Source organism: Bufo bufo, chromosome 1 (assembly GCF_905171765.1).
Source record: "Bufo bufo chromosome 1, aBufBuf1.1, whole genome shotgun sequence".
NCBI lineage: Eukaryota > Metazoa > Chordata > Amphibia > Anura > Bufonidae > Bufo > Bufo bufo.
The window spans coordinates 26567745-26711923 of record NC_053389.1 but is presented as its reverse complement, the minus strand read 5'-3'; the positions used below and the strand labels follow the sequence as shown (position 1 = coordinate 26711923).

The 144179-nt window shown below is 45.5% G+C and overlaps 1 protein-coding gene across 1 annotated transcript; it reads left to right on the top strand.

Moving 5' to 3' along the window:
• The first annotated feature begins 66137 nt into the window (after nucleotides 1–66137).
• LOC120992463 (phospholipase A2 inhibitor subunit gamma B-like) lies at nucleotides 66138–120538 on the top strand. Its single transcript, XM_040421469.1, has 5 exons — nucleotides 66138–66267; nucleotides 111690–111806; nucleotides 117867–118016; nucleotides 118712–118853; nucleotides 120032–120538. The coding sequence occupies exons 1-5, from the start codon at nucleotides 66219–66221 to the stop codon at nucleotides 120228–120230; spliced, it is 657 nt and encodes a 218-aa protein (XP_040277403.1). The 5' UTR covers nucleotides 66138–66218; the 3' UTR covers nucleotides 120231–120538.
• Nucleotides 120539–144179: the final 23641 nt, after the last annotated feature.

Sequence of the window (144179 nt, the reverse complement as noted above, 5' to 3'; positions counted from 1 at the left end):
TAACTTGTTTCCAATCAGTATACAGCTTTGGTCTCTGGTCCCAGCAGGTTTTAGCAAGTATTGGCAGGAATGAATGCTTGTGCTTTAAAGGTGGGGAGCTTGCAGGATAAGTCATCTGTTTGGTAGCTCTGTACTTGTGGCAGGAATTAATCTTCTGACCTTTTCTACAACTTCTGCTTTGTGGGGACAGACTAACTGAGGAGGAATGGCTTCTCCTAGGTCTCTGGACTTATCTCTCAGATGGTTTCTCAGGAGATGCTTTCTTCCTGGAACTCTAAAGGTTGTCTGTAGTTTTCTGCTTCTTTTCATCCAGCTGAGGCTGTAGGTGCTCAGACTGGGTATGTGATCAAGTCTCAGACAGAGACTTGGTCCTTGCTGTCTTCCCTTTACAGGGGGTAACTAGATTTGGATCTAACTGTTTTTACCTTCCTTACTGCAGGAAGACGGAATCGTCCACCTCTCTTCAGAAGGGGGCAGAATAGAACAGTATTCTTCCACTCTGAACTGCCATAACATTAAAACTATCTCTACCAATGATGCTGCCACCTGCTGGTATACCAGGAAAATGACTTGAACAATGGTATTTAACATGGTTTTAAATGCACATTTCTGGGGAAACATAAGCAAAATCACATCAGATGACAGTGTGAAAGCTCTTAGAAGATAGTAGCGGGGTAGAGGCGTTAAGTAACACAACTCTGGGGTGTTACAGATGTGTTTTAGGTTAACTCCTAATAAATAGTTATTAGCATCCTTAGTGCCAGAGTGCTGTAAAGTGAACTTAGGATTTCTGCTGAATCTTTGCCTGTAAAGTGTCCACCGTTAGAAAAGACAACTCCTGAATTGACAGCTGCCTACAACTAATAAGTGGAATATAAACTGTACTTAGTTCTGAGTTATTACTTCTGCCTTATAAGAGCACTTTATTGATGGACTGTAACATCTGCCTTGAGACTCATATTTCAAGTAAAAGTTTGAATTGTTTTATAACCATTGACTCCTCATTACTACTACTAAACTTATCATTTGCACCTAACGGTGCTGGCGTCATGAACCAGGGATCCAGCTGCACAAGCACCCGAAACACTACCACCTTTAAGGGCACCTCAACTTCCATCTGGCTGGTGTTCCCTGCAACTGAGAGTGCCCTGGAAGATTTTGTGCTGTCTACCCCATCACTGCGCTGCCGACCCAGGGAGGCATCTGCTAACCGTGAGTAAATTAACTACTACCCCCAACAGCCTACCATAGCCTAACGTGTTGTCCCTGCGGTCCGGCATGCTGCAGTAGTCCCTAGCTTACATACGTGCAGGGGCCTAAAGGAAGGAAGCAACAAAGTGAGAAAACAATAGACAAAGACAGAATACACAGAAGTGAAAAGCTTCCCAGGCCGGGTAAGAAACAGCAACCGGAACCAATGGAAGCCGGGGTCAAGAGCCAGGAGGTAACGTAGGAACTAAGGGGTAATACAAGATCAAAGTTGATACAAGCCGAGGTCAGGAGCCAAGAGATCACATCAGTACAAGGGGTATCACAAGGTCGAAGTCAAATTCAAGCCGAGGTCAAACAAACAGAAGTCACACATGCAGAGAACGCTAGTAAGGTAACAAGACCAATCATAGGCAACCTGTGGCTAACAGGTTACCTGTTTAAATAGGTCCAATTGATGGGTCACGTGATGTGGCCCATGTCCAGCATATCTATACACCTGAGCGCCGACTCATTGACATCAGCGCTCAGTTCCCCCCTGCTCATTTTCTAGGGGATGGAGGACACCGTCCACACTCAGGAGGCGTGCAAGGTCGGGTTCTCCCCGCCCCCTTGTTACTATGTAGACAAGGACGCTGTCCACATCCTTGCTCCTCCTCATGAGCGAGATGCCGGCAGCGCTGCAGGGAGAGAGCGCGTCGCCGGCTCCCCATTACAGTACCCCCCCTTCCACGAGGGGCCACCAGACCCATAATACCTGTGTGTCAGTTTTCCCTAAACCAAATGGATTCTCCTAACCAACCTCGTAGCATGCATTTTACTTGCTGGCACCCAAGACCTCTCTTCAGGACCAAAACCCTTCCAGTGAACTAAATATTGTAAAGAATTAGGAACTTTCCTCACATCAAGTATTCTAAAAATCTCATATTCTAGTTGACCGGCAACCTTCACTGGCATACTTTTTGAGTAAAGCTTTGTGAAAAACATTATGAATACGAAAGGAGTCAGGTAACAGTAACCTAAAAGACACAGAGTTAATGATGGCAATAATCTCATAAGGGCCAATAAATCGAGGTGCAAATTTACCCAAAGGTACCTTAAGATGCAAAGTTTTGGCAGATAACCACACCTTGTCTCCCAACCCAAAATCCACTCATAAAGAGCATTTGTCAGCATTAATCTTTTGAACCTCTTGGGCTTTTTTCAGGTTCGACTGAACCTGGGCCCAGACTGTGCACAGTTCTTTAACTACTAAATCAGCTTCAGGAATTTGAAAGGAAGTCTGCAAAATTTAGCTAAATTGTGAATGAAATCCAAGATTACAAAGGAAAGGAGACATACCAGTAAATTAGTTCACCTGATTATTAATGGCGAATTCAGCCAAGGACAAATGTTTCACCCAAAGATGTTGGTTGTCGGAGACGTAACACTTCAAATACTGTTCTAGAGACTGTTTTGAACGTTCAGTTTGACTGTTGGTTTCAGGATGAAAGGCCGAACAAAAAGACAGAGAAATATAACATTTATGACAAAAGGCCCTCCAAAATTTTGAGACAAATTGAATGTCTCTATCTGAAATGACATTCGCAGGAATTCCGTGTAGACGTATTACATGGTCCATGAAAAAGGAAGCTAAATTCTTAACATTGGGCAATTTTGACAGAGGAATGAAATGAACCATTTTGCTAAACCTGTCAACGATTACTCACACACCGGTAGGTCGGTAATAAAATCCAAGGAAATATGGGACCAAGGTCTACTAGGGATGGGCATCGGTCGCAACTCAACCACCGGACGGGACCTAGTATTGCACCTGTCACAAACCTCACAAGAGGATACATATGACTGGTAGTGATGAGCGGGAGGTGCCATATTCGATTTCGCAATATTTCGCGAATATTAGATTGAATATTCGTCTTATATTCGTCGAAATTGAATATTCGTCATTATTTCATTTTCGATTATTAATCCGCGTTTTTTTAATTTTTTTATTTTGACAGTATAAGGCAACATTCCTATGACTAATTGACTATGGCTAGGCTAATATGTGTATTTTACGAATATTCTTAATATTGCTCTAAGTTCGTCTTTTAGAATATTCGTAAAATACACATATAGATTGTAATTTAGCAAATATAGTGCTATAATCCTTTTTTTTTTTACAAAGAAAAAAATGTGGGGGATTCAGCCAGCACAACCCTGTATGCAGATGCACATTGCTATGGCGAAATACAGATACAAACGCAAAAACAAATGCAATCACACTCTGCAACCAGCACTCTGCCCTGCCTCTATGCTGGATGTTGAATGGGGCATTGGTGTACATTTTGGCCAAAGCGTAATAAGCCACTCACCACGTCAAGGTCGCCTCCATGAGTGGTCCCTAACACTAGTTCCTACCTGTTATGGGCCATGACAGCCACACAAAGTCCAGGGAGCGTAGGTACAGCATGCACGCCAAGCACACTCTGCTTTTAACCCCGTCCGGTGCCATTACAGCTTTCATCAGATCCATGGATGCAAGTACCAACATGCATTCTGAGCCCACTATATACTTCTCCTGGAGCCAAATGGCTACTGGTAGGTGCTATACAGGGAGTGCAGAATTATTAGGCAAGTTGTATTTTTGAGGATTAATTTTATTATTGAACAACAACCATGTTCTCAATGAACCCAAAAAACTCATTAATATCAAAGCTGAATATTTTTGGAAGTAGTTTTTAGTTTGTTTTTAGTTTTAGCTATTTTAGGGGGATATCTGTGTGTGCAGGTGACTATTACTGTGCATAATTATTAGGTAACTTAACAAAAAACAAATATATACCCATTTCAATTATTTATTTTTACCAGTGAAACCAATATAACATCTCAACATTTACAAATATACATTTCTGACATTCAAAAACAAAACAAAAACAAATCAGTGACCAATATAGCCACCTTTCTTTGCAAGGACACTCAAAAGCCTGCCATCCATGGATTCTGTCAGTGTTTTGATCTGTTCACCATCAACATTGCGTGCAGCAGCAACCACAGCCTCCCAGACACTGTTCAGAGAGGTGTACTGTTTTCCCTCCTTGTAAATCTCACATTTGATGATGGACCACAGGTTCTCAATGGGGTTCAGATCAGATGAACAAGGAGGCCATGTCATTAGATTTTCTTCTTTTATACCCTTTCTTGCCAGCCACGCTGTGGAGTACTTGGACGCGTGTGATGGAGCATTGTCCTGCATGAAAATCATGTTTTTCTTGAAGGATGCAGACTTCTTCCTGTACCACTGCTTGAAGAAGGTGTCTTCCAGAAACTGGCAGTAGGACTGGGAGTTGAGCTTGACTCCATCCTCAACCCGAAAAGGCCCCACAAGCTCATCTTTGATGATACCAGCCCAAACCCGTACTCCACCTCCACCTTGCTGGCGTCTGAGTCGGACTGGAGCTCTCTGCCCTTTACCAATCCAGCCACGGGCCCATCCATCTGGCCCATCAAGACTCACTCTCATTTCATCAGTCCATAAAACCTTAGAAAAATCAGTCTTGAGATATTTCTTGGCCCAGTCTTGACGTTTCAGCTTGTGTGTCTTGTTCAGTGGTGGTCGTCTTTCAGCCTTTCTTACCTTGGCCATGTCTCTGAGTATTGCACACCTTGTGCTTTTGGGCACTCCAGTGATGTTGCAGCTCTGAAATATGGCCAAACTGGTGGCAAGTGGCATCTTGGCAGCTGCACGCTTGACTTTTCTCAGTTCATGGGCAGTTATTTTGCGCCTTGGTTTTTCCACACGCTTCTTGCGACCCTGTTGACTATTTTGAATGAAACGCTTGATTGTTCGATGATCACGCTTCAGAAGCTTTGCAATTTTAAGAGTGCTGCATCCCTCTGCAAGATATCTCACTATTTTTGACTTTTCTGAGCCTGTCAAGTCCTTCTTTTGACCCATTTTGCCAAAGGAAAGGAAGTTGCCAAATAATTATGCACATCTGATATAGGGTGTTGCTGTCATTAGACCACACCCCTTCTCATTACAGAGATGCACATCACCTAATATGCTTAATTGGTAGTAGGCTTTCGAGCCTATACAGCTTGGAGTAAGACAACATGCATAAAGAGGATGATGTGGTCAAAATACTAATTTGCCTAATAATTCTGCACGCAGTGTATAAGCAGACTCAGTTTTATACTGACTTTAAAACCAGCCTCCAGGGCAGACTAACTGGTCAGGTGTGCATGGCTGCTTGGAGATCGCCACGCCTCCAATATATACCTCAAAGAAAAAAATGTGGGGGATTCAGCCAGCACAACCCTGTATGCAGGTGCACATTGCTATGGCGAAATACAGATACAAACGCAAAAACAAATGCAATCGCACTCTGCAACCAGCACTCTGCCCTGCCTCTATTCTGGATGTTGAATGGGGCTTATTACGCTTTGGCCAAAATGTACACCAATGCCTCATTCAACATCCAGCATAGAGGCAGGGCAGAGTGCTGGTTGCAGAGTGCGATTGCATTTGTTTTTGCGTTTGTATCTGTATTTCGTCATAGCAATGTGCACCTGCATACAGGGTTGTGCTGGCTGAATCCCCCACATTTTTTTCTTTGTAGTATATATTGGAGGCGTGGCGATCTCCAAGCAGCCATGCACACCTGACCAGTTAGTCTGCCCTGGAGGCTGGTTTTAAAGTCAGTATAAAACTGAGTCTGCTTATATAGCACCTACCAGTAGCCATTTGGCTCCAGGAGAAGTATATAGTGGGCTCAGCATGCATGTTGGTACTTGCATCCCTGGATCCGATGAAAGCTGTAATGGCACCGGACGGGGTTAAAAGCAGAGTGTGCTTGGCGTGCATGCTGTACCTACGCTCCCTGGACTTTGTGTGGCTGTCATGGCCCATAACAGGTAGGAACTAGCTTTAGGGACCACTCATGGAGGCGACCTTGACGTGGTGAGTGGCTTATTACGCTTTGGCCCCATTCAACATCCAGCATAGAGGCAGGGCAGAGTGCTGGTTGCAGAGTGCGATTGCATTTGTTTTTGCCTTTTTTTTTTGGTCTAATTTTTTTTGCCTCTTCTGAACTTCAGTTTTGCAAAATATGTACACTATTAAAAAAATTACTTTAGCAGTATATTAGCTAAATTACAATCTATATGTGTATTTTACGAATATTCTTAATATTGCTCTAACTTCGTCTTTTAGAATATTCGTAATATTCTAAAAGACAAGTTAGAGCAATATTACGAATATTCTAAAAGACGAAGTTAGAGCAATATTAAGAATATTCGTAAAATACACATATAGATTGTAATTTAGCTAATATACTGCTATAGTAATTTTTTTAATAGTGTACATATTTTCCAAAACTGAAGTTCAGAAGAGGCCAAAAAAATTGAACTAAAAAACAAAAGGATTATAGCACTATATTAGCTAAATTAAAATCTGTTTATTTTACGAATATTCTTAATATTGCTCTAACTTCGTCTTTTAGAATATTCGTAATATTTTAAAAGACAAAGTTAGAGCATTATTACGAATATTCTAAAAGACGAAGTTAGAGCAATAATATTCCACTTTGGCCTACTGCTCCCCGACAAGCGTCCCCGTAACCATGGAAACGCCTGTGGGTTAGAATATACCATCGGCTCTGAGCTTTCACGAGCTCAGGGAAAACTCAGATCCGATGGCATTTTCTAACCCACTGCCGTTCCCATGGTGACGGGATGCTTGTCGGGGAAGTGTATGCCGAAGTTGATTAAATAACGAATATATTCACTATATCGCTATGTATTAGTTTTTTCGAATAATCATGAAATAATCGAAATCTTAATTTTTATTTTTTATTTTTTTTGTTCCAAATAATTAATAAATAATTATTAAAATAAATAAAATAATAATTTTGTATCAAAAAAAATAAGGGTCATTTTTTTTATTTTTTTTTATCCGATTATCTTATGTGGGGGCTCATTTTTTGCGGGATGAGCGGACGGTTTTATTGTCACTATTTTGGGGGCTATATGACTTTTTGATCGCTTGCTATTAAACTTTTTGTTATGTAAGGTGACCGTTTTTTTTTTTTGGACCGTGTTAATCTGGGGGGTTGGGTCATGGGGTATTCTTATAGAGGAGATTCTTATGGACGCGGTGATACCTAATAAGTCTACTTTTTTTACATTTATTTAGGTTTTAGACTATATTATCCTTTTTGATACCCCAAAAAAATTTTTGTATCTCTAAAGTCTGAGTCATTTTTTTTTTATCCGATTATCTTATGTGGGGGCTCATTTTTTTGCGGGATGAGCGGACGGTTTTATTGGCACTATTTTGGGGGCTATATGACTTTTTGATCGCTTGCTATTAAACTTTTTATTTTGTAAGGTGACAAAAAAATATTTTTTTGCACCTTTTTTTTTTTCTTCTCTGGACCGTGTTGATCTGTGGGGTTAGGTCATGGGGTATTTTTATAGAGGAAATTATTACCGACGCGGCGATACCTTATATGTCTACTTTTAATAAATTATGTTAGTTTTTTTTGGGTGTCTCAAGTCTGAGAACCAGTTTTTTTTATCCGATGTCAATGCTAAATTGGGATATAAATTTAGTACTCCATGGAAGTGTGACACTCCCTGAAGCAACCATCAATGCAGAGGCCCGGATGATCGGGGCACGTGTCGCACTGAGTAGTGGTGTCCTTCCGTATCCCCCCCCTCCTGCTACACACTCTGCACTTTTTTGGGGTTCGTCCCTTCTTTCCAGTATGGGGGACCACACCTGGAAAGTGTTGGCCAGGGACGATCCGGGCGCCTACAGTTCCCGAGGTACTCCGGCCTGCTCTTTCCCGGTCCAAAAAGACCAGGGCCTTGAGGACTGCCTCATAGAACTGAAGGAATGTCCCTGTGTTGCCAGCACTCCGGGACAGCACAAAAGAGTTGTACATGGCAACCTGCACCAAGTAGACCGCAACTTTTTTGTACCATTCACGGGTTTTGCGCATGGCGTTATATGGCTTGAGGACTTGATCAGAGAGATCAACTGCTCCCATATACCGATTGTAGTCGACGATAAAATCGGGCTTGAGGACCGTTGCTGCGGTACCTCACACAGGGACAGGGGTGATGCCGTTACCCTCTTGTCCTTATATCTGACCAGCAACAGGTTTCCAGTGGTAAGGGCACGGGTCTCACCCCTGGGGATAGGTACCTGGAGAGGGTGGGCAGGGAGGCCGCGTTGATTTTTCCGCACGGTCCCACAAGGGGACGTGGATCTGGCGGCAAGGGACTGGAACAAGGGGATACTTGTATAAAAGTTATCCACGTAAAGGTGGTAACCCTTATCCAGCAGTGGGTACATAAGGTCCCACACAAGTTTCCCGGTAACACCCAGAGTGGGGGGACATTCTGGGGGTTCAATCCGGGAATCTCGCACCTCGTACACACGAAATTTGTAAGTGTACCCTGAGGTACTCTCACATATTTTGTATAGCTTCACGCCATACCTCGCCCGCTTGGAGGGCACATACTGGCGGAAAATGAGTCTCCCCTTGAACGCAATGAGAGACTCATCAACCGCGACCTCCCTTCCAGGTACATAGGCCTCCATGAATTTGGCCCCAAAGTGATCAATGACCGGCCGTATCTTATACAGACGGTCATGGGCAGGATCACCTCGGGGGGGGGGACATGCTGTATTATCGGAATAATGCAGACATTTCCGGATGGCCTCAAACCGGGAGCGTGTCATAGCCCAACTGTAAAGTGGGGTCTGGTATAGGACGTCCCCACTCCAGTACAGCCTGACACTGGGTTTCTTGACCAGGCCCATATGCAGCACGAGGCCCCAAAATGTCCTCATTTTGGCTGCACTGACCGGCGTCCAGCCACCGGGCCTGGCCAAAAAGGAGCCCGGGTGTTGAGCAACGAACTGTTGGGCATACAGGTTCGTCTGCTCCACCATCAGATTTACCAGTCCGTCACTGAAAAAATGACAAAAAAAGTCATATTCAGTGTAGCCCACTGTGGAAATCTGGATTCCTGATTGGCCTACAAAATCAGGAATCACGGGCTCGTATCGCTCTGGGCAACACCAGACTAGTTCACCGGCAGGGTGCTCCGGTGGATTTAACTGGTGGGCCGGGAAACCAGTACGAGCCCCAGAGCTGCTCGTACTAGGCTGGGCCACAGGGTCCCTAACATGGCGGTCCCCTTGCTCCGCCTGGCGGCATCTCCGCCGCCTTGGGGGCTCATCATCATCGCTAGATGATGAGGAGGACGCGGATGACAACAGGAATGTGGGGTCATCCTCGTCCTTACTGGGACTCTCGGAGTCGGAGGCAAGCTGGGCGTATGCCTCCTCGGCCGAGAACGTCCGGCGGGCCATAGGGGAGTGTGTGTCTGCATGTGTATGTGCGTGTGTGTAAATCTTTATTTGGTGTGCGTGTGTGTGGGGGCACGGGTGTTCACGAACTCACCCTAAAACTAACAGAAAAAAATAATAATAATAACTAAAAAAAAGGGCAAAAAATGTGGGAAAAAAATTTCAAAACCGCTGATCAACCGTCCGAAGTTGATCAGCGGTGGGGTGTGCGATGCGCTAACAGTGGCCGGACGCTAAGAGTGCCGGCCACAGTCAGCGTACACAAAAAAAGAAAAAAAATCCTGCACCCCAAAAAAGTTGGGGGGGGGGACAGGGGGGCAAGCGGCAGCACCCCTGGGGGGGTCTAGGGTCACACAGCTGTGCTGTGGACCCCAGACACCCTAACTTAGGGTGATGCAATAAAAGTTTTACAAACTAACTTTCCCTTTATTTTCCCTGCCTAACCCAAACTTTCCCTATGTACCTGAAGTTCAGATGGGGGGTGCTGGGGCACAAATCGGGTCCTGGGGGGCACAGATGGGGTGATGCTGGCACCGATGGACGACGTGCAGGCAGCTCCTCTCTCCTCCGGCTCCGGAACACAAAAGGAGGAGGAGAGGAGCGCCTGCATCTTTTGAATCTCCCGCCGGCCCGCCCACAGACCAATCAGAGGCGATCCTGAGAGGTGATGTCACCATCACCACTCAGGATCGCAGGATGGTGATTGGTGGGGTGAAATCACACCACCATCACCATCCTGTTCCGGGTTATCGGGTCTTCAGAGACCCAAATAACCCGGAAACGCAGAAAACCGCAGGTCTGAATTGATCTGCGGTTTTCTGCGATCGCATACATGGGGGGCTCACAGGACCCCCCGGCGCATTTGCCCCAGGTGCCTCGCGGCGGTGATCGAAAATACACAGGGCGTACAGGTACGTCCTGTGTCCTTAATACCAGGACATAAGGGCGTACCTGTACGCCCTATGTACTGAAGAGGTTAAACAAAAATTTTAGAAAGTCAAATAGTGTATTTTTTTTCATGTTAGCCCATTCCTGCTGCACGCTTACAACATGATGCTGTCAGAGGTGTCTTGGTTTATTTTCGGTGTTGTCCTGGTCTGGTAGGGGCCCATTCCTGGGAACAAATTCCTGCTGCACACTTCGAACCTGCTGCCGGCTGTCGTGCTGAGTTAGGCCGAGCTATGTGTAGGCCTTATACTGGACCCTTAACATCTACCTGCTGCTGATGATGAAGTCTGTCCTGACCCTGATGACTTATGTGTGGGCCTTATACTCCACCGTTACCGATAATTGCTGTTGTAGGTCCTACTCTTGACACTGCTGAGCAGTGGCGTACACACAATCCATGGGGCCCCGGTGCGAAATTGATCCATGGGCCCCCCCCAACCCGCCACCGCACCCACCCCCACTACCGCCCATACCATTCACCCAACATGCCTCCAGTCCCAATAGTACCACTTTGTGCGGTAAAGTCTGATTTTGAATGCCAATCTTGCTGTCCTGCTAAGCTCTACCACTGAGCGAATTGCCCCATCACACCCCCCACTCAGCCACCAGATCAATCATCAACCCAAAGACCCCCAGCCATCCCTCATGCTCATCAGCCCTCACATCAGCCCAAAGACCCCCCCCCCCCCCCATCGGCCACCAGATCAATCAGCCGAATTGCCTTGCTTTGATGGGATTGCCAGATTGGGGCCTGGGCTGATTTGATCATCTAAGGGGTCTTTGAAAGCAAAGACCCCTCAGATGATCATATCAGCCCAGGCCCTAATCTGGCAATCCCATCAATAAATTCAGGCTGCCCCCCAGGGCCCCACTGCTGCAGGTCATTGTTCTCAGCAGCAGGCCAGCTGCTTTACAGAGTCTGACTACTTGAGTAGGGGGCCCTGGCCTGCTGCTGAGAACAATGACCTGCAGCAGTGGGGCCCTGGGGCAGCCTGAATTTATTGATGGGATTGCCAGATTGGGGCCTGGGCTGATCTGATCATCTGAGGGGGTCTTTGAAAGCAAAGACCGTCTTTGCTTTCAAAGACCCCCTCAGATGATCAGATCAGCCCAGGCCCCAATCTGGCAATCCCATCAAATCCCATCAAAGCAAGGCAGATGTGCTGCACTCCAGACCTGCAGGGTATTGCGAAGTGAGGTCACGGTTATGGGCAATCGAGGGTTACTCACTATTTGGAGGAGAACCCTGGGCAGGCATGCTGCAGTGAAGGAGAGGTAGACACAAGTTCCTCTGGGGCACACTCTGTATGTAGAGACCTGGCCTGATGTTGTGTGAGGTGCCCTGGATGTTGCAGGTGTTTAGAGTGCCTGAAGCAAGGTCCCTTTTGAGATTCGTGACGCCAGTGCCTGTAACGGTGGCACACCGGTTTCCAGTAGCAATAAGTGAGGTACACGGGTGGTATAGTGAACCAAACGTAGCTTTACTTATAACAGTCCAACTTTGTACAACAAGATGGTAATGCAGTTCCTTATATCATATGCTTCACAAGCAGGCTCAATTCAAATACTGGCAGGTATAATTCTGTTGCAAGATACTCAGAGGGTAATCAACAACACACTCAGAATCAGGTTGTACCTTCTCCTCAGAAATAGGGTACGCTGTTCTTTAGAACTCCTGTCTGGTTTCTATCCCAAAGCCCGGATGCCTAAATGCTGGCTTTAATCCTTGGTAAATATATCTTCCTCCCGTATTGACTCTTGCTCTTCCTTTATAGTTCCTCTGCCCATTAGCTTACTTATCTTAGCTGGTTGCACTGCTTCTGCATATGGCTTGAGGGTAACTGCAGGTTTCTCCCAGGAGGTCCTGTTCTACTACTGGGGTATCTCGACTGAGGTAATCCTAGCCTCAGGAGCTTCAGGTAGACTAAGTGACTCCTCTAGTCCCCTGGAATGCACTGCCTCTCCCCTGTCTGGGCCTACCTATATATAACTAGGGCTCTCTAGCTCCCTCTAGTGTCTGGAATGTCTAATTACACCCAACTAGGCCTGATAAGCATATAACAGGGAAATACAACACGTGACAGTGAATGCAATGAACACATTAACCCTTGTGTAGTGCCCACCTTTACCTAGTGGGACACTACATTCCCCCACGCTATGACGTTGCCCGTCCTCGGCGCAACATGGAGGATCCGCCCATCTGAAAGCGGCAACCTGAAAGACAAATGAGAACATGCACATACAGCAATCACCACAGCAACAATATAAAAATTGACAAACAGTGTCACTGAAAGGAATGGTGAAAAGGGGCGTCGTTCTCTTCTCTCAGGATAATGTAAGGGAACGGGGGCGCTGACCTGGTGCAGCGTATCAACAAACCAGGATAGTCCATTATAAACTTTAAGTGCAAACAGTCCACAAAAACGCAAACAACCATAAGTCCTTGGAGGCTCACAGGATCACATGAGTCCGTACCCAGGTGTCACAACCAGACAGCTGAGAAGCTCTGACAGAAGCCTTTCAGAACCTCCTCCTTGAGTTTTCTTTGTTTTGGTTTTCAGTTCCTCATCTCGTTAGCCTCTCCCAGCTGTCATGTGGTTGGACTGATTGCATCCCTTTAAATTCCTCCCCATAATGCATTAGTGTGCGGCTTATACAACTTCCTGGAGGGTGTGTGCATGCTGTTCCTATTTCCCAGTCTTCTACAAGATAAGTGCTGTACATTCATTTGTGATTTTCTGTTTGCTGGATCCCAGATGACCCTGACTCCCTCAGTGTCTGGTGTAGGGAGCCGGTGGTCGTTTCCCCTCACTATTGTAGGGTGTTCAGGTGTTAGATAGTCGAGGTACGTGGATATGCGATCATCCACCTTTGGGGTGTTCGCATAGGCTGAGCAGTCAGGGAGAGTGCCAGGTCTCATGCAGGGGTCTCCCTTTTTGTTCCTTAGTTTTGGATCCAGTGAGTCATAGATTCTTTTGCATTGTCTTGTTTCCTGTACACCTTCCGTGACATTATAAGCCGCCAAAACCGTCTCAAGCATGGATCCGGTTTCACTTTTGGCTGAACGCCTCCAGGGTCTTTCATTGGAGGTAGCTGATCTCCGTAAGACTTTTTCTCAGTTTCAAGTGACCAGTTCAGCTTGCGTTCATGGAGTTTGTTCTGAGCTTAAGATCTCGCTCCCGGATACGTTCTCCGGGGGTAGTGAGAATTTTGTGCGTTTTAGAGAGGCTTGCAAACTCCATTTTCGCCTTCTTCCCCATTCCTCTGGTGATGAGGAACGGAGGGTGGGGATCATTATATCGCTGCTCAGGGGTAACGCTCAGTCCTGGGCCTTTTCGCTGCCGGAAGGGGCACGGCCCCTCCGTTCAGTGGATGAATTCTTTTTAGCCTTGGGTCAGATATATGATGATCCGGATCGTATTGCTCTGGCTGAGTCTAGACTATGTCTGTTATGCCAGGGTAAACAATCCGCAGAGATATACTGCTCAGAATTTCGGAGATGGGCAGCTGATACTGGTTGGAATGATGCTGCACTCCGAAGTCAATTTTGCCATGGTCTTTCAGAGGGATTGAAAGATGCATTTGCCTTTCATGAGAGATCTATCTCCTTGGACTCTGCTATGTCTCAGGCCGTTCGTATTGACAGGCGTCTTAGAGAGAGAGGAGAGATCTCTCCTTCCTGTCATACTCAGTCCCGGGACAGTGCAGCGGTCTCATTCTGTGCGCAGGGGTCTCAGTCGCTGTCAGCCCCTTCTGAGCAGGAGCCCATGCAGCTGGGGTTGATTGCCTCTGACAATAGAAGATTCATCCCGCATGGGAGGGTTTGTTTTTGTTGTGGAGGTATAAATCATTTGGCAAATGTTTGTCCCTCTAGGAGATTCAGGCAGTTTTCTGGGAGTAATAAAGAAACAAAAAGGAAAAAATCTTTTAAAAATGTTCCGTCTGTTACTATTGGCAGGGTTGAGGCGGAAATTGAAGGTTTTCCGTTTGCTTGTAGTTCCCGTTTTGTCCTGCCTGCTAGGGTGGCGCTAGAGAGCAAGAGCATTTTTTGTGAGATTTTTGTGGATAGTGGAGCAGCTGTCAATCTTATTGATAATAAATTTGCAATAACTCATGGTTTCCAGGTATGCACTTTGGGAAAGGATATTCCTGTTTTTGCTATTGATTCCGCTCCACTTTCTCAGAAATCATTAAAGGGCATAGTTCACAATATCCGTTTAATTGTGAGTGATGCTCATGTTGAGAATGTGTCATGTTTCGTCCTTAGCGGTTTGTCTACTCCTCTAGTGTTGGGGCTACCCTGGCTCACTAAACATAACCCCACCATTGATTGGCAAGCGAGGCAAATAAATGGTTGGAGTGACTTTTGCAGAGAGAATTGCCTCATGACATCTGTTTCTGAGGTTTCTACTAAGACTGTACCACCTTTCCTCTCTGAATTTTCGGATGTCTTCTCTGAGAGTGGAGTTCAGGATTTGCCCCCGCACAGGGAGTACGATTGCCCTATTAATCTCATCCCAGGCGCCAAGCTGCCTAAATCTCGTTTATACAATCTTTCCCAACCTGAGAGGGTCGCTATGCGTGCTTATATCTCGGAGAGTCTGAGAAAAGGACACATACGACCCTCGAAGTCACCTGTTGCCGCTGGTTTTTTCTTTGTTAAGAAAAAATATGGTTCTTTAAGACCTTGTCTGGATTTCAGGGAGCTGAACAGTATCACTATTCGTGACCCTTATCCGCTTCCTCTGATCCCGGACCTGTTTAACCAGGTTGTTGGGGCTAAAGTCTTTTACAAATTAGACCTAAGAGGGGCATACAACCTGGTCAGGGTCAGAGAAGGAGACGAATGGAAGACGGCCTTCAATACCCCTGAGGGCCATTTTGAGAATTTGGTTATGCCTTTTGGTTTGATGAATGCCCCAGCCGTTTTTCAGCATTTCGTGAACAGCATTTTTTATCATTTAATGGGAAAATTTGTATTAGTGTATTTGGATGACATTTTGATTTTTTCTCCTGATTTCAAAACTCATAAGGAACACTTATGTCAGGTCTTGCTCATCCTGCGGGAGAATAAATTATACGCGAAACTGGAAAAATGTGTGTTTGCGGTTCCAGAAATTCAATTTCTGGGGTTTCTTCTCTCCGCTTCTGGTTTTCGCATGCACCCCGAGAAGGTCCGCGCTGTGTTTGAGTGGGAGCTTTCTGAGAATCAGAAGGCGCTGATGCGTTTTTTGGGCTTTGCCAATTATTACAGGAAGTTTATTTTGAATTATTCCTCTGTTGTTAAACCACTCACTGATATGACCAGAAAGGGGGTAGATTTTTCTTCCTGGTCGGTAGAGGCGCGTAAGGCCTTTTCTAATATCAAGGAGAGTTTCGCTTCCGCTCCCATCCTGGTACAACCTGATATTTCTTTACCCTTCATAGTTGAGGTTGATGCTTCTGAGGTGGGTGTGGGTGCGGTCTTGTCTCAGGGTTCCTCTCCTGCCAAATGGCGACCGTGTGCCTTTTTCTCGAAGAAACTCTCCTCCGCAGAGAGAAATTACGATGTGGGAGATAGGGAATTGTTGGCCATAAAGTTGGCTTTTGAGGAATGGCGCCATTGGCTAGAGGGAGCCAGACACCCTATCACCGTGTTTACTGACCATAAAAATCTGGCCTACTTGGAGTCAGCCAAGCGTCTGAACCCGAGACAGGCCAGATGGTCTTTGTTCTTTTCAAGGTTTAATTTTGTTGTCACGTTCCGCCCTGGGGTTAAGAATGTGAAGACAGATGCCCTGTCACGTTGTTTTCCGGGAGGTGGGATTTTTGAAGACCTGGGTCCCATTTTGGCTGAAGGTGTGGTGGTCTCTGCTCTTTTTCCTGAATTGGAGGCAGAGGTGCAGGCAGCCCAGTCGGAGGCTCCTGATCTTTGTCCTCCTGGGAGGTTGTTTGTGCCTCTCGCTTTAAGACACAAGATTTTTAAGGAACACCACGATACGGTCCTTGCTGGGCTCCCGGGGGCAAGAGCCACACTGGATCTCATCGCTCGGAGATTCTGGTGGCCTGCGCTTCGTAAGTCGGTTGAGGGTTTTGTGGCAGCCTGCGAGACTTGCGCTCGTGCCAAAGTCCCTCATTCACGGCCATCAGGTCCTCTCCTTCCCTTACCCATTCCTTCCCGTCTGTAACGGATCCGCTTCCGTTAATGGACGCTTCCTAGCTTGCGTCGAGGACCACAAGCACCGCACTGGACACCACAAGCACCGGAGACTCCACAACCGCCGTAGCTTAACTGGAGCCGCTCCGTCTTCCTTCCACCCTGAATGAACCTCCAGCATTCAGGACCGTGTGGGAAAGATCTCTCCTCCAGGGAATATGCAGAGCATAGCAATCCCCAGCGTGACACAGCAATTCCCTCCAATAACGAGACGAGGCTGCGTTTTGAAGGGTTAAAACAGGAACTGAGCATGAACTCTTTATTGAGGGCTACCCGCCCGTATTTATGCAGGTCACCACAATGCATCATGGTTTCCTCCTCTCTGCCCTAGAGACACCCGAAGACAATTCAATTATCTCCTAGGACAAAGGGAGACCACCAATACACATGTGGGAACAATAGGAGAGGAATCACCACCCGAATACACAAAATCCTCTCTTCTGTCTGTGATATAATTATGGATTAACATAACCATCACAGACAGTAAAAATACAGTTTTTAAACATACACTGTAACTTTAAAACCATACATTCCATCTCCATAAAAATTACATATTTAAACTCTGCATACATCAAACATAAACACTTCCAAAAATCACACAAATCCCTCCAGCGGATCAAAAGTTTAGTGGAAGTCCTTTATGACCGACCGCAAGCACAACTTCCTGCCCAAAACAGTTCCATAGATTTGGGCTGTGCGGTTGGTCAATTCCATGCAGAAAAATGACTAAGTCCCATCTTCGAATGGGACTTAGTCTCTGGAGCTGAAAGTTCAGTATGGCAGAAGGTAAGGGTCAGCGGCGTTCGTGTATCCGAGCATCCGATTCCAGCTCCACAGAATCCCCAGCATACACCGCTGACCGCGTTCGGTCCCACCAACAGTCCAGACATGCGGCACAGTTCTGTCACTGTTCCTGAAGGGCAACATGTCCCGGGGCCATAGTCGTAGGGCAGGAGGCTAGCCATAAGTCCTCTACAATGCCCAGTGGCAAATGGCAGTTTGTCACACATCTCCCCTTTGGGGGAAGACTAACCAGGCACCTGATCTTCTGTCGGTCAGTGCCTCCGTTAGTCGATCCACCAACCCACAGTAACCAGATGCCCGAGTAGCCCACCCACAACAAACAGGTACAAGGGTGACCCACCCACAAGAAACAGTTACTGCACCTGGGTATTTTGCTGTGGTGATGGGGCAACATGCTGTGGGGACTTGAGGGAGGGCAGAGGCCGACTGCACTCTGCCCAGCTGTCAGCTCTTCTGCTGGGGTGCTGAGACCATAGTCCGGCTCAGTAGCCAGAGGAACATGGGAGTCAACAGGGGTTAACATCGCCTCTGTTAATCCTGAGGCCACGTTAGGAGTTAACTGGGAGGGGAATTTGTACTTACCCCCTCCTCCTGTTGTCCTGGTGAGAGTAGTGGGGGATCTGGACAGGCTGTCCAGCATCCCTGTAGGTCAGGCGCAGAGACCACGGTCCCATCTGCGCCGTCTGGGCGATTGGTGTCTCCCCTTGATATGGTAAGCTGCCGCTGGGGAGAGACGGTGATTCGCTCCTCTCCCTGAAACACAGGCTGCCGCTGGGGAGGCAGGATGACACCTTCCGCCCCCTGGGGTACACACTGCCGCTGGGGAGAAAGGACGACACCTTCAGCTCCCTGGGGTACACACTGCCGCTGGGGGGGAAGGAGGACACATTCAGCTCCCTGGGGTTCACACTGCCGCTGGGGGGGAAGGACGACACCTTCGGCCCCCTGGGGTACACACTGCCACTGGGGAAGAAGGACGACACATTCGGCCCCCTGGGGTACACACTGCCGCTGGGGGGGAAGGACGACACCTTCGGCCCCCTGGGGTACACTCTGCCGCTGGGGAGGAAGGACGATACCTTCAGCTCCCTGCGGTACACACTGCCGCTGGGGGGGAAGGAGGACACCTTCGGCCCCCTGGGGTACACACAGCCGCTGGGGGGGAAGGACGACACCTTCGGCCCCCTGGGGTACACACTGCCGCTGGGGGGGAAGGACGACACCTTCGGCCCCCTGGGGTACACACTGCCGCTGGGGGGGAAGGACGACACCTTTGGCCCCCTGTAACTCACGTTTTTGCTGGGGCGCAGGGACGGAATACTTTGCTATCTCTGCCCGATATTCTGCTTCCTGCTGCAGATACTCCGCCAGTTCTCTCCTCACTTCCGGTACAATTTCCTCTGTTAGGTGGGGCCCGTAGATAGCCAACCGCCTCTTCAGCATAGCGTCAAACCGTACGTGACTATACCAATAGTCCAGTTTTGCTTGGTGTTCCCAGGATGCTGCTCCTCGCACTAGGGAAGCCATCCCACTGCTGCCACCAATGTAACGGATCCGCTTCCGTTAATGGACGCTTCCTAGCTTGCGCCGAGGACCACAAGCACCGCACTGGACACCACAAGCACCGGAGACTCCACAACCGCCGTAGCTTAACTGGAGCCGCTCCGTCTTCCTTCCACCCTGAATGAACCTCCAGCATTCAGGACCGTGTGGGAAAGATCTCTCCTCCAGGGAATATGCAGAGCATAGCAATCCCCAGCGTGACACAGCAATTCCCTCCAATAACGAGACGAGGCTGCGTTTTGAAGGGTTAAAACAGGAACTGAGCATGAACTCTTTATTGAGGGCTACCCGCACGTATTTATGCAGGTCACCACAATGCATCATGGTTTCCTCCTCTCTGCCCTAGAGACACCCGAAGACAATTCAATTATCTCCTAGGACAAAGGGAGACCACCAATACACATGTGGGAACAATAGGAGAGGAATCACCACCCGAATACACAAAATCCTCTCTTCTGTCTGTGATATAATTATGGATTAACATAACCATCACAGACAGTAAAAATACAGTTTTTAAACATACACTGTAACTTTAAAACCATACATTCCATCTCCATAAAAATTACATATTTAAACTCTGCATACATCAAACATAAACACTTCCAAAAATCACACAAATCCCTCCAGCGGATCAAAAGTTTAGTGGAAGTCCTTTATGACCGACCGCAAGCACAACTTCCTGCCCAAAACAGTTCCATAGATTTGGGCTGTGCGGTCGGTCAATTCCATGCAGAAAAATGACTAAGTCCCATCTTCGAATGGGACTAAGTCTCTGGAACTGAAAGTTCAGTATGGCAGAAGGTAAGGGTCAGCGGCGTTCGTGTATCCGAGCATCCGATTCCAGCTCCACAGAATCCCCAGCATACACCGCTGACCGCGTTCGGTCCCACCAACAGTCCAGACATGCGGCACAGTTCTGTCACTGTTCCTGAAGGGCAACATGTCCCGGGACCATAGTCGTAGGGCAGGAGGCTAGCCATAAGTCCTCTACAATGCCCAGTGGCAAATGGCAGTTTGTCACACCGTCCTTGGACACATCTGTCCATGGACTTCATAACGGACCACCTCGTTCCTCGGGGAAGACTGTGATTCTGGTGGTGGTGAACCGTTTTAGCAAAATGGTGCATTTCATCCCTTTTCCTGGTTTGCCCAATGCTAAGACGCTGGCGCAGGCATTTATTGATCACATTGTCAAATTGCATGGTATTCCTTCAGACATAGTCTCTGATAGGGGCACGCAGTTTGTTTCCAGATTCTGGAAGGCTTTCTGTTCTCGCTTGGGGGTTCAGTTGTCATTCTCTTCTGCTTTCCACCCGCAGTCGAATGGCCAGACAGAGCGCGTCAATCAGAATCTGGAGACATATCTGCGCTGTTTTGTGACGGAGAATCGGGAGGATTGGTGTTCTTTTTTGTCCCTTGCTGAGTTTGCTTTAAATAACCGTCGTCAGGAGTCCTCTGATAAGTCACCATTTTTTGGTGCATATGGGTTTCATCCGCAGTTTGGGACTTTCTCGGGAGAGGGGTCTTCTGGTTTACCTGATGAGGACAGATTCTCCTCGTCTTTGTCATCTATTTGGCAAAAGATTCAGGATAATCTAAAGAGCATGAGTGAGAGATATAAGCGTGTGGCAGATAAGAGACGTGTGCCTGGTCCGGACCTGAATGTTGGTGATCTGGTGTGGTTGTCTACCAAGAATATCAAATTGAAGGTTCCCTCCTGGAAGTTGGGTCCTAGGTTTATTGGGCCTTACAAGATCCTGTCTGTCATCAATCCTGTTGCCTACCGTCTTGATCTTCCTCAGACTTGGAAGATCCATAATGTTTTTCATAAGTCCTTATTGAAACCTTATGTTCAATCCATTGTACCCTCGCCTTTGCCTCCTCCTCCGATTATGGTTGATGGGAATCTTGAATTTCAGGTCTCTAGGATTGTGGATTCTCGTCTTGTCCGCGGTTCTCTCCAGTACCTCGTTCATTGGGAGGGTTATGGTCCTGAGGAGAGGATGTGGGTCCCAGTGACGGACATTAAGGCCACTCGTCTCATCAGGGCTTTCCATAAGTCCCATCCTGAGAAGGTGGGCTCTGAGTGTCCGGAGTCCACTCGTAGAGGGAGGGGTACTGTCACAACCAGACAGCTGAGAAGCTCTGACAGAAGCCTTTCAGAACCTCCTCCTTGAGTTTTCTTTGTTTTGGTTTTCAGTTCCTCATCTCATTAGCCTCTCTCAGCTGTCATGTGGTTGGACTGATTGCATCCCTTTAAATTCCTCCCCATAATGCATTAGTGTGCGGCTTATATAACTTCCTGGAGTGTGTGTGCATGCTGTTCCTATTTCCCAGTCTTCTACAAGATAAGTGCTGTACATTCATTTGTGATTTTCTGTTTGCTGGATCCCAGATGACCCTGACTCCCTCCGTGTCTGGTGTAGGGAGCCGGTGGTCGTGTCCCCTCACTATTGTATGGTGTTCGGGTTTTAGTTAGTCGAGGTACATGGATATGCGATCATCCACCTTTGGGGTGTTCGCATAGGCTGAGCAGTCAGGGAGAGTGCCAGGTCTCATGCAGGGGTCTCCCTTTTTGTTCCTTAGTTTTGGATCCAGTGAGTCATAGATTCTTTTGCATTGTCTTGTTTCCTGTACACCTTCCGTGACACCAGGCTTGCAAAGGTTTAAACAGGGGTTTCCCGTGAGGGGCTACCTGGGCCCATAATGTAGTCCCCAAACCTCACAGGTGGGTGCCCCCTGGTAGAACGGGTGGACCTCCTTACTGGCAGGGGTTCTTCCTGCCTGGATTTAGGAAGGTCAGAGGAGCCCACCGCCTCTGGAACTACTTCAGGAGCTCTCTGGGGTAAGACGTCCTGAGGCGGAGGACTAACAGGAGCAGGAGCAGGAACCAGTAAATTCAACCAAGGCGTGAGGGCCCAGTGGAGCAGCTCTTTATCATGGATCAAGTTCTCTACAGCCTGCATAGGGTCCATAGGTGGAGCCGGCAACTCTTCTTCAGAAGGCTCAGGCTCCATATCCTCTGCCGCTGGTTCTCCTTCTATACAAGGCTTGAGACGGTTCCTGTGAACGATTTGGGAACCTTTTCCTTCCCTGGAGACTTGGTAAATGTGGGCTGCAGCATTGGGGATGGCAGTGATAATATAGGGAATCCTTTCCCATTTACTGTCCAACTTGCTGGTCCGGTGGTTGTTTTTTAACCACACCTTGTCTCCAAGAGCCAGGGGTTCCGCATGGGCAGTCTGGTCATAGTCTTTTTGCTGCCTTTCTCGAACAATCTCCATACGTTCCTGAACAATCTCCTTAGCATTGAGGAGACGCCTTTGGTGCTCCACTACCCAATCAGTCCTAGGCAGTGGGTTGATCACATCCGGCACTTGTACCCCCAGGGAGTGATCCGCAGGTAATCTCCCTTGTCGCCCAAACATCAGATAGAACGGGGTGTAAAAGTAGGCCAATCACCCCTCGTCTCAGGGGGTACTGCTCTCAGCATTTCAATGAGAGTCTTATTCATTTTTTCACAGAGTCCGTTACCTTGCGGATAATAGGCGGTGGTCCGGACTTTCTGGCAGTTGTGCAGCAGGCACATCTCATGGAACAGCTGCGACTCAAACGCAGACCCTTGGTCGGTGAGGATCCTTTCTGGGCAGCCGTAGGGCAGCAGGAAATGCTTCCAGAACGCCTCCGCTATAGTCTTAGCTGTCAGGTCTTTCACAGGCACTGCTACGACAAACTTGGTGAAGTGATCAATTATAGTCATGGCATACGTATACCCAGAGCGGCTCGGCTCCAACTTTACATGATCAATAGCGACAAGTTCTAATGGAGCTGTACTTACAATAGGATGGTCATGGCGCTCAGTTCGCCCCACAGCACAGGCAGTGCATTCTCGGCACCATTTCTCGATATCTTCTCTCATCCCAATCCAATAGAATCTTCTACGTATGGTGGCCTCAGTCTTTTGCACACCAAAGTGTCCGGACTGGTTGTGATACATATCCAGTACCAGGCTGGCATCCCGACGTGGCAGGAGAATTTGGTAAACTCTATCACAGGACACTGGATCCAGACTCCTTCTGAGCAACAGGCCTCTTTGAAGGAATAGCTGGTGGCGATGTCTCCACAGTCTCACTAGTTCTGGGTCTGCACTCTTCCTGCGGATTCTCTCAGGGATTTTCCAACTGGTAAGGAAGTCGAGCAGTTCACTGAGGACTCTACTTTCGGACTGGAGCTTAATCCATCTTTCTTGATCGCCTCTGGACTCAGGACCGTCTGATGAGGGAGGATCAGAGGCAGGAAGATCTTCAGTACGGATATTATCCTGCTGGGCAAATTTATTGTAGAACGCGGGCATTTCCACTTCTTCCCAGGCATCTTTCAGTTCATCTGGGGCCTCTGTAGTGGGAAGCCGCGACAGAGCATCAGCATTATCATTGGAGCGGCCCGCCCGGTATTTCACAGCAAAGTCATAGTTGGCGAGGCAGGAGGCCCATCTTTGCTCCAGTGCCCCTAACTTGGCCGTATTCAGATGCGCCAGGGGATTATTGTCCGTGAAGGCAACAAATGGTGTGGCAGCGAGATAATCTTTGAACTTTTCAGTCACAGCACACACTAAGGCAAGAAATTCCAGCTTGAAAGAACTGTATTTCTGGTCGTTCTTTTCAGCTCCCTTCAGGGATCTGCTGGCGTAGGCAATCACCCTTTCTTTGTTATCTTGCACTTGAGCCAACACGGCCCCCAGGCCTCTTTTACTGGCATCTGTGTAGAGGTGGAATGGCTTCTGATAATCTGGGTAACCCAGAACAGGAGGTTCAGTCAACTTCTTCTTTAGGAGTTGAAAGGCAATTTCTCGTTCTTCGTTCCATTCAACAGGAATAGGAGTTTTCGGGCTCTTCTTTGGATGCCCCCTCAGGAGTTCCTGGATGGGATCCGCAATTTGTGCGAAATGCGGGATGAAACGCCTGTAGTACTCTGCAAAACTGAGAAAGCTTCTCACCTCTTTCACGGTCGTATGAGTAGGCCAGTTGCGGACAGCAGCCAGTTTATCAGGATCAGGCTGTACTCCTTCGGCACTGACAACGTGCCCAAGGTATTTGACCGCTGGTTTCAACAGGTGGCACTTGGATGGCTTGATTTTGAGGCCATATTTAGCAAGAACTTGAAACACCTCACCCAGGTGCTCTAAATGGTCCTCATACATCTTAGAGTATACAATGACGTCATCCAGATATAAGAGTACAGTCTCAAAATTCCTATGGCCTAAACAACATTCCATCAGCCTCTGGAACGTTCCTGGAGCGTTACACAGTCCAAACGGCATATAATTGAATTCAAACAGGCCCATAGGTGTAGTGAAAGCAGTCTTTTCCCGATCTTCTGGGGCCATGGGTACTTGCCAGTACCCACTGGTTAAGTCCAAGGTGGAGAAATAGGCTGATGACCCCAGGGCAGTCAAGGACTCTTCAATGCAAGGCAATGGATATGCATCTTTGTGGGTGATTTGATAAATTTTTCTGTAATCCACGCAGAACCTTATGCTGCCATCTTTTTTCCGGACAAGTACTAGGGGCGCAGCCCAGGGACTATGACTGTCCCGGATTATATTAGAGTCTTTCATCTCTTTCACAGACTGATAGGTAGTAGGGGGTATGGGTCTGTGCCTCTCCTTAATAGGAGGATGAGAGCCAGTGGGTATGGTGTGTTTGATTACACTGACCTCTCCGTAGTCTGTGGAGTGTTTGCTGAAAGCCTGGTGGTGCTCCTTCACCAGCTTCAGGACTCCCTCTATTTGCTCCTTTGGGGTGGATTCGTCCCCCACATGTAGTTCTTCCCACCAGGATGTCGTAGGGAGGCTGCTGCTCTGTGTGGTCTGGAACGCCTCCGTGGCAGGCAGACGGATCACATCCTGGAAAGACACTTGAAAAAGCTGAGCAACGGGGCAGTGTTTAAAGAGAGTGACGGGATGATCACCAACGTTAATTAAACGGACAGGCACTTTACCTTGAGACACGGTCACCAGGCTCTTGGCTGTCCGTATGAAGGGATGATTTTCAATGAGAATAGGTTCCACTAGGGCTTGATAGTCCTGGCCCTGGATCCCTAACACAGCACGGCACCACAGGATGATCTGGGAATTTGGAGGCAGAATTACCAGACGGTTATCCCGGATCCGGACAGTACAAATTTCTCCTTTCTTGTTGGCGAACCTTTGTTGAGCACACAGCACACTAATAGTCTTTTGAATAACTCTTCTGGAAGCAGGTGAGGCTGAAGATATAGTTTGATTTAATGCGTCAAGCACTTTAGAGTAACAATTTTTTAGAACGTTAGTCCCTAATATCACAGGGTGTCCTCCTTTATCTCCTGCTTGTACCACAATCATGCCTTGCTGTGGCAGGGTGGCTTCTCCCACCTGTAGGGTAGGTTGCCAATACCCATGCACTTTCACTGGCTTACCGTTGCTGGCAATGATATCTAGCCAGGACTCTGGTGGCTGGGTGAGAAGACTTGGATCCCAGAACTTGTTAAAGGCAGGCCTTTGAATAGTGGTGACCTGTGACCCAGTGTCCAAGAGGGCTTCAAAGGGTATCCCGTTGATACATATATACATTTTTGGACAGGATCCTACATACTTAGGCATCCAGCTTGGATACTTTGGACCTACTGTTCTACCTCCCGAGGGGCGGTCCTCTGCCTCAGGGGTTGCCCGTTTAACTGCCAGCACATTGATTCGGTATGTCCATATTTCTAACAATGGTGGCAGACAGGCTGTTTTCTACTTCTGGGCCGGTAACTCGGTCGCCCATCAGGTTCTTTTGGATATACATCTCTATAGGCAGGTGGGAGCCTTGGAGGAAAAGGGCCTTCATCTTCCAGTAACAATGGTCTTTCCCACTCCTCTATCTTTTTGCACACCTTCTCTAGGCTTAGAGTAAGATAGTTCACTTGCTCCATTAGCGCTGCCACTACATCTGTGACTGGAGCTTGGGCGGCCTGACCGACTCCTGCAGACCCCCCATTAACAGTCTTTGGCTGACAAGCCTGAGGTTCAGGGAAGGCTGCTGGCCCTGGAGCAGGGTTCTGGCCTAGTATACTGATGGCCAATTCTTTAAAATCCAAAAATGTACAGTGAGGGTGTTGAGCTGACAACATCCGTAGCTGGCCCTTTAAGTGCTCAGTACCTATGCCCGCAATGAATTGCTCCCTAAGAGTCCGGTCCTGGTCCTCAGCTTCTTTAGGATCCACGTGGACTACAGCTCTCAGTGTCTCTTGTAAGGACAGGGCAAAATCGCGGAGCGACTCTTCAGGCTGCTGCTTTCTGCTGAAGAAACGCATTTTAACTTCTGACACCGTTCTGGCCTCAAATGTGGTGCCCAAGCGATCAAAGATCTGTTCAAAGCTACTCTTCTCAGAGCGGGGCCACGACATGACTTCCCTGCGGGCGGCCCCTTCTAACTGAGCTAGGAGGATCTCCATTTGTTGTTCATCAGTTATGGGATAAAGCCGGAACAAGGCCAGAATCTGCTCCCTAAAGTCGTTTAACTTATGGGCTTCCCCTGAATAACGTGGGAACCAGGGGGCCCCAAAATAGTACGGCAAGGTTAGCGGCATCAGGCTTGGCGGTGCCGCGGCGGCAGGGGCCCTAGGGTCGGCTGTGGATACTTCAGAAGGCACGACTGGGGCCCCCTGTCCGATTTCCTCAGGTGTGGACATGGCGTTGCTAGGTGGGTATGGCCCTTTAAATGTAGCGGAGCGGACCGGAGCGGCAATAGTAATAACTTTTTTTTTTTCAGAAAAGTCTTTTGTCACTAACGGGGCTCCCTCCGGTACGCTGGCAGGGGTCGGGAAGGGGTCGCGCCAAACGGTTCCACAAGGCGCACTTGTAATCCACCTCAGGTTAAGTGGGCAAAAATCGCAGTCTATTCACTGACAGCAAGCGGTGGCTTTACAACAGTAAAACAGTCCAGAAAAAACACAGTTTCACACCACAAATTATTACAGTTCTTTGGCCCAGCAATTTTTCAATAAAGCATTTAGGGCTTGGTCACTTTAAGGCATACAGTAGCACACAGTTCTTGTATCCGCAATGGCGCAGGAATGTTCGTTATCCTGTTCGTGACGCCAATTTATGCAGCACGCCAGACCTGCAGGGTATTGCGAAGTGAGGTCACGGTTATGGGCAATCGAGGGTTACTCACTATTTGGAGGAGAACCCTGGGCAGGCATGCGGCAGTGAAGGAGAGGTAGACACAAGTTCCTCTGGGGCACACTCTGTATGTAGAGACCTGGCCTGATGTTGTGTGAGGTGCCCTGGATGTTGCAGGTGTTTAGAGTGCCTGAAGCAAGGTCCCTTTTGAGATTCGTGACGCCAGTGCCTGTAACGGTGGCACACCGGTTTCCAGTAGCAATAAGTGAGGTACACGGGTGGTATAGTGAACCAAACGTAGCTTTACTTATAACAGTCCAACTTTGTACAACAAGATGGTAATGCAGTTCCTTATATCATATGCTTCACAAGCAGGCTCAATTCAAATACTGGCAGGTATAATTCTGTTGCAAGATACTCAGAGGGTAATCAACAACACACTCAGAATCAGGTTGTACCTTCTCCTCAGAAATAGGGTACGCTGTTCTTTAGAACTCCTGTCTGGTTTCTATCCCAAGGCCCGGATGCCTAAATGCTGGCTTTAATCCTTGGTAAATATATCTTCCTCCCGTATTGACTCTTGCTCTTCCTTTATAGTTCCTCTGCCCATTAGCTTACTTATCTTAGCTGGTTGCACTGCTTCTGCATATGGCTTGAGGGTAACTGCAGGTTTCTCCCAGGAGGTCCTGTCCTACTACTGGGGTATCTCGACTGAGGTAATCCTAGCCTCGTACCGAATTTTGGGGTGTCCGTGACACGGACCCGAACCCGAACATTTTCGTAAAAGTCCGGGTTCGGGTTCGGTGTTCGGCGCTTTCTTGGCGCTTTTTGAAAGGCTGCAAAGCAGCCAATCAACAAGCGTCATACTACTTGCCCCAAGAGGCCATCACAGCCTTGCCTACTATTGGCATGGCTGTGATTGGCCAGTGCAGCATGTGACCCAGCCTCTATATAAGCTTGGGTCATGTAGCGCTGCACGTCACTCTGCTGATTCAAGCATAGGGAGAGGTTGCTGCTGCGACGTTAGGGCGAGATTAGGCAGATTAACTCCTCCAAAAGACTTAATTAAGTGATCTTTCTCCAGCTGTGGATCATTGAAGTGCTGATATTGAATTGCTCACTTTTTTTAGGCTGCCCAGAGCGTTTTTATATCACTTTTTTCTGGGGTGATCGGCGGCCATTTTGTGGCTTGTGGTGCGCCAGCACAAGCTATCACCATGTGCATTTAACCATCAATAGTGTGGTTATTTTGTGCTATATCCTACATCAGGTGCAGGCTGAGCCTGTGTCACCCAAGTGCATTTAACCATCAACAGTGTGGATATTTTTTGGCCATATACTACATCAGGTGCAGGCTGAGCCTGTGTCACCCAAGTGCATTTAACCATCAACAGTGTGGTTATTTTTTGGCCATATACTACATCAGGTGCAGGCTGAGCCTGTGTCGACCAAGTGCATTTAACCATCAATAGTGTGGTTATTTTTTGGCCATATACTACATCAGGGGCAAGTTGAGCCTGTCACCCAGCGCCTAAAAAATAGGCCTGACATTTATATTCAACCAAATCTGTACTGTTTTAGCTGGTCAAATTATTTGTAGTGACCGTAAAAGCACGGTTTTTGTTCTGGGTTGAAAAACTATTCCCAAATTTGCCATTCTCATAAATAAGTAGTTTCTGCTATATCAGGCCTACTTTAAATCTATCCCAAAAAGGATATCTTAGATTCAAGGTGCTGATAGTGTCATTCTGAAAAACTTAACACACACGCTACCGTGCAGATACAAGTCTAGTTCTGTGATTAAAGGTATATCTGTCACACAGCGCGTAAAAAATAGGCCTGACATTTATATTCAACCAAATCTGTACTGTTTTAGCTGGTCAAGTTATATTTAGTGACCGTAAAAGCACAGTTTTTGTTCTGGGTTGAAAAACTATTCCCAAATTTGCCATTCTCAAAATTAGTAGTTTCTGTTATATCAGGCCTACTTTAAATCTATCCCAAAAATGATATCTTAGATTCAAGGTGCTGATAGTGTCATTCTAAAAAACTTAACACACACGCTACCGTGCAGATACAAGTCTAGTTCTGTGATTAAAGGTATATCTGTCACACAGCGCGTAAAAAATAGGCCTGACATTTATATTCAACCAAATCTGTACTGTTTTAGCTGGTCAAATTATTTGTAGTGACCGTAAAAGCACAGTTTTTGTTCTGGGTTGAAAAACTATTCCCAAATTTGCCATTCTCATAAATAAGTAGTTTCTGCTATATCAGGCCTACTTTAAATCTATCCCAAAAAGGATATCTTAGATTCAAGGTGCTGATAGTGTCATTCTGAAAAACTTAACACACACGCTACCGTGCAGATACAAGTCTAGTTCTGTGATTAAAGGTATATCTGTCACACAGCGCGTAAAAAATAGGCCTGACATTTATATTCAACCAAATCTGTACTGTTTTAGCTGGTCAAATTATTTGTAGTGACCGTAAAAGCACAGTTTTTGTTCTGGGTTGAAAAACTTTTCCCAAATTTGCCATTCTCATAAATAAGTAGTTTCTGCTATATCAGGCCTACTTTAAATCTATCCCAAAAAGGATATCTTAGATTCAAGGTGCTGATAGTGTCATTCTGAAAAACTTAACACACACGCTACCGTGCAGATACAAGTCTAGTTCTGTGATTAAAGGTATATCTGTCACACAGCGCGTAAAAAATAGTCCTGACATTTCTATTCAACCAAATCTGTACTGTTTTAGCTGGTCAAATTATTTGTAGTGACCGTAAAAGCACAGTTTTTGTTCTGGGTTGAAAAACTATTCCCAAATTTGCCATTCTCATAAATAAGTAGTTTCTGCTATATCAGGCCTACTTTAAATCTATCCCAAAAAGGATATCTTTGATTCAAGGTGCTGATAGTGTCATTCTGAAAAACTTAACACACACGCTACCGTGCAGATACAAGTCTAATTCTATGATTAAAGGTATATCTGTCACACAGCACGTAAAAAATAGGCCTCACATTTATATTCAACCAAATCTGTCATTACTTGTGTGCCTGTATTAGTGTAATACGGTACCTAAATAGATAGCCAGACAGTGTTAGGTGTCTGTAAAAAAAGGCCTGAATATTAATTCAATACATTGGCCCGAATAATATTTTTCTTATTGTAGTGAACGGTAACAATGAGGAAAACAACTAGTAAGGGACGCGGACGTGGACATGGTCGTGGTGGTGTTAGTGGACCCTCTGGTGCTGGGAGAGGACGTGGCCGTTCTGCCACAGCCACACGTCCTAGTGTACCAACTACCTCAGGTCCCAGTAGCCGCCAGAATTTACAGGGATATTTGGTGGGGCCCAATGCCGTTCTAAGGATGGTAAGGCCTGAGCAGGTACAGGCATTAGTCAATTGGGTGGCCGACAGTGCATCCAGCACGTTCACATTATCTCCCACCCAGTCTTCTGCAGAAAGCGCACAGATGGCGCATGAAAACCAAGCCCATCAGTCTGTCACATCACCCCCATGCATATCAGGGAAACTGTCTGAGCCTCAAGTTATGCAGCAGTCTCTTATGCTGTTTGAAGACTCTGCTGCCAGGGTTTCCCAAGGGCATCCACCTAGCCCTTCCCCAGGGGTAGAAGAGATAGAATGCACTAACGCACAACCACTTATGTTTCCTGATGATGAGGACATGGGAATACCACCTCAGCACGTCTCTGATGATGACGAAACACAGGTGCCAACTGCTGCGTCTTTCTGCAGTGTGCAGACTGAACAGGAGGTCAGGGATCAAGAGTGGGTAGAAGACGATGCAGGGGATGATGAGGTCCTAGACCCCACATGGAATGAAGGTCGTGCCACTGACTTTCACAGTTCAGAGGAAGAGGCAGTGGTGAGACCGAGCCAACAGCGTAGCAAAAGAGGGAGCAGTGGGCAAAATCAGAACACCCGCCGCCAAGAGACTCCGCCTGCTACTGACCGCCGCCATCTGGGACCGAGCACCCCAAAGGCAGCTTCAAGGAGTTCCCTGGCATGGCACTTCTTCAAACAATGTGCTGACGACAAGACCCGAGTGGTTTGCACGCTGTGCCATCAGAGCCTGAAGCGAGGCATTAACGTTCTGAACCTTAGCACAACCTGCATGACCAGGCACCTGCATGCAAAGCATGAACTGCAGTGGAGTAAACACCTTAAAAAAAAAGAAGTCACTCAGGCTCCCGCTGCTACCTCTTCTGCTGCTGCCGCCTCGGCCTCTTCTGCTGCTGCCACCGCCTCGGCCTCTTCCTCCGCCTCTGGAGGAACGTTGGCACCTGCCGCCCAGCAAACATGGGATGTACCACCAACACCACCACCTGCGTCACCAAGCATCTCAACCATGTCACACGGCAGCGTTCAGCTCTCCATCTCACAAACATTTGAGAGAAAGCGTAAATTCCCACCTAGCCACCCTCAATCCCTGGCCCTGAATGCCAGCATTTCTAAACTACTGGCCTATGAAATGCTGTCATTTAGGCTGGTGGACACACACAGCTTCAAACAGCTCATGTCGCTTGCTGTCCCACAGTATGTTGTTCCCAGCCGGCACTACTTCTCCAAGAGAGCCGTTCCTTCCCTGCACAACCAAGTGTCCGATAAAATCAAGTGTGCACTGCGCAACGCCATCTGTGGCAAGGTCCACCTAACCACAGATACGTGGACCAGTAAGCACGGCCAGGGACGCTATATCTCCCTAACTGCACACTGGGTAAATGTAGTGGCGGCTGGGCCCCAGGCGGAGAGCTGTTTGGCGCACGTCCTTCCGCCGCCAAGGATTGCAGGGCAACATTCTTTGCCTCCTGTCTCCTCCTCCTCCTACTCAGCTTCCTCCTCCTCTTCTTCCACCTGCTCATCCAGTCAGCCACACACCTTCACCACCAACTTCAGCACAGCCCGGGGTAAACGTCAGCAGGCCATTCTGAAACTCATATGTTTGGGGGACAGGCCCCACACCGCACAGGACTTGTTGCGGGGTATAGAACAACAGACCGACGAGTGGTTGCTGCCGGTGAGCCTCAAGCCCGGCCTGGTGGTGTGCGATAATGGGCGAAATCTCGTTGCAGCTCTGGGACTAGCCGGTTTGACGCACATCCCTTGCCTGGCGCATATGCTGAATTTGGTGGTGCAGAAGTTCATTCGCAACTATCCCGACATGTCAGAGCTGCTGCATAAAGTGCGGGCCGTCTGTTCGCGCTTCCGGCGTTCACACCCTGCCGCTGCTCGCCTGTCTGCGCTACAGCGTAACTTCAGCCTTCCCGCTCACCGCCTCATATGCGACGTGCCCACCAGGTGGAACTCCACCTTGCACATGCTGGACAGACTGTGCGAGCAGCAGCAGGCCATAGTGGAGTTTCAGCTGCAGCACGCACGGGTCAGTCGCACTGCGGATCAGCCCCACTTCACCACCAATGACTGGGTCTCCATGCGAGACCTGTGTGCCCTGTTGCGCTGTTTCGAGTACTCCACCAACATGGCCAGTGGCGATGACGCCGTTATCAGCGTTACAATACCACTTCTATGTCTCCTTGAGAAAACACTTAGGGCGATGATGGAAGAGGAGGTGGCCCAGGAGGAAGAGGAGGAAGAGGGGTCATTTTTAGCACTTTCAGGCCAGTCTCTTCGAAGTGACTCAGAGGGAGGTTTTTTGCAACAGCAGAGGCCAGGTACAAATGTGGCCAGACAGGGCCCACTACTGGAGGACGAGGAGGTGGAGGAGGATGAGGATGAAGCATGTTCACAGCGGGGTGGCCCCCAAAGCAGCTCGGGCCCATCACTGGTGCGTGGCTGGGGGGAAACACAGGACGATGACGATACGCCTCCCACAGAGGACAGCTTGTCCTTACCTCTGGGCAGCCTGGCACACATGAGCGACTACATGCTGCAGTGCCTGCGCAACGACAGCAGAGTTGCCCACATTTTAACGTGTGCGGACTACTGGGTTACCACCCTGCTGGATCCCCGTTACAAAGACAATGTGCCCACCTTACTTCCTACACTGGAGCGTGATAGAAAGATGCGCGAGTACAAGCGCACGTTGGTAGACGCGCTACTGAGAGCATTCCCAAATGTCACAGGGGAACCAGTGGAAGGCGAAGGCAGAGGAGGAGCAAGAGGTCGCCAACGCAGCTGTGTCATGGCCAGCTCCTCTGAGGGCAGGGTTAGCATGGCAGAGATGTGGAAAAGTTTTGTCACCACGCCACAGCTAACTGCACCACCACCTGATACGGAACGTGTTAGCAGGAGGCAACATTTCACTAACATGGTGGAACAGTACCTGTGCACACCCCTCCACGTACTGACTGATGGTTCGGCCCCATTCAACTGTTACGGGATCTCGTCTCTGGCAGGAAAAGCCCGCAGCAACAGGGCACACTGAGGCCCCCAGCCTCACATGCATCCCCCCTGGCAGATAACCGGGGGGGAGGGTTTACAGACTACAGTCACTGGCACTCGTTTCTGGCAGGAAAAGCCCGCAACAGGGCACACTGAGGCCCCCAGTTGCGGGCTTTTCCTGCCAGAGACGAGTGCCAGTGACTGTAAACCCTCCCCCCCGTCATCTGCCAGGGGGGATGCCTGGGGGGCTGGGGGCCTAGTGTGCCCTGTTGCTGCAGGCTTTTCCTGCCAGAGATTGCCGCTACCCCCCCCCCACGCCCTGGTCATCTGCCAGGGGGGATGCCTGGGGGGCTGGGGGCCTAGTGTGCCCTTTTGCTGCGGCCCTGCAGGCTTTTCCTGCCATTGGGCCCGCAACCAATCCCCCCCCTGGTCATCTGCCAGGCCCAGGGGGGGTGCCTGGGGGCCTAGTGTGCCCTGCTGCTGCGGGCTTTTCCTGCCATTGCCGCTACCCCCCCCCCCGGTCATCTGCCAGGGGGGATGCCTGGGGGGCTGGGGGCCTAGTGTGCCCTGTGCAGGCTTTTCCTGCCCTGCTGCTGCGGACGGCCCTGCGGGCTTTTCTTTCCAGAGATTGCCATTGCCGCTACACCCCCTTCCACGCCCTGGTGGTCATCTGCCAGGGGAGTGCCTGGGTGGCTGGGGGCCTAGTGTGCCCTGCTGCTGCGGCCCTGCGGGCTTTTCCTGCCATTGGGCCCGCAACCAATCCCCCCCCCCTGGTTATCTGCCAGGCCCAGGGGGGGGTGCCTGGGGGCCTAGTGTGCCCTGCTGCTGCGGGCTTTTCCTGCCATTGCCGCTACCCCCCCCGGTCATCTGCCAGGGGGGATGCCTGGGGGGCTGGGGGCCTAGTGTGCCCTGTGCAGGCTTTTCCTGCCACTGCCAGAGAGACGACGACGAGTAGTGCCAGCCCAGGGTCGGGTCCGGTCCGCTCCCCCCCCCCCCCCCGGCTTTTACTTACTTACCGTCGAGTTACCGGCTGGCAGGGCAGGGGAATTTGTCTTCAGTTCTTCTGTTCTTCCGGTCGGCGCCTCGGCGGTCCTCTTCTATCTGACATCCTCTCTGAGTCACGTCCGGCTTCCGTCTGAGTTCAGGTGCGTGTTCCCGCGAGACCTGCACAGGAGTTCACACAGGTCTCGCGGGAGTTCACGGGCCCGGCGCCGGCGCTGACCACAGGGAGGAGGGCGGCAACTTAAATGTGAATCGGAGTCATCGGACGGATGCCAGAGTCAGACGCAGCTGCAGCAGGGGCCAGGGGTCCGCAGGCGGCCGGGCCCCCTGGGGTGCCGGGCCCGGTCGCAACTGCGACCCCTGCGACCCCTATATGTACGCCACTGCTGCTGAGTTATGTGTGGGCCTTATACTCCACCGTTACCTATACTTGCTGTTGTATGTCCTGACTGCTGAGTTATGTGTTACCATGTACCTACTGCTGTCTGTTCTTCTGTCTGTCCTGACCCTGGAATAAAGGGGCCTTACAACAAATGTCTAAAATTACACCGTAACATTACATAAAAAAAAACAAAAAACACACGTTATCAAACTGCAAAAAATGTATTTATTATAACAAAAATAATAAAGCAAGCCTCTATGGCAACTTTTTCAGCTCCAATAATATTTTGTTCAGTTTTCGGAGCTGTTGAAGGTTTTTTTCCTCCATTTGCCATCCTCTTATTAAAGCGATGCTGCATTTTCTTCAGCTCCGCAACATCTTTACTGAACTCCTCTTTGGTGCCCTCCAGTTCTTTTATAGCCATGTTCACTTCTGGAAAAACAAAAATATTATAATTAAAATTAGGGTTACTTATAAGACAAATAGTGCATTTTTTTTTATTTTAATATAACACTAGTTTCTGTTGTCCCCTCATTGTTACCACTTTTAACCACTTCACGACCGGCCATTAAGCGTAGGCCTCAGCGGAATGTGACTTGATGCAGAGGGACAGTCTATTACGGACCAGCAAACACCCTGCCCCAGGCATAATCGTTTGTGAACCGGGTTGCAAATGCAACTCAGCTAAACAGGCAGCCATGTTAGCTAAGGGCTGCTATTTGTCAGATTCATTACACATGTGCATTACAGCTCCGGAGATGCAGGGTGTTGTGGGGATCGTGGGATGCTTGTGAATATGTTATGTATACCGAATTATAGGAATGTGTGCACATATTTACCCTCCCGGTGGGGGGTGTAGACCACATCTTCCTCCTCTTCTGGAGCTGGGGGGGCGGAATCAGGTGGTTGGGAAGGTCCGGCCTCCTCCTCAGTGGCTTCTGTATCACCTATCTCTGGGGGTGAAGTGGCCTGGACATTTTCTCCCTCCTCCTCTATGGTCGCCTCCACATTTTCTCTCTCCTCCATGGCCGCCTCCACATTTTCTCCCTCCTCCTCGTTCACCTTTTTTTTTTTTTCTTTTTTTTTGTGGGGGCGGACCATGGGAACGGGTTTATCTGTAATAATGGACACAATGTTAAGAATTTACACAAACAACTCATAAACCTTAACCAATGTAAAGATCAATAAATTCCTATATGGTGGAATCTGCATGGAATTATGAATTATACCAATAGTGCATTTACCTTAATAGTCTAAGTTACAAGGTAGGATGAGGTAACATGGGATTTGTTAGGAAGGTGCCCTATCGGGTATTGTGACTGGGTAATGGATGTTTAGGTAAACCAAACAACAGTTTGGAAATTAGATAAGGGGTTATTGGATGGTGTTATGTTGGGTATATAATTTTTTTGTGGCTGCCAGCGTTAGACTGTCTGCTAAGCCGCATTTTGAAGATCTGCAGCCAAACCGCCCTCCCTCCCTGTTGATTTAGTTGTCAAGGTAACTTTATAATTAGAAGGAGGCTTAAAGTCTCCCCTTTAAGTGTCACTTTGACGGTGACCACCCCTTTAACAGTGACTTTGATGGTGAACGGCCCTAATACACAGTGACTTTCACGGTAAACGCCCCTTTAACTGTGAACTCCACAGCTCCCGTCAATTGGCAGTTAGGATTTAAGTGAAAGGCTGGCAGGCTTGTATTGGATAATACAGGTCATTTTTTGGGAATAGCTTGTGTACGTCGTAGAGAGCCGAGACCCTGCAAGATTTCTTTCCAGGTAGCAAGGGATGTGTATACCAAGTTTCGTTTAAATCGATGGTTGCGTTTTTGCGGAACATACATACAGTACAGACCAAAAGTTTGGACACACCTTCTCATTCAAAGAGTTTTCTTTATTTTCATGACTATGAAAATTGTAGATTCACACTGAAGGCATCAAAACTATGAATTAACACATGTGGAATTATATACATAACAAACAAGTGTGAAACAACTGAAAATATGTCATATTCTAGGTTCTTCAAAGTAGCCACCGTTTGCTTTGATTACTGCTTTGCACACTCTTGGCATTCTCTTGATGAGCTTCAAGAGGTAGACCCCTGAAATTGTTTTCACTTCACAGGTGTGCCGTGTCAGGTTTAATAAGTGGGATTTCTTGCCTTATAAATGGGGTTGGGACCATCAGTTGCGTTGAGGAGAAGTCAGGTGGATACACAGCTGATAGTCCTACTGAATAGACTGTTAGAATTTGTATTATGGCAAGAAAAAAGAAGCTAAGTAAAGAAAAATGAGTGGCCATCATTACTTTAAGAAACCCAATCGAGATGGTTTGGGGTGAGCTGGACCGCAGAGGGAAGGCAAAAGGGCCAACAAGTGCTAAGCATCTCTGGGAACTCCTTTTAAGACTGTTGGAAGACCATTTCAGGGGACTACCTCTTGAAGCTCATCAAGAGAATGCCATGAGTGTGCAAAGCAGTAATCAAAGCAAAAGGTGGCTACTTTGAAGAACCTAGAATATGACATATTTTCAGTTGTTTCACACTTGTTTGTTATGTATATAATTCCACATGTGTTAATTCATAGTTTTGATGCCTTCATAGTCATGAAAATAAAGAAAACTCTTTGAATGAGAAGGTGTGTCCAAACTTTTGGTCTGTACTGTATATATATATATATATATATATATATCCAAGTTCACAGCAATTTGTTGCAGTATAGACAAGGTGGCAGTAGTTGGTAAGTAACTATCAATGCCAGCGCTTCGATCTTTTAATGGAATTTGCCATATAACAGAGACAGCAGGCAGTTAGTGAAGGACCTATTTATGAGATATTAATTTATTTGTTTGTGTATGCTCCTGGATCTATCACTATTTTATATGTATTGCTATTTTTTATTCATTGCTATTTTTTATTGCTGGTCATTATTTTAGCTATTGTCCTGATTTTAGTTAATAAACACGTACTCCACTTGTAAGTGTTGCCTGCTACTATTTATTTATTTATTTACAACTAGATTGGGTGAGTCTTTTTAGTGCACCTATCCATTAATACTCCTGGTTGAGCAACCCAATATTTTTATATGTGAAAAACTTGCATTAATTTTTAAATTATTATTTTTGCATTTTTCCTATTTACATACATTTACATATATTTTATTTATTTATTTATTTATATCAGGACCAGTCAGGAAAGAAAATGTCAGTCTACATTTTTTGGGAGGCAGAGATACTGTCCTTTTTTATTTTATTTACCCAGGATGTTCTGGAGCGTCCCCCTGACATCCTGTCATAAGGCCCATTAACCCTTTCATCCCCTTGCTTCCATCACAGTTCTACAGTACCTCGCGCTGAGCGGCAGTATAACCAGAAGTGCAGTGAAAGGGTCTCCAGCAGGAAAATAACCTGCACTTTCAGCCATCTGCAGACAATACCCCCCTTACCCCAAACAGGGAGTTCCTTTTGTCTCCGGGCTTTCAGTGAATGGGAGGGCAGGGCATCAGTGTGTAGACAGAGATAGCGTGCAATCTAATTCACAGACAGCAAGATCCCTGTAGGGGGGAGGGGGATGCAACCCTATTCAGAGCCCCAGTAAAGTTCATTTAATATACATGTATGCATATATGTGTATATATGTGTGTGTGTCTGTGTATACATGTGTATATATATATATATATATATATATATATATATATAATAGACGATGAAAAAGGGCAGCACTCCAATAGATTAAAAATCAAAAAAACTTTATTTACCCATAAGGCTGTAGCGACGTTTCGGCTCTAACACAGGAGCCTTCCTCAAGCAGTGTGTACAAACCAAGATCTGGACATATATAGTGTTACAGCTAACCATAACCAATTACATGTCAAGTGAACATAATTAATAAAAAAGCAAAGTACATGATACATCATACATGTGAAAACGACCAGGTCTGTACAACCTTTTGGTCATCCCAATGTGACAACTGATGAGATGGTTGCTCTTAAAGAATTAAAACTTGACCACGAACTTACCATTAAGGCCGCGGATAAAGGCGGTGCGGTGGTCGTGCTTGATACCCAGAAATATATTGCCGAAATCAAGCGGCAATTGAGCGATAGAACCGTCTATAGTCACATTGATTTTGACCCAAGGTTCAAGGTTGCTGATTTGATTGAAAATGTATTGACAGAGGCTTTGCATGCGGGGGTCATTGACGAGGGGCTTGTGGATTTTCTTACTGTACCACATCCTGTCACTCCGGTGCTCTATGTGTTGCCCAAGATCCACAAGTCCCTCGTCGATCTACCTGGCCGCCCCATTGTTTCGGGGTCTGATTCAATCTTCAGCCATGTGGCCATCTTCCTTGACAAGGTTTTGTGCAGTTTTGCATGTGGGGGCAGCTCCTATATTCGTGACACCAGCGATTTTTTGCTTAAACTGCAGGCTGTTGAACTTATTGATGTATCTGATGTGATACTTGCATCTTTTGATGTAACTTCACTTTATACATCAATAGATCATCAAAAGGGATTGGCTGCGGTCGGGTCAATGTTGGAGAAATCCACACTCACTGATGGTTCCCAACATTTTATATTATCTTTGTTGGAGATTGTGCTCAGGCACAATTATTTTTTATTTCAAGATTCATACTACGTGCAGGAACAGGGTGTGGCGATGGGGTCCAATGTGGCCCCAACTTATGCCAATATCTTTATGCGCAGGTTTGAGGAGGACATCGTCTATGGAAGCCACCACTTCCAACATGTTAGGGCGTGGTGGCGGTACATAGACGACGTCTTCCTCATTTGGACAGGGGATGCCCAACAACTCTGTGATTTTCACAGTTTCCTTAATGGAATTGATAGGGCACTACAGTTCACTTTGGTGCATTCCTGTGTCGAAATGCAGTTTCTGGACACCCGCGTGATCCTGTCGGATGGTAAATTGCAGACAGAATTGTTCACTAAGCCAACCGACAGGAACACGCTACTGACTTACAGCAGTAACCACCCTAGGTCTATGGTAAAATCCCTTCCATACTCCCAGTTCTTGAGGGTCAAACGTATTGTTTCAGACCCTGTGGCATCTAATAATACCTTGGATACACTGCTACACAAATTTGAGAAGCGGGGTTATCCAACTAAGTTATTACAGGAACAAAAGAAATTGGTTAGTCAACTCAATAGGGATGACACTCTAAAAAGGAAAGTAAAACAAAAGCAGATGATGAGGATCCCCTTTATTTCTACCCATTGTGAACAGAGCGTCGATATAAGCAATATTATCCGACGTCACTGGGGTATATTGGGTGGTTGTCTCAACACTGTCAAGGAATTCCACTCTCCTCCCATCATGTCCTACCGTAGGTCCAAGAGTCTCAAGGACCAACTGGTAAGGGCGGACGTAGGAACTTTGAAGACAGCAAGAAAGCTGACCTTGACAGGTGCCAGTGTCGGCTGTTTTCCTTGTTTGTCCTGCGTAAATTGTAAATTTACTCTCAAGGGTAGAGCCTTCATACACCCACAAACTGGGGTTTCATATCAGATAAGGCATTATCTGACTTGTGACTCCAGCTTTGTTGTGTATGTTATTGTTTGTCCTTGTAATCTGTTGTACGTCGGTGAAACAACAACTGATTTCAAGACACGATTCAACAATCACCGACTTAGTGTCCGGAAAAAAAGACTGGATTTACCAGTCTCTAAACATTTTGCCAATCAGAAACACAACGAGAAAGATCTGAAATTCTGTATTATTGATCATGTACCAATGCCTAGGAGAGGTGGCAATAGGATTAGCCTTCTAAAAAAGCGAGAACTAAAATGGATTTACACGCTGGGCTCCCTCCAGCCACATGGTCTCAATGTGGATTACAAGGTTGGGGTTGGTTAGGTGCGTGTTTTGCCCTCTATCCGTGTATTTTTAATGTCGATTGTCCCAGTGTAGATTATGTGACTTGTGTGTATTAAACATAAATCTTCGTTTATTCTAATAGTCTTTTTAAAATATTGTTTGTTTTGGATTCACTTCCGTGCACTTATGTTCACATTTTATCTTTACAGATGGTATGTTGCCGAGTTTGGGGTGAGGATAAGCGGTGTGACATTCATGTGGGCAGTGCGATCACGGTGTCTGGACACCATTGTCTATGCCAAAAACGACTTCCGTGTTCTTTCCAGAAAATTGCCTCTGTTTTTTTATCGTCTGTTGCATATGTGATAGGGTGTCATGAGGAGAGCCCTCTGAGTGGTGTGGCGACAGGTGGGTTTTGATCGGCGTGACTGCGACCCTGTATTTGCATGCAGATGCGCAGCCGCGCTGTGGTCACGGCTGGCGGATTCACTCTTAATTGTTAGTGTAGCCCTCAGCCGAGCCCGCTCAGCCACTTTCGATACTTTGGCATTGTCCCATACCAGTACCATCCTGATTCCACACTGTACCAGACTAAGTTGTCATCATGAGCGTCAGGGCGACATAATGGGCTGTTTTGCCCTTATCCATAATGGCTGTCTCGGCGCGGTGACGCAAGAGCGCATGCGTCATGTGACGAGATTGATACTGGCCGGGAACATGTATTATACGTCATATGGACATGCGCAGTGGGGACCCAGGCACGCCGGACCGCACATGTCAGCATGGATTACAACCGATCTTCATCCTGCATTCTTAGCACGCATCACCTGTACCAGTAAGCACTTGACACTTTATGTAATTACCTACAGTTGACACTGATAATGTTATTAATTATATATTTATATGAATATTTCACTGGATTTTATATTCACGACAATTATCCTTATGCAATTAGGTGTATCACAATTGGATCATATTGTATCGCTGATTTTATCAGTTTTCACATGTATGATGTATCATGTACTTTGCTTTTTTATTAATTATGTTCACTTGACATGTAATTGGTTATGGTTAGCTGTAACACTATATATGTCCAGATCTTGGTTTGTACACACTGCTTGAGGAAGGCTCCTGTGTTAGAGCCGAAACGTCGCTACAGCCTTATGGGTAAATAAAGTTTTTTTGATTTTTAATCTATTGGAGTGCTGCCCTTCTTTTCATCGTCTGCATCATTGGATTGGCTTGTATCCATATTGGGCTTTTTGCACCCTTCATCCCTTTGTTATCTGTGACGGTGCTGCCATCTTTTTTCTTTTTTTATATATATATATATATATATATATATAATATGTTTGTAATTACATGTATATATTCAGGTATCTATTGCTCTCCAAGAAAAAAAAGGGAGTAGTGCATACAGTACTTTCTTTAGCAGAACAGGCTCTTTACAGGAACTCACTAACATTCGATTTGCTAATATAAGCTTAAGTCCTCAGAAGTGTTTTATGTTATATTTATATCCAGTGCAGCAGTATATTGTGTATATACATAGTTCCACTACCAATCGCAATGCATGACTTCATAGAAATGTAAAAACTGATATTATTCATAACTAGCAATGCATTTTTTGCAAATATAAAAATATATTACAAGTTATATTATAATATAAATAATAATAATATAATTATAATATATATATATATACAAAAAAAAAATATATATAGATATATTTATATACACGCACAAACATATATATACATACATGCATGTATACACAGACACACACACATATATACACATATATATATTACATTTTACTACTGAAAAATGCTAGTAGAAAGGGGATTAAAAATTTCATCGACAGGAGGCCAGTGGGGCGCTGCTCAACACCTAATGTGATTGTATTTAATTAATATTAAAAAAAATGGCAGCATCTCTGTATCCTAATAACAGTAATCTGCCATTTTCTTCACTGCCAGGTCTTTTTATAGTACGGTCATGGGAACCAATCACAGGCCGGTTCTCACAGAAATTAAGGTTAAATACCTTGTTAACCAATATGACATAATTGTTTTGACAAGCTGTCATCACCAATTAAGCTCGATTGCCAGAGAACCGGCCTGTGATTGGTTCCCATAAAAATATGAGGATTGTGTTTGCAGTGATCTACCAGCGCTGCACCGACTTTCCCCGTGTGTAGTGTGTGTCTGCCAGCCTTAGGATGTGCTGTCATTAGTCCTCCTTGTGATGTGCAGTGTGTGAGGCTGGTGGTCACAGGTCATGGCTCTGCCAGCTCTCCAGGGCACAGGATTCCTGCTGGAGACCCTTTCACTGCTGGTGCCCTGGAGCGCACAGCATCAGTGTGTACAGAGACACTGTATAGCGCACGGGAACTAACTAACTGACTGTAGTTCCATGCGCCATCTGGTGTTCACAAACCAACATTGCACCCTGAATTTTCTCAATGGCTATTTACGCGATTCAGGTTTGCTAATTGAATTGGAAATCGCTTTGCGCTGCCGCGATTCTGAAGGGAGCGCTAGCGATGGTATATCTGTAGGTATTTAAAACAGTTATAAAATGTTCATATTGTTAGTATTGTTTTTAGAACTGTATACTGAACTAGATATATATGTATTTACTTACAGTTCCACCAAACTACAATTGCAACCATACAATTGCAAATACAAATTGCAAGCTACAAATTGCAAGCATACAATTGCAAGCATTCAGATTCCATATTGCAATGCAAATTGCATACAACCATACCAGATCATACTCAACCAATCTGCAAATTTTAAATAGTCACTGCAAACTGCATACTGCAAGCAGAACTATTAGTTAGACCTCAGATATACCTCTCAGAGAGATCGTAACGTGCTTAAATAACTTAAAGTGAGAGTACAGATACTGAAGAGAGAAATATATCCACCATTTTATGTTGAATGACAAGACTGAACATATGAACCACCATCTTATGCATACCGCCATTTTGTGATATCTTTTCAACACGTGTTATGTACATGGACTATCTGCTGTGGAGGCGGCAGTGTTATATATGAAGAAAAGTTGAAGTTAATAAAGAAGTTATTTCAAGCATTTGGTGTGCTCTTTAAACCTACTGTTTCCATAGAATGGCGCTAGAGGAATTACAGAGTAACGGACAGTCTGGTTAGACTAAAAGTCAGAGATATCAAAATTCTTCTAATGCCATAGCGCAAAAGGCACTTCATAGTGCTGCGCCTGCCACATGCCATCCAGTGCCCCCTTTGTGTCATCCAGTGCCCCACTTGTGCCATCAATTGACCCCCTTGCGCAATTCAGTTCCCCTATTGTGCCAACCATTGCCCCCTTGTGCCATCCATTGCCCCCATTGTGCAATTCATTACCCCCTTGTGCCATCCAGTGCCCCCTTGTACCATCCAGTGCCCCCTTGTTTGCCATCCAGTGCCCCCTTGTTTGCCATCCAGTGCCACCTTGTTTGCCATCCAGTGCCCCCTTGTTTGCCATTCAAAGTGCCCCCTGTGACATGCACAGCATAGCGATCAGCCTCTGTGGCTGATCGCTATGCTGTCACTCCTGCACAGCGCTTACATCACGCTTATGTACTATTTTTAGAAGAACAGAAGCATTAATATATTTAGCCGGTTCCCAAGGTCTCTCTTCTGGACTGTAGCCCTTCCAGTCCACTAAGAAGAAAGTTTTCCCTCTAATCTTTTTTTATATGCAGACTATTCTTGACTTCAAACACATCTTCAGTACTGACAAAAGCAGTAGCAGGTGCAGAACGTCAGGAATAATGATTATATACCGCTGCTTTAAGGAGGGAGTTAGGTATACACAGAAAGACTTAAAGGCACAACTTCTAGCAGACCAGATTTATTTGCTTTAGCACTTATGGACCAATGAAACAAGGTACCAACTTGTAGGAGGGTACTTTGATGTTCTTTGTAGAAAATCAGACCTTGTCTCCAGGAGTGAAGTGAGCTGGAGACCTATATTTACGATCAATGGTTTTATTCATATGGGCAGAGGCTTGAAGCAAAGAAGTCTTGGTTTCTTGTCAGATCCAAGAGGAGTTATTGATAGTGGAATCTGCTGCTGGAACTTCAGAGGAGACAGACAAAGGAAGAGAAACCGTTAATACGGTAGATGGCAATTTGCAATGAAGAAACAGCTCTTATCTAAATATTCACTAGAAAGATTGGGAAGTAATGGAAGTAAAGTGGTCCAATCATCATGACATGCAGAAGTGATGTGTTGCAGATAACTGACCAGGATCTGATTGATACACGCCACTTGACCATTGGATTGAGGGTGATAGGCAGAAGAAAAGTACAGTGGAATAATTACGTTCTGCAACAGGGAAGGGCTTTGAAAAAAGTTCATCTTGCCAGAAGAATTCTTTTGAGTGAGAACAGCTCCAGCTTCTACAGAAAATGGATTGACCTCCAAAAAGAACTGCTTGGACACATCTGGACAATGAAGAATAGAGAAGAGGAGAAGGCTTGCTTGAGTGACTGGAATGCTTATGCAGCCTCAAAAGGCCACTCCTCGGCATTCACCCCCATCTTAGTAAGGGCAGAAATAAGGGCAGTCGTAGTGGAAAAGTGTGAAATGAATTCTCTGTAATAATTGGCTATACCCTGGAATCATGGTATTGCATGCCGACCGAGCCAGTCGAATACAAAAGATAGCTTCTCAGGATCCATGTCTAATTCACAAAGATAATGTAGCCTAGAAAGTTATTTTCAAACATGTATTTTTCAAATTTAGCATAATGTCTATTTTCCCTCAAGTGCTGAAGAATTGTCCGTATTTGCCTCCGATGTGGAAACAGGTCTGGAGAGAAAATAAGTAGTGTTGATCGAGCACCAAAGTGCTTGGTTGCTCTGGTGCTCGAATAGAACACTTTGGTATGCTCGGGTGCTCTACAGCGCACTAGAGAACAATGGAAGTCAATAAGAGAACCCGAGCATTAAACCAGGCACCCCCTGCTCTGAAGAGGGGAGGGTGTCTGGTTCACAGGAAAAGGTCAGAAATCGATGGAAACACCACTGAAATGGTTCGGAAACAGCATGGGGACGATGTCTGGATGCATCTTGGACTCCCAGGTCGCTGCTGGGAACAATGTTGTCTGAGTAGTACGCCACTTTTACAGACTGACAATAATACGCACAAAACGAAAGTTAAAATAGATTTTAGAGAAAAAATTGTTAGGAAACATTCATTTCTGTATATTTACTTACATATAAAGTGCAAGTGCTGCCAAAAATTGCAACCGTCTCCTGCTCCTCCTCCTCATCATCATCCAATTCGCGCTGAGAAGACGAACTGACAGGGGTCTGGCTATCACCCTGTTTACTGTCTTCCCCCATTTCCACCTCTTCCACATGCAAAGCGTCCGCCCTTATTGTGAGCAGCGAGCGTTTGAGTAGACACAGAAGTGGGATGGTTACGCTGATAATAGCGGCATCGACGCTCACCATCTGTGTTAATTCCTCAAAGTTGCGTAAAACCTCACAGAGGTCAGACATCCATGCCCACGCCTCGCTTGTGAAGAGCGCAAGCTGACTGGAAAGGCAATGACCATGTTGCAGCTGGTATTCCACTACTGCCCTCTGCTGCTCACAAAGCCTGGCCAACATGTGGAACGTGGAGTTCCAGCGTGTGCTCACGTCGCATAACAGTCGGTGAGCTGGCAATTGCAAGTGCTGCTGCAGCGTTGCCAGACCGGCAGCAGCGCTAGATGACTTTCGGAAATGGGCACACACTGCGCACATTCACTAGTAGCTTAGTCAAATTGGGGTAGGTTTTGAGAAACCACCGAACCACTAAGTTGAACACGTTGACTAGGCATGATATGTGTGGCGGCCATTATCAGACACAACCATGCCTGGTTCTAGGTTAAGTGGCGAGAGCCACAGTTCAGTCTGGTCCCTTATACCCTGCCACAGCTCTGCGGCGGTGTGCTGCTTGTCACCTAAACATATTTGTTTCAGCGCGGCCTGTTGCCAATTCCCCACTGCAGTGCTACACTGCTTCCAGCTACCGACTGATGGCTGACTGGTGCTGCAAAATGAGAATTCAAAGGTGGAAGTGGAGGAGGAGAAGGGGGGTTGCAGGCACTAAAGTAGGTGGTGGCGGAAATCCTGATAGAAGTAGGGCCTGCAATCCTTGACGTCGGTAGCACCTGTGCCATCCCAGGGTACGAGTCGCTCCCGGCCTCCACAACGTTCACCAAGTGTGCAGTCAAAGAAATGTAGCGTCCCTGGCCAAAATCACTTGTCCATGTGTCAGTGGACCTTCCCAATAACTGCGTTGGTCAGGGCACAAGTCATGTTACGGGACACATGCTGGTGTAAGGCAGGGACAGCAGACCGGGAATAATAGAGGCGGCTGGGGACTGAGTAATGAGCGATAGTGATGGATGAACATCTGCCGGGACGGTTCGCGAACATGATCGCGCGAACGCGATCAAAAGTTCGCAAACCGCAAGTTCGTGGCGGGTCCCATTCATTTTAATGGCCGGCGAACCTGAAAAACCTTCAGCTGATATTTGCAGCCAAGAAATAATTACTATAAGTGCACAAATAGTCCCACAACATGGACAGTGACATACCAGATGTATTATTCGAATTTGCGATCTCAATTTATTATTTTGTTCAATGCAAAATATCGGCAATATAATTTTCGATTACTCGCATGCGCAAATGCACTGTACAGTACCCAAATGCACTATAAAGAAAGTATATTGGTATATAACACCCCGCTTCAATCTGTTTTTTTTTAGGGGCGACTGGTATATCACACCAGTAGAAATTATTTGTTCCAATAACGCTTGTCCCTCTATATACCTGCAGTATCGCAGCAGAACCGCACACAACTGCCGCACAATACAAATGCACTATAATATACCGTCTAACATAGAAAGTATATTATACCATTGTACAAGGAAGGCAATCCATTAGAATATACATGAAGATAAAACGTAACCCTTATTAATTTTACTATGAGGGTCCATTCACACGTCCGTATTTTGCGGATCGCAAAAACGGACACTGGCAATGTGCATTCCGCAATTTGTGGACCGCACATCGCCGGCACTATACTAGAAAATGCCTAATCTTGTCTGCAATTGCTGATAAGAATAGGACATGTTCAATTTTTTTGTTAAAACGGAAGCACAGATGCAGAAGTGCGGATCCGCAAATGCGGATGTGGATCCGCAAATGCAGATGCGTACAGCACATTCCGGCCCCATTGAAAATGAATGTGGACCGATTTTGCGGACGTGTGAATGGAAAAATATCCCTCAAAGTGAAAATAAATAAAATTATTAAAGTTAACCAAAAAGCATAGATGTGGTCGGCAATAACAAGTGCTCGGCGGCACCAAATCAGAAACGATATGTCCTACCACAATCCGGGGGGTTCCAGTGCACATCCATGAATCCCGGAGGGAAAGCAAAAACCATCTATCCCTGGGCTAGATGATGATGTGGTATTGAAGGACAGGGTGGGCAAAGAACTGTCCCTGATATTGCCCTACAGGGGGTGCTATTCTGGCCCTGATTGCCTAACCACAGACCACCCGCCCTGATAAGAGCGACCCTGTCCGGAACCTTACCCTATATAAAAATGGCCCTAGTAAGCCCCTAGCCCCTAGGCCCCTGACTTCCAGGTGATCACTATATAGATCTATGTGTTTTTGACTCATTATAAAAGTATATTATAAGTATATCGCACCCCTCTGTGTATCGCACCTATCGATAGCACACCTATACTAGTCCTTAAAATTACTTTTGTGGCCCTATTAGCTAGCGTTTGGTGTCTCTAACAGTCTGTCCCTGCTCCACACAGCAACCTCTCCCTACACTGGCAAAACGCTGAATGTAAAATGGCAGCCAGATCGGGTTTATTTATAAGGTAGGGGGTATGTCCATGTGCTGAAACGTCTCAATTGGCCGTCCTGTACCACCTGATGGATGTGTCATGGGTCAAAGTTCTTCACAATGTAAAAGAATATGGCGGGCGCGAATTTCCCCATATGTTCGCATGTTCGGCAAATCGCGAACACGCAAAGTTCGCCGCAAAACGACCGCCGGGCGAACCGCAAGGCCATCTCTAATGAGGGACCTCCACTGCCATCATGCTGCGGACAGCCTCAGTGTCCACAAGCCTAAATGGCAACATTTCCAGGGCCAGGAATTTGGAAAGTTGCGCATTTTGTGCTATGGCCTGTGGGTGGGTGGCTGGGTATTTGCGCTTTCGTTCTAAGGCCTGCTGCGGATTATTTTACTTTGGACATTTGAATGGGACCCTTAGCCTGGATCTTTACCCGCGTGCACCATCTACTCTTCAATGATTGGTACGTTTTTTTCCCGGATTGGGACGAGTGGTGCTGCTTCTTCATTATTTTTTCTAAGCTCAGACAAAGACATTGCAGCCTTCTCATTGGCCCACAAGCAAGTAGGGAGGTTACCGATGAGAAAAAAATCTAGAATATTTGAAATTACGAATATATATCAATATATTCTAAATATTCACGAATTCACGAAGTGCCAATATTCACGAATAATATTCGCTATTCGAATATTCGAGCCCAACACTAGCGCACACTAAGAGATATTACAAAGTTTGTTATAATCACCTATGAAAAGTTAATGATTCCAAATTGCTATGAAAGAAATGAGAGCAAAACCCTTGACATTCACATCTGGTTGGCTGCACATAGACACATATAGGATAAACGTAGATAATATACTGAAAAAATTTGCCAATTTTTATAAGTTACACCATTATATAATTATATATATTGCATAGGCTACTTTCACACTAGCGTTTTTTGCGGATCCTTCATGGATCTGCAAAAATGCTTCCGTTACAATAATACAATGGATCCGGTTGTATTATGTCTTATATAGCCAAGACGGATCCGTCATGAACTCCATTGAAAGTCAATGGGGGACAGATCCGTTTTCTATTGTGTCAGAGAAAACGGATCCATCCCCATTGATTTCTGTCCGCATCCCAGGACGGACAGAAAAACGCTGCAGGCAGCCTCCAGAGCGGAATGGTGACGGATCGGAGGCAAACTAATGCATTCTGAGCGGATCCTTTTCCATTCAGAATGCATTAGGGCAAAACTGACCCGTTTTGGACCGCTTGTGAGAGCTCTAGACGGATCTCACAAACGGAAAGCCAAAACACTAGTGTGAAAGTAGCCTTAGAAAAAGGAATGGAGAGGGTTGACACGATTGAAAAATACGTTAATATGTTTATGTTAAAGGGTGAAATTAGTTTCCGGAAGGAAGAAACTGAATGAGGGGGCACAATCTGAAAGTAGTTGGCGGGGAGGATAAGAACCAATGCAAGAAGATATTATTTAACTGAAAAAGTAGCAGGTGCTTGGAAGTAACTTCCAGCAGATGTGGTTGGAGAATGTACCTGCAAGCCTACCTGGAATAAAATATACTTATCCTAAGAGAAAAAAAGAATGTTCGAGATCAATTTATAATATAGCACCCTGTATAACGAATAATTGTACTGCATATAAAATACCACCATAAGTCACCACTCACTATGCCATTCAGTATCCTGGTCAGCGACACCCTCCCCATGCTGCTACTGTAGTACCCCATTCCTTCACCCTGCTACTGTCTCTAATGGCTAACAATGTCATCTGTGTACTTATTCCAGGTCCTCTAACACTGTGCCTTCATAATATTGCTATGAAACTGTTATGTTCATGTACTTCCCTAGTTCACCAGCAGGTGGCAGTTATCTGGCAGAGAGAGTATCTTTAGATAGAATGGAACTTACCATTACATTCTCCACCCTTTGGGCAGAAATGGCTAGTCCTGCTTCCTACCAGAAGTGGCTGAAGTACATGCAAAGTTTCCTGGCCATTTTTAGGATGTCTTGCAGATGGGAGGAAGACTTCAGGAACCGCTTTACAACCAGATTGAACACGTGCGCCATCCAGGGCGCTCATGGCTCAGCCCTCCTTGACGCAGCGCCGACACCATGTTCTTCCCGTTGTCGGTCACCATGTTTCCGATTTTGAGTTGTCGCGGAGAAAGCCAGGATTTGATTTCTTGATGAAGGACACGGAGCAGTTTCTCCGCTGTGTGACTCCGTTCGACCATGCAAATAAGGTGTAGAACAGCGTGACACCGCCGTGCCCTGCACATGTGGTATGCTGGAGGGGCACTGTGAATTGTCCCTGCAGTGGAAGTTGAGGACACGGTGGAGGATGCTGAGGCAGAGGCGGACTTTGTCGCAGGACCAACGGTGTGAGAACATGGAGGCGGAGACGGCGTCACCTGGCCAAGTTGCTGGTGTGGCTGGGCAGGAACCACATTTACCCAGTGGGCCGTAAAGGACATGTATTTTCCTTGACTGTAGTTACAGCTACCGACCAATTTTCCCAAAAAAGGATGTATCACAAACAAATTTCCCCATTGAATGGCTAATCGACGCAATTACTCAGTCCTTACAGAAGAAAGTCTACATTCACCAACCAATTTTCCCAAAAAAGGCTGTATCACAAACAAATTTCGCCACTGAATGAAAATGTAAATTCACCGCAGAACGGCTAAGAAGTACTTATTTTTCCTATTAATAAACACCAACAATGGCTGTATGACAATGTAAATTTACCGCAGAACGGCTAATAACACGTACTTATTTTTCATCGGTTCACTACAGACTGGCTAATAAGATGTATTCTTTTTCCTATTAATAAACCCCAAAAAAATAAATATAACAATCACAATTCACCGCAGAACAGCTAATAGGACGTACGTATCTATCCTATTAATACACCCCAACAATGGCTGCATAACAATGTCGGTTCACTACAGACCGGCTAATAAGTCGTATTCTTTTTCCTATTTAATTTATTATTATTATTATTTTATATATTTTTTTCTTTGTCTACTGTAGGTGATGCCGCTGCTTCTGTTAGTGCAGGTTCAAAAACGTGCCAGACCTAGGGCAAGTTGTGGTGGTGGCAGAAATGTCAGCATTGCTGGTGGTGTCAGGCTGGCCAAGATTGGTAATTTGTCCTACTGGGTAGTTTCCCGGTGGTCCGCTCTGTCAGGGGACAGTCTGACATAATTAGGCAGGAAATGCACTAATGGTGCAAATCCTGCAGCAGTTAGTGCAATTCTGAGCCTAAGAAATCTGAAGGACTTGTGATGACATCAGTGTCCTGTCCTACTAGTCTGCAAGAGAGGTGAGTAACGTAAAAGGGGGACAGTGTTACTGTCAGTGTGGATGGGGTGGTCAGTAACCATCGACAAAGTTGCTGGCAGTGGTGGAGGGATGGTTAGAGATGATGATCTGGGCAGCCATAGCATACGACAGTGGTCACCGCTAGCAGTGATACGAGGGACACTAACAGCTCAGAGATATGTGCAGGACATCCTGCCGCCATATGTGTTCCTCTCATGGCAGGGCTTCCGACTGGCAAAGAGGTAGGTCAATTCCTATACATAGAACATGCACAGTAAATTATGGGTGTGTGCTGTTTTTTAGACAGAAACAGATATCACCTATCATTCCTTCCGTTTCCAGTGATGTTGACCACCGCTTCAGCTGCGGCATTATTCAATTTGCTCACAAAATGTCTCAGCACATAATACGGCAGGGGATTTTCACTGTTCATTGGTTTAAAAGTGTCATGTGATCAGAAAAATAGCCAAAGTGCATAGTTTGAACTGGAGGGAATCTTGAAGGTGATTGATTAGCCTGTCATACATTTCAGGGGATATTCTATGTTCATTGGGTAAAAAATGTCATGTGACCAAAATAAAGGTTTAAAGGGGTTGTGCCACTGATAGAAATGTATCCAGCCCAACTAGTGTATATAGACTGCATATTGGAGTGGCTGAAGGGGGGTGTTATTTACATGTGGAGGGATGTTATTTACATGGGACTGTATATTGGAGGGGCTGAAGGGAGGAGAATGATGTTATTTACATGGGACTGTATATTGGAATGGCTGAAGGGAGGAGAGTGATATTTATATGGGACTGTATATTGCAGAGGCTGAAGGGAGGGGAGTGGTGTTATTTACATGGGACTGTATATTGGAGTGGCTGAAGGGAGGGGTGTTATTTAAATGTGGAGGGATGGTATTTACATGGGACTGTATATTGGAGGGGCTGAAGGGAGGAGAGTGATGTTATTTATATGGGACTGTATACTGGAGGGGCTGAAGGGAGGGGAATGATGCTATTTACATGGGACTGTATATTGGAGTGGCTGAAGGGAGGAGAGTGATGTTATTTACATGGGATTGTATATTAGAGTGGCTGAAGGGAGGGGTGTTATTTACATGTGGAGGGATGTTATTTACATGGGACTGTATATTGGAGGGGCTAAAGGGAGGAGAGTGATGTTATTTATATGGGATTGTATATTGGAGGGGCTGAAGGGAGGGGTGTTATTTACATGGGACTGTATATTGGAGGGGCTGAAGGGAGGGGAGTGATATTTATATAGGACTGTATATTGCAGAGGCTGAAGGGAGGGGTGTTATTTACATGGGACTGTATATTGGAGGGGCTGAAGGGAGGGGAGTGATATTTATATAGGACTGTATATTGCAGAGGCTGAAGGGAGGGGAGTGGTGTTATTTACATGGGAATGTATATTGGAGTGGCTGAAGGGAGGGGTGTTATTTACATGTGGAGGGATGTTATTTACATGGGACTGTATATTGGAGAGGCTGAAGGGAGGAGAGTGATGTTATTTATATGGGACTGTATACTGGAGGGGCTGAAGAAGGGGAATGATGCTATTTACATAGGACTGTATATTGGGGGGCTGAAGAGAGGGGAATGATGTTATTTACATGGGACTGTATATTGTAGGGGCTGAAAGGAGGAGAGTGATGTTATTTAGGCTATCCGCACACAAACGTGAAAAAATAGCCATGTGACAGCCGTTTAAGTAGCATCCATCACACGGCCGTTTTTATAACCAATTGCAGTCCATGTGGATGTTCACATGGCTGTTTTTTTTTTTTACGTCCATTTAGATGGGAGTGCGCACGTGTAACGGCCGATAAAAACAGGTACAGTGTAGATAAATTACATTTTAGGGGTTAAAATCATGTTAAAAATACTCACCTTATCCAACGGGTGGGGACACCTACTCCTCATTCGATGCAGCAGGACCTGCGCTCCCAGCGTGATGACAGGTCAGGTCCTGCTGCATCCAGTGAGGAGTTATTGTCCCCACGCGTGAAAGTGGATGAGGTGTGTTTTTTGGCAGTCAAAATAAAATGTTGTGGGCCACATTAATAATGCTGGGGGCCACTATGAGGGACATTATTAATGCTGGGGCAAATATTGGGAACATTATAAATGTTAGGGGCCACTATGGGAAACATTATTAATGCAAGGAGCCACTATGGGGGGGACATTACTACTGCTGGGAGGGGCCACTATGAGGGACATAATTTTAGGGCCACAACTGGGACATAATTTAGTCTAGGGTCACAATGGGGACATTATTAATGCTGGAGGCCACTATGAAGAACAATATTAATTCTGGGGGCCACTGTGGGGGACATTATTTATGGGTGGTTGGGATAAGCCAATGAAATTCATCAGTTTCTAGGGTTTGAAAATGGTCATAAAAAATCTGACAGTGTGTCTGTGATACAGCCGTCACCCGCTGCCTACATTTGTATTTAGGGGTAAATTATATTCATTGGTGGCACAGTGACCACAGTCCTTCCCATCCTCCTCATCATTAAATTCTCATTGGTGCAGTGTCAGCCGCGTCACGGTGGGGAGGGAGGGATGGACTGCCTCCTTTTCCTCTGTGCCAGCTGATGAGAACATGGCGCGTGCTGAGAGCGGCGCGTGCCATGTCCTCTAACAGATACTAGGCTGTGCAGTAGCACAGCCTAGTATTGGAAAAATAGCAAATCCCGGTATCATATTGATCCTGTGACAAAAATATTGATTGGGTATCGAAAATTCGATTCCCGGTGCAACCCTACATCAAATTAGACGTCGCCCAGGAAGCCCTAAATGTGAGAGATATGTGCTGCAGTATACTCCTGTTTAATAGTGTATTTGCAGCAAGTAAAGCAAGTAAAATGTCTTTAGTCCTAGTGCGGGGGGCGGGGGGGGGGGGGGGGGGGGGGGGGGGGGAGGAGGGGGGGGGGGGGGGCGTCGACTGGGGCCGTATGCATTGGGGCCTCGGACCATATCTTTGCGACCCTAAGGACAACGGCACATTTGCCCGTCCTGCCTATTATCAGGAAAATCTCAATAAGTATGGTGGGAGAGAGTTGAGAACAGTTACGGTACATACAAACCAGGAAGTAGGAGAAAAGCTGAGAGAATAAGAGATATGGCACAACCCCTTTAAGCGGGGAGTATCAAATGAAATAATGATGACTACAAAGTAATAGCTTACATTTTGTGAATTGTGACATGAGAAATAGTTTTATTAATTATGATGTATTTTGTAAGTGTTTTATTTATGTTTTGTTTAATCATGTGGTATGATTATTTATTAACATATTCACGGGTACCTGGAATATTTAAAGTGCAGAGCTGGGAGATGTGGTCCATATTAACCACCTCAGCCCCCTTAGCTTAAACACCCTTAATGACCAGGCCACTTTTTACACTTCTGACCTACACTACTTTAACCGTTTATTGCTCGGTCATGCAACTTACCACCCAAATGAATTTTACCTCTTTTTCTTCTCACTAATAGAGCTTTCATTTGGTGGTATTTCATTGCTGCTGACATTTTAACTTTTTTTGTTATTAATCGAAATTTAACGATTTTTTTGCAAAAAAATGACATTTTTCACTTTCAGTTGTAAAATTTTGCAAAAAAAACGAGATCCATATATAAATTTTTCTCTAAATTTATTGTTCTACATGTCTTTGTAGAACTTCTATGAACTCACTATGCCCATCAGCGAATATCTTGGGGTGTCTTCTTTCCAAAATGGGGTCACTTGTGGGGTAGTTATACTGCCCTGGCATTCTAGGGGCCCTAATGTGTGGTAAGTAGTTTGAAATCAAAATCTGTAAAAAATGGCCGGGGAAATCCGAAAGGTGCTCTTTGGAATGTGGGCCCCTTTGCCCACCTAGGCTGCAAAAAAGTGTCACACATGTGGTATCTCCGTACTCAGGAGAAGTTGGGCAATGTGTTTTGGGGTGTCATTTTACATATACCCATGCTGGGTGAGAGAAATATCTTGGCAAAAGACAACTTTTCCCATTTTTTTATACAAAGTTGGCATTTGACCAAGATATTTATCTCACCCAGCATGGGTATATGTAAAATGACACCCCAAAACACATTGCCCAACTTCTCCTGAGTACGGAGATACCACATGTGTGACACTTTTTTGCAGCCTAGGTGGGCAAAGGGGCCCACATTCCAAAGAGCACCTTTCGGATTTCACCGGCCATTTTTTACAGATTTTGATTTCAAACTACTTACCACACATTTGGGCCCCTAGAATGCCAGGGCAGTATAACTACCCCACAAGTGACCACATTTTGGAAAGAAGACACCCCAAGGTATTCCGTGAGGGGCATGGCGAGTTCCTAGAATTTTTTATTTTTTGTCACAAGTTAGCGGAAAATGATGGTTTTTTTTTTGTTTTTTTTTCTTACAAAGTCTCATATTCCACTAACTTGTGACAAAAAATAAAAACTTCCATGAACCCACTATGCCCATCAGCGAATACCTTGGGGTGTCTTCTTTCCAAAATGGGGTCACTTGTCGGGTAGTTATACTGCCCTGGGATTCTAGGGGCCCTAATGTGTGGTAAGTAGTTTGAAATCAAAATCTGTAGAAAATGGCCGGTGAAATCCGAAAGGTGCTCTTTGGAATGTGGGCCCCTTTGCCCACCTAGGCTGCAAAAAAGTGTCACACATCTGGTATCCCCGTACTCAGGAGAAGTTGGGCAATGTGTTTTTGGGTGTCATTTTACATATACCCATGCTGGGTGAGATAAATATCTCGGTCAAATGCTAACTTTGTATAAAAAAATGGGAAAAGTTGTCTTTTGCCAAGATATTTCTCTCACCCAGCATGGATATATGTAAAAAGACACCCCAAAACACATTGCCCAACTTCTCCTGAGTACGGGGATACCAGATGTGTGACACTTTTTTGCAGCCTAGGTGGGCAAAGGGGCCCACATTCCAAAGACCACCTTTCGGATTTCACAGGCCATTTTTTACAGATTTTGATTTCAAACCACTTCTCACGCATTTGGCCCCTAAAATGCCAGAGCAGTATAACTACCCCACAAGTGACCCCATTTTGGAAAGAAGACACCCCAAGGTATTTCGTGATGGGCATAGTGAGTTCATGGAAGTTTTTATTTTTTGTCACAAGTTAGTGGAATATGAGACTTTGTCAGAAAAAAAAAAATCATCATTTTCCGCTAACTTGTGACAAAAAATATAATATTCTAGGAACTCGCCATGCCCCTCACGGAATACCTTGGGGTGTCTTCTTTCCAAAATGGGGTCACTTGTGGGGTAGTTATACTGCCCTGGCATTCTAGGGGCCCTAATGTGTGGTAAGTAGGTAAATGACCTGTGAAATCCGAAAGGTGCTCTTTGGAATGTGGGCCCCTTTGCCCACCTAGGCTGCAAAAAAGTGTCACACATCTGGTATCCCCGTACTCAGGAGAAGTTGGGCAATGTGTTTTGGGGTGTCATTTTACATATACCCATGCTGGGTGAGATAAATATCTTGGTCAAATGCCAACTTTGTATAAAAAAATGGGAAAAGTTGTCTTTTGCCAAGATATTTCTCTCACCCAGCATGGGTATATGTAAAAAGACAACCCAAAACACATTGCCCAACTTCTCCTGAGTATGGGGATACCAGATGTGTGACACTTTTTTGCAGCCTAGGTGGGCAAAGGGGCCCACATTCCAAAGACCACCTTTTGGATTTCACTGGCCATTTTTTACAGATTTTGATTTCAAACCACTTCTCACGCATTCGGCCCCTAAAATGCCAGGGCAGTATAACTACCCCACAAGTGACCCCATTTTGGAAAGAAGACACCCCAAGTTATTTCGTGATGGGCATAGTGAGTTCATGGAAGTTTTTATTTTTTGTCACAAGTTAGTGGAATATGAGACTTCATTTTCCGCTAACTTGTGACAAAAAATATAAAATTCTAGGAACTCGCCATGCCCCTCACGGAATACCTTGGGGTGTCTTCTTTCCAAAATGGGGTCACTTGTGGGGTAGTTATACTGCCCTGGCATTCTAGGGGCCCTAATGTGTGGTAAGTAGGTAAATGAACTGTGAAATCCGAAAGGTGCTCTTTGGAATGTGGGCCCCTTTGCCCACCTAGGCTGCAAAAAAGTGTCACACATCTGGTATCTCCGTATTCAGGAGAAGTTGGGCAATGTGTTTTGGGGTGTCTTTTTACATATATTCATGCTGGGTGAGAGAAATATCTCGGCAAAAGACAACTTTTCCCATTTTTTATACAAAGTTGGCATTTGACCAAGATATTTATCTCACCCAGCATGGGTATATGTAAAATGACACCCAAAAACACATTGCCCAACTTCTCCTGAGTACGGCGATACCAGATGTGTGACACTTTTTTGCAGCCTAGATGCGCAAAGGGGCCCACATTCCTTTTATGAGTGCATTTTTAGACATTTGGATCCCAGACTTCTTCTCATGCTTTAGGGCCCCTAGAATGCCAGGGCAGTATAAATACCCCACATGTGACCCCATTTTGGAAAGAAGACACCCCAAGGTATTCAATGAGGGGCATGGCGATTTCATAATTTATTTATTTTTTTGGCACAAGTTAGCGGAAATTGATATTTTTTTTTTCTCACAAAGTCTCCCTTTCCGCTAACTTGGGACAAAAATTTCAATCTTTCATGGACTCAATATGCACCTCATGGAATACCTTGGGGTGTCTTCTTTCCGAAATGGGGTCACATGTGGGGTATTTATACTGCCCTGGCATTCTAGGGGCCCTAAAGCGTGAGAAGAAGTCTGGAATATAAATGTCAAAAAAAATTTACGCATTTGGATTCCGTGAGGGGTATGGTGAGTTCATGTGAGATTTTATTTTTTGACACAAGTTAGTGGAATATGAGACTTTGTAAGAAAAAAAAAAAAATTTCCGCTAACTTGGGCCAAAAAAATGTCTGAATGGAGCCTTACAGGGGGGTGATCAATGACAGGGGGGTGATCTGGGAGTTTATATGGGGTGATCACCCCCCTGTAAGGCTCCATTCAGATGTCCGTATGTGTTTTGCGTATCCGATCCATGTATCAGTGGATCCGTAAAAATCATACGGACATCTGAATGCAGCCTTACAGGGGGGTGATCAATGACAGGGGGGTGATCAATGACAGGGGGGTGATCAGGGAGTCTATATGGGGTGATCACCCCCCTGTAAGGCTCCATTCAGATGTCCGTATGTGTTTTGCGGATCCGATCCATGTATCATTGGATCCATAAAAATCATACGGACATCTGAATGCAGCCTTACAGGGGGGTGATCAATGACAGGGGGGTGAAAAATGATAGGGGGGTGATCAGGGAGTCTATATGGGGTGATCACCCCCCTGTCATTGATCACCCCCCTATAAGGCTCCATTCAGATGTCCGTATGTGTTTTGCGGATCCGATCCATGTATCCGTGGATCCGTAAAAAACATACAGACATCTGAATGCAGCCTTACAGGGGGCTGATCAGGGAGTCTATATGGGGTGATCACCCCCCTGTAAGGCTCCATTCAGACGTCTGTATGTGTTTTGCGGATCCGATCCATGTATCCGTGGATCCGTAAAAAACATACGGACGTCTGAATGGAGCCTTACAGGGGGGTGATCAATGACAGGGGAGTGATCAATGACAGGAGGGTGATCAGGGAGTCTATATGGGGTGATCACCCCCCTATCATTGATCACCCCCCTATAAGGCTCCATTCAGATGTCCGTATGTGTTTTGCGGATCCGATCCATGTATCCGTGGATCCGTAAAAAAACATACGGACATCTGAATGCAGCCTTACAGGGGGTGATCAATGACAGGGGGGTGATCAGGGAGTCTATATGGGGTGATCACCCCCCTGTAAGGCTCCATTCAGACGTCTGTATGTGTTTTGCGGATCCGATCCATGTATCCGTGGATCCGTAAAAAACATACGGACATCTGAATGCAGCCTTACAGGGGGGTGATCAATGACAGGGGGGTGATCAATGACAGGGGGGTGATCAGGGAGTCTATATGGGGTGATCACCACAGTCATTGATCACCCACTCTAAGGCTCCATTCAGACGTCCGTACGTGTTTTGCGGATCCGATCCATCTATCAGTGGATCCGTAAAAATCATACGGACCTCTGAATGCAGCCTTACAGGGGGGTGATCAATGACAGGGGGGTGATCAATGACAGGGGGGTGATCAGGGAGTCTATATGGGGTGATCAGGGGTGATCAGTGGTGATCAGTGGTTGATAAGGGGTTAATAAGTGACAGGGGGGGGTGTAGTGTAGTGTAGTGGTGTTTGGTGCTACTTTACTGAGCTGCCTGTGTCCTCTGGTGGTCGATCCAAACAAAAGGGACCACCAGAGGACCAGGTAGCAGGTATATTAGACGCTGTTATCAAAACAGCGTCTAATATACCTGTTAGGGGTTAAAAAATTCACATCTCCAGCCTGCCAGCGAACGATCGCCGCTGGCAGGCTGGAGATCCACTCGCTTACCTTCCGTTCCTGTGAGCGCGCGCCTGTGTGCGCACGTTCACAGGAAATCTCGGCTATCGCGAGAGGACGCGTATATGCGTCCACCCAGAAGAGAAGTGCCGCCGCCAGGACGCAATCCTGCGTACGGCGGTCCTGAAGAGGTTAAGAAGAATAATACACACTGGAACATTTTGTGAGCAAACTTTCTTCATCTATTTCTGTCTAAAGAGCAGTGCATAGTTGTTATTCATTGTGCTTTCAGCAGGATACTGCTCGTCCGCACACAGCGAGGGTTGCCCAGGAACTTCTCCACCAGATTACATTTCCTTGGGACGCCAGCTTTACCGACCTACAAGCGTGCATGATTTACAGGCCCAGATGTGACATCTGTGGGAAAATGTGCCAGAGGATACCATACAGAACCTGGATGCCTCCATGCCCAATCGTATTTCATCCTGTACACAGACTAGAGGCCGTATCTCATCTTGCATGCAGGCTACAGGCTGTGTTTCATCTTTTATCACAGCTATGAGCCGTATCTCATCTTGTATCCAGGCTAGAGGCCATATCTCATCTTGTATCCAGGCTAGAGGCCATAACTCATCTTGTACACAGACTAGAGTCCGTATCTTATCTTGTATCCAGGCTTACAGGCTGTATCTCAACTATTATCCAGGCTATGAGCCGTTTCTCATCTTGTATCCAGGCTAGAGGCCGTTTCTCATCTTGTATCCAGGCTAGAGGCCGTCTCTCATCTTGTATCCAGGCTGTAGGCCGTATCTCATCTTGTATCCAGGCTAGAGGCCTTATCTTATCTTGTACACAGACTAGAGTCCGTATCTTATCTTGTATCCAGGCTTACAGGCTGTATCTCATCTATTATCCAGGCAATGAGCCGTCTCTCATCTTGTATCCATGCTAGAGGCCGTTTCTCATCTTGTATCCAGGCTAGAGTCCGTCTCTCATCTTGTATCCAGGCTAGAGGCCTTATCTTATCTTGTATTCAGCCTAGAGGACGTATCTTATCTTGTATCCAGTCTAGAGGCCTTATCTTCTCTTGTATCCAGGCTAGAGGCCGTATCTCATCTTGTATCCAGGCTAGAGGCCATATCTCATCTTGTATCCAGGCTACAGGCTGTATCTCATCTTTTATCCAGGCTATGAGCCGTCTCTCATCTTGTATCCAGGCTAGAGGCTGTATCTTATCTTGTATCCAAGCTAGAGGCCGTATCTCATCTTGTATCCAGGCTAGAGTCCGTCTCTCATCTTGTACACAGACTAGAGGCCATATCTCATCTTGTATCAAGGCTAGAGGCTGTATCTCATCTTGTATCCAGGCTAGAGGCTGTATCTCATCTTGTATCCAGGCTAGAGGCTGTATCTCATCTGGTATCCAGGCTAGAGGCAGTAGCTCATCTTGTATCCAGGCTAGAGGCCGTCTCTCATCTTGTACACAGACTAGAGGCCGTATCTCATCTTGTATCCAGGCTAGAGGCTGTATCTCACCTTGTATCCAGGCTAGAGGCTGTATCTCATATTGTATCCAGGCTAGAGGCTGTATCTCATCTTGTATCCAGGCTAGAGGCAGTATCTCATCTTTTATCCAGGCTAGAGGCCGTAACTCATCTTGTATAGAGCTTCTAAAGCACAGGCAGAAGAGAAATGAGCTCAGTTAGTGAAAAAAGGCGATAAGACATTCTTCAGATACATAAATGAAAAAAGAAAACTAAAACAAGGAATTACCAAAATTAAAAACAAAAGAAAGAAGGTATATGGAAGAAGATAAAGAACTAGCTGACTGTCTCAATGAATACTTCTGTTCAGATTTTACAAAGGAAAATGAAGGAAAAGGACCTCAGTTAGAAAGGAAGACTAATGAATCTTTTGATGCATGTGTCTGTACAGAGGAAGAGGTCCTAAGTCAGCTGTCTAAAATTAATACAAATAAGTCACAGGGGCCTGATGGGATACACCCAAAGCTATTAAAAGAGCTTAGCGATGTACTAGCAAAATCATTAACAGATTTATTTAACCAATCACTGGTAACAGGAGTTGTCCCAAAAGATTGGAAATTAGCAAATGTTGTGCCCATTCACAAGAAAGGTAGTAGGGAGGAATCGGGCAACTATAGGCCAGTAAGCCTAACGTCAATAGTGGGGAAATTAGTGGAAACCATACTTAAGGAGAGGATTGTGGAACATCTAAAATCCCATGGATTGAAAGATGAAAAACAGCATGGGTTTACTTCAGGGAGATCATGTCAAACTAATCTTATAGATTTTTTTGATTAGGTGACTAAAATAATAGATGGCGGAGGGGCAGTAGACATCGCTTATCTAGACTTTAGTAAGGCTTTTAATACTGTCCCACATAGAAGGCTTATCAATAAATTAGAGTCTTTGGGCTTGGACTCCCATATTGTTGAATGGATTAGGCAGTGGCTGAGGGACAGGCAACAGAGGGTTGTAGTCAATGGAGTATATTCAGACCATGGTCTTGTTACCAGTGGGGTACCTCAGGGATCTGTTCTGGGACCCATATTGTTTAATATCTTTATCAGCGAAATTGCAGAAGGCCTCGATGGTAAGGTGTGCCTTTTTGCTGATGACACAAAGATTTGTAACAGGGTTGATGTTCCTGGAGGGAGACACCAAATGGAAAAGGATTTAGGAAAACTAGAGGAATGGTCAAAAATCTGGCAACTAAAATGTAATGTTGATAAGTGCAAGATAATTCACCTGGGGCGTAAAAACCCAAGAGCAAAATATAAAATCTGTGATACAGTCCTAACCTCAGTATCTGAGGAAAGGGGTTTAGGGGTCATTATTTCAGAAGACTTAAAGGTAGGTAGACAATGTCATAGAGCAGCAGGAGATGCTAGCAGAATGCTTGGGTGTATAGGGAGAGGAATTACCAGTAGAAAGAGGGAGGCGCTCATGCCGCTCTACAGAGCACTAGTGAGACCTCATTTGGAGTATTGTGCTCAGTACTGGAGACCATATCTCCAGAAGGATATTGATACTTTGGAGAGAGTTCAGAGAAGAGCTACTAAACTGGTACATGGATTGCAGGATAAAACTTACCAGGAAAGATTAAAGGACCTTAACATTTATAGCTTGGAAGAAAGACGAGACAGAGGGGATATGATAGAAACTGCTAAATACATAAAGGGAATCAACAAGGTAAAAGAGGAGAGAATATTATATTTAAAAGAAGAAAAACTGCTACAAGAGGACATAGTTTTAAATTAGAGTGGCAAAGGTTTAAAAGTAATATCAGGAAGTATTACTTTACTGCGAGAGTAGTGGATGCATGGAATAGTGGTAGCTGCAAATACAGTGAAGGAGTTTAAGCATGCATGGGATAGGCATAAGGCCATCCTTCATATAAGATAGGGCCAGGGGCTATTCATAGTATTCAGTATATTGGGCAGACTAGATGGGCCAAATGGTTCTTATCTGCCAACACATTCTATGTTTCTATGTATACAAGCTAGAGGCTGTATTTCCCATGACCCCACACATCCATTTCCTTCAAAGAAAAAAAAAAAACATTAGAGAAAGAGACCCTCACCAAAGGCTAGGGAGGAACAAAATGTTAGCACAACAATTCCAACAAAGTTCTGCCTGAAGCATGTTTTATGTCCAGAGTTCTCTGCCAATACATAGCAATCCTTACATAAGGTGTCAGCTGAGAGGTGCACATACTGTAACTCCCAAATTTCTCTGCAGTTCCTGATGCCGAACGGCGGATTCTACAAAGCTGCACTGGAAGCTATAAACTGATGTTAATGTTTGCTATAAGTGTTAAATTCCAACCCAGTTTTATGACGTCTATTAGCCATAGACGTGCATTGCCCTCACAGACAAAAACCCCACACTCCCTCTTTCAGCTGCTCATCAATCTCAGGGGTATTTTGAATTGAAATGGCATAAATCAGTGCAAAACATCATAAGGCAGTGCAGAAACATCACAAATAAACTTTAGACACACAAAACGCCCCCCCCTCCCCGTATGCACTTTCTAGCCAATAGCTGTTCTAGTGGGACTCTGTATGTCCCCTTCACTTTAAGGCCTCCTGCACACGAACGTGTGTGCCCCGTGGCCGTATTGCGGAACGGAAACCCACGGAAGCACTGTTTCATCCCGTACTTGCGTTCCGCAAAAAGATAGAACATGTCTTATCTTTTTATGGAAAGGGCGGATCGTGGACCCATTAAAGTGAATAGGTCCGCGATCCGCTGCGGCTGCCTTCGTGTGCAGGAGGCCTAATGAAGATTGATTGCAATTGAATGATTGTCTCCAGATTGGGTTTTCCAAGATGCTGATATTGATGACCTATCCTCAGGGGGAGGTATTCTGAAACCCTGGGCCCCTGCCAATCAGCTCTTTGAAGAGCCCGTGGTGCTCCAGTCAGCTCTGAGGCCTCTTCCTAGGCCAGTGAGGTCACATTCATCCAAATGAATGTGGCTGAGCTGCAATACCAAGCACAACCGCTGTCTGATAAATGGCACTCACCTCAGCGTGGAGCCTTGGTATTGGACCCCCGGCGATCTGATATTGATGACCTATCGATATCAGAATTTCGCAAAAACCCTTTAATGTAACAAAAGTTTGAGCACCAAATAATAAGGGTTTTACAAGACAATTTAGCGATTCAACCCCTAAAAAGGATTTTCCAGGATTACAGATCATACTTCCAGCCCATCATACTTGATATTGCAAATAAAATTGGACTTTTTAAAGGAATTAATTATTTTGCAAGGTTCTGAACTATAAAAATATATGGTCAGAATCCTAAGAATGTTGTGTTGAGTTCATTGAGTTGTTTGGTTCCTGAAGATGAGGCCTCAATCTATCAAGACTGCAGTACCCCAACCCTACGTGTGGTTGAGCCTTACACTACAAGAATGATGAGAGTTACAGTACAGCATTGCTTCAACTGTGGCACCACGTTTAGTGGATTGAGTGGTGGCTTCTTCCTGGGATTATTCTTACAGCTGTGACATCCTATAAAAGCATGTATGTTCTGTGATGTGAAACATCTCACTGGGTCATGGGCCGTGGGCAATATATGAGAAGATTCGGGGATTATCTAAAGTACTGAAATGTAAAAGGACATATAACACTTGCCAAAACCCCAATAAAACTCTGCCGTCTGGCTCAGAGAAAAAGTAGCAAACACCCTGTTGGCCACAACAGAAATGTGACTCCAGCACCTTAAACAATTGTCCAGAATTTATAAACCAGAGCTGACTTCTTCCCAAAACAGTGTCACTCCTCTCCATTAAATTGCATGAGGCTGAACTGCAATACCAAAAACATCCCATGGACAGGTGTGGCACTGTTTTTGGATAAAAGCAGGAATGTTTTTCTAAACCTGGACAATCTTTTTAAGCCAGTGAACTTCAGATGCAACACTGGAATTTGACAAATGAGGTCAGCTCTGCTACAGTACATCTGTTAAACAGTTAATTAATATGAAACCAAGATCAACACAATAACTTTGAACTTTTAAAGTTCATGTTGCATGCTTCCATCATCAAATCCACACCTCTGATGAATATATAACCGACAACTAGCCTGGCTAATGTTCACCAAGGAATCTACAAGACTGTAGTCAATCTATGTGACTGCCGGGGGAACGGACGCCATGAAACTGGTGGTCCTCCTATGTGTTCTCACACATCTTGCAGGACAAGGTGAGTGGAAAGGTGCAGTCAGGGGGGATTTAACTTTGATTCCCTGACTGCCTGAGAAGGTCTATTTACTGACTTAGGCCACCATAAAACTTACAATCAACCATTCGTCAACTTTAGACCACCAGGGATTTTGAAATGTTGAGAATAGGATAGGGGAGGGGCATTATTTGCTTTTTTTTTTGCCCTGGGCCCCATTTTCTTTAAAATCTGAAGTACTCATTAAAGGAGTTCTGTTGTCTAGACGTTTCCCTAGTACCATGCCCTTTTACCTGTTAGTAAACCCACCCGATCATAACCTCCCTTCTGTTATTATTAGTGTTGAGCACAAATATTCAAAAAGCGAATTTTTATCTTGAATATCGCCATTTTGAGAATTCGAGAATATTTAGAATATAGCGCTATATATTCGTTATATTGAACATTCGGCATTTTTTCCATCTGAACACATGATTCCAATTAGTCATTGGCCCATAAGCAAGAAGCAGGGAGGAATCATGTGTTCAGATTTAAAAAATGACGAATATTCTAAAAACTAATATATAGCGCTATATTCTATAGTGCTATATATTCGTTTTTGACCGACGCCTGTATTGATTGCGTAATATTCGCATATTACGCGATCATTACCTTGCCGATTTCAGGATAACAGGGCGAACTGGATGGACAAATGTCTTTTTTCAGCCTTATAAACTACTAGCAGAAGGACCCGGCTTTCATCTATTTCATTTAATGTTTGTGTGTCGTTAAAAGATATCGACAGTATCCACTATAACAGTGACATCTACAGTACCCCGCCCCTTTAACAGTGACCTCCACAGAGGCCGCCCCTTTAACAGTGACCTCCACAGAGGCCGACCCTTTATTAGTGACCTCCACAGAGGCCGCCCCTTTAACAGTGACCTCCACAGAGGCCGATCCTTTATTAGTGACCTCCACAGAGACCGCCCCTTTAACAGTGACCTCCACAGAGGCCGACCCTTTATTAGTGACCTCCACAGTACCCCCGTCTCGTTAACATATAGGCAGACCACGCAGCTGCTATGGGGCCCGTGGTGGTGGGGGGAGCGCATGGAAGGCCCCGCAGTTATGTATTTATTATCGCCGGGCATTCCATCCCTATCTGCTCAGACTGCCGGCCCTGCTCTCACTATAATAGGGCAGGCAGGTTGCGATATCACTGATAACACTGCCGGCCCATCCTCTCTATCATACTGTAGTGTCAGCATAGCCAGGGCCACCAGCAGGGCAGTTACTATACGGTCAAGGCAGCCTGCCTGCAAGGAAGCAAGGGCCGGCTCCCAGCTCTTCTCTGCTGCTGGACTGCATTTAGTTTTACTTTGGTGAAAGGGACAGCACAGTACCTTGCAGGGCTTGTTCCTTTCTCCAAAGGAAACTTCACCGACCCGACATGAGCGGACAGCTCCCCCCCTCTCTCTGCAGTGTGAGATTCCATCATGTGTGAGGAGGGGGCGGAGCCAGAGGAGCGGAGGCAGCAGCAGGAGATGATGGAGACGCTGCACCTCCTGACCTCCTGTGTCACTGTGCCTCCAGGAGAAAGTTCAGTCCCTCGCTGGTCCTCCTAGACAGCAGCACTGGGGTAAGTTACTGTGGGAGGGAAGTTAGAGTCCTGAAACTGCTGCCCCTGCAAATCTTGTGTCCCCCTGTTGTTCCAGCCCCTCACAGACCTCAGCCCATTGACTATCTCACCTATCAGCCCCTGCAGAGCTAGGAAGTTATGTCTCCCAGTGACTCCCCCCCTCCCCCATCAGTGGCATTTCAAATTTTCCCATTTTTCCCAGCTCTCATCCCCCACATATGATGTGATGTCTCTGGAGGTTATATCAGTACTGGAGCGTTATAAGAGGAGCGGCTGATATCAGTCACATATGATGTAATGTCTCTGGAGGTTATATCAGTGCTGGAGCGTTATAAGAGGAGCGGCTGATATCAGTCACATATGATGTAATGTCTCTGGAGGTTTTATCAGCACTGGAGCGTTATAAGAGGAGCGGCTGATATCAGTCACATATGATGTAATGTCTCTGGAGGCTATATCAGTACTGGAGCGTTATAAGAGGAGCGGCTGATATCAGTCACATATGATGTAATGTCTCTGGAGGTTTTATCAGCACTGGAGCGTTATAAGAGGAGCGGCTGATATCAGTCACATATGATGTAATGTCTCTGGAGGTTATATCAGTACTGGAGCGTTATAAGAGGAGCGGCTGATATCAGTCACATATGATGTAATGTCTCTGGAGGTTATATCAGTGCTGGAGCGTTATAAGTGGAGCGGCTGATATCAGTCACATATGATGTAATGTCTCTGGAGGTTATATCAGTGCTGGAGCGTTATAAGTGGAGCGGCTGATATCAGTCACATATGATGTAATGTCTCTGGAGGTTATATCAGTACTGGAGCGTTATAAGAGGATCAGCTGATATCAGTCACATGTGATGTAATGTCTCTGGAGGTTATATCAGTGCTGGAGCGTTATAAGAGGAGCGGCTGATATCAGTCACATATGATGTAATGTCTCTGGAGGTTATATCAGCGCTGGAGCGTTATAAGAGGAGCAGCTGATATCAGTCACATGTGATGTAATGTCTCTGGAGGTTATATCAGTGCTGGAGCGTTATAAGTGGAGCGGCTGATATCAGTCACATATGATGTAATGTCTCTGGAGGTTATATCAGTACTGGAGCGTTATAAGAGGAGCAGCTGATATCAGTCACATGTGATGTAATGTCTCTGGAGGTTATATCAGTGCTGGAGCGTTATAGGAGGAGTGGCCGAAACCAGTCACATATGATGTAATGTCTCTGGAGGTTATATCAGTACTGGAGCGTTATAAGAGGAGCGGCTGATATCAGTCACATATGATGTAATGTCTCTGGAGGTTATATCAGTGCTGGAGCGTTATAAGTGGAGCGGCTGATATCAGTCACATATGATGTAATGTCTCTGGAGGTTATATCAGTGCTGGAGCGTTATAAGTGGAGCGGCTGATATCAGTCACATATGATGTAATGTCTCTGGAGGTTATATCAGTACTGGAGCGTTATAAGAGGATCAGCTGATATCAGTCACATGTGATGTAATGTCTCTGGAGGTTATATCAGTGCTGGAGCGTTATAAGAGGAGCGGCTGATATCAGTCACATATGATTTAATGTCTCTGGAGGTTATATCAGCGCTGGAGCGTTATAAGAGGAGCAGCTGATATCAGTCACATGTGATGTAATGTCTCTGGAGGTTATATCAGTGCTGGAGCGTTATAAGTGGAGCGGCTGATATCAGTCACATATGATGTAATGTCTCTGGAGGTTATATCAGCGCTGGAGCGTTATAAGAGGAGCGGCTGTTATCAGTCACATAGGATGTAATGTCTCTGGAGGTTATATCAGTGCTGGAGCGTTATAAGAGGAGCGGCTGATATCAGTCACATATGATGTAATGTCTCTGGAGGTTATATCAGTGCTGGAGCGTTATAAGTGGAGCGGCTGATATCAGTCACATATGATGTAATGTCTCTGGAGGTTATATCAGTACTGGAGCGTTATAGGAGGAGCAGCTGATATCAGTCACATGTGATGTAATGTCTCTGGAGGTTATATCAGTGCTGGAGCGTTATAAGAGGAGTGGCCGAAACCAGTCACATATGATGTAATGTCTCCGGAGGTTATATCAGCACTGGAGCGTTATAACAGGAGCAGCTGATGTCAGTCACATATGATGTAATGTCTCTGGAGGTTATATCAGCACTGGAGCGTTATAAGAGGAGCGGCTGATATCAGTCACATATGATGTAATGTCTCTGGAGGTTATATCAGTACTGGAGCGTTATAAGAGGAGCAGCTGATATCAGTCACATATGATGTAATGTCTCCGGAGGTTATATCAGCACTGGAGTGTTATAAGAGGAGCTGCTGATACCAGTCACATATGATGTAATGTCTCCGGAGGTTATATCAGCACTGGAGCGTTATAAGAGGAGCGGCTGATATCAGTCACATATGATGTAATGTCTCTGGAGGTTATATCAGTACTGGAGCGTTATAAGAGGAGCGGCCGATATCAGTCACATATGATGTAATGTCTCTGGAGGTTATATCAGTGCTGGAGCGTTATAAGAGGAGCGGCTGATATCAGTCACATAGGATGTAATGTCTCTGGAGGTTATATCAGTGCTGGAGCGTTATAAGAGGAGCGGCTGATATCAGTCACATATGATGTAATGTCTCTGGAGGTTATATCAGTGCTGGAGCGTTATAAGAGGAGCGGCTGATATCAGTCACATATGATGTAATGTCTCTGGAGGTTATATCAGTGCTGGAGCGTTATAAGAGGAGCGGCTGTTATCAGTCACATATGATGTAAATGTCTCTGGACAGTGCACCGCCGCCATCATTTAACCCCTCAGGTTCCATGATCAATGCCGATCGCGGCACCTGTGAGTGAAGGCAGAGGAATGTGGTTCCCTCTAATAAAAAAAAAATGATTTATCCATAACGGTTTCAAAAGATTATTTATACATTGTATTTCTTTATTTATTAGCAAATGGGTGTGACAGGGGAGCAGCCAGGGGTAGGTTATGGGCGGAGTTAGGGGGCCCAATTCTGATTCTTGCTATGGGGCCCAATGATTTTTATGTACACCCCTGGCTCTGTTCCCTTAAAATGTGACCTCCAGAACACCCCACCCGTTTAACAGTGACCTCTACAGCACCCCGCCCCCTAACACTGACCTCCATACCGGACCGTCCCCTTAAATGTGACCTCCACAGTTCCATGTCCCCTTAACAGAGACCTCCACAGCATTCCTCCCCCTTATCAGTGACCTCCACAGCAGCCCGCTTTCACGGACATTCCCGCAACAGGTGGCAGGACATCGGTGAGACTGGCAACACGTGGTTTGATCTGACATGTTTTCTGTTTGGAACAAATGACGTCTGTGTTGTTTCTGGTGCTTGCCTCACCTTCTTTCCCCAGGTGTGGCTATTATGGTCATTTAACCTTCTCTATTTATTGTTGATTCTCCCACTATGCTAAGCGGTTTATAGCTTTGAGTTGTGGATAGCTGGTGTGTGGATCTCAGCTGAATTCCTGGTGCTGCCATAGCCACTTGAAGTTAAGTGTTTTCTTTCTCTCTTGTATTTTGTTTGGGTTATTTTGTGTGTTACATTTCCCTGTCATTTGTATTAAGGCCTGAGGGAGACTCCTGTTTGTCCTTCCATTTGTAGGAACAGGTTGTCTCAGTCCTGACATTAGTACCAGGGTCCTTTAGGGTGAGTTAGGACATTAGGTATTCCTGTGTATGAAGTCACCTACCTCTGGGGTCTGTTCATACTGGTAGTTAGCCAGGATTTTGATTAGAGTTTTACTAGGAGGAGTCCATCTCCTTTCCATAGTTTTCAGGCCTTATTCCCTCACCCCTTTCCGTCCTATGTTCGGTGTGGTGTTTCCCTGCCAAACCTGAACGTGACACCCGCCTCTTTAACAGTGACCTCGACAGCATCCTGCCTAGGGGTGGGCGATATAGACAATATGAGATTTAAACTATATAAATTTGGCCAACAATAGAGATTTCGTTTATATTGCCATATCGCAGTAGAACATGGCATGCGCCACTCTCGGCATGCACCATGTTCTCCTGAGCCGGCACAGTGGAGAAGGAAGGAGTCCGTCCCTCCCCACTGTGTGCGACTGCCGCTGACCACCAATGAAAACAGACTAGGAGGAGGAGGGGAGGGACTGTGGCCACTCCGCCACCAATGAGAACAGAGTAGGAGGAGGAGGGACTGTGGCCACTGTGCCATTAATGAGAACAGAGAGGAGGAGGAGGGGAGGAACTGTGGCCACTGCGCCACCAATGAACATAGTTAATATGCCTGAATACAAACGTAGCCTGCATGTGCCGGCCATATCCCATACCTGGTCTCTATTACTGAGCGCCGTGATCCGCTGCAATTAACCCCTCAGGACCTGACGAGTTAATTGCGGCGGATCACGGCGCGCTGTAATCGAAGCCAGGTATGGGATATGGCCGGCACATGCAGGCTACGTTTGTATTCATGCATATTAACTATATTCATTGGTGGCGCATGTTTCATGTGATGTAAATAAACACAGCACGCAGGATTACTGCACAGGAGCCATGTTGGTAACATAACATAAAGACAGGAGCAACTGCCACAAACGGAAAACAGTAAACAGGTAGTGGTGCACCAACATAACATCCATAACATCTTCCCCTTTTTTAGTGTTAATAAATTAACATTGTAAGTTTTGAAGAGAGATAACAATAATGCATTTGATACTCTATAGGTTAAGTCTCATAGGTGGTTTTGAACATCTGCCACTACGGGTGACGACTGGTCCTTGTAGGTTATTAGCCCTCTCGGTAGTTACTGGGCTCTTATCACCTTCTACTGGCATGTCTTGCGCGTGGTTGCTGGTAGATGTACTAGCTTGCTCAGGATTGCCAGTACCATTGGTCTGTGGCCCCACCTCTGGGCATTCCTCACAGTCAATGGGCACACGTGTCCCTGTTATACCAAGCGAGACTGGCTTATCAATGAGATATTGCAACATAGGTTTTTCTGCCACTCGTAAATCCACACGATTGCGACGAAAGAGAGTTCCGTCAACGTCCACTAGATACAAGCGTGGTGCAAATTTTTTCAAACAATTACCCATTCTCCAACGACCTGTTCGATCTCCAGGTAAGGGTTTCATACGAATTTGTTCTCCAGTAATCAACTCTGGCAGATCTCTGGCTGATGTATCATATTGATTATTGAGCCTTTGACATTTGTCTCTTAAACTTTAACTTTTCTGTAACACCTTGTACCACACAAGGTTCCAGAAGCTTATTCGCTGCCAGTAAGGAAGTCTTCAGCCTCCTTGACATCAGTCTTTGTGCCGGACTACTATACATGCCTTCGGTTGGAGTGTTTCTCCAATGCAAAATGACCTTCCACGAGTTTTTACCATCACTGTGTGCTCTCTTGCATAAGTTCTTAACAATCTTTACAGCTGCTTCAGCTTTGCCATTCGCCTGTGGATGACGTGGTGAGGAAGTAACGTGCTCAAACTCTCATTCCATTGCAAATCTTCTAAATTGTAAGCTTGAAAACTGAGGGCCATTATCAGAGATCACTTTATCTGGTTGGCCATAACGGGCAAACTGAGCCTTGCACCGCTTAATTTTGGTTTCAGTGGTCAAATCAGGAAGAAGGTCGATTTCCGAAAAGTCCGAATAGTAGTGAACTAATATCAGTATGTCACAGAAATTGTAAGCTATTCATTTAAAATTTAACTTTTAATAGATAGTATTAAGAGAAATATAATTTTTCCAAAATTTCTTGATATATAATTACTTGATATATAATCAATTGCCAGAATGAAGGTAGAATCAGGACCCACCATGAACTTTAGTGCAGTAGGTCATATGATAAAAGGGTAAGAGGTGTAGCACTTACAGTTAGATGTTTCATTGGTGAACTCCGGTGAGGTCAGGAGGAATAGTATCCCTATTGATACCCTAAGGTGTCTACCCCTGCCTACAGGCAGAGCACCCGCCCCGAAAGGGGCGACCCCACCTCTCGGTGGCTAAACCCTTTTCTTACCCTAACGTGACCCTGGGTGTTACCTCACGGTGGGTTCAAGGTTCTCCTTTGTTAGTTTAGAACAACGATGTCAGTCCTAAATGATGGAAGCTTGTAATTGTCCCGACGCGTTTCCCCAAGTCAGTCCTTGGTTCTTCAGGGGACCATGATGGTAATATTCACGTAGCCGAAGGATGGTGGCTATATGCTGGCAGTGGCTGATGATGATGAAGAACCAAGGACTGACTTGGGGAAACGCGTCGGGACAATTACAAGCTTCCATCATTTAGGACTGACATCGTTGTTCTAAACTAACAAAGGAGAACCTTGAACCCACCGTGAGGTAACACCCAGGGTCACGTTAGGGTAAGAAAAGGGTTTAGCCACCGAGAGGTGGGGTCGCCCCTTTCGGGGCGGGTGCTCTGCCTGTAGGCAGGGGTAGACACCTTAGGGTATCAATAGGGATACTATTCCTCCTGACCTCACCGGAGTTCACCAATGAAACATCTAACTGTAAGTGCTACACCTCTTACCCTTTTATCATATGACCTACTGCACTAAAGTTCATGGTGGGTCCTGATTCTACCTTCATTCTGGCAATTGATTATATATCAAGTAATTATATATCAAGAAATTTTGGAAAAATTATATTTCTCTTAATACTATCTATTAAAAGTTAAATTTTAAATGAATAGCTTACAATTTCTGTGACATATTGATGATAGCTTTTCAGAATATTATATGACCCTCTGTGATTGTGAACTAATATCAGGTATTCTTTGCCTGCGTAGTTGAATAAGTCCATACTGATTATCTGCCATGGACGTGTCGGTATCTCATGCGACATCATAGTTTCTTTTTGCTGTAAGTGGGCATATTCATTGCAGATGTGACAATTACTGACAAAATCTTTGATTTCACTTGCATGTTAGGCCAGTAAAGAGTATCACGAGCTTGTCTGTAGCATGCTTCACCTCCATCTCTGCTCTCAGCGATTTAGGCATTATGACTAGAGTTGAGCGAACACCTGGATGTTCGGGTTCGAGAAGTTCGGCCGAACTTCCCGGAAATGGTCGGGTTCGGGATCCGAACCCGACCCAAACTTCGTCCCGAACCCGAACCCCATTGAAGTCAATGGGGACCCGAACTTTTGGGCACTAAAAAGGCTGTAAAACAGCCCAGAAAAGAGCTAGAGGGCTGCAAAAGGCAGCAACATGTAGGTAAATCCCCTGCAAACAAATGAATGAAAATGGGAAATGAATTAAAATAAAAATTAAAAAAATAAAAATTAACCAATATCAATTGGACAGAGGTCCCATAGCAGAGAATCTGGCTTCACGTCAGCAGAGAATCAGTCTCTTCATGCCATAGCAAAGAATCTGGCTTCATGTCAGCAGAGAATCAGTCTCTTCATGCCATAGCAGAGAATCTGGCTTCATGTCAGCGCAGAATCTGTCTTCATGTCATAGCAGAGAATCAGGCTTCACGTCACCCACCACTGGAACAGGCCACTGTCACATATTTAGGCCCAGGCACCCAGGCAGAGGAGAGAAGTCCCGTAACAGAGAATCTGGTCTTATGTCAGCGCAGAATCAGTCTTCATGTCATAGCAGAGAATCAGGCTTCACGTCAGCAGAGAATCAGTCTTCATGTCATAGCAGAGAATCAGGCTTCACGTCACACACCACTGGAACAGGCCACTGTCACATATTTAGGCCCAGGCACCCAGGCAGAGGAGAGAGGTCCCGTAACAGAGAATCTGGCCTTATGTCAGCACAGAATCAGTCTTCATGTCATAGCAGAGAATCAGGCTTCACGTCACCCACCACTGGAACAGGCCACTGTCACATATTTAGGCCCAGGCACCCAGGCAGAGGAGAGAGGTCCCGTAACAGAAAATCTGGCCTTATGTCAGCGCAGAATCAGTCTTCATGTCATAGCAGAGAATCAGGCTTCACGTCACACACCACTGGAACAGGCCACTGTCACATATTTAGGCCCAGGCAGAGGAGAGAGGTCCTGTAACAGAGAATCTGGCCTTATGTCAGCGCAGAATCAGTCTTCATGTCATAGCAGAGAATCAGGCTTCACGTCACCCACCACTGGAACAGGCCACTGTCACATATTTAGGCCCCGGCACCCAAGCAGAGGAGAGAGGTCCCGTAACAGAGAATCTGGCCTTATGTCAGCACAGAATCTGTCTTCATGTCATAGCAGAGAATCAGGCTTCACGTCACCCACCACTGGAACAGGCCACTGTCACACATTTAGGCCCCGGCACCCAGGCAGAGGAAAGAGGTCCCGTAACAGAGAATCTGGCCTTATGTCAGCGCAGAATCAGTCTTCATGTCATAGCAGAGAATCAGGCTTCACGTCACCCACCACTGGAACAGGCCACTGTCACACATTTAGGCCCCGGCACCCAGGCAGAGGAGAGAGGTCCCGTAACAGAGAATCTGGTCTTATGTCAGCGCAGAATCAGTCTTCATGTCATAGCAGAGAATCAGGCTTCACGTCAGCAGAGAATCAGTCTTCATGTCATAGCAGAGAATCAGGCTTCACGTCACACACCACTGGAACAGGCCACTGTCACACATTTAGGCCCCGGCACCCAGGCAGAGGAGAGAGGTCCCGTAACAGAGAATCTGGCCTTATGTCAGCGCAGAATCAGTCTTCATGTCATAGCAGAGAATCAGGCTTCACGTCACCCACCACTGGAACAGGCCACTGTCACATATTTAGGCCCAGGCACCCAGGCAGAGGAGAGAGGTCCCGTAACAGAGAATCTGGCTTCATGTCAGCACAGAATCAGTCTTCATGTCATAGCAGAGAATCAGGCTTCACGTCACCCACCACTGGAACAGGCCACTGTCACATATTTAGGCCCAGGCACCCAGGCAGAGGAGAGAGGTCCCGTAACAGAGAATCTGGCCTTATGTCAGCACAGAATCAGTCTTCATGTCATAGCAGAGAATCAGGCTTCACGTCACCCACCACTGGAACAGGCCACTGTCACACATTTAGGCCCAGGCACCCAGACAGAGGAGAGGTTCATTCAACTTTGGGTTGCCCCGCAATATAATGGTAAAATGAAAATAAAAATAGGATTGAATGAGGAAGTGCCCTGGAGTAGAATAATATATTGTTAAGGGGAGGTAGTTAATATCTAATCTGCTCAAGGGATGGACAGGTCCTGTGGGATCCATGCCTGGTTCATTTTTAGAAATGTCAGCTTGTCCACATTGGCTTTAGACAGGCGGCTGCGTTTGTCTGTAATGACGCCCCCTGCCGTGCTGAATACACTTTCAGACAAAACGCTGGCCGCCGGGCAGGCCAGCACCTCCAAGGCATAAAAGGCTAGCTCTGGCCACGTGGACAATTTCGAGACCCAGAAGTTGAATGGGGCCGAACCATCAGTCAGTACGTGGAGGGGTGTGCACAGGTACTGTTCCACCATGTTAGTGAAATGTTGCCTCCTGCTAACACGTTCCGTATCAGGTGGTGGTGCAGTTAGCTGTGGCGTGGTGACAAAACTTTTCCACATCTCTGCCATGCTAACCCTGCCCTCAGAGGAGCTGGCCGTGACACAGCTGCGTTGGCGACCTCTTGCTCCTCCTCTGCCTTCGCCTTGGGCTTCCACTTGTTCCCCTGTGACATTTGGGAATGCTCTCAGTAGCGCATCTACCAACGTGCGCTTGTACTCGCGCATCTTCCTATCACGCTCCAGTGTAGGAAATAAGGTGGGCACATTGTCTTTGTACCGGGGATCCAGCAGGGTGGCAACCCAGTAGTCCGCACACTTTAAAATGTGGGCAACTCTGCTGTCGTTGCGCAGGCACTGCAGCATGTAGTCGCTCATGTGTGCCAGGCTGCCCAGAGGTAAGGACAAGCTGTCCTCTGTGGGAGGCGTATCGTCATCGTCCTGTGTTTCCCCCCAGCCACGCACCAGTGATGGGCCCGAGCTGCTTTGGGTGCCACCCCGCTGTGAACATGCTTCATCCTCATCCTCCTCCACCTCATCCTCGTCCTCCTCGTCCTCCAGTAGTGGGCCCTGTCTGGCCACATTTGTACCTGGCCTCTGGTGTTGCAAAAAACCTCCCTCTGAGTCACTTCGAAGAGACTGGCCTGAAAGTGCTAAAAATGACCCCTCTTCCTCCTCTTCCTCCTGGGCCACCTCCTCTTCCATCATCGCCCTAAGTGTTTTCTCAAGGAGACATAGAAGTGGTATTGTAACGCTGATAACGGCGTCATCGCCACTGGCCATGTTGGTGGAGTACTCGAAACAGCGCAACAGGGCACACAGGTCTCGCATGGAGGCCCAGTCATTGGTGGTAAAGTGGGGCTGATCCGCAGTGCGACTGACCCGTGCGTGCTGCAGCTGAAACTCCACTATGGCCTGCTGCTGCTCGCACAGTCTGTCCAGCATGTGCAAGGTGGAGTTCCACCTGGTGGGCACGTCGCATATGAGGCGGTGAGCGGGAAGGCCGAAGTTACGCTGTAGCGCAGACAGGCGAGCAGCGGCAGGGTGTGAACGCCGGAAGCGCGAACAGACGGCCTGCACTTTATGCAGCAGCTCTGACATGTCGGGGTAGTTGCGAATGAACTTCTGCACCACCAAATTCAGCACATGCGCCAGGCAAGGGATGTGCGTCAAACCGGCTAGTCCCAGAGCTGCAACGAGATTTCGCCCATTATCGCACACCACCAGGCCGGTCTTGAGGCTCACAGGCAGCAACCACTCGTCGGTCTGTTGTTCTATACCCAGCCACAACTCCTGTGCGGTGTGGGGCCTGTCCCCCAAACATATGAGTTTCAGAACGGCCTGCTGACGTTTACCCCGGGCTGTGCTGAAGTTGGTGGTGAAGGTGTGTGGCTGACTGGATGAGCAGGTGGAAGAAGAGGAGGAGGAAGCTGAGTAGGAGGAGGAGGAGACAGGAGGCAAAGAATGTTGCCCTGCGATCCTTGGCGGCGGAAGGACGTGCGCCAAACAGCTCTCCGCCTGGGGCCCAGCCGCCACTACATTTACCCAGTGTGCAGTTAGGGAGATATAGCGTCCCTGGCCGTGCTTACTGGTCCACGTATCTGTGGTTAGGTGGACCTTGCCACAGATGGCGTTGCGCAGTGCACACTTGATTTTATCGGACACTTGGTTGTGCAGGGAAGGCACGGCTCTCTTGGAGAAGTAGTGCCGGCTGGGAACAACATACTGTGGGACAGCAAGCGACATGAGCTGTTTGAAGCTGTGTGTGTCCACCAGCCTAAATGACAGCATTTCATAGGCCAGTAGTTTAGAAATGCTGGCATTCAGGGCAGGGATCGAGGGTGGCTAGGTGGGAATTTACGCTTTCTCTCAAATGTTTGTGAGAAGGAGAGCTGAACGCTGCCGTGTGACATGGTTGAGATGCTTGGTGACGCAGGTGGTGGTGTTGGTGGTACATCACATGTTTTCTGGGCGACAGGTGCCAACGTTCCTCCAGAGGCGGAGGAAGAGGCCGAGGCGGCGGTAGCAGCAGAAGAGGCCGAGGCGGCGGCAGCAGCAGAAGAGGCCTTGGCGGCAGCAGCAGAAGAGGTAGCAGGGGGAGCCTGAGTGACTTCCTTGTTTTTAAGGTGTTTACTCCACTGCAGTTCATGCTTTGCATGCAGGTGCCTGGTCCTGCAGGTTGTGCTAAGGTTCAGAACTTTAATGCCTCACTTCAGGCTCTGATGGCACAGAGTGCAAACCACTCGGGTCTTGTCGTCAGCACATTGTTTGAAGAAGTGCCATGCCAGGGAACTCCTTGAAGCTGCCTTTGGGGTGCTCGGTCCCAGATGGCGGCGGTCAGTAGGAGGCGGAGTCTCTTGGCGCCGGGTGTTCTGATTTTGCCCACTGCTCCCTCTTTTGCTACGCTGTTGGCTCGGTCTCACCACTGCCTCTTCCTCCGAACTGTGAAAGTCAGTGGCACGACCTTCATTCCATGTGGGGTGTAGGACCTCATCGTCCCCTGCATCGTCTTCCACCCAGTCTTGATCCCTGACCTCCTGTTCAGTCTGCACACTGCAGAAAGACGCAGCAGTTGGCACCTGTGTTTCGTCATCATCAGAGACGTGCTGAGGTGGTATTCCCATGTCCTCATCATCAGGAAACATAAGTGGTTGTGCGTTAGTGCATTCTATCTCTTCCACCCCTGGGGAAGGGCTAGGTGGATGCCCTTGGGAAACCCTGGCAGCAGAGTCTTCAAACAGCATAAGAGACTGCTGCATAACTTGAGGCTCAGACAGTTTCCCTGATATGCATGGGGGTGATGTGACAGACCGATGGGCTTGGTTTTCATGCGCCATCTGTGCGCTTTCTGCAGAAGACTGGGTGGGAGATAATGTGAACGTGCTGGATCCACTGTCGGCCACCCAATTGACTAATGCCTGTACCTGCTCAGGCCTTACCATCCTTAGAACGGCATTGGGCCCCACCAAATATCGCTGTAAATTCTGCTGGCTACTGGGACCTGAGGTAGTTGGTTCACTAGGACGTGTGGCTGTGGCAGAACGGCCACGTCCTCTCCCAGCACCAGAGGGTCCACTAACACCACCACGACCATGTCCACGTCCACGTTTCTTATTAGATGTTTTCCTCATTGTTCCCGTTCACCACAATTTTGAGAATGGCAAATTTGTTAATAGTTTTTCAACCCAGAACAAAAACTGTGCTTTTACGGTCACTACAAATAACTTGACCAGCTAAAACAGTACAGATTTGGTTGAATAGAAATGTGAGGCCTGTTTTTTTTTTGCGCTGTGTGACAGGTATAGGTTTAATCACAGAATTAGACTTGTATCTGCACGGTAGCGTGTGTGTTAAGTTTTTCTGAATGACACTATCAGCACCTTGAATCTAAGATATCCTTTTTGGGATAGATTTCAAGTAGGCCTGATATATATAGCATAAACTACTTATTTTGAGAATTGCAAATTTTGGAATAGTTTTTCAACCCAGCACAAAAACTGTGCTTTTACGGTCACTACAAATAATTTGACCAGCTAAAACAGTACAGATTTGGTTGAATAGAAATGTGAGGCCTATATTTTTTGCGCTGTGTGACAGTTATAGGTTTAATCACAGAATTAGACTTGTATCTGCACGGTAGTGTGTGTGTTAAGTTTTTCTGAATGACACTATCAGCACCTTAAATCTAAGATATCCTTTTTGGGATAGATTTCAAGTAGGCCTGATATATATAGCATAAACTACTTATTTTGAGAATTGCTAATTTTGGAATTGTTTTTCAACCCAGAAAAAAAACTGTGCTTTTACGGTCACTAAAAATAATTTGACCGGGGGCGTGGCCTAAGAGCGCATGGAGTAAGTCGCACCGCTCGCTGCTCCTGCCAGTATCCTGATTAATCGAGTGGTAGCACCGTCTGAAACGCAGATTTAACCTTACCTGGTGGGAGAGAAGTGACCGGAGAGTGCGGTGGTGACTTTGTGAGCTCCGACATGCCGAGGAAGTCCAGCAAAGGGCCGCGATCCGACAGGCCAGAGGTGATCCAGCATGGCGCCGAGGAAGAAGAGGGGCCGGCCTTACAGCTAAAGCTGAGTCAGAGTGCGGCCGCAAAATTGAGCAAGTTTGCCCGCACTGATAGCGGTGTGGGCGATTGGGCCGAGGGAAAGGAGACGGACGCACATACCTCCTCTGAACAGGAGGACGGATCCCTGGATGGTGAGGCCCTGGATGCGGTGGATTGGCCGCCATTGACCCCTGCACGCCCAGCTAAAAGCACAGTAGGCCCTAAGGCCGCGGCCAACGAAGAGCCCACTTTAAAAGATATCATGACAGCTGTGGCCAGCTATAACAGCACCCTGAAGGAGCTAACAGTGCAAGTCGGCAGCTTGAGGTCAGATGTGTCTATAATTAGGCACAACCTGCACAAGATTTTTGAGCGCACCTCTGAATTGGAGAATAGGGTGTCCACCATAGAAGATGATATTCAGCCGTTGCAAATGGCGGCAAAAACAACTGCTAAGGACATAGCTGCTTTATATGCCAAAACAGATGATCTGGAGAACAGGTCCAGAAGGAATAACCTGCGGATTGTGGGAATGCCAGAGAAGACGGAGGGGGATAATGCCACAGAGTTTGTGGAAAAATGGTTGCATCAGCTATTTCATGAGAAAGGTCTATCTTCCCTATATGCGGTGGAGCGGGCGCACAGAGTCCCCATGCGGCCGCTTCCGCCTGGCAGACCTCCCCGTCCTATACTGGCAAAGATCCTGCATTTTAAAGACCGGGACACTATCCTACGGCAATCAAGGGACAATGAGGAGATGGTCCTGAATGGGGTTAAAGTGTCCATTTTCCCGGATTATTCTAACGAGGTGCAGCGGAGGAGAAGTAGATTTATGGAGATAAAGAAAAGGCTGAGAGGTTTACAAGTCCAGTATGCTATGCTGTTTCCTGCTAAACTGCGAGTGGTGGCATTGGGATCCACCAGATTTTTTGAAGATCCGGAGGAGGCGACGCAGTGGCTGGACGTCCACGAGCAACAATTGAAAAGTGGGGCCCTGGACACTTGAAGAAGGCAAAGATATGGGTTCTTATGTTCACTCTATATATGCATTTGCACGATAGGGTTGCTTTAAATGATGCACCAGTTAAGAAGTGTATTATGCAATGCTACCACATGGTAGATCCTATGGAGGGAGTAGGTGGTTGAGAGAGTAAAATGTATTTCTCAGATGTGGGGAGGATTCTCTACCTGAGGAAATGTGTTATAATCTGTTATGATTGTTATATGTTGGGGGGCAAGGTGCTCTCGGATTGCCCTGTTTTAATGAGTGAGGTTGATACCAAAGGGACAGTGTTCCCAAGTTACAGTAATCTGATCATGAGAGGGAGGGAGGGGGGTGGGGGGGTAGGGAGAAAGTTGGGGGATAAGGTCTTGAACTACGAGCAGAAGGAGTCTGAGTGGTTTGTTAGATTCAAGTATGGTTTGATGTTTTACCATGTCACAGGTGATTAGAGTTTTAAGCTGGAATGTGAGAGGGATGGCAGATGCACGGAAGAGACAGTGTGTTTTTCAATACTTGGGGCGATTTCAGCCGGCTATATGTTGTCTTCAGGAAACGCATCTGATTGGAGATAATTTACACTGGATGAGTAAAAATTGGGTGATCCATGCGTTACATTCAACTCATTCCTCTCACTCTAGAGGTGTTAGTATGATTGTGCATAGTAGCATTAGGTATGAACATATGCAGGAATGTGTGGACGCGGATGGTAGATATGTGTGTGTTGTGTGTAAGGTGGATGGAATACAGGTGGTGCTGGTGTCTGTATACGTGCCTCCACCGTTTGCTTCCCCATTGATAAGAGAGATTATGGACTTTGTGGCGGACTTCCCTGGGTTGCCGTGGCTATTGGTTGGGGACTTCAATTGCACGCTGAATGACTCCCTAGACAGATGCCGGGTGGAAGGAGCAGGTGGTTTACCGGGGAGTGTGGTTCTCAGAAATATTATGTGTGAAATCGGTGTATATGATGTATGGAGACTGCGTAACCCTGATAAGCGTGAATACTCGTGCAGATCAGCCACGCATCACTCGTTATCGCGTATTGATTTGGCCCTTGTAAATTATATAATGCTGCCACTGGTTAGGGATGTTGTCTATCATCCTCGGTCGTTGTCTGACCACTCTCTGGTGCAGATTGACTTGTGCCTGGGGGTGCTCAGACAGGGACCTAGGCTGTGGAAATGTAACTCACATTGGCTGAATGTGTTGGGTGACCTATCTGGGATCTCTCTGGAGATTAAGGAATTCTTTGCTATTAACACAGGGACGGCTTCGATACCGGGTGTCTGGGATGCCATGAAAGCATTCCTGAGGGGAGTCTTGATGAAAGAAATTAGCAAGCACAAATCTAGGTCTAGGGAGGCGGATGTTAAGGCGCATGTACTGGTGGCTGAGGCTGAGAGAGAGTTTAGTAGGTTTCCCACCCTGATTAATAGTGAAGCGCTGGCGGTAGCTCAGGAGCAGCTGAGGTGTCATTTAGTGCAGGCCGCAGAAAGAAAGAGAAGTTTTTATCGTCAGAGATCCTTTGAAGAAGGCGAGAAGGTGGGTCATCTGTTGTCGGTGGTTTCCCAGGCCCAGAGAGGCTCCTCTTGTATTCAGGAACTGAGAGATGACATGGGGAATAGTATTCAGGACACGAAAGGAATATTAGATATTCTAAAAAGTTTTTATGTATCTCTATATGCTTTAACCGGCTCTAGTTCTGAGGTGGCTCTGAATGATTTTCTAGTGGAGGCACAGTTATCGGCGTTGTCAGAGGAGGATAGAGTAAGGCTGGAGGAGCCGATCTCAATTGAAGAAGTGGAAGCTGCGCTTGGGGATATGGCAAATGGTAAGGCGCCTGGAGCTGATGGCCTCCCAGTAGAGGTGTACAAAAAGCTGCAGGGGATATTACTTCCTGAGTTACTTAAGGTGCTTGAGCACTCATTGGAGGCAGGTTCGCTACCACATTCGATGCAGGAAGCTATAATTGTGGTTATACCTAAACCTGGAAAGGATCCTAAAATACCGGATTCCTACAGACCAATTTCGCTTCTCACGGCTGATGTTAAGCTCCTGGCGAAGGTGTTGGCGAACAGGCTGTCCAAGGTGATTCTGACCATAGTACACCCGGATCAGACGGGTTTTATGCCTGGGAAATTGACGGCTATTAATCTCCGTAGGGTATATGCTAGTTTAAATATTCCGGCGGATAATTGTGGAGACAGGGCCTTGCTTACTCTCGACGCCGCTAAGGCGTTTGATAGTGTGGAGTGGAGCTACTTGTGGGGGGTCTTGAGAATCATGGGCTTTGGAGCGCGGTTCATTCAGTGGGTAAAGGTCTTGTATTCTAGTCCTAAGGCGAGAATTAGAGCTAATGGAAGGTTGTCAGATTGTTTTGCCCTTGCCAGGGGCACCAGACAGGGATGCCCATTGTCGCCCTTATTGTTTGCTCTTGCAATAGAGCCGCTCGCGGCGTATATCCGCTTATCAACAAATATAGAGGGGTTCAGATATGGAGGGCTGCACAACAAAGTGGCTATGTACGCCGATGACACTCTGCTTTTTCTGGGCGATACTGGTGCGTCCCTGGATGCGGCCATGGCATTGATTGACAGATTTGGTGGCTTCTCTGGGCTGCAGATAAATTGGCAAAAATCCTCTTTGATGCCAATTGATGGGCAGGCTCTGTCAGGCAGACAAGTAGATAGTCGGGTTCCTTGGGTGGATAAATTTAAATACTTGGGACTGTACATAACACCTAGATTGTTGGAATTTGAGGACCTTAATTTGTTCCCGTTGCTGGCTACTTTCAGGCTAAAGGTGAGGTCATGGTGTAGGCTCTTCCTCTCAGTGGTAGGTAGAGTGAACCTCTTAAAAATGGTTATGATGCCCCAGTTGCTCTATGTATTGAACAATGCTCCCGTATGGATCCCCCTTGATAGATTTAAGAAAATTCACTCTATATTTAGGGATCTTATCTGGAAATATGGTCAGGCTAGGATTAAACTGGAGACATTGCAGTACCCTAAGTCGGAAGGGGGCCTGGCTGTTCTTAGTGCATGGATTTATTTTTTGGCTTCCCAATGTCAGCATTTTAAGGGGTGGATTGGTTCCCAAGTGCCGGATATGACTGGACAGATATTGCAGCATTGGTTGGGCAGTCGTGATCTCATGGGAATTCTGGAAGGGTCAGGTATGCACGTTGGGAGGGAAAAACTCCCTCTTATAGAACTTATGAAAAAAGTTTGGGCAAAGGTGAAGCAGTTGAGAGGTGTAGGTGGAATCAGTGAACTTTCCCCTATTAGAGATAATCACCTGTTGCCTAAATTTCTTGCCATGCCAGGACCTCGGAACTGGGAAACTTATGGAGTGACGAGAATTGGCCAATTAATGGAGGGTAAGATATGTAAGTCATTTCAGAATCTGCAGCAGGAATTCAATATCCCTAGGGGATGGTTCTATAAATATCTTCAAATAAGGCATGCCCTTGAGGTCCCGCTGCGGAAAGGATGTGTGATAGCCCAAATGGAGGTGGTTCATAAGCTTGTACTCCCGACTGAGGGGGGGGGGGGGGAGGGCTGATATCACAGGTGTACGCTCTTCTACTTGATAAATTCTTAGAGGGGTTTCCGCTCTCGAGAATGAAGAAATGGGAGGCTGACTTGGGGGAAATGTCTAAGGATAAGTGGGATGATATATTGGAAGGAGTCCCCAAGGTGTCCTTGAGTGAACAGGGCAAACTGTCCCAACTATTTATCATACATAGGGTGTACAAAACACCGGTGTTCCTAAAAAAGATTGGAGTAAGAATTGATGACAAGTGTCCAAAATGTATGGAAGATGGTGCGGATCTGTTACATATGCTTTGGTCTTGTCCAGTAATTGGTAATTATTGGGAGGATATAAGGAATATGATTAATAGTAAATTGACGTTGAATATTCAAAAAGATCCCAAGGTGTGTGTATTGGGGTATGTGTCTGAGATTGGAGGGACTGAATCGGTCAAGGTGGCTGTGGGGAGGTTGTTGTATGTGGCCAGGAAGTTGGTGGCTATGAGGTGGATCCAGGGAAGTCCGCCTACATTGGGTGAGTTTGAACGGAAGGTGCATGACATGCTGATATTGGAAAAAGGGGTGTATGTGAAGAGAGGGTGTCCTCTGAAGTTTGACAAATTGTGGAGTGATTGGCTATCTCATACTCATGTGGTTATATAGGCTTGGGTTGGTTCAAGACTAGTTTACAGGGTGGGGAGTTGGTAGGGTAGGGTGGGGGGGAGGGGATTTGAGGTTGTCAGGTCTTATGCAAATCCTTGTCTCAATATTTGTTTCTACAAGTATACTTATTATGTTTGGATACACGATATAATTGTATGTTGATATTTCTACAGATATTGTTGTACACCGATTCCACATGGTGGATAAAGGAAGAAAAGACAATGTATTGTTTTTGTAGAATCCTGCATTTATTGATTTAATAAAAACGATTTGATTTAAAAAAAATAATAATAATTTGACCAGCTAAAACAGTACAGATTTGGTTGAATAGAAATGTCAGGTCTATTTTTTAGGCGCTGGGTGACTTGCCCCTGATGTAGTATATGGCCAAAAAATAACCACACTGTTGATGGTTAAATGCACTTGGGTGACACAGGCTCAGCCTGCACCTGATGTAGTATATGGCCAAAAAATAACCAGACTGTTGATGGTTAAATGCACTTCGGTGACACAGGCTCAGCCTGCAGCTGATGTAGTATATGGCCAAAAAATAACCAGACTGTTGATGGTTAAAAGCACTTGGTGGTAGCTTGTGCTGGCGCACCACAAGCCACAAAATGGCCGCCGATCGCCCCAGAAAAAAGTGATATAAAAACGCTCTGGGCAGCCTCAAAAAAGTGAGCAAGTCGATATTAGCACTTCAGTGAGCCACAGCTGGAGATCGATCACAGAATGAAGTCTTTTGGAGGAGTTAATCTGCCTAATCTCGCCCTAACGTCGCAGCAGCAACCTCTCCCTATGCTTGAATCAGCAGAGTGACGTGCAGCGCTACGTGACCCAAGCTTATATAGAGGCTGGGTCACATGCTGCACTGGCCAATCACAGCCATGCCAATAGTAGGCAAGGCTGTGATGGCCTCTTGGGGCAAGTAGTATGACGCTTGTTGATTGGCTGCTTTGCAGCCTTTCAAAAAGCGCCAAGAAAGCGCCGAACACCGAACCCGAACCCGGACTTTTACGAAAATGCTATACTATACAGTTCGGGTTTGCTCATCCCTAATTATGACCCTTGGGCCTTTGTACAAGATACCATTTTGTACGCTGATCTCATCTCTGAAGGATCAATATTCCCGTAGAGTTGCAGGAATTGCTACTTTATCAACTGGTCATCCACTCAAGACAACAGATTTCAGAGCTTGTAACGTTGCGTCACCGTCAGTGTGTTGTATGAGTTGCTGCAGACGCTGAGCAGTGACATTAAGATAGTCGGCTTGATTGATGTCGGCAAAGAAAATTTGTTCCTGTTGCAGCTGACAAATTGTTTGACGCTCGTGCTCACCTCCAGGTGCCACATTATCCAACCTAGCTCTGCTCAAAGCATCGCTGATATACATTTCACTTCCTGGCTTATAGACAACATTGAGGTTTGTGGTGAGTCTCAGCTGTAATGGAGTCCCGTCCATAGAGATAATGATGGAAGTGTTGGTATGCAAATACAATACCAGGGATCTCAAGTCTCCCGGACGTTCAGGGAGTCTCCTGCTATTAGATAGCGGCTCCCTGACACCCGCATGTGAAACAATATCTCCCGGAAAGGTTTACTGATAGCAGAGCAGAGAGATAAGAGAAGTGACAGGACAGAGTTTACACTACAGGTTGAATTAACCCTTTAGGGTCAAATTGGCTTCTCAAGGAGATATACATGTTAAAGGCATCCCTTCTTCTGTCTCATTCAGTAGCTATAGAACTATTGAGAGAGATGTATTTTTTTTTAAATACATTTACACATTTAACCCTCCATTTTAATTATATTATTTACCCCAGTGTTAAATTCACCCCCCTGGATGCTTGTTTTTTTCCTACAGTGGGGTAGATAATTACACACAGGGTTTTAAAGAATAAACTTCCTGACTCAGACCAAGAGCCGACTCAGCGACTCAGCAAGTGAATGGAAGCATCCGCGCAGGCGCATTGCGCAACCTAAGCTTCGGTTCACTTGCTTCTTGTCAGCTCAGCGAATGAACCGAAGATTCGATTCATTTGAATGAACTGATTCAAATGAACCGATTCATGTGAAAGATCCGAACTTCCCATCTCTAGATTACTCGCAGTAAACCTTTCCGGCAACCTGTAGCAGTGTCCCCTTCTCGGCGCGTGCGCACAGTGCAAGAAGAAGCCGATGCCAGCAGTCCGCAACGGCGCATCAGGCTGAGCCTGTGCGCACGTGCGGGATCTCAAAGCGGGAGGAGGGGGAGGAAGGGAGAGGCGGCACTGAGGAGTAGAAGGTGGCGCTGGGCACGAACGGCGATGCTTGCGGCCGGGCACCATGCATCCACAGACCTCCCCTGCTTGGGCACCTTAATTCAATGATTGACAGGTTAGTAAAACCTGTGTTTCTGCATAATAAAGCCACAAATGGCTTTTATAAGGCCACCTTAGAAATCAGAATGCTACCCTGGACATGAGCAGATGTTTAGCTCACAGGGCTTATAGGTGGTGACAGAATCCCTTTAATCATATACATAAATATGATAATTTGGGGCAGGGTAATGAGCCCAGTCCGCCACACCATAGAGCAAAGTGTGCAGATACTGCATATGTCTGGAAAATGTAATAAAAAGTTTGTGGAAGAAAAAAAATTAAAACCTCCCTGAAATGAGAAGTGCACCTCCCTGAAATGAGTTTTTGCAGGTTGGGATGTCTGCAATACTTAGACATTCCTTCTCAATCTGAGCATAGTTTCGCTCAGCTGGTGAAAGCTCTGGACGCATATTCAACCGGTTGACCTTCCTGCAAAAGACAACAACCCAGGCCATTTTTGTTAGAGTCACTTTGTATGGCAACAGGCTTAGTGACATCATAGTATTTCAACACTGGTGCAGAGGTGACCAAGCGTTTGATATCCTCTACTGCCTGGTCATGTTTGGGAAGCCAGTGCCAAACCGCATCTCTGTCCTCAAGTCGTCTTAACGGCTCACACACCTCAGATAAATGTGGCAGGAATTTTGCTAGATATGTAACAAAGCCAATAAATCCCTGTACTGCTTTGGCATCAGCAGGCTGTGGCATGTCCACAATGGCTTTAATCTTGTCCGGGTCAGCTTTTAAGCCTTGTGAAGACAAGATATGCCCATGGAAATGGACTTCCTGCACCTTGAACTGCAATTTCTTCACGCTAAGCCTCAGCATCAGCTGTCTGCAACGATCTAGTAGCGCTATTAACTTTTCGTCATGGTCCCGCTCAGCTTCTTCATCAGTGTTACCACAACCAACTATAAGGCCTCTTTCAGACAGGCGTTGCAGGAAAATGTGAGGGTGCATTACGGGAACACCCGCGATTTTTCCGCGCGAGTGCAAAACATTGTAATGCGTTTTGCACTCTCGTGAGAAAAATCACGTATGTTTGGTACCCATACCCGAACTTCTTCACAGAAGTTCGGGCTTGGGATCGGTTTTCTGTAGATTGTAACATGGTTATAAGGGAAAATAATAGCATTCTGAATACAGAATGCATAGTTAAATAGCGCTGTAGGGGTTACAAAAATAAATTAAAAAATTTAACTCACCTTAGTCCACTTGATCGCGGAGCCAGGCATCTCCTTCTGTCTCCTTTGCTGAACAGGACCTGTGGTGAGCATTAAGTACAGTTACAGGACCTTTGGTGACGTCACTCCGGTCATCACATGATCCATCACCATGGTAAAAGATCATGTGATAGATCATGTGATGACCGGAGTGACGTCACCACAGGTCCTGTTCAGCAAAGGAGACAGAAGGAGATGCCGGGCTCCGCGATCAAGTGGACTAAGGTGAGTTAAATTTTTTATTTATTTTTTTAAACCCCTCCAGCGGTATTTTACTATGCATTCTGTATTCAGAATGCTATTATTTTCCCTTATAAACATGTTATAAGGGAAAATAATAATGATCGGATCTCCATCCCGATCGTCTCCTAGCAACCGTGCGTGAAAATCGCACCGCATCCGCACTTGCTTGCGGATTCTTGCGATTTTCACGCAACCCCATTCACTTTTATGGGGCCTGCGTTGAGCTATTGGCTCAATTCCACGAAGCCCACTCATTAGTTCATGTTGTTTACGCTGGTAGACCTCTGGTGCCACGGAAACCCCAAATGGAAGTTTAAGCCATCTCTTTCTGCCCCTAGGAGTCCAGAAAGTGGTCATGTAACTGCTTTTTTTCATCTAGTTTGCACTGTAAAAAGGCATCTCTTGCATCGACTAGTGTGAAAATGCGCGCTTTTGGAAGTTTGTACAGAATGTCATTGAGCGTAGACATTAGGTAGTGTGATGGCTTCAGGGCCATATTCAGGAACTTGGGATCGATACAGATTCTGATCTTTTCATTACTCATTACATTACATCACATGTTGCACCTGAATCCAGCTGACAAGGTTGGATTATATTTTTTAAATTGAGGTTTACAAACCATTTCTTGCCTTTTGTGTTTACAGCACCAATGCATTCCGAGGAGTAGCATTCCGAGGAGTAAAGCATAGCAGTGCTAAACAGTTGTGCTTCCTCAGAATCAGGCACTTGCTGAATTGTGGGTAGCTTCCTTACTTTCATGTCACGGGAGAGACACACCCTTGCAAAGTGATTTGGCTTACCACTTTTCTTTCACACGTAAATGCAAACTGCCACAATACGTGCACGATGCCGGCTTCTGCTCAGGTGAGTTGTGTGAGCGACTCTTGTGTTGAAACTTGTGCTGCTGTGAAGAGGCTACATTGATATTGTCAGTCATGTTATCCTGCTCCATAGCTTTCATATGCTTGTCAGTAAGTTCTGCGGTGTGACATATCTCAAGCTCTGTTCGCGTTTCCTCAACAATGGCGGCAGCGTGTGTTATCATTCATGATACCCAGAACCAGTTTATCACGAATAAGTCCATCCTCATAGCCTGCAGATTTTTCTCTAAGCCGTGTGACAAAATTGTCTATCGATTCACCGTCTTCTTGCTTGCAGCAGCCAAATGTATATCTTTCATATGTGACATTTTTAGAAGACCTGAAGAAAGTTTCTAATGCATCCAGGGTGGCTTTGGTGTCATTCTTTTGCTCCTCTGTAAGGTTTAGATTCTGCTTGTAAACATGGAGGCATTCACTGCCCATCACCCTCCTCAGAGTGGCTGCCAGTAGTCATCAAACTCAGCTTTGAAGGTGTCCCAGTTATCACAAACGTTGCCGCTTACCCTCATCGGCTCAGGCAGCGGAATGCTGTTAGCCGTCATGATGCTGCTATTGCTTGCGTCAAATGCTCAAATCCACAGACAGGAGACACGATCGCGCCACAAGGCTGGCAGGCTCTCAGCGGCAAATGTGCAGAAGCAGCGCAGATCCAGATACTTCCGACACCATGTTTCATGTGATGTAAATAAACACAGCACGCGGGATTACTGCACAGGAGCCATGTTGGTAACATAACATAAAGACAGGAGCAACTGCCACAAACGGAAAACAGGAAACAGGAAGTAGTGCACCAACATAACATCCATAACAGCGCAGTGGCCAGAATATTAATTGCGGGCCCCCCCCTCCACACGATTAAATCATTGGTGGCAGTGGCCCCAGGGTGGCAGATTCTGATCGCGGGGCTCTGATCCTTTACCATGGCAGCCAGGACGCTACTCAAGCCCTGGCTGCCATAGTCGGCACCCTGCTGCTGTGTGCACTATGCAAAGTAAAGTCCTATTCACCCTAATAGAGCTCTATTAGGGTGAATAGGACAAGGGTTCTAGCCCCTAAGGAGGCTAATAGTTATTAACCCCTTAAGGACCGGGCTCATTTTCACCTTAAAGACCAGGCCATTTTTTGCAAATCTGACCAGTATCATTTTATGTGGTGATAACTTTAAAACGCTTTGACATATCCAGGCCACTCTGAGACAGTTTTTTTCATCACATATTGTACTTCATGACAGTGGTAAAATGGAGTCAAAAAAAATAATTTTTATGTATAAAAAAAATACCAAATTTACAAAAAATTTTGAAAAAGTAGCAAATGTCCACGTTTCAATTTCTCTACTTCTATAATACATAGTAATACCTACAAAAATAGTTATTACTTTACATTCCCCATATGTCTACTTCATGTTTGGATAATTTTGGGAATTATATTTTATTTTTTGGGGATGTTAGAAGGTTTGGAAGTTTAGAATCAAATCTTGAAATTTTTCAGAAATTTTCAAAAAAACACTTTTTCAGGACCAGTTCAGGTCTGAAGTCACTTTGTGAGGCTTACATAATAGAAACCACCCAAAAATTACCCCATTCTAGAAACTGATTCAAAACTGATTTTACAAACTTTGTTAACCCTTTAGGTGTTCCACAAGAATTAATGGAAAATAGAGATAAAATTAAAAATTTTTACTTTTTTGGCAGATTTTCCATTTTAATATTTTTTTTCCAGTTACAAAGCAAGGGTTAACAGCCAAACAAAACTCATTATTTATGGCCCTGATTCTTTAGTTTACAGAAACACCCCATATGTGGTCGTAAACTGCTGTACGGGCACACGGCAGGGCGCAGAAGGAAACGAATGCCATACGGTTTTTGGAAGGCAGGTTTTGCTGGACTGGTTTATTTACACCATGTCCCATTTGAAGCCCTCCTGATGCACCCCTAGAGCAGAAACTCCAAAAAAGTGACCCCATTTTAGAAACCACAGGATAGGGTGGCAGTTTTGTTGGTACTATTTTAGGGTACATATGATTTTTGGTTGCTCTATATTACACTTTTTGTGAGGCAAGGTAACAAGAAATAGCTGTTTTGGCACCGTTTAAATTTTTTTGTTATTTGCAATATTCATCTGACAGGTTAGATCATGTGGTATTTTTATAGAGCGGGTTGTCATGGATGCAACAATACCAAATATTGCGAAAAGAAGAGAAGTTTGTTCAGCCTGTCTTTGTGGTAATCCAAAAGCACTTTATTGAATATTCAATGTTAAAAACATCCAGGTACAATTGCAAAGTCTACGCGTTTCGGGCAAAAAACTATTCAGCCCTTACTCATGACTGCTCAAAACACACTGAGAAATTTACCTTTATAGGGGGAACCACACCTGAGGTGATCAAGCATGAAGAGGCCCGTCCCTCCTATAGCGGTGCACAGAGGTAAAAACAAACTAAAAAATACATGTAAAATCATTCTAGGTAACTTAAAGAAGTAGGGAAATAGATGTTAATATTGCAGGATTAGGTCCAATCTTTTGTTTAGACCTTGAGGCTGGCGGATTTCCAACTGGAATATCCAATAGGATTCTCTGTTTAAAAGTTTCCTTTTTCTGTCGCCACCTCTCACAGGTTTATTAACCTTTTCAATGCCTTGCACAGACATATCAGAGGTATCGCCACCATGAATAATCGCAAAATGAAGACTTGCCGCAGAAATGTTGCGGCTTTCATGGTGTGGCACATCTGATATGTGTTTTCTTATTCATGTTTTTATGGCATTGGTGGTACATCCTACGTATTGCAACATACATTTAGTGCAAGTTATCAAATAAATAGCATAAGTTGTGTTGCAATTCAAGAAGGATTTTATTACAAAACTCTGACCATTAGCACTAGACTCAAAAGTTCAGGAAATTTTCATATATCTGCAGCAGGTGCATATGGAGTGCCCACATCTATAGTTTCCCTTTGTTGACAGCCAAGTACCTTGTGATGCCAGAGACTTCCTACTTTGAAAAAGGCTCGGACTCATAATATTGGCTATAGTGGGAGCTTTTCGTGCTGCACATTGGACACCATTTTGTGCTACTGTTACCCAATTTTTGTCACATGCTAAAACTGAGAAATGTTTTTTGATAATATTGCAAATTTGTGTATATTCACTGCTATATTGTGTAACAAAAACATTTTTCTTTTTACATTTTGTGTCATAGTCTTTCTCATGTCTTGTTGCTTTTGTTTTTTTATTAGTGTTAACTAAAATCAATTCATCCCTGTTCATGCCCAGGACATCTTTCTTATGTTTTGTCAATATTTGTTTCGGGTATGCTCTGTGTGTCAACCTCTCAATAATATCTTGGAGACTTGTTGCTCCATGGACTCAATATAGGCATCCTCAATCAAAAAGAATATGACTACATTTTTGTTAAACATCCTGTTATTCCCATCCTGCATGCCCTCCCAAAAGTGCATAAACAGATCTTTCCTCCACCCCTTAGACCCATAGTTTCGGGCATAGGGTCATATTCTGAACACCTATGCCAATGGGTGGATTCATTATTACAACCATTAATCCCCATATTCCAGGTTTCCTGAGAGATACTAAATCAGTTCTACAGGCAACACCGGAATTGGAATGGTCTGAAAAATATTCATGGGTGACGGCAGATGTAATTGCGCTATATCCCAGTATTCCACATAACTTAGTTCATATTTCTCTAACATGGTTCCTAGAAAATTTTCGAAATTTTTCTGCTGTACTAACTGAGTATGTGGTGGCTGTGGTGGACTTTCTCCTGAGACTGATTTTTTTTTATGTTTGATGAGATGTTCTTTCTACAGACATCGGGGGTGTCGATGGGGGCTAAGTTCTCTCCCTCCATAGCCAACATTTATATGGCATGGTGGGAGAGAACCTTCCTCCTCATCGACACCTACCCATACGCAGATAGTATAAGATGGTATGGCCGTTACATCGACGACCTGATCTTTGTCTGGTCGGGGGATGTGGCGGCCATACCTTCCTTTGCTCACTATCGGAATTCATGCGTGAACAGTATCCAATTCACTGTTCAGCATGATACCTCGAACATCGAGTTCCTGGACCTCCGCCTCGGGGGGGACTCCGGACAACACATTATTACATGCTATGTCATGTCATCCCACTCACACAATCAGGAATATACCTAAAGGGGAATTCATTAGGTCCAGGAGAAATTGTAGTCAGAAAGCTACTTATGAAATTGAGGCGCAAGATATTATTGAGAGGTTGACACACAGAGCATACCCGAAACAAATAATGACAAAACATAAGAAAGATGTCCTGGACATGAACAGGGATGAATTGATTTTAGCTAACCCTAATAAAAAAGACATGAGACAGACTATGACACAAAATATAAAAAGAAAAATGTTTTTGTTACACAATATAGCAGTGAATATACACAAATTTGCAATATTATCAAAAAACATTTCTCAGTTTTAGCATGGGACAAAAATTGGGTAACAGTAGGACAAAATGGTGTCAAATGTGCAGCACGAAAAGCTCCCACTATAGCCAATATTTTGAGTCCGAGCCTTTTTCAAAGTAGGAAGTCTCTGGCATCACAAGGTACTTGGCTGTCAACAAAGGGAAACTATAGATGTGGGCACTCCATATGCACCTGCTGCAGATATATGAAAATTTCCCGAACTTTTGAGTCTAGTGCTAATGGTCAGAGTTTTGTAATAAAATCCTTCTTGAATTGCAACACAACTTATGCTATTTATTTGATAACTTGCACTAAATGTATGTTGCAATACGTAGGATGTACCACCAATGCCATAAAAACACGAATAAGAAAACACATATCAGATGTGCCACACCATGAAAGCCGCAACATTTCTGCGGCAAGTCTTCATTTTGCGATTATTCATGGTGGCGATACCTCTGATATGTCTGTGCAAGGCATTGAAAAGGTTAATAAACCTGTGAGAGGTGGCGACAGAAAAAGGAAACTTTTAAACAGAGAATCCTATTGGATATTCCAGTCGGAAATCCGCCAGCCTCAAGGTCTAAACAAAAGATTGGACCTAATCCTGCAATATTAACATCTATTTCCCTACTTCTTTAAGTTACCTAGAATGATTTTACATGTATTTTTTAGTTTGTTTTTACCTCTGTGCACCGCTATAGGAGGGACGGGCCTCTTCATGCTTGATCACCTCAGGTGTGGTTCCCCCTTCCCCCTATAAAGGTAAATTTCTCTGTGTGTTTTGAGTAGTGTTGAGCGAACAGTTCGAGCATAGTTCGGGTCCGTACCGAATTTTGGGGTGTTCGTGACACGGACCCGAACCCGAACTTTTTCGTAAAAGTTCGGGTTCGGGTTCGTCGTTCGGCATGTATTTTGGCGCATTTTGAAAGGCTGCAAAGCAGCCAATCAACATGCATCATACTACTTGCCCTAAGATGCCATCGCAGCCATGCCTACTATTGGCAAGGCTGTGATTGGCCAAGTGCAGCATGTGACTCAGCCTCTTATAAGCTTGTGCGCACGTCGGGACGTGCTCACTCCCGATGTGAATAGAACAGGGATAGACGCAGCTGATGCTAGGGCGAGAATAGGCAGGGATAATTGAATAACTGGAAGCAAATTTCTCTCCTCCACCTGTGATTCATCTGAACAACTGCAGCTGAGCTGCTTTTTTGATAGGGATTGGCTATTTTTAGAGTGGCCAGAGTGATTTTTCCATCCACATGTACCCGGGCTGACCGCCGGCCGCCATTTTGCGACTTGTAGTGCTGCAGCAGAAGCTGCCACAGTGTGCATTCCAAAGCTCCAAACAAGTCAGACATCTACACCTGGGATTCAGACCAATAGCGATTTAGCAGCACAGTCCAAGGCTATTTTTTTTAAAGGTTGTGCAGACCATTTTGTGGCACATGTTACTGGGCTGATAGGCGGCGGTCATCTTGGGACTAGTGCTGCAGCACAATCTCTCCCAACGTCCATTAATCACTTGTAATAGTGGTCTGTGCCATAGAAATCCTACATCAGGGACTTGGGTGTGCTTGTGTCACCCCTACTAATACCAGTCCACCTGTAATCCATACAGTGAAAAGCCATAAAGTATTCCAGTGAGGGAATTTTTTTTTTATTTAAAAAAGGCCAAGTTAGTTTATCTGGCGTTCAATATACTAGATACAGTTAGGCCTGCGTTTCATACATCTGGAATTAGCAAACTAATGTGCTGGGGTTGGGAAAACATATATGTACCCATACTAGAATCTGTCAAAGAAAGCGGTACTCACATATAACAGTCATTCCATCTGTAATCCATACAGTCAAAAGACTGAAAGTATTCCAGTGAGGGGATTTTTTTTATTTAAAAAAGGCCAAGTTAGTTTATCTGGCGTTCAATATACTAGATACAGTTAGGCCTGCGTTTCATACATCTGGAATTAGCAAACTAATGTGCTGGGGTTGGGAAAACATATATGTACCCATACTAGAATCTGTCAAAGAAAGCGGTACTCACATATAACAGTCATTCCATCTGTAATCCATACAGTCAAAAGACTGAAAGTATTCCAGTGAGGGGATTTTTTTTATTTAAAACAGGCCAAGTTAGTTTATCTGGCGTTCAATATACTAGATACAGTTAGGCCTGCGTTTCATACATCTGGAATTAGCAAACTAATTTGCTGGGGTTGGGAAAACATATATGTACCCATACTAGAATCTGTCAAAGAAAGCGGTACTCACATATAACAGTCATTCCATCTGTAATCCATACAGTCAAAAGACTGAAAGTATTCCAGTGAGGGAATTTTTTTTATTTAAAAAAGGCCAAGTTAGTTTATCTGGCGTTCAATATACTAGATACAGTTAGGCCTGCGTTTCATACATCTGGAATTAGCAAACTAATTTGCTGGGGTTGGGAAAACATATATGTACCCATACTAGAATCTGTCAAAGAAAGCGGTACTCACATATAACAGTCATTCCATCTGTAATCCATACAGTCAAAAGACTGAAAGTATTCCAGTGAGGGAATTTTTTTTTTATTTAAAAAAGGCCAAGTTAGTTTATCTGGCGTTCAATATACTAGATACAGTTAGGCCTGCGTTTCATACATCTGGAATTAGCAAACTAATGTGCTGGGGTTGGGAAAACATATATGTACCCATACTAGAATCTGTCAAAGAAAGCGGTACTCACATATAACAGTCATTCCATCTGTAATCCATACAGTCAAAAGACTGAAAGTATTCCAGTGAGGGGATTTTTTTTATTTAAAAAAGGCCAAGTTAGTTTATCTGGCGTTCAATATACTAGATACAGTTAGGCCTGCGTTTCATACATCTGGAATTAGCAAACTAATGTGCTGGGGTTGGGAAAACATATATGTACCCATACTAGAATCTGTCAAAGAAAGCGGTACTCACATGTAACAGTCATTCCATCTGTAATCCATACAGTCAAAAGACTGAAAGTATTCCAGTGAGGGAATTTTTTTTATTTAAAAAAGGCCAAGTTAGTTTATCTGGCGTTCAATATACTAGATACAGTTAGGCCTGCGTTTCATACATCTGGAATTAGCAAACTAATGTGCTGGGGTTGGGAAAACATATATGTACCCATACTAGAATCTGTCAAAGAAAGCGGTACTCACATATAACAGTCATTCCATCTGTAATGCATACAGTCAAAAGACTGAAAGTATTCCAGTGAGGGAATTTTTTTTATTTAAAAAAGGCCAAGTTAGTTTATCTGGCGTTCAATATACTAGATACAGTTAGGCCTGCGTTTCATACATCTGGAATTAGCAAACTAATGTGCTGGGGTTGGGAAAACATATATGTACCCATACTAGAATCTGTCAAAGAAAGCGGTACTCACATATAACAGTCATTCCATCTGTAATCCATACAGTCAAAAGACTGAAAGTATTCCAGTGAGGGAATTTTTTTTATTTAAAAAAGGCCAAGTTAGTTTATCTGGCGTTCAATATACTAGATACAGTTAGGCCTGCGTTTCATACATCTGGAATTAGCAAACTAATGTGCTGGGGTTGGGAAAACATATATGTACCCATACTAGAATCTGTCAAAGAAAGCGGTACTCACATATAACAGTCATTCCATCTGTAATCCATACAGTCAAAAGACTGAAAGTATTCCAGTGAGGGAATTTTTTTTATTTAAAAAAGGCCAAGTTAGTTTATCTGGCGTTCAATATACTAGATACAGTTAGGCCTGCGTTTCATACATCTGGAATTAGCAAACTAATGTGCTGGGGTTGGGAAAACATATATGTACCCATACTAGAATCTGTCAAAGAAAGCGGTACTCACATATAACAGTCATTCCATCTGTAATCCATACAGTCAAAAGACTGAAAGTATTCCAGTGAGGGAATTTTTTTTTTATTTAAAAAAGGCCAAGTTAGTTTATCTGGCGTTCAATATACTAGATACAGTTAGGCCTGCGTTTCATACATCTGGAATTAGCAAACTAATGTGCTGGGGTTGGGAAAACATATATGTACCCATACTAGAATCTGTCAAAGAAAGCGGTACTCACATATAACAGTCATTCCATCTGTAATCCATACAGTCAAAAGACTGAAAGTATTCCAGTGAGGGGATTTTGCTTATAAAAAATTATATATTTCATTGTGGTGCGAGTTGAATCGCAACAATGAAGAAAAATACTATTAAGGGACGAGGACGCGGTCGTGGTGGTGTCCGTGGAGCCTCTGTTGCTGGTAGAGGACGTGGCCGTTCGGCCCCAGGCGCACACAGTAGGGAACGAACTCCCTCAACTAGCCGTCAGAATGTACCGCAATATCTCGTGGGGCCCAATGCCGCTCTTAGGATGGTAAGGCCTGAGCAGGTACAGTCATTAATCGATTGGGTGGCCGACAGTGCTTCCAGCACGTTCACCACATGGTCTTCCACCCAGTCTTCTGCGGAAAGCGCACAGGTGGCACCTGAAAACCAAGCCCATCAGTCTGTCACATCACCCCCAAGCATATCAGGGAAACGGTCTGAGCCACAAGTTATGCAGCAGTCTCTTCTTCTGTTTGAAGACTCTGCTTCCAGGGTTTCCCAGGGGCGTCCACCTAGCCCTTCCCCAGTGGAGGAAGACATACCATGCACTGACGCACAACCACTTATGTCTCCAGATGAAGAGGACATGGGAATACCACCACAGCAGAGTCACCGACTCTCTGATGATGACGAAACACAGGTGCCCACTGCCGCGTCTTTTTGCAGTGTGCAGACTGAACAGGAGGAGGTCAGGGAGGGAGACTGGGTGGAAGACGATGCAGAGGACGATGAGGTCTTAGACCCCACATGGACTGAAGGTCGTGGCGATGACTTTCACAGTTCAGAGGAAGAGGTAGTGGTGAGACCGAGACAACAGCGAAGCCAAAGAGGGAGCAGGGGGCCAAAGCAGACGAGCCGCCGCCCCCAGAGTTCGCCTGCTACTGGACATCGCCAACAGGGACCCAGCCCCACAAAGGCAGCTTCAAAGAGTTCCCTGGCATGGCACTTCTTTAAACAATGTCCTACCGACAAGACCCGAGTGACTTGCACGCTCTGCCATCAGAGCCTGAGGCGAGGCATTAACGTTCTGAACCTCAGCACAACCTGCATGACCAGGCATCTACATGCAAAGCATGAACTGCAGTGGGGTACACACCTTAAAAACCAGGCACTCGCTGAGGCTCCCCCCTGCTCCCTCTACCGCTGCTGCCTCGGCTTCCGCCTCGAGAGGAATGTTGCCACCTGCCGAGCAGCAAACAGAGGATGTGCCACCGACACCACCACCACCGCCACCGTCAACTAGCGTCTCCACTATATCACACAGCAGCGTTCAGCTCTCAATATCTCAAACCTTAGAGAGGAAGCGCAAATTCCCCCCGAGTCACCCTCGAGCCCTTGGCCTGAACGCCAGCATTTCTAAACTGCTGGCCTTTGAAATGCTGTCATTCCGGCTGGTGGACACAGAAAGCTTCAAACAGCTGATGGCCATGGCTGTCCCGCAGTATGTGGTTCCCAGCCGCCACTACTTCTCCAAGACAGCCGTGCCTTCCCTGCACATGCAAGTGTCCGATAAAATCAAGTGTGCACTGCGCAACGCCATTTGTGGCAAGGTCCACCTAACCACAGATACGTGGACCAGTAAGCACGGCCAGGGACGCTATATCTCACTAACTGCACACTGGATGAATGTAGTGGCGGCTGGGCCCCCGGCGGACAGTTCCTTGGCGCACGTCCTTCCGCCCCCTAGGATCGCAGGGCATCATTCTCTGCCTCCTGTAGCCTCCTCCTCCTACTCGGCTTCCTCCTCCACTGCTTCCACCAGCTCATCCGGTCAGCCACACACCTTCACCACCAACTTCAGCACAGCCCGGGGTAAACGTCAGCAGGCCATTCTGAAACTCATATGTTTGGGGGACAGGCCCCACAGCGCAAAGGAGTTGTGGCGGGGTATTGAACAACAGACCGACGAGTGGTTTCTGCCGGTGGGCCTCAAGCCAGGCCTGGTGGTATGCGATAATGGGCGAAATCTCGTGGCAGCTCTGGGACTAGCCGGTTTGACGCACATCCCTTGCCTGGCGCATGTGCTGAACTTGGTGGTGCAGAGGTTCATTCACCACTACCCCAACATGTCAGAGCTGCTGCATAAAGTGCGGGCCGTCTGTGCGCGCTTCCGCCGTTCACATCCTGCCGCTGCTCGCCTGTCTGCGCTACAGCGGAACTTCGGCCTTCCCGCTCACCGCCTCATATGCGACGTGCCCACCCGGTGGAACTCCACCTTGCACATGCTGGAGAGACTGTGCGAGCAGCAGCAGGCCATAGTGGAGTTTCAGCTGCAGCACGCTCGCGTCAGTCGTACTGCCGAACAGCACCACTTCACCACCAATGATTGGGCCTCCATGCGAGACCTGTGTGCCCTGCTGCGCTGTTTCGAGTACTCCACCAACATGGCCAGTGGCGATGACACTGTTATCAGCGTTACAATACCACTTCTATGTCTCCTTGAGAAAACACTTAGGGCAATGATGTTAGAGGAGGTGGCCCAGGTGGAGGAGGAGGAGGAGGATGAGGGCTCGTTTCTAACACTTTCGGGCCAGTCTGTTCGAAGTGGCTCAGAGGGAGGTTTGTTTAAGCAGCAGAGGACAGGTTCACAAGTCGCCAGCCAAGGCACTGTACTGGAGGACGAGGAGGATGAGGAGGAGGAGGTGGAGGGGGACGAGGATGACGCAAGTTCACAGCGGGGGTGGCAGCCCAGGCCCATCACTGGTGCGTGGCTGGGGGGATACGGTGGACGATGACGATACGCCTCCCACAGAGGACAGCTTGTCCTTACCCATGGGTAGCCTGGCCCACATGAGCGAATATATGCTCCAATGCCTGCGCAACGACAGCAGAGTTGCCCACGTTTTAACGTGTGCAGACTACTGGGTGGCCACCCTGCTGGATCCCCGGTATAAAGACAATGTGCCCACTTTAATTCCTGAACTGGAGCGCGACCGTAAGATGCGCGAGTACAAGCGCACGCTGATAGAGGCGCTCTTGAGAGCATTCCCACATGTCACAGGGGAACAGGTGGAAGGTGAAGGCAGAGGAGTGGCAAGAGGTCGCCAACGCAGCTGTGTCACGGCCAGCTCATCTGAGGGCAGGGTTAGCATGGCAGAAATGTGGAAAAGTTTTGTCTCCACGCCACAGCTATCTGCACCGACACCTGATACGGAACGTGTTAGCAGGAGGCAGCATTTCACTAACATGGTTGAACAGTATGTCTGCACACCCCTCCACATCCTGACGGATGGTTCGGCCCCATTCAACTACTGGGTTTCGAAATTGTCCACGTGGCCAGAGTTAGCATGTTATGCCTTGGAGGTGCTTTCCTGCCCGGCGGCCAGCGTTTTATCTGAACGCGTATTCAGCACGGCAGGGGGCGTCATTACTGACAAGCGCAGCCGCCTGTCCACAGCCAACGTGGACAAGCTGACCTTCATAAAGATGAACCAGGCATGGATCCCACAGGACCTGTCCCTCCCTTGTGCAGAGTAGTCCTTATTAACTGCCTAAAACATGTCTTGTTGTGCTACGGGCCACTTCTTTATTTGATACAAATTTTATGAAACCCACAGTTGAATGAAACTCTTCTCTGTCTGGGCGCCGGGGCCTAACCAGATGAAAGTGGCCGGTTAAACTAACGGGTGACATGAAGCCATAACCTCTGCCATGCTACCTCTGTCTTCTGTCTGGGTGCTGAGGCCTAAGTCAAATAAAGCGGTCTTCTGCTGTGCTGGGGGATATGAAGCTAATCTCTGACCTCTCTCCTCTGTCTGGGTCCAAAGGCCTAAATCACTGAAAGAGGCCTTCTCCTGTGGTGTGTGATATGATGCCAGAATATGTGCTGTGGGGCCTCTCTCCTCTTCCTGGGTGCAGGGGTCAAATAAACTAAATTGTGGCCTACTCCTGTGGTGGTTGATATGATGCCTGATTCTCTGATGTGGAACCTCTCTCCTCTGTTTGGGTGAAGGGGTCAAAGTAACTAAATGGTGGCTTCTCCTGTGGTGGCTGATATGATGCCAGAATATGTGCTGTGGTGCCTCTCTCCTCTTCCTGGGTGCGGGGGTCAAAGTAACTCAATGGTGGCTTCTCCTGTGGTGGCTGATATGATGCCAGAATATGTGCTGTGGTGCCTCTCTCCTCTTCCTGGGTGCGGGGGTCAAAGTAACTCAATGGTGGCTTCTCCTGTGGTGGCTGATATGATGCCAGAATATGTGCTGTGGTGCCTCTCTCCTCTTCCTGGGTGCAGGGGTCAAAGTAACTAAATGGTGGCTTCTCCTGTGGTGGTTGATATGATGCCTGATTCTCTGCTGTGAAACCTCTCTCCTCCATCTGGGTGTAGGGGTCAAAGTCTTTCAAAGTCGCCTTCTCCTGTGCTGATTGATATAAAGCTGATGGTTGTGCCATCTGACATGGTTGCCAGGGTCTGATTCAATGGGGGCCTACTCCTGTGGTGGGTGATCTAAATGCCTGATTCTCTGCTGTGAAACCTCTCTCCTCCGTCTGGGTGTAGGGGTCAAAGTCTTTCAAAGTCGCCTTCTCCTGTGCTGATTGATATGAAGCTGATGGTTGTGCCATCTGACATGGTTGCCGGGGTCCCATTAAATTGGGGCCTACTCCTGTGGTGGGTGATCTAAATGCCTGATTCTCTGCTTTGAAACCTCTCTCCTCCGTCCGGGTGTAGGGGTCAAAGTCTGTCAAAGTCGCCTTCTCCTGTGCTGATTGATATAAAGCTTATGCTTGTGCCATCTGACATGGTTGCCGGGGTCTGATTCAATGGTGGCCTACTCCTGTGGTGGGTGATCTAAATGCCTGATTCTCTGCTGTGTAACCTCTCTCCTCCGTCTGGGTGTAGGGGTCAAAGTAACTAAATGGTGGCCTACTCCTGTGGTGGGTGATATGATGCCTGGTTCTCTGCTGTGGGACCTCTCTCCTTTGTCTGGGTGCTGTGGTCAAAATAATAGTAAGTGACCTTCTCCATTGGTGGGTGACTTGAAGCCTGATTCTGTGCTGACCTCACTCCAATTAATATTGTTTAATTTTTATTTATTTTATGTTAACTCATCATTTCCCTATCTACATTTGTTTGCAGGGGATTTAACTACATTTTGCTGCCTTTTGCAGCCCTCTAGCCCTTTCCGGGTGTGTTTTACAGCCTTTTTAGTGCCCAAAAGTTCGGGTCCCCATTGACTTCTATGGGGTTCGGGTTCGGGATGAAGTTCGGGTCGAGTTCGGATCCCGAACCCGAACATTTTTCGAAAGTTCGGCCGAACTCGTCGAACCCGAACATCCAGGTGTTCGCTCAACTCTAGTTTTGAGCAGTCATGAGTAAGGGCTGAATTGTTTTTTTAACCGAAACACGTAGACTTTGCAATTGTACCTGGATGTTTTTAACATAGAATATTCAATAAAGTGCTTTTGGATTACCACAAAGACAGGCTGAACAAACTTCTCTCCTTTTCGTAATTATCTTCATTTGCTCCCAATCCGGGTGAAGGAGCTGTTTGGTGCCTCAGGATTGGAATCCCAGGCAGGTGAGAGCTGCTCAAATAACGTTTATTTCTGAATACCAAATATTGGTATTATTTTTGGTTATTTGTTTCAGTTTTACATAACAAAGCATATATATATTTTTTTTAAATGATTCTTTAGTGTCTCCACATTCTGAAAGCCATAGTTTTATTTATTTTTTCTTGTGTAGGGGCTCATTTGTTTCGGGATGAGATGACGGTTTGATTGGCACTATTTTGGGGTGCGTATGACTTTTTGATCGCGTGCTATTACACTTTTTGTGCTGTAAGGTGACAAAAAATGTTTTTTTTACACTGTTTTTATTTTTATTTTTTTACGGTATTCACCTGAGGGGTTAGGTCATGTGATATTTTTATAGAGCAGGTTATTGCGGACGCTGCGATACCTAATATGTATACTTTTTTTTATTTATGTAAGTTTTACACAATGATTTCATTTTTGAAACAAAAAAATCATGTTTTAGTGTCTCCATAGTTTGAGAGCCCAAATTTTTTCAGTTTTTGGGCGATTATCTTGTGTAGGGTATTATTTTTGCGGGATGAGATGATGGTTTGATTGGCACTATTTTGTGGTGTGTGTGACATTTGATCGCTTGCTATTACACTTTTTGTGATGTAAGGTGACAAAAAATTGCTTTTTTTACACTGTTTTTATTTTTTACGGTGTTCATCTGAGGGGTTAGGTCATGTGATATTTCTATAGAGCATGTTATTACTGACGCGGCAATACCTAATATGTATACTTTTTTAATTTACTTAAGTTTTACACAATAACAGCTTTTTTTTTTTTTTTAAATGATGTTTTAGTTTCTCCATATTCTGAGCCATAGTTTTTTTTATTTTTTGGGCGATTGTCTTAGGTAGGGGCTTATTTTTTGAGGGATGAGGTGATGGAGATTGGTACTATTTTGGTGGGCATACGCCTTTTTGATCGCTTGCTGTTGTAATTTTTGTGATGTAAGGTGATAAAAAAATTGTTTATTTGACGTGGTTTTTTTTGGGGGGGGAAACTTTATTTTTTTCAACTTTTTTTCACTTTATTTTTTGTCCCACTTTGAGACTTGAACTTTTGGGGGTCTGATCCCCTTTACAATGCTTTCCAATACTTCTGTATTGGAATGCATTGGCTGTATGAATAATACAGTGTGTATTACTCATACAGATTCCTGCCTTTGAGATCCAGGCGGCTGGATCTCACAGGCTCTTCACCGGAAGGCAGCGCCGATGCCTATGGAAAGCATCAGATACTGGCTTATAACACAGCTGCAGCTGCTACAGAACCACAGAAGCAGCAACCTGCAAGAACATTTCTCTTTTTTCTCATTTGAACAGAAAGGCAGCTGTTTTTTTATTTCCCCAAAGCTGAAGTTTCTATAGGGTTATTCTTAGTTTATTCCTGGTACAATTAACATAATGAGCAGTGTTGACTGCTGAGAAATGAGTGCACTTTTTTATCCATCTGTGCTAAATGCTAGTATTATAGCAGAAGCAATAACTCTTCTTTTTCTAGCAGCGAAATTGAATGTAAGTTACACCGTACACAGAAATCAAACAGTTCACATGTTGGTATGTGGGGGCGCAATAGAAATCTCCAACATGTTTTTTTTTTTTGTTTTGTTTTTATCTCTGAGTGAAAACATCAGAAATAGTGTGATAGGGCAGGTCCAGATGGTCAAGTGTGGGTGCAAACATTACAACGCAAGAGTGCAACATATGACTTACAATCCAGAGAGTTAAAACTCTGAGAGAAAATACCTGAAATAGTAGGCTGAGAATGACTTGACTTTAGATGTGATAGTAAGTCAAGCACTGCCATGTGTAAAGCCACATATCATTTGGCTATGCAATAGACCGCCTCAGCAGGGAGCATGTGTTCTTTTGAGATCAGGCAGTGGCAGCATCTCAGAGACACCTGTCCGGTGTGGAAGCCCATTGAAGACACAAAATTTATCAGTAGGGACAACTGTGGCATGAACAATCTTATTCCATCCTATTTATCTTAGAGCTGATGCTCACACTTATGCAGCAAAGGACAACAGTGAAAGAAGAACAGCTAATGCATCTTGCTGTCCACCCTGTAGCTGTGACAGGTGTTAGAAGGCCTGAAAGACTGACTGCACATTAGTGATTTGACAGCCTCTTTTGGTTTCACTTTGTCTGTGTGTTGCTGGTATGTCCACACCTCCTGTTCCGGAGTGGATCATGTGACCTTTACCTCTCCCTATTTAGTCTGACTTTACCCTTCACTCCTTGCTCTGGATAGCTTCATTTGGTTTTGGAAGAGCTGGAGTGTGGTTCTTGTTGAAGTCCTGCTCATTCATCCTCCTCAGAAGTTAAGTGTTCCGCTTGTTGTGTTTTGTATCCCCCCCCCCCCCCCGGTTGTTTACTAGGCCTCAGCGAGACGCTGGTTCCTTCACCAGGGAAGGAACGTGTTGTCTCTGCCCTGTCATTACCTTTAGGGCATCCGAGGGTCACCTAGTTTCTAGGTTCCTGTGTATGGGCATCTCTACCATCGAGAGGTGCCCATATGGATAGGAGTTAGGGCCAGGAGCAGGGTTTTATAGGTGGTGACCCTTTTCCTTCCCTAGTGGTGAGGCCTAGTGTCTTTCCCCTTCCTTCTTGTTGTCTTTTGGTGTTCTCCCCTACTACATTCGTGACAGTAGCTGTTGGGGATCGACAAGCAGAAACTCACATGGACGAGGAGGATGAGAATGAGGAGCTGCAACTGAAGAAGAAGTCATTGGAGGTGGAGGATGATGATGATGACATGATGACAATGATGCTGGCCATGACACCCAGTCATCTCGGGGGGGGGGGGGGGGGCAGAGCCAGAAAGAACTGGCTCCTCGGGCATGCTGGCCAGAATGGTGAGCTGTATACTCACTAGTTTACTACCATGTCAGATATATCATTAACATCAGTCTGATGATTACTGTATAGCCATGTTTTTAGACCCTCACTATCAAATTAAAGTGGGGGAATGTTTTCCCCCCTCCGACAAGGAGGTTAAATTATGTCATTACTAGAAAAAAAACTGTGAACGCAGCTTGCCGCCAGCGTGTCTGAAATGAAGGCCCCATTTCCCCTATTCAAAGTCACTACAAATTGGCGTGGTAATGAAAAGCAGGAAGTGCTCAACCCCATATGCGGTGGCGCATCTGTACCTTGGGGGCAGATTCTGCACTTGTGGTCTGCTGCTAATGGCAATCCCCAGCAAAAATGCATACACTGGAGGATGCCCGCAGCGGACCACAAGTACCACAATAGACATCCTACACAGGATAGCAAAAGTGTGCATGTGATAAACAATCAAACAAAATAACAATAACTTTTACAAAGACAGGTGCACTCTGCGGTCTTGCTAAACCCTCATACTGATGTAAAATTTAGAGATTAGCCAACATATCGTACTGTGGATGACATGTCTGAGCCCGAGCACCGCGGTGATTGATAGTGTTGATCGCGAATATTAGAATTGCAAATTTTTAGCGTGAATATCGGCACTTCGAGAATACGCAAAGATGTAGAATATAGCGCTATATATTCGTAATCAGTAACCTCCCTTTTTGCTTGTGGGCCAATGAGAAGGCTGCAATATCTTTGTCACAGCTTAGCAACATCCCTAGCAACCAATAGGAAAGTTGTCTATCCCTTACTATATAAGAAACTCCCCAGCAGCCATTTTCTGCTGTTTTTTTGCAGTTCTGATAGAGAGAGCAGTGACATTGCTGTGCTCTGTGCTTTCATCTGGATCCTATTCCTTATCCAATTACATTAGATAGTTAGTTAGCATATATATATATATAATACAGATAGTTAGTGGGAGATAGTCAGTGTAGGTTAGATTGATCTATAGTATAGCTGATAGGTTCTGCTGTCCATATATACATGCTACAGACATACTGTAGTGCTGTGACATCACAACAATACTTAGTGCACCGATCAGGATTATCTACTCAGAGCTGATAAAATGTGAAGTTGCATGTATTGCGCAAAAATATGCGCATCATTAGTGCTGATTTGCACGAATTCTAGAATTTATTGCAAAAATTATGCAAAAAATTTGTGAAATATCGCGAAAACGAATATTGCCTATGCAGGGCTCCAGACTAAAAAAAATATCAAGCAGCCATTGGCTCCTAACCTGAAAGATTTAGGACCCAAATTGAAATTTTTAGTCGCCAAATTTAAAATACATATAATTACGATATAATAAAAAAACAAAACACACATGTCTTACATAGGGTTGTCACGATACCAAAATTTGGACTCGATTTTGATACTATAAAAAAGCATTGCGATACTCGATACCACGTGAAAAAAATAAAACACCAAAAAATCTGCGTGCATTCCAGATTTTATGGAACGTCTGGACCATAATAGAACAGTCCTAACCTAATTTTTGTCGGGACAAGGTGACTAAAAAATTGCAAATTGCAATTATTTTTTTTTTTTTCTGTTAGGAGATATTTTTTTCTGTTAGGAGATATTTTTAAATATTTTAATAGTTCGTACTTTTTCGGGCGTGGCGATATGTAATTTTTTTTATTGTTTATATATTTTTTATAAACAATATTCATTGGTGGCATTGGTTTTTATTTAATAACTATTTCCCCCTTAGGGGCTAGAACCTGGGATCTTTTCATCCCTTGTCCCATTCACCCTGATTCAGAATTACACTGCTGGGGCTCCGATCAGAACTGCCACTGCCACCAATGATAATAATACTTGGGGGGGGAGGGGCACTGCACCTCCAATGATTCTGCTTTATAATACTGGGGTTGGGGGGGTGTTCGGTGCACTGTGCCACCAATGAATATCGTTTATGCTTAATACAAACGCAGGCTGAGCTGCAGGTGCCGGCCATACCCCATACCCGGCACCCAGCCTCTATGACTGTGCGCTGCGATCCGCCGCTATTAACCCCTCAGATGCTGCACCTGAGGGGTTAATAGCGGCAGATCGCAGCGCGCAGTCATAGAGGCTGGGTGCCGGGTATGGGGTATGGCCGGCACTCGCAGCCTGCGTTTGTATTAAGCATAAACAATATTCATTGGTGGCGCAGTGGCCACAGCCACTCCCCTCCTCCTCGCTTCTATCAGCCCATTGGTAGCAGCGGTGCAGAGGGAGGGACTGCCTCCTTCTCGTCTGTGCTGTTGAGAAGAACATGGCACGTGCTGTGTGAGAGGCAGAGCAGCGGAGGGTCTAGGCACAAATGGCGACAAGACTACAAAGTCTTGTCGCCATTTAGTAATTTTAAGTCGCATTGGCGACCATTTTGGTGGCCATCTTGAGCCCTGCTATGCCGCTCATCACTAGTGATTGACAACTATCACTGTGTATACAGCCATAGAGGGAAGGATGTAAATCACTGATAGGACCTCCTCCTGTACTTCAAAGCCCAAAATGAGCAGGAATTTAAATGTAAAAAATTCAAGAATTACTGAATCTTTTCCCACAAAACGATATATCATTCTGTCCAGCTCCATCTGCTCTATAATATACTTATAAGGGGTTGAGTCCGCACAACCTGCCTGCAGGTGCACATCACTATGGCGAACTACATACACAAACGGAAAATGCAAATGTGATCGCACACTGCATCCAGCACTCTGCCCTCCATGCTGGATGAGACATTGGTTTATATTTTGGCCAAAGCATAGTAAGCCACTCAACGCGTCAAGGTCGTCTCAATTGAGTGGTCCCTAACTCTTGTTCCTACCTGTTCATGGGCCATGACAGCCACATAAAATCCAGGGAATGCAGGTCAGCATGCAAGCCAAGTACACTTTGCTTGTAACCCCGTCCGGTGCCATTACAGCTTTCATCGGATCCAGGAGAAGTATATGGTGGGTTCAGCATGTATGTTGGTACTTGCATCCCTGGATCCGATGAAAGCTGTAATGGCACCGGACGGGGTTACAAGCAAAGTGTGCTTGGCTTGCATGCTGACCTACATTCCCTGGATTTTATGTGGCTGTCATGGCCCATGAACAGGTAGGAACAAGAGTTAGGGACCACTCAATTGAGACGACCTTGACGCGGTGAGTGGCTTACTATGCTTTGGCCAAAATATAAACCAATGTCTCATCCAGCATGGAGGGTAGAGTGCTGGATGCAGTGTGCGATCACATTTGCATTTTCCGTTTCTATAATATACTTCCTGCAGCTCAGACACCATGTTCCACATAACAAGTTCCTTTTATGAGTAAAAGCCCTGCAGCAGAAGCCGTTGACATCTTAGAATTGATTATGTGTTTTCTTCCTTGATCAGGTTCTTCCCTCTCGTGCACTGTTTGCTTGGTTCAGGGTGCAACGTTCTGCACGGGTAACAATGTCACCTGCCCTCCAGGAAGGGTGTGCGCCTCAACACACACAGTCAATGTGGAAGGTATGTGGCATATAAGTCATTGAACTTAGCATCTGTATTAAAGTTATTTTGTGAGCTGCAACAAAAATAAAATTGTTATAAATGAAATGATGGGGGGCACTTGTTATTTGGCAATTATGTGGGCTAATAAATGTAAAAACAATTTATTTAATAAAAAAATTAAATTAAATAAAAACAATGGATTACTGAATAAATATACATAAAACCATGGGGCTTGAAGGAGCAATATTGTATAGACTAGGTAGCAGCAGTATACACCTCTATAGATCAGCCTGTGGCAGTATACACCTCTATATATTTTGATATTTCATGCTATGCTGATAACCATGCAAGTGAATGCAGACGTGGCTTGTCTGAGTATGCGCACGATGTGTGTAACAGAGTCCTTGATGTCCCATGTATGGGAAACTGAAAACACAAAGTCCCTTAGAACAATATAGATAGGTGTATTGATTTCCTATATGTGAATCCCAAAATTTTCAAATAAGATGGTTGATTGTGACAAAGTGATGTCAAAGTTTATATCCAGCACAATGAGATATACAATTACACACTGGGAGGTATATATATATTACATGAGTAGGGACAGGGTACTGGAACACCTATGTACAGCAATAACTGGTAATAATCCTGAATTTCCACTGTGTCCCGCTTGCAGTTTAAATACTAGTAGTAAATAGGGTAGTGTACGTTACCACTCCGTAGTTACTTCGGGGCTCCGTGTTCGGAAGTTGGCTATAGAGCACAAGATCCAACCTTCGCTTTGCCCTGCAAGGACCTGTGTGGCGTCCCACGTTGTTCGCAGGTTTCTCACATGACTCTAAAGATAGAGAGGAGCTTGGTTCTGTATTATGGATGTACGTACACGGAAGAGTGGATTTTAGGTACCTTGGATGTAAACTCCCTCTATACTATTACTGATCATACACAAGGACTAGAGGCCCTCTATCAACAACTTGTTTTGAATAACACATTGAAGGAATAACAGATCTCCTACTTAATAGAAGGAGTAAGGTACATTTTGATGCACAATTATTTTGTCTTCAACAGGGATTTTAATGTGCAATCAAAGGGCACCGCCATGGGCACCAGATTTGCCCCCAGTTATGTCAACTTATTTATGGCACAGTGGGAAGCAGAGGTCATTCAGCCACTGCTGGGGACGAGTCTGGTGCTATGGCGGTGATGTATAGATGATATCATCTTCATATGGCGTGATTCAGCAGAAACATTGAACAACTTTTTTGAGAGCATAAACTCTAATGATAAAAATCTCAGATTCACTTCAACCACCAGTAACACTAACATACAGTTTCTAGATCTTGATATTAAAGTGGAGGAGCAGAGATTAGTGTGTAGTACATACCATAAGCCAGTGGTGAGAAACAGCTTCATTTTATATTCTAGCTGTCACTTGCCTAGATGGCTGATTAATGTCCCTAAGAGCCAGTTTAGAAGATTGAAGCGCAACTGCACTCAGGATAAACAAGTTGAATAAGAGGCCAGGGATTTAAAACAGCAATTTCTCGATAAACAATATCCTGGACATCTATTGGAAGAATCCCTAAACCAAGTCAGAATAATGAAAAGAGAGGATTTCTTTGTCCCTAATCAGGCACAAAAAATAGATGGAACTCTTAGAATGATTCTAGCATTTCATGCACAATACAAGACAACAAAGAGGATTATTAAAAACATTGGCACCATCTGCTTGATGATAGAGTGATTGGATCCATACTTACAAACACACCCCATATTACATATACCAGGGTCCCAAATTTGGGCCTAAAAATAGCCCCTTCATTAAAGAATAAGAAGACTACAATTAAACAAAACTGGCTATCTCTGAGTGGGTTCCACAGATGTGGACGATGTTCTAACTGTAGAATTACCTCTTTTCCAAAGAAAATTTTGAGGGTATATTCCACACAAAATGATTTTTGTCTAGACATTAAAGAAGGTCTCACATGTGATTCCACAAACATAATATACTTAATCCAGTGTCCATGTCGTAAACAGTACGTGGGTAGAACCAAAAGAACTTTGAAGAAGAGAATAGCAGAACACGTTATGAATATCAAAAAGGGATTTGAGCTACATTCCCTATCCAAACATTAGTGACCCGTCCACCCTCACATACATGGCACTTGAGAGAGTTAGAAAGTCACGGAGGGGAGGAAATTACATCGCACAGATGTCCAGGACAGAGTCGAAAAGAATCTTCGACTTTGACACTTTAGTCCCAAGAGGCCTGAACACCGAAATGGAATTGTTGGGCTTTTTCTAAATGGGCCTATTGGGGATGGGACACTGCGCCCGGCTGTTTACCAGCACGCAGATGTCCCCTCCCTGGTAGGCTATCACCCCTCTTTGTAACATCATTATCACCCCTCTTCGTAACATCAACATAAGCACCAAATAATATCATATAGATATCCAATGGAACTTTTTGAAGTCGGATATGATCCTTTTTTGAGATTTGATATGATCCTTTTCAAGCCTGATACGGATTCTCCAGATTGCCAATCCGTTTTGTGACGTATTTTTTTAACAAAAACGCATTGAAAACACACAATTGCCGCATGTGCGTTTTCTGGTATTTTATATGTATATCTGTGTTCAATACTTTAATGTATTTTTATTTCAATTGACTCATATTTTAGTTTATTAACTTTTCTGGTTTGATGTTTCAAGTAATATAGTGAAGTCTGATGAGATGCAGTGAATTTTTTGCAGCCCGATTAGTGAATACCTCGGATTCTATAAAAACGCATTGAAAACGCACAACTGCCGCATGTACGTTTTTGGCATTTTTTATGTCATTTTATATGTACTTTTATGGGCCTAATACTATAATGTATTGTTATCCAACCCTTACTCGGATTCAATGTTTCAAGTGACATGGTGAATTTTTAGGGGATACGCTAAACTTTTTGGACATTGCTTGAGAACATATTGATAAATGGAGAAGTGTAACCTCGGAATCCAATCTGAAATTGGGATTCACATCCACATCTTTTTGAAATCCCTCGCTGTCCCAGCATATATTGTGCTACTTATGGATACCATATAAAAGGAAGCCATTTGACTCCCACTGATCAGCCACTGAAGAAGGGGTCTTCTTACCCCGAAACGCATCTGGTATCGAACAGTGAGGGATTAATACAAAGACTGAACGACATCAATGTCATTGATCTGGGAGAACTTGGCAGCACCAGACCCCAAATATTGAACAGGGATCATGGTGAAACCCATACAGCCATAATACAGAACCAAGCTCCTCTCTATCTTAAGAGTCATGTGAGACACCTGCGGACCACGTGGGACACCATACAGGTCCTTGCAGGGCAAAGCGAAGGTTGGATCTCACACTGTATAGCCAGCTTCCGAACACGGAGCCCTGGAGTAACTACGGAGTGATAACGTACACTACCCTATTTACTACTACTATTTAAACTGCAAGCGGGACACAGTGGAAATTCAGGATTATTACCAGTTATTCCTGTACACGGGTGTAATGTTCACCTAGCCAGGTTATATATACATCCCAGTGTGTAATTGTATATCTCATAGTGCTGGATATAAACTTTGACATCACTTTGTAACAATCAACCATCTTATTCAAAAAGTTTGGGATTCACATATAGGAAATCAATACACCTATCTACCGTATATTGTTCTAAGGGACTTTGTGTTTTCAGTTTCCCATACATGGGACATCAAGGACTCAGTTACACACATCGCACGCATATTCAGACAAGCCACGTCTGCATTCACTTGCATGGTTATCGGCATAGCATGAAATATCCAAATATATAGAGGTGTATACTGCCACAGGCTGATATATAGAGGTGTAAACTGCTGCCACCAAGTCTATCCAATATTGCTTCTTCAAGCCCCATGTTTTTTAAAATATATTTATCCAGTAATCCATTGTTTTTATTTTTTTATTTAAAAAAATTGTTTTTACATTTAATAGCCCACATGATTTCCAAATAACGAGTGCCTCCCATCGTTTCATTTATACTCATTTCAATCCCCTCCATCTGCATTGGGAGTGCTGAGGGGTAGTGCACCTGTCCATACGCGGGCCGACTGAGTGAGCCGCTAACTGGACTCTTTCAAAAATAAAATAGTTGGCACTAATTGTAGTCTTGGTGGATGTTGTTCCAGCACTAGTCATGTTGGCACTAGTCGTTGTGGGGGCAATGTTGAAGGTAGCATTGATAATGGCTATAGGGTAGTGTTGATAGTATTAGAGACCTAGCAAACGTATAGAGATCCATTGATTGATGGGGAAAAAATATGCAAATTAACTAATGTATAATAATAAAAAGTTGTAGATGCACTGGTACATTAGTAGAAAAGTCAGTATTAAAAGTAGCTTTGGCAATGGTGGTAGTAGTAAAAGCATTTGTATTAGTCATAATACTAATGCTGTTGAAAGTAATAATGTAATAGAAAATAAAAGTGATAATGGTAGAAGTTCTTGTAGTAGTAGTAGTAGTAGTAATAAAAGTATAGCAGCTGAGATGCTGATGGTAAAATTCATGAATGTGGTGGATGTAATACCAGTTCTATTAGTGATAGTTGTAAAAGTGTATTGGATGGGCTAATGACGGCAGTAGTATTGATGGTGGTGGTTGTAATACCAGTTCTAGTAGTAGTAGTTATAGAAATGTATTGGATGGGCTGATGATGGAAGTAGTAATGATGGTGGTGGTTGTAATACCAGTTCTAGTAGTGGAAGTTAAAGAAGTATAGCAGATGGGCTGATGATGGAAGTAGTAATTATAGTGGTGACTGTAAGCACTGGGATGAGTAGAGATGATAGAAGAAGTAGTCTTACTATAAATATTCTACCAGTAATAACAACAAATTAGTGTAACGGCGATGGCAGTTTTAACGGTGGTTGTAGGATCATGGTTGTAGTAGAAATATTAGGAGGAGTAGTAAATAAAATAGTAGTAGTTGTAGTAGTAGTACTGTGGTCGAGATCTTGGTGGTAGTAGTAAAGTAGCTGTTGTACAAGTATTAGGAGAAGAAATTATACATTTGGAGATTTTGAAGCTTAGTAGTAATAATATGTGTCAGTAATACCTGTAGATGTAGTACAAGTAAGGCCCCTTTCACACGATCGTGACGGATTAGGTCCGGATGCGTTCAGGGTGCGTTCAGTGAAACTCGCACTATTTTGCAAGCAAGTTCAGTCAGTTTTGTCTGCGATTCCGTTCAGTTGTTCAGTTTTTTCCACGCGGGTGCAGTGCGTTTTGATGCGTTTTTCACGCGCTTGATAAAAAACTGAAGGTTTACAAACAACATCTCTTAGGAACCATCAGTGAGAAATGCATCGCACCCGCACTTGCTTGCGGATGCAATGCGTTTTTCACGCAGCCCCATTCACTTCTATGGGGCCAGGGCTGCGTGAAAAACGCAGAATATAGAACATGCTGCGATTTTTACGCAACGCAGAACTGATGCGTGAAAAACAACGCTCATGTACACAGACCCATTGAAATGAATGTGTCAGGATTCAGTGCGGGTGCTATGCGTTCACGTCACGCATTTCACCCGCGCGGAAAACTCGCTCGTGTGAAAGGGGCCTATCAGTGGTGGAGCTGGTGGTGTACTAGTAAAGTGGCTCTCACGGTAAAAGTATTAGCAGGAGCAGTGATGGTATAGAAGTTCTGGTAGATGTAGCCAGTGTTGGACAGGGGATCTAAGGACCCACCAGAAGTATTTTCAAGGTTGAACCCCTGTACTGTAAAAAAGGTTTAATAGGTTTTGAATCAAAGAAATAGATCGGTTGATCGGTTCCAAAGGAAGTGAAATGCATTTTTTCTCCTGGATATTTGGGGCCCATTATGGTATCAGAGCCTGGGCCCTGCATATGATCCTCTGGTTCTTTGGTGGGCCAGTCCAACCCTGGACGAGCAGAAAAAGTAGTGGTGGTGCTGGCAGTTGTAGTGTTGGTGTTAAAACTGGTCACAATAGTAGAATATAATTACCAAGTAAAGAAAATATTTAGTAATTTATTAAACCCTTTTTCTTCCTTCATAGACGGAATAAAGAAAAATGAATTTTTTGGAAGATCCTGTGTCCCTGAAAACCAGTGTCAGGGTCCTGGAAGTTTCAGTACTCACAACAGCCGGTCAAAAAAAGGCTTTTCATGCTGCTACACTGATAACTGCACGCCGCCTCCACCAGTATGTACGTACCATCCACAATGCCATTAGAACAGCATATTCTACCTGAATTTAAAGAGGTTACCTAGTGAAATAAAACTATTCAGATAAGGAACACAATGCATTCAAAAAATAATAATAATAATCAAGGGATACTCACCGATCTCCTGCCACTGCTGTTCCGATGATGATCAGGTCCACACTAAATTTACCACTCCTGGTCCAGACTCGACCAACAAGAAATGGCAGTAAATGCCTGAACAGCTAATCATTCCAACAGCGGTGACCCACCTTAGCCAGAGAGGTTTCCTGCCATTTCCCATGCATCAAGACTGGACCAGGAAGTGGAGGCAACATTTCAGCAGTGGGGTGAGTATATCTACTTTTGTTAACCCATTCTGATCTTTTTCTAAAAAATGTATCCCATCAGACAGCACATTTAAAGGGGAAGCACACTAAACCGCATGCAACTATATAAAAAGACTGTATTGAACTCTTTTCTTTCTTTTCATAAAAGTCTAATTAATTTATTTTCAGTCTCAGGGTACACTCACACATTTTTTTTCTGTCTTCTGAGGATTGTCCTGTTAATATAAAACAGCAAGATAGCACTGAGAGTAGGAGGATCACATCCTTTTCTACCACAGTCATAAAAGGTTCAGTTACAATTTGATATAAAATGTATTGATGGTGTCATCTAGATTTCATTATCCATTTCAGTACCACCAGAAGACACTAGACAGAATGGCTTAACGTGTGCAACCTGTACTAGAAATGATGTCAATTGGTGTGACACAGAAAGGACCATGGCATGCACTGGAGACGAAACATTGTGCATTCTGCAATATACAAATATGTCAGGGTCAGGTACGTCACTGGAAATCAACAGGTTGGCTTCAATAAATTCTAGGAATTCAAAGAACAATTGTATCATTTGCTCACCTGTATAGTAGACTTGGAACCACAGACAATTTGGCACATACTAAACTTAAAGGGAACCTGTCACCTGGATTTTGGGTATAGAGCTGAGGACATGGGTTGCTAGATGGCCGCTAGCACATCCACAATATCCAGTCCCCATAACTCTGTGTGCTTTTATTGTGTAAAAAAAACTATTTGATACATATGCAAATTAACATAAAAGAGTCATATCTTACTTGTGTGACCAGAGAAGAGTCATATTTTCTGACTCATCTCAGGTTAATTTGAATATGTATCAAATCGTGTTTTTTTTTACAAAATTAAAGCATACAGAGCTATGGGGACTGGGTATTGCGAATGTGCTAGCGGCGATCTAGCAACCCATGTCCTCAGCTCTATACCCAAAATCCTGGTGACAGGTTCCCTTTAATAGCGGGGTCTAAAAGAAATCTAGTCTTCACCCTTGCTCCTTGTGAGAAAGGTGGAACTAGGGTAAAGAATTTTCTGAGGTTGCAATTCCCAGCTTTGTCAACTACTAGTAGTTGGGGAGGCAGAAACAAAGACAGGAAAAGGGGTGAACAGCGGATGATGTCCAGGGGGGATCAGAAACGAGCATCAGCCAAGCCACAGTTCTTCCCACTCCTCTGATAACTTTTGATTCTCAACCAGTATCTCTGTGATGTTACCCAGTTAAATTATGTCCTATGTCTATGATGTGGGGAAGACTTGATATACACTATAGTTTCTCAACTCTAGCCCTTAGAGCCCAGAACAGATAGCATACTGAGGATTCAATGATTACCTGAATTATTGTGAGAGTTCTGATCATGGTACTGAGGATTCAATGATTACCTGAATTATTGTGAGAGTTCTGATCATGGAAAATCCTGTTTAGGTTCCTGAAGGCTTACGTTTCTAAACCTTGGTACATAGTACATCCCAATTTCATAACAAACAATATACTTATCTTGGAAATTATTTAAAAGTATAATGATATAGATGTAAAATGTGGTACAATCCTGTTTTTTGTATAATTGTCATTACATTGGTGACCCAAGGAAGTCTCATCAAGGGTTGACTTTGGCTGACTTATTTTTGCATATTTTCACCTTCTTTAGGAGCTCTGTCAAGGGAATCTGTCCTTCGTGGTTGTGCCTCTCCCACCATTTGCAATATTGGCAACCAATCGGTGATCACTGATGGAATAAGCGTTGAGGTTCGGATTTCATGCACAGGAGGAAGTGCTGGTATTCACTGTGATTTCAAAGTCCTTCTTGGATTGATTCTTTTTTTATCAAAAATATTTTTATTAAAGTGAAACAATAAATAACAAGGTCACACAATGTATCAAAATAACTGGAGGGATGCTTATTCAGTGGAATGACCGTCTGACAGCTTGAATAAGTTGTGTAATTAGGTTGTGCTTGTGTGGTTTCCATGCCGGGTTCGAAAGCCATTATAATACAGATTCGGGGGTCAACTGGATACTACGTAGTACCACAGATGGACCTAATGCGCTGCTCCACCAAATCCCAGTAGGATCAAGACTAAAAAAAAGTACAGTACAAAGTACCTGTTTCATTATCACAACCCCAACATAGATACAAATTGGAAAGTCCTATCTGTTTCATGACAGCTGGGGTTTGGTACCAATGGGTTTGGTACCAACATCTTAAAAGAATGTTCTTGGATTCAAACACAACATGAAAAGCTGTGAGATCTGGAAAGGATCTCATCTATTCCCAGCTCTGTGAAGATTTGTTTAAATCTTGTTCCCAGCATCTAATGAGTGCAGATACCACACATAAGGAAGAAGACATAAGTTTGCCATATAATGTAGAGGTAAGATTAGGAGGGATGGTTGAGAAGTTTTTCAAGACAGGCTGGTCCACTAAAGGTTGAGAACCAGGTCATGAATCTTCTAGAGATTATAATGAGATCTGTTTGCTGTAGAAAGTTCTGTGTAGAAAGGCTAAGTGAGGTTAGAAATACCTGAAAAGCCCCAACCATGCCTTGAGTAATGCAGACCTGTAATTTGGGTCATTTTTTTAAATCTCAGCGGTATAAGAGCTCCTCCAAACTCCAAAGGGTGATTTCAATATCTGAGACCAACACTCCAAAAGAGGACCACACTAAATGTAACCATCTACTGAGATGTATTGCATTATAACATGACCGGACAGCCAGTAGACCAAAGCGTCCAGATTGCCTTTTAAGTGTAAGCCTATCATAGTTGGTCTCAGTTATTTGCCCATCCAACATAAGGTCATAAAAAGTTACCTGTCTTGGTGAAAGAAGGACTGTGGAAGAGAGAATGGGATAATTTTAGTACTATGAATGCCTTCATGAAATTCTTCCTTCCCATGCAAAAGACGAAGGGCAACTTTAAAGACTACAATTGATAGTTGGCCTCAAAGAGTTGATAAGGGTCCTTAGTAAGCTGCCCTCCCAAATATTTAAAATGCATTGTTCTCCAAATGAAAGGTGAATAATTATTGATGGGGTTTAATAATTCCTCATCTGGTCTGGTAATGTTGAGGGTTTCTGACTTTGAATACTTTATTTTGAAATTCAAAAATGAGATGTCTTCCCTATAATATAAATAGGGAAGACATAGGTGGAATTACTGATCAGAAGGAGTAAATAATCGGAAAAGGCTGTGTTTTGATGTTCTGTGTCATCTTCAGTGAGCCCCTTAATCTTGGGGTGGTCTCTTATAACTTGTAGTAGGATGTCCTTGATTAGAATAAAGAGACTGGCCAAGAACGGGCACTCCTGTCAAGTTCCATTATATATTTCAAAGAATTCAGAATGAGAATCATTAACTAAAATCTGCACCATCAGTTTAGCATATAGAGTCGTTATCTGGGTGGAATACTAAACCACAAAAGGACCTGAGACAAGAAGGGTTACCTGGCTCTTTCAAACGACTTTTCAGCATCCCTCCCATTGTCCTTCTAAGCACAGTCAGGTGGTCCTTTATGAGACAAGTGCTAACTAAGTTCCATTTCCCAGACTCTATTATTCATGCAATATTCACAATGTATACCAACGCATCCGCTTCTAATATGGTCAATGTAGTTTTATCAGCGACTTTCCGGATAAGAAACGGTACCCTTCAGGGCTGCTCACTTTCCCCACTTCTGTTTGTCCTCACCCTGGTACCACTCCTCCAGGTGATCAGTATGGACACTACGATCAAGGGGATAGTGATTGAGGACCAGGAACACAAAACTGCAGCCTTTGCAGATGACCTGTTAGTTATGGTCTCCAAGCCGGGCACCTCACTCCTTAGAATATACCATCATTTAGAGGCTTATGGTTCAATGTCCAACTTTAAGAACATAGTTACATAGTTAATACGGTTGAAGTCCATCAAGTTCAACCAAAGGATAGTTGGGGACGTGGATCCCAGAAGAAAATTAAACTAAGATTTCTACACATTTTCATAAGCATTAATGTTGTTTACTTTTAAGAATTCATCTAAACCCTTTTTAAAACTGTCCACTGTTCCTGCTGTGACCATGTCCTTGTTTCTACAGATTCACAGTTCTTACAGTAAATAATCTTTATAGCTTCTGGAGACGGAGCTTTTTTTTTTCTCCAGTTGGAGGCAGTGCCCCCTTGTCTTTTGAGGACATTTTACATGGAACAGTTTTTCACCGTATTTTTTGTATGCCCCAGTTATATATTTGTATAGGTTAATCATGTCCCCCCTTAGACGTCTCTTCTCAAGACTAAATAAATTCAATTCCTTTAATCTTTTTTCATAACTAAGACCCTCCATGCTCCTTATCAGTTTAGTCGCTCTCCTCTGTATTTTTTCCAGCTGCAGTGCATCCTTTCTATTACATACCTGCCCCGCGAGTCTATGCCTCGTTTAATTCATGACAATATCTAGGTGGCCTTAAAGGGGTTGTCTGAGTTATGAAAAAAAAATATATATAGCACTGAAAATCTGAGATATAACTGAGCTAAGCAAGTTTTATGCAAATATATATACACTGCTCAAAAAAATAAAGGGAACACAAAAATAACACATCCTAGATCTGAATTAATTAAATATTCTTCTGAAATACTTTGTTCTTTACATAGTTGAATGTGCTGACAACAAAATCACAAAAAAAAAAAAAATGGAAATCAAATTTTTTAACCCATGGAGGTCTGGATTTGGAGTCACCCTCAAAATTAAAGTGGAAAAACACACTACAGGCTGATCCAACTTTGATGTAATGTCCTTAAAACAAGTCAAAATGAGGCTCAGTAGTGTGTGTGGCCTCCACGTGCCTGTATGACCTCCCTACAACGCCTGTGCATGCTCCTGATGAGGTGGCGGACGGTCTCCTGAGGGATCTCCTCCCAGACCTGGACTAAAGCATCTGCCAACTCCTGGACAGTCTGTGGTGCAACGTGACGTTGGTGGATAGAGCGAGACGTGATGTCCCAGATGTGCTCAATTGGATTCAGGTCTGGGGAATGGGCGGGCCAGTCCATAGCATCAATGCCTTCGTCTTGCAGGAACTGCTGACACACTCCAGCCACATGAGGTCTAGCATTGTCTTGCATTAGGAGGAACCCAGGGCCAACCGCACCAGCATATGGTCTCACAAGGGGTCTGAGGATCTCATCTCGGTACCTAATGGCAGTCAGGCTACCTCTGGCGAGCCCATGGAGGGCTGTGCGGCCCTCCAAAGAAATGCCACCCCACACCATTACTGACTCAATGCCAAACAGGTCATGCTGGAGGATGTTGCAGGCAGCAGAGCGTTCTCCACGGCGTCTCCAGACTCTATCACGTCTGTCACATGTGCTCAGTGTGAACCTGCTTTCATCTGTGAAGAGCACAGCGCCAGTGGCGAATTTGCCAATCTTGGTGTTCTCTGGCAAATGCCAAACGTCTGGCACGGTGTTGGGCTGTAAGAACAACCCCCACCTGTGGACGTCGGGCCCTCATATCACCCTCATGGAGTCTGTTTCTGACCGTTTTAGCAGACACATGCACATTTGTTGCCTGCTGGAGGTCATTTTGCAGGGCTCTGGCAGTGCTCCTCCTGTTCCTCCTTGCACAAAGGCGGAGGTAGCGGTCCTGCTGCTGGGTTGTTGCCCTCCTACGGCCTCCTCCACGTCTCCTGATGTACTGGCCTGTCTCCTGGTTGCGCCTCCATGCTCTGGACACTACGCTGACAGACACAGCAAACCTTCTTGCCACAGCTCGCATTGATGTGCCATCCTGGATAAGCTGCACTACCTGAGCCACTTGTGTGGGTTGTAGACTCTGTCTCATGCTACCACTAGAGTGAAAGCACCGCCAGCATTCAAAAGTGACCAAAACATCAGCCAGGAAGCATAGGAACTGAGAAGTGGTCAGGTCACCACCTGCAGAACCACTCCTTTATTGGGGGTGTCTTGCTAATTGCCTATAATTTCCACCTGTTGTCTATCCCATTTGCACAACACCATGTGAAATTGATTGTCACTCAGTGTTGCTTCCTAAGTGGACAGTTTGATTTCACAGAAGTGTGATTGACTTGGAGTTACATTGTGTTGTTTAAGTGTTCCCTTTATTTTTTTGAGCAGTGTATATATATATATATATATATATATATATATATATATATATATCCTCATTTCCCTGGTTCTTTTCTGGCCCTTTGTTTACATGCAATAAAAACAATCTCTGCCCCTCCCCCTGCACTGCTAAGGGAGTGAATACAAGAGCTGCCCTGAGTGACATGTCTGCCTGCTGGGAGACTCTGCAGCATGTTGTATGTGTAGAACTACAAGTCCCACCTGTATAATGACACTGCTAATACACATAGGATCTTCCCCCTACCTTCTTGTGCAATGCTCTCTCTAGTATGTCAGATCATGTGCCCAGCATTGTCTCCTCACTGCCTGCAGAGCTGTGCAGCTGAAGGGGTTAAGAATCCTAGCAGAGAGTAGACAGCAGTGAAGGGGGGGCGTGGCCAGCTCAGTGACGTCTCGTTTACAGGCTTGTAAACGACCTTTATCAGAGCAGGGAGAGAAGCTGACATTACAGGTCACGTGACCCTCAGTGAAATCTGAGAAACCAGCCACTGGAGATAAAGTGAGTTAATTGGAAAGCTGTTACATTTGTTTAGTTAGGAACATAGAAAGAACAAAAAAATAACTCGGATAACCCCTTTAAGGGTCTTTCACACAAGCGGATGCCGTGCGGGTAATCTGCTGTGTGAAAGACAGCCAAGCTGCGCTCTGGACAGCAGAGACACGGAGCGTTAACATGACTGATAATGCTCCGTGCCTCTCTGTGATCTTTTTACTACGAAATCACAGTGACAACTTTATCTCACTGTGATTTCGTAGTAAAAAGATTCAAATCTTATGTATTTTTTTGCCCACTCATTTTTTGCAGGATGAGGTGGCGGTTTGATTGGTTCTATTTTGTGGGGCATACCCCTTTTTGATCGCTTGGTTTTGCACTTTTTGTGATGTAAGATGACTAGGGTTGAGCGAACCCGAACTGTAAAGTTCGGGTTTGTAACGAACTTTAGGATTTTTGGACCCCGGACTCGAACCCGAACATTTCAGTAAAAGTTCGGGTTCGGTGTTCGGCGATTTCTTAGCGCTTTTTGAAAGGCTGCAGAGCAGCCAATCAACAAGTGTTTAACTGTGTGACCTTATAAGCAATCACAGCCATGCCTACTAATGGCATGGCTGTGATTGGCCAGTGCAGCATGTGACCCAGCCTCTTAATAAGCTGGAGTCACGTAGCGCTGCCCGTCACTCTGCTGTGCTTAGTGTAGGGAGAGGATGCTGCTGCTGTGAGGGAGAGAATAGGACAGAATCTTTATTCAGAACTCCAATTCTACTCAGCGATCTACATAGATTTTTACCCTGCCCTGAGCCCAGTGACAGAGAAAAATAACTTTTATCTGTCTGTTAGTTAGGTGGGCGGCGGCGGCCATTTTATGCAAGCTCAGTGCACCAGCACTGCATCTGTGCTTTTGTGACATTCAAATCCAAGCTTGAAATACTGCAATAATAATCTGGTTTTCAAAAAACTAAATTTTTTGGCAATATACTACATCTGGTGCCTTTGCAGCATTAGTCAGTGTGCAATTTAAGCTAGAAATACAGCTATAATTTTCTGGGTTTTTAAAAACACCCTTTTTTGGCGAAATACACAATTTTCCAGCCCTTGATGCATCTGCAAGTGTGAAATTCAAGTGTTATATACTGCTGTCATATTCTTAATTTTGCAGCCTTTACTGCATATGTCATTGTGAGATACACCCTTTACATACTGTGGTTCTATTCTGCTATTAAACACCCCTTTTGGGCAAAAATCTTTTAATTGCGGCCCTTTCTGCATATGTTATTGGTAAAAACAAGTATGAAATACTTTCATAATAATCTAATAATTTTCTGGCTTTGAAAAAACACCCATTTTTAGCAATAACCTTCATTTTGGGCCTCTGCCGCATTAGTCAGTGTGCAATTTAACCACTTCCCATCTGGGCCATTTGCCCCCTTCCTGACCAGGCCAAATTTTGCAAAACTGACATATCTCACTTTATGTGGTAATAACTTTGGAACGCCTTTATTTATCCAAGTCATTCAGAGATTGTTTTCTCGTGACACATTGTACTTCATGATAGTCATAAATTTGAGTCAAAATATTTCACCTTTATTTATGAAAAAATCCCAAATTTACCCAAAAATTTGAAAAATTCGCAATTTTCTAAATTTCAATTTCTCTGCTTTTAAAACAGAAAGTGATACCTCATAAAATATTTATTATTTAACATTCCCCATATGTCTACTTTATGTTGGCATCATTTTGGAAATGTCATTTTATTTTTTTAGGACGTTAGAAGGCTTAGAAATTTAGAAGCAATTCTTCAAATTTATAAGAAAATTGCCAAAACCCACTTTATAAGGACCAGTTCAGGTCTGAAGTCACTTTATGGGGCCTACATAGTGGATACCCCCATAAATGACCCCATTGTAGAAACTACACCCCTCAAGGTATTCAAAACCGATTTTACAAACTTTGTTAACCCTTTAGGCGTTCCACAAGAATTAAAGGAAAATGGAGATCAAATTTTTAAATTTCACTTTTTTGGCAGATTTTCCATTTTAATCAATTTTTTTCTTTAACACATCGATGGTTAACAGCCAAACAAAACTCAATATTTATTACCCAGATTCTGCGGTTTACAGAAACACCCCACATGTGGTCGTAAACTGCTGTATGGGCACACGGCAGGGCGCAGAAGAAAAGGAACTCCACATGGTTTTTAGATGCCATGTCCCATTTGAAGCCCCCTGATGCACCCTTACAGTAGAAACTCCCAAGAAGTGATCCCATTTTGGAAACTAGGGGATAATGTGCCAGTTTTATTAGTACTATTTTTGGGTACATATGATTTTTTGATCATTCATTATAACACTTTATGGGGCAAGGTGACCAAAAAATTGGTTGTTTTAGCACAGTTTCTATTTATTTATTTTTACAGCGTTCACCTGAGGGGTTCAGTCAAGTGACATTTTTATAGAGCAGATTGTTACGGACGTGGCGATACCCAATATGTATACTTTTTCTCATTTATTAAAGTTTTACACAATAATAGCATTTTTGAAACAAAAAAATTATGTTTTAATGTGTCCATGTTCTGAGAGCTATAGTTTTTTTATTTTTTGAGAGATTTTCTTATGTAGGGGCTCATTTTTTGCGGGATGAGGTGACGGTTTTATTGGTACTATTTTGTGGGACATACGCATTTTTGATCACTTGGTGTTGCACCTTTTGTGATGCAAGGTGACAAAAATTGCTTGTTTTGCCACAGTTTTTTTTTTTTTACGGTGTTCACCCGAGGGGTTAGTTCATGTGATATTTTTATAGAGCTGGTTTTTACGGACGCGGCAATACCTAATATGTATACTTTTTTTTATTTGTTTCACTTTAACACAATAATAGCATTTTTGAAACCAAAAAAATGATGTTTTAGTGTCTCCATGTTCTAAGAGCTATAGTTTTTTTATTTTTTGAGAGATTTTCTTATGTAGGGGCTCATTTTTTGCGGGATGAGGTGACGGTTTTATTGGTACTATTTTGTGGGACATACGCGTTTTTGATCACTTGGTGTTGCACCTTTTGTGATGCAAGGTGACAAAAATTGCTTGTTTTGACAGGTTTTTTTTTGTTTTTTTTACGGTGTTCACCCGAGGGGTTAGGTCATGTGATATTTTTATAGAGCTGGTTTTTACGGACGCGGCAATACCAAATATGTCTATTTTATTTTATTTTTTCTATTTTTAATTTTTTTTTTTTTATTCCTAACTTGGGAACTTTTTTTTTTTTTACATGTGAAACTTTATTTTATTTTATTTTTTCAACCCTTTATTTTATTTTTATTTTTTTACACTTTTCGTTCCCCATAAGGTCATACAAGACCTCTGGGGGACATTTGCTTCACTTTTCCTTTTTTTTTCACAGTTGATTTCTCCTGTAACTGGGGCTGACATAGTAGCCCCAGTTACAGGACAAATGCACCCCTATAGAGGCTGTACAGCAGCAATCCAGCGCTGTACAGCCTCAGTGCAGGGCTGATCGAGGTCTCTGAGAGACCTCACACAGCTCCTGCACACTCCGGTCACGGCGGTCACATGACTGCCGGGCCGGAACAGGAAGCGCACAGCGCTTCCTGCTCTGCAGACACAGCGCTCTGTGAGCGCTGTGTCTGCAGCGATCGTGAAGGCAGGGACACCTGGGAACTGTCCCTGCCTTGTCTTAGGGTTGCCCTGCTGTCACTGACAGCGGGCAACCCGATAAGCAGCTGCACGATTAGCGTGCAGCTGCTATTTCTGACAGGACGTTTTAAAACGTGCTGTCAGAAATAGACGTCCACCCATAGGACGTTTATAGTCTATGGGCGGACGTGAGGCGGTTAAGCTAGAAATACAGCTATATTTTCTGGGTTTTAAAAAACACCCTTTTTTTTTTAGCAAAATACACAATTTTACAGCCCTTTCTGCATCTACACGTTTGAAATTCAAGCGTTATATACTGCTGTCATATTCTGTTATTAAAAAAACACCCATTTTGTGCAAAAAACTTAATTTTGCAGCCTTTACTGCATATGTCATTGTGAGATACACCCTTTACATACTGTGGTTCTATTCTGCTATTAATAAAACACCCCTTTTGGGCAAAAATCTTTTAATTGCGGCCTAGTCTGCATCTGTACGTGTGAGATAAACATTTTAGATATTGTGGTTCTATTCTGCTATTAATAAAACACCCTTTTGGGCAAAATACACAATTTAACAGCCCTTGATGCAACTGCACGTGTGAAATTCAAGCGTTATATACTGCTGTCATATTCTGTTATTAAAAAAACACTCATTTTGGGCAAAAAAATTAATTTTGCAGCCTTTGCTGCATATGTCATTGTGAGATACACCCTTTAGATACTGTGGTTCTATTCTGCTATTAAAAAAAACACCCATTTTGGCCAAAAATCTTTAATTGCGGCCTAGTCTGCATCTGTACGTGTGAGATACACCCTTTACATACTGTGATTCTATTCTGCTATTAATAAAACACCCATTTAGGGCAAGATCCTAAATTTGAGAAATATGAGGAGAGCATCAAATAAGAGATGTGGCCCCAGTCGTGGTGCTGCTGGTTGAGCTCCTGTTGCAGGGAGAAGACGTGGTCGATCTGTGCCAGCTACACACACAAGTGAAACCCCTTCCTCAGGTGCGAGTAGGCGACAGAACCTGCAGTGGTATTTGGTCGGGCTCTGCGAATGGTGAGGCCATAACAGGTACAGGCGATAGTAGATTGGGTTGCTGACAGTGCCTCCAGTTCCTTCACATTGTCTCCCACCGAGTCTCCTGCTGAAAGATCAGAGTTGGCACCTGCAGCCGATGTCCATCAGTCTTTCTCCTCACCCCCTTGCAAATCAGCCAAGCAGTCTGAGCCCCAAGTAATGCAGCAGTCTCTTCTGCTTTTTGATGACTGTTAGCAGGGTTTCCCAGGGCCATCCACCTATCCCTGCCCCAGAAGTGGAAGAGATTGAGTGCACCAATGCCCAACCACTTATGTTTCAAGATGAGTACATGGGAGGACCATTGCAGCACGTCTCGGATGATGACGAAACACAGGTGCCAACTGCTGGGGCTTTCGAAAGTGTGCAGACCGACAAGGAGGGCAGGGGTGAAGACTGGGTGGAAGATGATGTGGAGGACGATGAGGTCCTCGACCCCACATGGAATCAAGGTCATGCGAGTGACCTGTGTAGTTTGGAGGAAGAGGCGGTGGTCGCACAGAGCCACCAGCACAGCAGCAGAGTCAGCAGGGTGCAAAAGCGGAGCGGACATTCCCTAGATAGTACGCCTGCTACTGCCCACCGCAGCAAGGGACCGAGCACACCAAATCCAGCTCCAAGGAGTTCCCTGGCGTGGCAGTTCTTCAGACAATGTGCTAAAGACAAGACACGAGTGGTTTGCACGCTGTGCAATCAGAGCCTGAAGCGAGGCATAAACCTGAGCACAACCTGCATGACCAGACATCTAAGTGCAAAGCACGATCTGCAGTGGAGTAGACAGCTCAAAAACCAAGAAAGGTCTCTTGCTCCTCCTGCTTCCTCTTCTGCTGCAGTCTCGGCCTCTTCATCCACCTCTGGAGTGACAGTGCCACCTGCCACCCCGCAAACAGAGGATTTGCCATCAACACCACCATCTGGGTCACCAAGTATCTCCACAATGTCCCATGGAAGCCTTCAGCTCTCCATCTCCCAAACACTGGAGCGGAAGAGGAAGTACTCCCCTACCCACCCTCGATCCCTGGCCCTGAATGCCAGCATTTCAAAATTACTGGCCTTTGAAATGCTGTAATTCCGTCTGATGGAGACGGAGAGTTTTAGAAGCCTTATGGTGGTGGCTGTCCCACAGTATGTCGTGCCCAGCCGCCTGTCACGGCCTTTGCTGTGTGCGCCGTGACACTTGTGCCATGCTTGCGGTTGCCGGGAGTTAGTTGTACTCCAGCCTTGGTGTGTGCTGGAGTTATGCTCCTTGTCTGGAGGTTCCATCTTCCTGTGTGAGGGCCACCTAGTGGGACATTCTGTCACGATGGGGAGTGGGGGAAACCCCCCACCGTACAATGTCAGGTAAAATGGGGAAGCAGCTGGGCCAGGATAACGGAATCAGGGAGCAGGTCACCTCCTAAAGAGTTCCTAATCTTTGCCCTAACTCCTTACCATATGAGCGGACCTGGATGGTAGGACGGTTCATACCCAGGATACCTAGGACCCTGAGACGCCCTGATAATCCCTCACATAGCGTGAACTCATTGAGAAAAAAACAGCCAAACTCAAAAGAGATAGAACCGACTTCCAGAACAATAATATCCACTTCTGGTCCAAAAACACGGACCCAACCAATATGCCAAACCAAGATCCACCCAACACACACTTGCCAGCCAAGCACCGCACTCAAACACATCACACACAGAATCACCCACATACATTCCAAAAAGCACCATCCAAACAGCAACCCGGCATGTTCGCAAAACAAACACACACCACCATCACCAACCCACAACCAAACCCACCCACAATCCGCATACCATAACCTCATCCCACAGTCCCCACCCAACCCCACACCGAGAGTCACCTCCAGCTGGGTATCAGCCCAACCGAGACGTACACCATTCAATTCTTCCTATAACACCCCCCAAACCCCAACACACGCATGACCAAACCACACTCCTTCACCATCCATCCAGATACCCACTCTGGTACCCCCATTTTCTTCACCCCACCATCCATACCTCAACACAGCAATCACACCTCCGTCTCACCGTTGGAACTCCCAGAGGGATGTCCACTCAACCTGCCCCCCACTTCATTTGGTCCCACCAAACCTTCACCACCTCCAAACAGATTAGACTCCTCTGCCTATGAGGACTCACTACTCACAGTTCATAATGACAGCAATCTGGACAACCCTCCTGTATCCCCCCATCACACTAACATCGCATCAGTCTCTTTTTTACCGCTTCCGGGGACCCTGACCCCACAAACAACTTATGTCCTCAAACACCCATCAGGGAAGACCTCTACAATAACAGATTGCTTCAAAACAAAAACAGCACCAACCCAAAAAGGGACCAAAAGAAAAAATGCAGACGAGGACAGAGAGGAGGAGGAACCATCAGACGTCTCACCAAAAACAAAGGAACCAAAGAAAACCCCCCAGAACAAACACAGTCCAAAACGGAACAAAACTGTACAACTGTGAAAATTTTTAATCTCTCTGGATATGACCTCACACAAGCACAGATCACCTTACTCAAAAGAGGGCTAACCTTTTGCCCAACAGAAAAGTTCAACGAATTTGAATTATTCGTTGATCTTAATGCATTTATTCGTAAAATCACACTACAGCGACATTTCGCTATTCGAGCTGAACAACCCACAGCGAGAAAAGAAGACCCCCCACAGGACCCAAGCTTGGATATCACTCTACACACTGAACTCAAACCAAAATCCACTTTCAATCCCATTTACCATAGAGGCAACCACATAAATACATTTTTTTCCCTCGTTTCCAAAGACGTCAGAACCATCAACAAAAACACCAGCACCAAACCGAACCTCACTAAGAAAGAAAAAGACGCTCTGAAAGAACTAAGCACTAACGATAACATGATAATAAGGAGTGCGGACAAAGGAGGCGGAATTGTACTGCAAAAGAAATCTGACTACATCAAAGAAGCACACAGGATCCTGGAAGACACCTCTTATTACAAACCCCTCACCTTTAACCCTCTCACCGAGGAGATAAAGGAACTCGAAACACTATTAAAACAAGCTGAAGACAACCATGTACTAAACAAAAAAGAAAGGGAATTCATCACCATTGATCACCCAACCACAGCAACATTTTACCACTTACCAAAAGTCCACAAAAACATCAAAAACCCGCCAGGAAGACCCATCATATCAGGGATCAACTCCCTGACTAGTAACCTCTCACACTACGTCGACCTTTTCTTACAGAAGCATGTCACTAACCTCCGTTCTCACCTTAGAGATTTCGCCCAACTTATTTCCTTACTAAAGGATATCAAATGGAACCCCTCGTACCGCTGGATGACACTAGACGTAGCATCCCTATACTCAAACATTCCGCACGAAGCAGGTATCACTACATCTCAATATTACCTAGATACGGATAACCAACTCTCTTCAGAACATAACACATTTATCACAGACGCCATCCGTTTCATCCTAACCCACAATGTGTTCAACTTCGAAAACTGTCTGTATAAACAGCAGAAGGGGACCGCTATGGGGGACGCGTTTCGCGCCGAGTTACGCTAACCTCTACATGGGACGTTTTGAAGAACAACTAATCTACAATAATCACAACTGGAACGACATGATCATCTTCTACAAACGATACATCGACGACCTCATCATAATCTGGGGAGGAAGCAATAAAGAGGCAGAAGCATTCATTACCAGATACCCACTCTGGTACCCCCATTTTCTTCACCCCACCATCCATACCTCAACACAGCAATCACACCTCCGTCTCACCGTTGGAACTCCCAGAGGGATGTCCACTCAACCTGCCCCCCACTTCATTTGGTCCCACCAAACCTTCACCACCTCCAAACAGATTAGACTCCTCTGCCTATGAGGACTCACTACTCACAGTTCATAATGACAGCAATCTGGACAACCCTCCTGTATCCCCCCATCACACTAACATCGCATCAGTCTCTTTTTTACCGCTTCCGGGGACCCTGACCCCACAAACAACTTATGTCCTCAAACACCCATCAGGGAAGACCTCTACAATAACAGATTGCTTCAAAACAAAAACAGCACCAACCCAAAAAGGGACCAAAAGAAAAAATGCAGACGAGGACAGAGAGGAGGAGGAACCATCAGACGTCTCACCAAAAACAAAGGAACCAAAGAAAACCCCCCAGAACAAACACAGTCCAAAACGGAACAAAACTGTACAACTGTGAAAATTTTTAATCTCTCTGGATATGACCTCACACAAGCACAGATCACCTTACTCAAAAGAGGGCTAACCTTTTGCCCAACAGAAAAGTTCAACGAATTTGAATTATTCGTTGATCTTAATGCATTTATTCGTAAAATCACACTACAGCGACATTTCGCTATTCGAGCTGAACAACCCACAGCGAGAAAAGAAGACCCCCCACAGGACCCAAGCTTGGATATCACTCTACACACTGAACTCAAACCAAAATCCACTTTCAATCCCATTTACCATAGAGGCAACCACATAAATACATTTTTTTCCCTCGTTTCCAAAGACGTCAGAACCATCAACAAAAACACCAGCACCAAACCGAACCTCACTAAGAAAGAAAAAGACGCTCTGAAAGAACTAAGCACTAACGATAACATCATAATAAGGAGTGCGGACAAAGGAGGCGGAATTGTACTGCAAAAGAAATCTGACTACATCAAAGAAGCACACAGGATCCTGGAAGACACCTCTTATTACAAACCCCTCACCTTTAACCCTCTCACCGAGGAGATAAAGGAACTCGAAACACTATTAAAACAAGCTGAAGACAACCATGTACTAAACAAAAAAGAAAGGGAATTCATCACCATTGATCACCCAACCACAGCAACATTTTACCACTTACCAAAAGTCCACAAAAACATCAAAAACCCGCCAGGAAGACCCATCATATCAGGGATCAACTCCCTGACTAGTAACCTCTCACACTACGTCGACCTTTTCTTACAGAAGCATGTCACTAACCTCCGTTCTCACCTTAGAGATTTCGCCCAACTTATTTCCTTACTAAAGGATATCAAATGGAACCCCTCGTACCGCTGGATGACACTAGACGTAGCATCCCTATACTCAAACATTCCGCACGAAGCAGGTATCACTACATCTCAATATTACCTAGATACGGATAACCAACTCTCTTCAGAACATAACACATTTATCACAGACGCCATCCGTTTCATCCTAACCCACAATGTGTTCAACTTCGAAAACTGTCTGTATAAACAGCAGAAGGGGACCGCTATGGGGGACGCGTTTCGCGCCGAGTTACGCTAACCTCTACATGGGACGTTTTGAAGAACAACTAATCTACAATAATCACAACTGGAACGACATGATCATCTTCTACAAACGATACATCGACGACCTCATCATAATCTGGGGAGGAAGCAATAAAGAGGCAGAAGCATTCATTACACACCTCAGCACCAACACCTGGAACCTCACCTTCACAGCCAACATCTCAACCACTTCAATCGAATACGTGGATCTACTCCTATTCCCCTGCAATGAAAATATCCAAACCAAAACCTTCTTCAAAAAAGTGGACGGAAACAACTATCTGGACTTTAGGAGCGCGCACTACAGAAAATGGAAGAATAACATTCCATACAGCCAATTTAAACGAATAAGGAGGAACTGTTCTACCAAATAGGACTTCATTACCCAAAGCAAGATCCTACAGAACAGATTTATGAACAAAGGATACCCGAGCAAGATCGTTGAGAACGCTTTCTCCCGGGCAAACAACCTAAGCCAAGACGAATGCCTGATGATCAAAACCAAACCAAAAGAAACAGAAACTACAAATCCGTACAAAACATCACTGATCACCACCTACAACACTAACCACGAAACCTTAAGGAAGATCCTGATGAAACACTGGCACATTTTAACTAATGATCCATACCTCAAACCCAACATACCACAGAGACCACAAATCACATTCAGAAAAGCAAAGTCGCTAAAAAACATCCTGGCCCCAAGCAAACTGAAAAAGAAAAAAACAGCCTCACTCAATACTATCAGTGGGACCCCTGCCCCTGTTGGCAGCTTCAGATGTGGCCACACTCTGTGTAAATGCTGTACCAACATTTCTAACAAAACACAGACCTTTAGGAGCAAAACTACTGGCGAAGACTTCAAAATAAAGAATTTCATCAACTGTGCAACATCATACGTGATTTACTTATTGGAGTGCGATTGCGGTTTACAGTACGTTGGCAGGACAATCCAGGCCCTAAGGGAACGTATCAACAAACATAGATCCAACATCACCAAGGGATACCTAAAACATAGCGTCTCCAGACACTTCCTGGCTACTCACAACCAGGACCCCTCCAAACTATCCATCACCCCCATAGAACACATTGAGGCCCATTGTCCAGACAGATACAGGACCCTCCAAAGACGTGAGATGTTTTGGATATTCAAGCTCCACACACTTGAACCCAATGGACTAAACGAGAGCATAGAAACACAGTGTTTTTAGTACCCACGCTGTCATGTCCCACCCCGCCCCCCTCTACTCCAGTTCCACACTCTCCCACGCCTCCATAACACAACAAGACACTCGGTCTGACCCCAGGACCCACCGTCCCGCTGACACTCGGCCCCTCATCCAACTTCCTTCCCAGCGGGACCCTCCATCCGGACTTCCAGTCCACCCTGCACACTGCCCCCCCACACCAACCAATTGGTCCGCGTCCCCATCCCCGTTCCAGTTACTCCAACACCTCCAGGCAATACCCCAATACGCTCATCACACCACACATTTCATCCACATCCACACCCCTATACCTCCCCTCCACATTCTACAGCACCCACCACTACCCCCAGCCATCCTCCTTACACAAGTCCCCTCCCACCACTCCAGTACCCCCCAAATCAAGCCAGTCCCCCCTCATCCACCCATGCCAGTCCCCCTTCATTGGCCAGCCCACACCATTCATCCACCCTCTGCCAAAACATCGCAACAGCAGTCACCACTGCATCCGCCGCCCAGCATCACCAGCCATGGGACCAGCCCCCCCCCATCACGCCCACCTCTGGCCGCCCAGTCACACAGACTCCTACCCCCACCCACCGATACACGAGCCGAATTTCCCCCCCCCTTCCCCAGGACATATACACACCCCAACATCGGCATCCACCAGCCCCTCACACGGCAGGCCAAACACCCATTCCATAGTCCGAACAACCCGGCTGCGTCCCTAGCAACATGCCCCGCTCCTCCCATGTCCTCCACGCCCGCCCCCACCACCGGCTCCTATGGACCTCAGCCACACCCCCTCCAGCCCGCTGTTGCACCGCAAACGCCGCCCCGCCCACCACCACAACACATACCCAGGCACTCAGGTCCGGCTCCCCACCACGCCCACCGCTCCGCCCACCGTGCCAAGCCCCGCCCCCCGCTCCAGCGAACACAGTCCTTCCTCCACCAACAGTGATCACCGCCTACCCCCTACAACACACACCACGGCCACGCCACCACCCCCGCCCTCATAACCCCTGGATAGAGCGCGCTTCTGCACACCACTGGCTACACGTGCAGAAGCGCTACCACTGGAGGACACTCACCGGCCGCATCACCAAGGTAACCACTGCTATCCCCCACATCATTGTCCACTGCTCATTGCCCATTGCAATCTGCACCCAGCCCGGATCCTAGCCTTGTATCACTCACAGTTACTCTCCCCAACCTGCTACCCATTCACGCCCCCCAGCTAACAACTCCCACCTGAACCATCATACATACCATGCTACACAGCCCAACCAGTAGAATCACTTTCTCTCACCAACCCTTCACTGTATAGGAACCTCTTGCTGATCCTGTCCCTTCCATCTCTATATATCACGTCACCGCCACCCAGCAACCACTGCCACCCCCCACATCCCAAACATACCATCACTGTTCACCATTCACTGCCCAGTGCCTATCTGCATTCTGCATCAAACCCGGATCCATGCCTTATATCACCCACAGTGACTCTCCCCATACCTGCCACCCATCCACGTCCCCCAGCAACTAATTCCCACCTGAACCATCTAACCAACCATGAAACATAGCCCAACCAGTAGAATCACATTCTCTCATCCACCCTCTTCTATACAGGAACCCCTTGCTGATTCTGTCCCTCCCATCTCTATATGTAAACGCCACCCTACTAAACATCACTTTATCACCCATCACAGCAGTGCGGACCGCCGTACACCCCCCAAATAAGGGATCTCCAACAAGAGTGACCTCCAATTAGCCTACGGTGACAAGGATACAGTTACTTATTATACAATATATGACCCATACACAGTATCTCTGACATACTCACATACCCATCCAGAAATACATTTGTCTTTTGAAAAAACTCTTTTTCTATGCATTAATCATCCCTAGTCGAAACTCAGACCATACAACCAAATAGAACCACCCAGCACCACATACACATACACCTGCTCAGATTTGAAGAAATTCACATCCGTTTGCATATATGTATTTATTCATTTATCCCTTATTATTATTATATCATTTTATACGCTCTATACGCAAGCTTATATTTATTTATATTTATATTTATGCATATACAACTTTCTCGTCTTTGTTTTAACCAAACAAAATTATTTTACCCACTGATTCGTCCATTTATACTTATGGACCCGTTCATTCATATTTTTATATTTTTATATATATATTTACACTCATTTTCATTTTTAATTGTATTTTTATACATATTATACCATCAAATTTTGTGTTGTTCTTTTTAGACTTGATAAAGGGGTCTGCGTACCCCGAAACGCGTCGTCTTTGCTAATCAAAAAATAAAAAATACTTCGTATCCTCAACTGGGTTGTGAATTGCGCCTTGTGTCCACCCGCTCACTGCATGAACCCAGTGCAGACGAGCCCCCTCCCCATACACCACAATCCCTCACATAGGAGCAGGGGAGAGACGACCTGTTCTTCCAAGACTCGGATGAACAGGAGTCTCAACTGGCCTAGTTGCAGAGAAATGACAAGTGGAACAGCAGGTAAGTTTCCAGTGGCGGGGATAACCACTGAACCTAGAACCCAGGAAGGCATGGTAACTTACCCCTGGAAGCTGCTGGAAGTCACAACAGAAGACCACACCAAGGTAAACTGGAACCCATAAAAACATACTGCAATCCAAACACCAAACAGATGCAGTATGTACTGACACACAGGAACCAGCACTCCAGCAACAGCTCACAGACTTGACATGGTTCACCCCTCCGGTAAACCATGAGACCCCTTTACGGACGCCACGACAGACAAACAGGGGAACATCTAGCATCCATGCCGGACAGAATAATACACCAAACACTGAGCAGACACAGAACAACAACTAGACGAACAACCACCCCAGAACATATACCCACACCAAACATAACCACAGGTAAGGTAGGGAAAATGGAGGAGACATAAGGAAGACATCGCTGGAGACATCGATGTCTCAATAGGTGGCCCTCACACAGGAAGATGGAACCTCCAGACAAGGAGCATAACTCCAGCACACACCAAGGCTGGAGTACAACTAACTCCTGGCCAAAGGCCACAGGTATAAGAAGCACCTAGTGACCACACCCAATCAGGGGGTTAACCCTTTTAGCACCAGACAGGGGAAGGCTACAACTTAAAGGGGAAGTGCACACACCAGCCACCACGTTGCCACAGGCAACAGCATGCGTGGCAACCATGTCACGGCGCACACAGCCAAAGCCAAGACACTGCCACCACATGCCATAACAGCAACACGTTGCCACCGGCAACCGCAAGCATGGCATAAGTGTCACGGCGCACACAGCAAAGGCCGTGACAGGCAGCTGGGCACGACGTACTGTGGACCACTACTTTTTCAGGCGTGCCATCCCTTCCCTGCACAACCAAGTGGGTGACAAAATCAGGTGTGCACTGCGCAATGCCATCCGTGGATCTTTGGCAAGGTGCACCTCACTACGGATACGTAGACCAGTAAGCACGGTCAGGGCCGTTATATCTCCATAACAGCGCACTGGGTAAATGCAGTGGCGGCTGGGCCTGAGGTGGATAGCAGTTTGCCGCATGTCCTTCCACCACCGAAGATTGCAGGGTGCTTCAGTTTGCCTCCTGTTGCCTCCTCCTCCTACTCTGCTTCCTCATCGTCTATCGTCTCCTCATCTGGTCAGCGTAACACCTTCACCACCAACTTCAGCACAGCCAGGGGTAAACGACAGCAGGCAGTTTTAAAACTTATCTGTTTGGGGGAAAAAACCCACACCGCGAAGGAGCTGTGGACGGGCCTTGAACAACAGACCGATGAGTGGTTGGTGCCAGTCAGCCTCAAGCCCGGCCTGGTGGTGTGCGATAATGGGCTAAATCTCGTAGCAGCTCTGGGACTAGCCGGATGGACACACATCCCTTGCTTGGCGCATGTGCTGAATTTGGTGGTGCAGAGGTTCCTTAATAATTACACGATATGTCAGAGCTGCTGCATAAAGTGCGGGCCGTCTGTGCACGCTTTCGGCGTTCTCACCCTGCTGCTGCTTGCCTGTCAGCGCTGCAGCGTAACTTCGGCCTTCCCACTCACCACCTCATATGCGACATGCCCACAAGGTAGAACTCCACCTTGCACCTGCTGGCCAAACTGTGCGAGCAGCAGCAGGCCATAGTGGAGTTTCAGCTGCAGCACGCACGGGTGAGTCGCTCTGCGGAACAGCACCACTTCACCACCATTGACTGGGCCTCCATGCAAGACCTGTGTTCCTTGTTGCGCTGTTTCCAGTACTCCACCAACATGGCCAGTGCCGATAACGCCATTCTCAGCGATACATGGAGCTAAAAACAATAATAAATTACTAATAGGAGTTTACTATAAACCACCTAATATACCAGAGTCCACAGAAAATCTACTACTAAACAAGATAGACAAGGTGGCAAATCATAATGAGGTGGTTATTATGGGGGACTTCAACTACCCAGATATAGACTGGGAAACTGAAACTTGTATATCTCATAAGGGAAACAGGTTCTTGCCAATAATCAAAGACAATTACGTCTTCCAACTGGTTCAAGACCTGACTAGAGGGACAGCCATACTAGACTTAGTATTAACCAATAGGCCTGACAGAACTACAGACGTGCAGGTTGGGGGACACCTGGGAAATAGTGACCATAAAGTAATAACCTTTCAATTATCATTCAAAAGAGCGTTTCTACAGGGAAGAACAAAAATACCAAACTTCAAAAAAGCTAAATTTAGCCAACTAAGAGAGGCCATAGCCCTAACTAACTGGTACAAAGTCCTCAAAAATAAAAATACAGCCACAAAATGGGATATCTTTAAAAGAATCCTAAAATCTCATTGTGAGAGGTACATAACATATGGGAATAAAAGGTTAAGGAACAAAAAGAAACCAATGTGGATAAATAGAACTCTAAAGAAATCTATAAATGACAAAAAGAAAGCATATAAATCACTAAAACAGGAGGGTAGCACGGAAGCACTGAAAAACTATAAGGAAAAGAATAGAACATGTAAAAAATAAATAAAAGCGGCCAAACTAGAGACCAAGAGATTAATTGCCAAAGAGAGTAAAACTAACCCTAAAATGTTCTTCAATTATATAAATGTTAAAAAGTATAAATCTGAAGGTGTCGGCCCTTTAAAGAGTAATGAGGGGGGAGTCCCAGAGAGTGGCGAGGAGAAAGCAAAGCTGTTAAATATTTTTTTCTCCAATGTATTCACTGAGAAAAATAAACTGTCAGATGACATGCAGAATGTAAAAATAAATTCCCCATTAAAAGTGTCCTGTATGACCCAGGAAGAAGTACATCAGCGACTTAAAAAGATTAAAATAGACAAATCGCCAGGATCGGATGGCATACACCCCCGTATCCTAAGGGAATTAAGTAAAGTCATAGCCAGACCCTTATTTCTGATATTTGCGGACTCTATACTGACAGGGAATGTCCCACAGGACTGGCGCATGGCAAATGTGGTGCCAATATTCAAAAAGGGTCCAAAAACAGAGCCTGGAAACTATAGGCTGGTAAGTAGAGTTGAGCGAACACCTGGATGTTCGGGTTCGAGAAGTTCGGCCGAATTTCCCGGAAATGTTCGGGTTCGGGATCCGAACTCGACCCGAACCCGAACCCCATTGAAGTCAATGGGGATCCGAACTTTTCGGCACTAAAAAGGCTGTAAAATAGCCCAGGAAATGGCTAGAGGGCTGCAAAAGGCAGCAAAATGTAGGTAAATCCCCTGCAAACAAATGTGGATAGGGAAATGAATTAAAATAAAAATAAAATAAATTAAAATTAACCAATATCAATTGGAGAGCGGTCTCATGGCAGATAATCAGGCTTCATGTCATAGCAGAGAATCAGGCTTCACGTCACTCACCACTGGAACATGCCATTGTCAGAGATTTAGGCCCCGGCACCCAGACAGAGGAGAGAGGTCCCATAGCAGAGAATCAGGCTTCATGTCATAGCAGAGAATCAGGCTTCAAGTCATAGCAGAGAATCAGGCTTCATGTCATAGCAGAGAATCAGGCTTCACGTCACCCAACACTGGAACAGGCCATTGTTAGATATTTTTAGGCCCCGGCACCCAGACAGAGGAGAGAGGTCCCATAGCAGAGAATCAGGCTTCACGTCACCTACCAATGGAACAGGCCATTGTCAGATATTTAGGGCCCGGCACCCAGACAGAGGAGAGAGGTCCCATAGCAGAGAATCAGGCTTCATGTCAAAGCAGAGAATCAGGCTTCAAGTCATAGCAGAGAATCAGGCTTTATGTCATAGCAGAGAATCAGGCTTCACGTCACCCAACACTGGAACAGGCCATTGTCAGATATTTAGGGCCCGGCACCCAGACAGAGGAGAGAGGTCCCATAGCAGAGATTCAGGCTTCATGTCATAGCAGAGAATCAGGCTTCATGTCACCCAACACTGGAACAGGCCACTGTCAGATATTTTTAGGCCCCGGCACCCAGACAGAGGAGAGGTTCATTCAACTTTGGGTTGCCAAGCAATAGAATGGTAAAATGAAAATAAAAAAAGGATTGAATGAGGAAGTGCCCTGGAGTACAATAATATATGGTTAAGGGGAGGTAGTTATAAATGTCTAATCTGCACAAGGGATGGACAGGTCCTGTGGGATCCATGCTTGGTTCATTTTTATGAACGTCAGCTTGTACACATTGGCTGTAGACAGGCGGCTGCGTTTGTCTGTAATGACGCCCCCTGCCGTGCTGAATACACGTTCAGACAAAACGCTGGCCGCCGGGCAGGCCAGCACCTCCAAGGCATAAAAGGCTAGCTCTGGCCACGTGGACAATTTGGAGACCCAGAAGTTGAATGGGGCCGAACCATCAGTTAGTACGTGGAGGGGTGTGCACACGTACTGTTCCACCATGTTAGTGAAATGTTGCCTCCTGCTAACACGTTCCGTATCAGGTGGTGGTGCAGTTAGCTGTGGCGTGGTGACAAAACTTTTCCACATCTCTGTCATGCTAACCCTGCCCCTTTAGAGGAGCTGGCCGTGACACAGCTGCGTTGGCAACCTCTTGCTCCTCCTCTGCCTTCGCCTTGGGCTTCCACTTGTTCCCCTGGGACATTTGGGAATGCTCTCAGTAGCGCGTCTACCAACGTGCGCTTGTACTCGCGCATCTTCCTATCACGCTACAGTGCAGGAAGTAAGGTGGGTCTTTGTACCGGGGATCCAGCAGGGTGGCAACCCAGTAGTCCGCACACGTTAAAATGTGGGCAACTCTGCTGTCGTTGCGCAGGCACTGCAGCATGTAGTCGCTCATGTGTGCCAGGCTGCCCAGAGGTAAGGACAAGTTTTCCTCTGTGGGAGGCGTATCGTCATCATCCTGCGTTTCCCCCCAGGCACGCACCAGTGATGGGCCCGAGCTGCGTTGGGTGCCACCCCGCTGTGAACATGCTTCATCCTCATCCTCCTCCACCTCCTCCTCATCCTCGTCCTCCAGTAGTGGGCCCTGGCTGGCCACATTTGTACCTGGCCTCTGCTGTTGCAAAAAACCTCCCTCTGAGTCACTTCGAAGAGACTGGCCTGAAAGTGCTAAAAATGACCCCTCTTCCTCCTCCTTCTCCTCCTGGGCCACCTCCTCTTCCATCATCGCCCTAAGTGTTTTCTCAAGGAGACATAGAAGTGGTATTGTAACGCTGATAGCGGCGTCATCGCCACTGGCCATGTTGGTGGAGTACTCGAAACAGAGCAACAGGGCACACAGGTCTCGCATGGAGGCCCAGTCATTGGTGGTGAAATGGTGCTGTTCCGCAGTGCGACTGACCCGTGCGTGCTGCAGCTGAAACTCCACTATGGCCTGCTGCTGCTCGCACAGTCTGTCCAGCATGTGCAAGGTGGAGTTCCACCTGGTGGGCACGTCGCATATGAGGCGGT

What these genes read in the sequence shown, in the direction of transcription:
- LOC120992463 (XM_040421469.1), top strand. Translation starts at nt 66,219, where the DNA reads ATGAAACTGGTGGTCCTCCTATGTGTTCTCACACATCTTGCAGGACAA. An exon ending in ACACACAGTCAATGTGGAAG is followed by an intron (nt 111,807 to 117,866) that starts GTATGTGGCATA and finishes CTTCCTTCATAG; the next exon opens with ACGGAATAAAGAAAAATGAA. An exon ending in CAATATACAAATATGTCAGG is followed by an intron (nt 118,854 to 120,031) that starts GTCAGGTACGTC and finishes ACCTTCTTTAGG; the next exon opens with AGCTCTGTCAAGGGAATCTG.